This window comes from Colius striatus, chromosome W (assembly GCF_028858725.1).
Source record: "Colius striatus isolate bColStr4 chromosome W, bColStr4.1.hap1, whole genome shotgun sequence".
NCBI lineage: Eukaryota > Metazoa > Chordata > Aves > Coliiformes > Coliidae > Colius > Colius striatus.
In genome coordinates, this window is record NC_084789.1 from 15059271 (window position 1) to 15167521 (window position 108251).

Here is a 108251-nt window from a genome sequence, read left to right on the forward strand (position 1 = left end):
ACAGCGGAGCTCAGGATCCCGAGAGGTGGGTAAAAAGTAAGCTCACAACCTTGGACGTTCAGGAGAGACGACTGTGGCCTCTTCAGGCATCTGCTCTGAAGCGTCCCGAGGGATCAGGCCCTGGAGGGAAGAGAGGCCCCAGAAAGCTGGTGAATATTGGAGGGGTCACCTCCTCCGAGCTCAAGAGCAGCCCGTCCCAACGAACAGGAAGTCGAGCAAAAATGCCAGGAGGCCTGCGTGGATGAGCAAGGAGCTCCTGGCCAAACTCGAGGACAAAAAAAAGGAAGCCTGCCAAGGGTGGAAGCAAGGACGGGTCACCTGGGGAGAATACAGAGACATTGGTCCGAGCATGCAGGGCTGAGATTAGGAGAGCTGGAATTCCCAACTGGATTTGAATCTGGCAAGGGATGTCAAAGACAACAAGAAGGGCTTCTATAAGTACATAGGTGACAAAAGGAAGGCGGTGTAAAACGTGGGCCCTCTGCTGAATGAGGCAGGGGGACCTGGTGACACAGGACATGGAAAAGGCTGTGGGACTGCAGCGGCCGCTTCTCTCCCTTCCCCCCCTGCTGGTACGTGCCGCCCTTTCTCTTCCGTCCTGGGACTTCGAGGCGACCCGCTGAAGGAAAAATGGTGTCCACCTGCCCCAACTGCACGGCTGTGGCTGCAAACTAAACGGAAGCACTACGGCCTACCTATGCCGACGTCTGTCCCCAAACAGACCTCCCAGGGACTGATATAGCTGTCTAGACCTCGCGCTGCATGGAGCGTCGGTACCTGGAAGCCCCCCTAGCGCCGGAAGGCAGCGGTGGATGTCATAGCTACAAGCGTGCCCAGCTGGAAGATCTCCTTGGAGAAGTAGCTACGTTACAAGAGGAGCTTGACAAGCAGCACGGTATCCAGGAACGTGAGGAGGAGATCGCTATGTCATATTGTACACTGCCTCAGGCTGAGCGGCAGCCTCCCCTAAGACTGCGCAAGAGCCTGAAGCCAACCTCGAGGTGACTTGACACAAGTAACTCAGGAGTTGAAGGACACTGGATGCTTGTCGTTGCTCGGGGTGGAAGGAAGAACCCTCCCCCATGTCCTGAAGTGTCCCTACGTAACAGACAGGACGCCCTGGGGTTGGAGACTGAAGAGCATGTGAGTAAGGGACAGGAGCCAGGACAAGCCGACCGTGCAAAGCTGTCCCAACCACCCACTCGCATGAGAACCAGGGCCACCAGAGAAGCACGTAAGGATTTTAGTAATTGGCGATTCCCTACTGAGAGGCGCCGAAGTGCCCATTTGCCGTCCAGACGACTTTCTGTAGAGAAGTCTGTTGCCTACCAGCAGCTCGCATTTGTGGCCTCCCCGAGAGGCAGCTGAGCCTGGTGAACCCGACAGATTATCTATCCTCTATTTTTCTGAAAGCCTCCTACCCAGCTTAGCGCAAATCCTATCTTGACCTGCCCTCCAGCCCTCAGGCCGCCAGTGGTGAACGCAGGCTAAGTATTTTATTTTCTCCCAGGAAATGTCGAGCTTAGAAATGTCTGCGTTCCCTGAAGCGGGGCTTTTGGGGAACAATTTAGAGCAACTTCTGTTGCTTCTGCAAAATGTTATGAAAAGTTAAGGCCTGCGCTGCCCTGCCCTGCCCTGGCAAAAGCAGTCGTTTGACTGGAGGGAGCAGCACCAAAGAGCTACAAGCACGTTTGGGATGGACTTGATGCGGTAATAAAGAACAAGAAACGGTACTTCTAGCTACGGTGGCCTCTTCTGAGACCTCGTGTCCTGGCCAGGTGTTCATGGCGCTACACAGAGCGGATCCGTCCGCGGACTCGCCGAATGTGTTCTCTCCCCGCCTCCAGGTTGGATCCCTCCGCGCGCCGGGGACACGCAAACTCCCTGCGCGCCGGTAGGCACCGGGCCGACGAGGGGCGGGGACAAGCGAAAACGACAGGCGAGACAGCCAATGGAGACGCAGGATCGGCCGGCGGCCATCTGGCGGCCCAATGGACGCCGCCGAGGGCCTGGCCGAGTGGAGGAAGCGAGGGGGCGACAAAGGGCCTTGTCGTGGTTGACGAGATCATCGGGGTGCGAGCCGCGCGGCCCGGTGGCGCCGGTACCGTCTTCGGAACGATCATCGTCCAGGCGCTTCCCCGCCAACGTCACCTACGAGGACGAGGAGATAGCCGTGACTTTGCTCTGCGCGCGCTTCCTCTTCCCTTGTCCCCGTCCCCCTTGCCCCCGCGCTCGCAGGCACTCTGAGCCGAGGACCGGCGTTGCGCGGTGCCCGGCAGCGCGGCAGGGCGGCTTGGCGGCGTTGCGGCGGGTGACCCTGTGAAGGGACTGGGGACGGACGGACGGGGCCTCTCTGGGTTGCGGCGCTCTCTGCTGCACCATCCCTAAACCATCGCGCTTTTTCCGTGTGCCACCCACTCCCGCCACATTTTCCACGGCTGCCGCGGCGCGTACTGGGTTGCTGGTGCTGCCGGGCTCGCCTCGGTTCCCAGCCCCACCGTGTCGTGTGTGCGCGCGCCCACGCGTAGAGGACGGCCTCTGAAGGTAAGGCACTTTGCGGCAGCCGCAGACGTTTTCCGCGTGATTTCCCTTTGGCACTGCAAGTCGCGCCACGTTTGCTGCCGAGGGACGGGAGCGGTCTTACCTCGTGTAGGATGAAAGTCCTGTAATGTTAGATTAAGCACCCGCAGACGGTCTGCTGGGGGATTCCAAGTGGATGGATGGATGGATGGATGGATGGAAACAGTCAACGTCCGAGTAGTGACCGTCATGAGTTAGTTCTGCATAGGAGAAATGCAAATCTTGGTGCGCCTCGTAATAGCATTATAGAGTTTTTACCGCTCTGCTGTGCTAGGCTTATGTTCTGAACCCCTAAACTGGATTATCAAGGCAAAGAATTACAGCTTTTATTCTTTTTCTCGGCGGGCGGAGATGGGGGGGGAAATAGAAATTGATCATCCTGCAGGCTGCAAAAGCTTCCCAGATGCTGTTTCTGTGGTGAAGTGGGACCATGATAACATGCATGCTTGCAAGATTCATGGATGCTGGTGCACCAGAACTGGAGTGAGCTGCTTACACTGTAGGGGAAAAAAAAATGCAGCCATTTCCCAACCAGTGTTTACTTTGAGTTAGTATTTTGTATGATTTTGTTATTAAAATGCTGAAGATTAACAGTTAGGGATGTCTTCTGCGTTTGAAGGTGGGGTTTGCGTGCAGTATAGAAGACGGCCTCGTACTATGCACTTGCAGGCTTGCTGTGACTATGCTGTTGTTCAGTACTTGGTCTCCTGCCATACCATGGAAAATGAGTGGCTGCTGATCTTCCGCTTCACTAAGTTGTTGACTGATTCAGTTAAGCTATTTGTTTCCTGCCTCTGTGTGGACCACGTCAAATAGAAAAACTGCTTAGCAAATGATCACTCCAAATTCAAACGTACTGGAGGTCACTAATCTGAAAGCACTGGCCTGTCTCCTTGCCCCCATCATCTTGCACGCTGAGTCTCACTTCCAAAGGGGGCTCTGTGAATGTACTTTGTGTACAGAAAGTATTCATATTGCGTAAGAATAAGCAACGTTTTGGCTTGTTTTTTGGGCCTCTGGTAACCTGCTTCCGTACGAGTTCAGTGGGACATGTTGAATTGCTGAAGCTATTACCTTTCTCTGAAGCCAATTGCGTTTTAACGGTTTGCTCTTCCTCCGGGGCCTTGTGTTCCTCAATCTTTCACCCCAAGCTCTGAAGCGTTTCCTAGTCATGCCTAAGGAGCCAATTATCAGGTGGCCTGAAGCAGAAGATTGTGGTGAATCTGTAAGTACTGCCGAAGCTTTCTGTACGCTAAACCGTATCTGTAACTAGTCCCTAATTTCCCAGACTCTTTCCCATCCCCCCTTTTCCTCTTGATAGGACACAGTAGGCTATTTTGGGGGATGGATAGTTGGGTGTGTGGTTGCCTCTAGCTTGTAATGGAGTAGAGCTTTTTGACTAAAAGTAGGGATATAAAGCAATGCTCATCCCTGGGTATGTACTTCCGGTGCAAAACGCGATGGTGTTTTGCAGCGCAGTCTGATGCCCATCGTCATGGTTTAGAGGAGAGTAGTAGTACTTCTCCTGACACGGAGAAGAGGGCTTGGGGTTTTCGGCAGGTCAGGGGTAAGGAAGGGCAAAGCTGGTTGAGAGGTGCCGGACGCTTCACTTAGCCGTGAAAGCGGAGTTCAAAGACTCTGTATAACCAACGCAAAAGGCAGCCTAAATGTTCTTTTCCACCAGATTTGCCTATGTTGCCTGAAGATATGATGGGGGCTTTAACCTGGAGACAAACTTAACTTCTGTGGCTGTTTTGTAGTTCCTTACTGTCTGGCTTGAAAAAAATTGCATAGCTCCCACCCCCTCCCCCCCCATTTCACCTCCCCCCTTCCCCACCATAGTGTGCCCAGTCGCACTTTGTAGCCTCCTTGGAAAAGGACATTTGCAGGCAGCAGCACAGACAGTGATTTGAAGCACAATGTTTGAATTGCTAGGAATTGGCTACCCGGTTTCTCTGGGTGGTTCTCTGATCTCGTTCCTTCCCTTCCTGCCCTCTCCCCTCTTTGTGTTGGCATTTTATTTTATTTTATTTTATTTTATTTTATTTTATTTTATTTTATTTTATTTCATTTATGGTTTTGTACTTCTTTCTCCAGCTTCTTGGGCATTTAATGATTGTTGGCAAGGAGCGTGCTGCTCACCTGGGCCTGACCAATGGATTCCGGAGGGTTGTGAACGAAGGGCCGGAGGATGGCCAGTCTGTGTATCACGTACGTCTACGTCAGTTGGGCTGGCCACCTGGCTAAGAGTTTTTCACCGCAGGAGTTGCTGCACATGTACACGTCGCCACTGCATGGATTTCGACTGTTGCCCATCAATCTAGCCTCTGTCGATGTCTGATTTTTCTGTGACGTGTGTCTGTGGAAGGTAATAAAGCTTTGAGCAGCAGTTGCACAATAAAGATCGAGCATGGGGATATCATCTCTGTCTCGCGTGTCTTACTGAGGGAAATAGTTCTGCAAGTTACAGTGGAGTCTCCTGGGAGCGTAAGTATGCGGAATGTTTCATTCTGTTAACAGCGTTCTATAGATAGATAATGATTTGCCCAGTCATCTGAAGCGTGACACTGGAACCGCTTAGCAGTCTCCCGCGTCTTGTAGGGAGCAAACCCTTAGCTTTTTGGAAGTGGCACGCAAATGTACATAAATCCAGTGGGGGCTGTTGCTAAAACTTGAGGAAATTCCGTACGTGACGCTACAGGCATGCCATGCTGGGTGGTTTTGACAGAGTGCAACGTGTTGGAAGTGTCCAAGACCTGTTGGAGCATTTTATCGATGTCTGTGTGATCAGGCCCCCTTAATGTCCCTTTTCTGGTGAGGAGGGATATGGTGGGAGAAAAGGATGGGTCTGAAGTGCAGCTGGGGTGCTTCTGTAGTAGAGCGGACTGTCTCTTTCGTCAATTTGGGTCGACTGTCCTGGCTCTATCCTGTCCCACCTCTTGCCCAGCACCAGCTTACTTGGGGGGTGGGGGAGGTTGGAGGGACAGCCAACAGTGATGGGGGAGCACTGCTAAACAGTAGTCAAAACCTTGGTGTGATATCAAGCCCCTTCTAGATACACCTACAAAGCACAGCACCTGTGCAAGCATATTTAAGAAAGGGCAAAAGGCTGTTGGGCAGGTATTTCCCTGCTGCCCGCGCAGCCGGCAGGTGAGTATTTCCTGAAGGAACTTTTTCATCCTCTTTTTTTTCTTTTGTTGTTTCCCCCTGTCCTGTTGAGGAGGAGCATTGAGAGAGCAGCTGGGTGGGCCCTGGCAGCCGGCCAAGATCAACCCCTCCCAAAGAGGAAAAAGCACGTTCGTCCATGTAGAAGTTGAAGGGGGTCGGTGGTTTAAAGAATGATAGTGACTGGGGTAGACACGGGACATTTTGGAGATAGGAAAGTTGGGAAATATCTGGGGATTGAGTCACTTTAGGGAGTGGGGGGGGAAATGTCAAGAGAAAAAAACGCCTCTTTCTGAGCAAGGAGAGGTTCTGGTGAGAAAAGGGACCTAGACTCCATTCTTTTTTTCACTTGGTAATAAAAATGACACCTGGAACTCCTGTGTGCAGAGGGATGAAAATGTGCGGAGCCTGTTGGATGCTTTGTGTGTGCGTGTTGGAAACCCAGGAATCTGTAAAGAGGTCACAGAGTAGATGTGAGCTTGGTTAACTGAGTCTTGGTAAATTGATTAAAACAACCTTAGAGAAGGCAATGCCTTGAGATGTGAAGGGTAAAAGGACAATAAGTAAGGCTGGAGATGTAGTTCCCACCCCTTTCGTTGGGAAGGATGGGGACCGAATGTTGATTTGACTGAAGCACAGGTACCAATCCGTCTTCTGTAACTGAAATTTCAGTAGCAAAGGAGCCCCAAAGCTGAGGATTGGGCCCCAGTGAGGCTTTTGATACTGTCCAGGTTTCCCCTAGCAATGACCCCAGAGCTCTGAGGGCAATAGTGAAGGGCATGGGGGTCCAGGTGGTGTTCTCCTCAATCCTGCCAGGGTGAGGGGAAAGGGTGGGAGGAGGGCATTGATAATGGGGGTCAATAATTGGCTGTGGAGCTGGTGCTGACGAGAGGGTTTTGGGTTCTGTGACCCTGTTTGTGGATCAGCATATGCTTGGGAGAGAGGGGATCCGCCTCCCTAAGCGGGACAAAGGTGTTTTTGCCAGTAGGAAAGCTGACCTCATTAGGAGGGCTTTAAAGTAAGAAGGAGGAGCGGGAGGGAGAGAATAACCAGCAGCCCTGAGAGGAAGTGACAAACAGGGTCGCAGAGCAAAGGGCGGGCGATCGGTCATGTGACAGGAAGGGATGGCAAAATCAACAAAACAGGACTTAAGCAGGCTCACCTCCAGCATTCACATGTAAGCAAAGGCAGGGCCTACGAGGCACCGTCGTCGTGGCAAAATCCCCCAAAGCCTTTTCTGGGGAGTCAACACGATGGGGTGCCTCTCTGAAGTGCCTGTACAGTAACACGTGCAGTATGGGGAATAAGCATGAGCAGTCAGAGATGCGTGTGCAGTTGCAGGGCTACGATCTTGTTGGGATCACGGAGACGTGGTGGGGTGGGGTGGCTCCTGTGACTCATTAGGAAGGAGAGGCTGGGAAGATGAGGATTAAAGGGAAGACGGGTAAGGTGGCCTTGTAGTGGGTTGCCACCCGACCAGGAAGAACAAGCGGATGAGGCCCTCTACAGACAGACAGGAGCAGCCTCGCCTTCGCAGGCCCTGGTCCTTACGGGGGACTTCACCCCAATCAATATCTGCTGGAAGGATAGCGCTGCAGGGCATAATGCAATCTAGGAGGTTCCTGGAGTGCATCAATGACAGCTTCCTCCCCCAAGTGATGGAGGAGCCAAGGAGGAGAGGTGTTCTGCTGAGCCTCCTACTGACCATCAAGGAAGGGCTCGTTGGGGATGTGAAGGTCAAAGGCAGCCTTGGCTGCAGTGACCATGAGACAGCGGAGCTCAGGATCCCGAGAGGTGGGTAAAAAGTAAGCTCACAACCTTGGACGTTCAGGAGAGACGACTGTGGCCTCTTCAGGCATCTGCTCTGAAGCGTCCCGAGGGATCAGGCCCTGGAGGGAAGAGAGGCCCCAGAAAGCTGGTGAATATTGGAGGGGTCACCTCCTCCGAGCTCAAGAGCAGCCCGTCCCAACGAACAGGAAGTCGAGCAAAAATGCCAGGAGGCCTGCGTGGATGAGCAAGGAGCTCCTGGCCAAACTCGAGGACAAAAAAAAGGAAGCCTGCCAAGGGTGGAAGCAAGGACGGGTCACCTGGGGAGAATACAGAGACATTGGTCCGAGCATGCAGGGCTGAGATTAGGAGAGCTGGAATTCCCAACTGGATTTGAATCTGGCAAGGGATGTCAAAGACAACAAGAAGGGCTTCTATAAGTACATAGGTGACAAAAGGAAGGCGGTGTAAAACGTGGGCCCTCTGCTGAATGAGGCAGGGGGACCTGGTGACACAGGACATGGAAAAGGCTGTGGGACTGCAGCGGCCGCTTCTCTCCCTTCCCCCCCTGCTGGTACGTGCCGCCCTTTCTCTTCCGTCCTGGGACTTCGAGGCGACCCGCTGAAGGAAAAATGGTGTCCACCTGCCCCAACTGCACGGCTGTGGCTGCAAACTAAACGGAAGCACTACGGCCTACCTATGCCGACGTCTGTCCCCAAACAGACCTCCCAGGGACTGATATAGCTGTCTAGACCTCGCGCTGCATGGAGCGTCGGTACCTGGAAGCCCCCCTAGCGCCGGAAGGCAGCGGTGGATGTCATAGCTACAAGCGTGCCCAGCTGGAAGATCTCCTTGGAGAAGTAGCTACGTTACAAGAGGAGCTTGACAAGCAGCACGGTATCCAGGAACGTGAGGAGGAGATCGCTATGTCATATTGTACACTGCCTCAGGCTGAGCGGCAGCCTCCCCTAAGACTGCGCAAGAGCCTGAAGCCAACCTCGAGGTGACTTGACACAAGTAACTCAGGAGTTGAAGGACACTGGATGCTTGTCGTTGCTCGGGGTGGAAGGAAGAACCCTCCCCCATGTCCTGAAGTGTCCCTACGTAACAGACAGGACGCCCTGGGGTTGGAGACTGAAGAGCATGTGAGTAAGGGACAGGAGCCAGGACAAGCCGACCGTGCAAAGCTGTCCCAACCACCCACTCGCATGAGAACCAGGGCCACCAGAGAAGCACGTAAGGATTTTAGTAATTGGCGATTCCCTACTGAGAGGCGCCGAAGTGCCCATTTGCCGTCCAGACGACTTTCTGTAGAGAAGTCTGTTGCCTACCAGCAGCTCGCATTTGTGGCCTCCCCGAGAGGCAGCTGAGCCTGGTGAACCCGACAGATTATCTATCCTCTATTTTTCTGAAAGCCTCCTACCCAGCTTAGCGCAAATCCTATCTTGACCTGCCCTCCAGCATTCACGACGCCAGTGGTGAACGCAGGCTAAGTATTTTATTTTCTCCCAGGAAATGTCGAGCTTAGAAATGTCTGCGTTCCCTGAAGCGGGGCTTTTGGGGAACAATTTAGAGCAACTTCTGTTGCTTCTGCAAAATGTTATGAAAAGTTAAGGCCTGCGCTGCCCTGCCCTGCCCTGGCAAAAGCAGTCGTTTGACTGGAGGGAGCAGCACCAAAGAGCTACAAGCACGTTTGGGATGGACTTGATGCGGTAATAAAGAACAAGAAACGGTACTTCTAGCTACGGTGGCCTCTTCTGAGACCTCGTGTCCTGGCCAGGTGTTCATGGCGCTACACAGAGCGGATCCGTCCGCGGACTCGCCGAATGTGTTCTCTCCCCGCCTCCAGGTTGGATCCCTCCGCGCGCCGGGGACACGCAAACTCCCTGCGCGCCGGTAGGCACCGGGCCGACGAGGGGCGGGGACAAGCGAAAACGACAGGCGAGACAGCCAATGGAGACGCAGGATCGGCCGGCGGCCATCTGGCGTCCCAATGGACGCCGCCGAGGGCCTGGCCGAGTGGAGGAAGCGAGGGGGCGACAAAGGGCCTTGTCGTGGTTGACGAGATCATCGGGGTGCGAGCCGCGCGGCCCGGTGGCGCCGGTACCGTCTTCGGAACGATCATCGTCCAGGCGCTTCCCCGCCAACGTCACCTACGAGGACGAGGAGATAGCCGTGACTTTGCTCTGCGCGCGCTTCCTCTTCCCTTGTCCCCGTCCCCCTTGCCCCCGCGCTCGCAGGCACTCTGAGCCGAGGACCGGCGTTGCGCGGTGCCCGGCAGCGCGGCAGGGCGGCTTGGCGGCGTTGCGGCGGGTGACCCTGTGAAGGGACTGGGGACGGACGGACGGGGCCTCTCTGGGTTGCGGCGCTCTCTGCTGCACCATCCCTAAACCATCGCGCTTTTTCCGTGTGCCACCCACTCCCGCCACATTTTCCACGGCTGCCGCGGCGCGTACTGGGTTGCTGGTGCTGCCGGGCTCGCCTCGGTTCCCAGCCCCACCGTGTCGTGTGTGCGCGCGCCCACGCGTAGAGGACGGCCTCTGAAGGTAAGGCACTTTGCGGCAGCCGCAGACGTTTTCCGCGTGATTTCCCTTTGGCACTGCAAGTCGCGCCACGTTTGCTGCCGAGGGACGGGAGCGGTCTTACCTCGTGTAGGATGAAAGTCCTGTAATGTTAGATTAAGCACCCGCAGACGGTCTGCTGGGGGATTCCAAGTGGATGGATGGATGGATGGATGGATGGAAACAGTCAACGTCCGAGTAGTGACCGTCATGAGTTAGTTCTGCATAGGAGAAATGCAAATCTTGGTGCGCCTCGTAATAGCATTATAGAGTTTTTACCGCTCTGCTGTGCTAGGCTTATGTTCTGAACCCCTAAACTGGATTATCAAGGCAAAGAATTACAGCTTTTATTCTTTTTCTCGGCGGGCGGAGATGGGGGGGGAAATAGAAATTGATCATCCTGCAGGCTGCAAAAGCTTCCCAGATGCTGTTTCTGTGGTGAAGTGGGACCATGATAACATGTATGCTTGCAAGATTCATGGATGCTGGTGCACCAGAACTGGAGTGAGCTGCTTACACTGTAGGGGAAAAAAAAATGCAGCCATTTCCCAACCAGTGTTTACTTTGAGTTAGTATTTTGTATGATTTTGTTATTAAAATGCTGAAGATTAACAGTTAGGGATGTCTTCTGCGTTTGAAGGTGGGGTTTGCGTGCAGTATAGAAGACGGCCTCGTACTATGCACTTGCAGGCTTGCTGTGACTATGCTGTTGTTCAGTACTTGGTCTCCTGCCATACCATGGAAAATGAGTGGCTGCTGATCTTCCGCTTCACTAAGTTGTTGACTGATTCAGTTAAGCTATTTGTTTCCTGCCTCTGTGTGGACCACGTCAAATAGAAAAACTGCTTAGCAAATGATCACTCCAAATTCAAACGTACTGGAGGTCACTAATCTGAAAGCACTGGCCTGTCTCCTTGCCCCCATCATCTTGCACGCTGAGTCTCACTTCCAAAGGGGGCTCTGTGAATGTACTTTGTGTACAGAAAGTATTCATATTGCGTAAGAATAAGCAACGTTTTGGCTTGTTTTTTGGGCCTCTGGTAACCTGCTTCCGTACGAGTTCAGTGGGACATGTTGAATTGCTGAAGCTATTACCTTTCTCTGAAGCCAATTGCGTTTTAACGGTTTGCTCTTCCTCCGGGGCCTTGTGTTCCTCAATCTTTCACCCCAAGCTCTGAAGCGTTTCCTAGTCATGCCTAAGGAGCCAATTATCAGGTGGCCTGAAGCAGAAGATTGTGGTGAATCTGTAAGTACTGCCGAAGCTTTCTGTACGCTAAACCGTATCTGTAACTAGTCCCTAATTTCCCAGACTCTTTCCCATCCCCCCTTTTCCTCTTGATAGGACACAGTAGGCTATTTTGGGGGATGGATAGTTGGGTGTGTGGTTGCCTCTAGCTTGTAATGGAGTAGAGCTTTTTGACTAAAAGTAGGGATATAAAGCAATGCTCATCCCTGGGTATGTACTTCCGGTGCAAAACGCGATGGTGTTTTGCAGCGCAGTCTGATGCCCATCGTCATGGTTTAGAGGAGAGTAGTAGTACTTCTCCTGACACGGAGAAGAGGGCTTGGGGTTTTCGGCAGGTCAGGGGTAAGGAAGGGCAAAGCTGGTTGAGAGGTGCCGGACGCTTCACTTAGCCGTGAAAGCGGAGTTCAAAGACTCTGTATAACCAACGCAAAAGGCAGCCTAAATGTTCTTTTCCACCAGATTTGCCTATGTTGCCTGAAGATATGATGGGGGCTTTAACCTGGAGACAAACTTAACTTCTGTGGCTGTTTTGTAGTTCCTTACTGTCTGGCTTGAAAAAAATTGCATAGCTCCCACCCCCTCCCCCCCCATTTCACCTCCCCCCTTCCCCACCATAGTGTGCCCAGTCGCACTTTGTAGCCTCCTTGGAAAAGGACATTTGCAGGCAGCAGCACAGACAGTGATTTGAAGCACAATGTTTGAATTGCTAGGAATTGGCTACCCGGTTTCTCTGGGTGGTTCTCTGATCTCGTTCCTTCCCTTCCTGCCCTCTCCCCTCTTTGTGTTGGCATTTTATTTTATTTTATTTTATTTTATTTTATTTTATTTTATTTTATTTTATTTCATTTATGGTTTTGTACTTCTTTCTCCAGCTTCTTGGGCATTTAATGATTGTTGGCAAGGAGCGTGCTGCTCACCTGGGCCTGACCAATGGATTCCGGAGGGTTGTGAACGAAGGGCCGGAGGATGGCCAGTCTGTGTATCACGTACGTCTACGTCAGTTGGGCTGGCCACCTGGCTAAGAGTTTTTCACCGCAGGAGTTGCTGCACATGTACACGTCGCCACTGCATGGATTTCGACTGTTGCCCATCAATCTAGCCTCTGTCGATGTCTGATTTTTCTGTGACGTGTGTCTGTGGAAGGTAATAAAGCTTTGAGCAGCAGTTGCACAATAAAGATCGAGCATGGGGATATCATCTCTGTCTCGCGTGTCTTACTGAGGGAAATAGTTCTGCAAGTTACAGTGGAGTCTCCTGGGAGCGTAAGTATGCGGAATGTTTCATTCTGTTAACAGCGTTCTATAGATAGATAATGATTTGCCCAGTCATCTGAAGCGTGACACTGGAACCGCTTAGCAGTCTCCCGCGTCTTGTAGGGAGCAAACCCTTAGCTTTTTGGAAGTGGCACGCAAATGTACATAAATCCAGTGGGGGCTGTTGCTAAAACTTGAGGAAATTCCGTACGTGACGCTACAGGCATGCCATGCTGGGTGGTTTTGACAGAGTGCAACGTGTTGGAAGTGTCCAAGACCTGTTGGAGCATTTTATCGATGTCTGTGTGATCAGGCCCCCTTAATGTCCCTTTTCTGGTGAGGAGGGATATGGTGGGAGAAAAGGATGGGTCTGAAGTGCAGCTGGGGTGCTTCTGTAGTAGAGCGGACTGTCTCTTTCGTCAATTTGGGTCGACTGTCCTGGCTCTATCCTGTCCCACCTCTTGCCCAGCACCAGCTTACTTGGGGGGTGGGGGAGGTTGGAGGGACAGCCAACAGTGATGGGGGAGCACTGCTAAACAGTAGTCAAAACCTTGGTGTGATATCAAGCCCCTTCTAGATACACCTACAAAGCACAGCACCTGTGCAAGCATATTTAAGAAAGGGCAAAAGGCTGTTGGGCAGGTATTTCCCTGCTGCCCGCGCAGCCGGCAGGTGAGTATTTCCTGAAGGAACTTTTTCATCCTCTTTTTTTTCTTTTGTTGTTTCCCCCTGTCCTGTTGAGGAGGAGCATTGAGAGAGCAGCTGGGTGGGCCCTGGCAGCCGGCCAAGATCAACCCCTCCCAAAGAGGAAAAAGCACGTTCGTCCATGTAGAAGTTGAAGGGGGTCGGTGGTTTAAAGAATGATAGTGACTGGGGTAGACACGGGACATTTTGGAGATAGGAAAGTTGGGAAATATCTGGGGATTGAGTCACTTTAGGGAGTGGGGGGGGAAATGTCAAGAGAAAAAAACGCCTCTTTCTGAGCAAGGAGAGGTTCTGGTGAGAAAAGGGACCTAGACTCCATTCTTTTTTTCACTTGGTAATAAAAATGACACCTGGAACTCCTGTGTGCAGAGGGATGAAAATGTGCGGAGCCTGTTGGATGCTTTGTGTGTGCGTGTTGGAAACCCAGGAATCTGTAAAGAGGTCACAGAGTAGATGTGAGCTTGGTTAACTGAGTCTTGGTAAATTGATTAAAACAACCTTAGAGAAGGCAATGCCTTGAGATGTGAAGGGTAAAAGGACAATAAGTAAGGCTGGAGATGTAGTTCCCACCCCTTTCGTTGGGAAGGATGGGGACCGAATGTTGATTTGACTGAAGCACAGGTACCAATCCGTCTTCTGTAACTGAAATTTCAGTAGCAAAGGAGCCCCAAAGCTGAGGATTGGGCCCCAGTGAGGCTTTTGATACTGTCCAGGTTTCCCCTAGCAATGACCCCAGAGCTCTGAGGGCAATAGTGAAGGGCATGGGGGTCCAGGTGGTGTTCTCCTCAATCCTGCCAGGGTGAGGGGAAAGGGTGGGAGGAGGGCATTGATAATGGGGGTCAATAATTGGCTGTGGAGCTGGTGCTGACGAGAGGGTTTTGGGTTCTGTGACCCTGTTTGTGGATCAGCATATGCTTGGGAGAGAGGGGATCCGCCTCCCTAAGCGGGACAAAGGTGTTTTTGCCAGTAGGAAAGCTGACCTCATTAGGAGGGCTTTAAAGTAAGAAGGAGGAGCGGGAGGGAGAGAATAACCAGCAGCCCTGAGAGGAAGTGACAAACAGGGTCGCAGAGCAAAGGGCGGGCGATCGGTCATGTGACAGGAAGGGATGGCAAAATCAACAAAACAGGACTTAAGCAGGCTCACCTCCAGCATTCACATGTAAGCAAAGGCAGGGCCTACGAGGCACCGTCGTCGTGGCAAAATCCCCCAAAGCCTTTTCTGGGGAGTCAACACGATGGGGTGCCTCTCTGAAGTGCCTGTACAGTAACACGTGCAGTATGGGGAATAAGCATGAGCAGTCAGAGATGCGTGTGCAGTTGCAGGGCTACGATCTTGTTGGGATCACGGAGACGTGGTGGGGTGGGGTGGCTCCTGTGACTCATTAGGAAGGAGAGGCTGGGAAGATGAGGATTAAAGGGAAGACGGGTAAGGTGGCCTTGTAGTGGGTTGCCACCCGACCAGGAAGAACAAGCGGATGAGGCCCTCTACAGACAGACAGGAGCAGCCTCGCCTTCGCAGGCCCTGGTCCTTACGGGGGACTTCACCCCAATCAATATCTGCTGGAAGGATAGCGCTGCAGGGCATAATGCAATCTAGGAGGTTCCTGGAGTGCATCAATGACAGCTTCCTCCCCCAAGTGATGGAGGAGCCAAGGAGGAGAGGTGTTCTGCTGAGCCTCCTACTGACCATCAAGGAAGGGCTCGTTGGGGATGTGAAGGTCAAAGGCAGCCTTGGCTGCAGTGACCATGAGACAGCGGAGCTCAGGATCCCGAGAGGTGGGTAAAAAGTAAGCTCACAACCTTGGACGTTCAGGAGAGACGACTGTGGCCTCTTCAGGCATCTGCTCTGAAGCGTCCCGAGGGATCAGGCCCTGGAGGGAAGAGAGGCCCCAGAAAGCTGGTGAATATTGGAGGGGTCACCTCCTCCGAGCTCAAGAGCAGCCCGTCCCAACGAACAGGAAGTCGAGCAAAAATGCCAGGAGGCCTGCGTGGATGAGCAAGGAGCTCCTGGCCAAACTCGAGGACAAAAAAAAGGAAGCCTGCCAAGGGTGGAAGCAAGGACGGGTCACCTGGGGAGAATACAGAGACATTGGTCCGAGCATGCAGGGCTGAGATTAGGAGAGCTGGAATTCCCAACTGGATTTGAATCTGGCAAGGGATGTCAAAGACAACAAGAAGGGCTTCTATAAGTACATAGGTGACAAAAGGAAGGCGGTGTAAAACGTGGGCCCTCTGCTGAATGAGGCAGGGGGACCTGGTGACACAGGACATGGAAAAGGCTGTGGGACTGCAGCGGCCGCTTCTCTCCCTTCCCCCCCTGCTGGTACGTGCCGCCCTTTCTCTTCCGTCCTGGGACTTCGAGGCGACCCGCTGAAGGAAAAATGGTGTCCACCTGCCCCAACTGCACGGCTGTGGCTGCAAACTAAACGGAAGCACTACGGCCTACCTATGCCGACGTCTGTCCCCAAACAGACCTCCCAGGGACTGATATAGCTGTCTAGACCTCGCGCTGCATGGAGCGTCGGTACCTGGAAGCCCCCCTAGCGCCGGAAGGCAGCGGTGGATGTCATAGCTACAAGCGTGCCCAGCTGGAAGATCTCCTTGGAGAAGTAGCTACGTTACAAGAGGAGCTTGACAAGCAGCACGGTATCCAGGAACGTGAGGAGGAGATCGCTATGTCATATTGTACACTGCCTCAGGCTGAGCGGCAGCCTCCCCTAAGACTGCGCAAGAGCCTGAAGCCAACCTCGAGGTGACTTGACACAAGTAACTCAGGAGTTGAAGGACACTGGATGCTTGTCGTTGCTCGGGGTGGAAGGAAGAACCCTCCCCCATGTCCTGAAGTGTCCCTACGTAACAGACAGGACGCCCTGGGGTTGGAGACTGAAGAGCATGTGAGTAAGGGACAGGAGCCAGGACAAGCCGACCGTGCAAAGCTGTCCCAACCACCCACTCGCATGAGAACCAGGGCCACCAGAGAAGCACGTAAGGATTTTAGTAATTGGCGATTCCCTACTGAGAGGCGCCGAAGTGCCCATTTGCCGTCCAGACGACTTTCTGTAGAGAAGTCTGTTGCCTACCAGCAGCTCGCATTTGTGGCCTCCCCGAGAGGCAGCTGAGCCTGGTGAACCCGACAGATTATCTATCCTCTATTTTTCTGAAAGCCTCCTACCCAGCTTAGCGCAAATCCTATCTTGACCTGCCCTCCAGCCCTCAGGCCGCCAGTGGTGAACGCAGGCTAAGTATTTTATTTTCTCCCAGGAAATGTCGAGCTTAGAAATGTCTGCGTTCCCTGAAGCGGGGCTTTTGGGGAACAATTTAGAGCAACTTCTGTTGCTTCTGGGAAATGTTCTGAAAAGTTAAGGCCTTCGCTGCGCTGCCCTGCCCTGGCAAAAGCAGTCGTTTGACTGGAGGGAGCAGCACCAAAGAGCTACAAGCACGTTTGGGATGGACTTGATGCGGTAATAAAGAACAAGAAACGGTACTTCTAGCTACGGTGGCCTCTTCTGAGACCTCGTGTCCTGGCCAGGGGTTCGCGGCGCTACACAGAGCGGATCCGTCCGCGGACTCGCCGAATGTGTTCTCTCCCCGCCTCCAGGTTGGATCCCTCCGCGCGCCGGGGACACGCAAACTCCCTGCGCGCCGGTAGGCACCGGGCCGACGAGGGGCGGGGACAAGCGAAAACGACAGGCGAGACAGCCAATGGAGACGCAGGATCGGCCGGCGGCCATCTGGCGGCCCAATGGACGCCGCCGAGGGCCTGGCCGAGTGGAGGAAGCGAGGGGGCGACAAAGGGCCTTGTCGTGGTTGACGAGATCATCGGGGTGCGAGCCGCGCGGCCCGGTGGCGCCGGTACCGTCTTCGGAACGATCATCGTCCAGGCGCTTCCCCGCCAACGTCACCTACGAGGACGAGGAGATAGCCGTGACTTTGCTCTGCGCGCGCTTCCTCTTCCCTTGTCCCCGTCCCCCTTGCCCCCGCGCTCGCAGGCACTCTGAGCCGAGGACCGGCGTTGCGCGGTGCCCGGCAGCGCGGCAGGGCGGCTTGGCGGCGTTGCGGCGGGTGACCCTGTGAAGGGACAGGGGACGGACGGACGGGGCCTCTCTGGGTTGCGGCGCTCTCTGCTGCACCATCCCTAAACCATCGCGCTTTTTCCGTGTGCCACCCACTCCCGCCACATTTTCCACGGCTGCCGCGGCGCGTACTGGGTTGCTGGTGCTGCCGGGCTCGCCTCGGTTCCCAGCCCCACCGTGTCGTGTGTGCGCGCGCCCACGCGTAGAGGACGGCCTCTGAAGGTAAGGCACTTTGCGGCAGCCGCAGACGTTTTCCGCGTGATTTCCCTTTGGCACTGCAAGTCGCGCCACGTTTGCTGCCGAGGGACGGGAGCGGTCTTACCTCGTGTAGGATGAAAGTCCTGTAATGTTAGATTAAGCACCCGCAGACGGTCTGCTGGGGGATTCCAAGTGGATGGATGGATGGATGGATGTGTGATAAATGAAGTATCCCCGAGCAGGATTCTGGTTGAGTTTAGGAATTTATTGGATGAATAAGAGCAAGCAAACAGCGCTGGGTGCACTGAGAGCCTCTGCTCTATCAGGACGCACACCCGTCACATCCCGAGTTCGCATTAAGTAGGGAAGGCCTTATACGTATTCATGACTTTTCCTCGAAGGGGCTGAAAAATGTTAATCATTTCTGGGAAAGGGTCCTCTGCTTCTCGCGCATGCTTTGTTCCATCTTGGGGGTCTTTTTCACCCTCTTTAGGTGGTCGTCGGAGGAAGTCAGTAGTCTTCCTCACGGTGTCCCCCAGGCGACCTCCATGTGTATATCTCTGCAAAACTGGTTCAAGCTAATCTCCCCAAAGCATCTGCCAAGCTGCCGTTACAAGAAGCAGAAACACCCTCCTTATCAAAACCTGGTTCAAGCTAGTCTTCCAGGACACCTGTCAAGCTGCCGTTACGAAAAGCAAGAACAAGTTACACAAGAACAAATAAAGCTACCAAAAATTATCATCCATATTCGTTGATCCACATTGACACGAATCAAGGGAACACATTTCACAATCCCCCATTTTCTTTTTGATACTATTGATTCGTGTTTTAGCTTCTAACTGAGTTAATACTTGTTTGATTGATATCAATTTTGGATCTTCCTTCAATTTTAATATCATCAAAGGGTTGGTTTTACCGCTTACTGCTTTTTCAGGATCGATGGGCATAGCAGTAATTTGCATACCTTGGATTATAGAGCGGATTAGTCTAATCAAACACGGGATCATACAAGGTAAAAACAATAAGCTTAATATTGAACACAATATCATAAATCCTAATTTCTTCCACCAAACACCGCCAAATAAATTATCCCACCAGTCATTCTTCAAAATTGAGTCCCATCGTTGTACAGGTACATGTGCGACTCGTTTAATTTCATCTGCTATCTTTGTAATTGTATCCCCATGATCATCAATTTCTATACAACATTCAGATGTATTAAATTTTCCACACACGCCTCCTTCTGCTGCCAGTAGATAATCCAAGGCTAGCTGATTCTGATACACAGCTGCTCGAGTTTGAGATAATTGTTTTGCTACTAATTCTAAAGCCCAAGCAGTTTGATTAGTAATTATTTCAACTACTGCTTGTAACCGAATGATGCGGTTTAGCATGTAGATAGGAGTTCTATAACCCCAACTTCCATCTTGTGCCCATGTAGCTGGGTCATAATAATTAATGATTCGTTCAGGGGGCCATTCATTATCTTTCCACTTTTGTGCTCCCCCTATTAATATATTTCTCTTTCTTCGGTTCAGGGTCTCATACAAAGGTATTCCCAAATGATTATTTTTCATTTTTGGCAGCAAGAAAAAGGCGGGTTGGATCATTCCAATGGTACAGCTACCTCTCCATCTCTTTGGTAATTCGTTATATGCTCTTTGCCCACATATCCAAAATAGCCCATCAGGAGACTTCCAATTGCTATTTGTTTTTCTAGGGTTTTCCCAAAAGGACTTCAAATCCCTAATTTCTTCAAATGGGTTTGCATTCATTTTGTTTTTCCAACATTGAGTTTGATTGCCAGGGCAGTTGGTAGTCCAATACCCATCGGGTGACTTTGGCCACCAGGTACTACTTGTTGAGTTAGTGGTCAAGATCATTTTGCAAGGTGTATGTCCAACATATTGTGTAAAATTACTGCTATTTCTAGATATACAAAACTGGCCTATTACTTCATGACTTAGCACCCATCCTTCAGGTCTGTTTGTGCTGGATTTATGGGTGTTGTTCCATTCCAATAATTGTTGGGGTTCCACACTCTCTCCTCTCCATGGCCACTGCTCAGTCATCTGAGACCCTCCACATATCCAACAAGAGGATACATTCAATTCTGTAGCTATTTTCTGCATCAAATCTACAAATAAATTCTGTCCTTTAGTTGGTAAATCCCATGTGCTCATCCTTTCTTTGAGTTTTTCATATAATGATTTTGAAGTTGAAGGAGGTCGTTTGCGATTTGTTTTTAATCTTTGTGTAACATTCTTTACTAATTCTTCTTTAAATCTATCTTGTTGTCCTCCTCCATCTGAATACCCCCACATTCCTCCTTGAGTGAAACATATATATTTCTCTCCCTTGGGACAAGTTCCATAGCCATAGACTACTCTTCCTGTCTTGTCGCCAAGATTCTCAGCTACCCAAAGAGTCAATCCCGCTGTTTGGCATTTTTCCAATTGAGTTCTTTTATAACACCCAGCATTTATGTGGGTATGATAGGCCAGAGTTGACACCGTTTGTTTCCCATATGCCACTTGTTGGTAGCATTTGGAGCACGAATCGGCTGAAACTCCATGTATGATTAGGTTGATCCATACAAACAAAATTAAACCCCACCTTTTTACTCCTCTGCCTCCACCGCCTACTGGGGTGCTTCCAGCAGCGGGGTTATTCATCTTCACGGCAGCAGGGGTATTCTTCAGGGGTCTCATATGGATCATGCTAGATGAGACTCATATGGTTTTTGCCAAACTTCAGTATTAAAGGGATTAACCGGTTTATTTAGTTCAGTTTCTAACACGTGGCCTAACAATCCTTTAAACTTGTGTGGGGTTTCTCCCTACCTTATTGTAATAGCACTTTATATTCAAAGTGTGCTTAGGTGTTGAGGGAGGGAATTTTTTGCAAAATGATCTTACCACCACTCTCAGTTACCATCACAAAGTCTCCTTTGTTGCGTGTTCTTTCAAGATCGTCTGAAGGTCAATTTAGTCTCTCCAGGCTCAGATGCGACTTTCCATTCTTTCACTGGACCTTTTACTCGTGAAACGTGGGTCCATCCCTTTTCAGCAGTTCTCACAGCCGTCTCTGTAGTTAATAAAACAAGAAAAAGTCCCTCCCAGAGAGGAGATAAGGTTTCTTCCTTCCATGCTTTTATTAGAACTTTATCTCCTGGTTCTAATTGGTGAATTGCAAATCCAAGCGGTGGAGTCTGGGCTAACATCCCAATTTCCCTTAATTCTTTTAATCTTTTCCCAATGGTTACCACATATTTCTGGACAGTTTGATCCTCAATTACATTGTTCTCTAGAGGCATCCCTTGGGAATAGGGCATGCCATATAACATTTCATATGGTGATAATCCAGTTTCACTGTGAGGTTTAGTTCTTATATTCAGAAGTGCCAATGGCAAGCACTTTGTCCAAGACATTTGGGTCTCAATCATCAATTTAGCTAGCTGTTGTTTTATTGTTTGATTCATCCTTTCTACTTTTCCTGAACTCTGTGGGTGCCAGGGAGTATGGTATTCCCACTGGATACCTAGTGATTGGCATAATAATTTTATTACTTTAGAAGTAAAGTGCGTGCCTTGATCTGAATCTATGTACTGGATTATCCCATATCTAGGTACTAAGTGTTCTAATAAAATTTTTACTACCATCTGTGCCGTGGCTCGTGCCACAGGGTAAGCTTCTACCCATTGTGTTAAGTGATCCACGATTACTAGTAAGTATTTTACCCTTCCCACCTTGGGTAATTCTGTAAAATCAACTTGTACTCTTTCAAAAGGTCTATAAGCTGTTTTTCTTCCTCCAGTTGCTACTTGTCGAAATATTTTCTTATTTATCTTTTGACACGTTAGGCAACCCCGTGTAATTTGCTTTGTTATTTCAAAGATTCCAATACAGCCAAATTGTTTAAGAAAATGATCACTTAATGCTTTTGTACCCCAATGCGTTTGTGCATGTAAGCGTTCCATAATGTGTCTAGCAAGGGCTTTTGACAACATTTCCCTCCCATCAGGTAACATCCATTTCCCTTGTTCTAATTTGGCCCCTATTTTCTCCAACTTATTTAATTCCTCAGGGGTAAATTTCTTTTCTCTTTGTTCTTGTTCCTTTTCATTGTTGCCTCTCTTAGTTTGTACTACACAGACTTTAATCGTCTGAGCCCTGAGAGCTGCTTCCTGAGCTTCCTTATCTGCTAAGTTATTTCCTCTAGTTCGGTAATCTAATCCTTTTTGGTGTCCTCTTACATGTACTATGGCTATTTTCTTTGGTTCCCTTAGAGCTTTTAGGATTTTTATTATTAATTCTTGATGTATTAAATTCTTCCCTTGGGTATTAATTAAGCCTCTTTCTTCCCAAATTTTTCCAAAAGTGTGTACTATCCCATATGCATATTTAGAGTCCGTGAATATAGTCCCGCTCTTTCCTTTCAATAATTCTAAGGCCCTATAAAGGGCATACAACTCACAAGCTTGAGCTGACCATGTTGGGCTCACGGGTCCTGACTCTACTATGTTTAACCCTTTATTAATTATTGCATACCCCGATTTTCTCTTTCCCCCCACCATTCGAGAAGATCCGTCGATGAACAGTATTTCCCCTTCTTTTAGTTCAGTATCTCTTAAGTCAGGTCTAACTTTTGTTTGGGTCTCGATTATTTCTAAACAATTGTGTTGTAGTACCTCTAATGGTTCTCCAAATAAAAATTGTGCTGGGCTCTGTGCAGATGTTACTTTTAATTCTAGGTCAGGGGAATCTATTAATATTGCTTCATATTTTAAAATCCGACTATCCGTTAACCATTTTTCTGCTTTTTGTTGTAAAACTGTCCTAACATTATGTGGGGTGTACACCTTTAAGGGTGCACTGAAGGTAATTTTCCTGGCTTCCTCTATTAATAAAGCCGTCGCGACTAGGGCTTGCAGACAAGCAGGCCATCCTCTGCTTACTGGGTCAAGTAGTTTAGAGCAATATCCCACAGGCTTTTTGGTTCCTGCCCAGTCCTGAGTGAGGACTCCATACGCTGTTTGATTTGAGGTATTTACAAAAAGATAAAAAGGTTTCTCTAAGTCTGGGAGACTCAGTACAGGTGCTTGTATTAATGCACTTTTTATTTCCTCAAATCTCTGGTCATCTTCTGCAAGCCACTTAAGTTGGTTGTTAGTTAATTTGTTATATAAAAATTTTACTTTCTCACTATAATTTTCAAGCCATGGTCTGCAATATCCTAACAATCCTAGTATCTGCCGAATTTCTTTTTTTGTTTTTGGTGGTCTTAAAGATAAAATCGCAGATACTCGTTCAGGGTCTAATTTTTTTCTTCCTCTATTTAGCCAATGTCCTAGGTATTTTACTTCTTGTTCTACAAATTGTAATTTTGACTGGGACACTTTCAATCCTCTCTCTCCCAAAAAGTTTAACAACTTTATGGTAGCCTTTCGAGTCTCTTCCTCAGTTTCCCCTGCCACTAATAGATCATCTACATACTGCAATAATTTAATTTCTTTGGGTATTAAAAAATCCTGCAAAATTCTTTCCAAAGTTTGTCCAAATAAATTTGGTGATTCCGTAAACCCCTGTGGCAGCACAGTCCATCGTAGTTGTTGCTTTCGTCCTGTCTCAGGATCCTCCCATTCAAAAGCAAAATAATCTCTGGACCCCTCGTCCAAAGGACAAGCCCAAAATGCATCTTTTAAATCTATCACACTATACCAAGTATATTTTGGAGAAATATGACTCAATAGAGTATAAGGATTTGCCACCACAGGGAATTTAGTGATGGTTCGCTGATTTACAGCCCTTAGATCTTGTACCATTCTATATGATCCATCTGGTTTCTTTACAGGGAGGATAGGCGTATTGTGGGGTGACATACAGGGTTCCAAAGTCCCCTGTTCTAAAAGTCTGTCAACCACTGGTTTTAACCCCTTCCGACCTTCCATGGATATGGGGTATTGTTTGATTCTTATTGGACGATGTGGGTCTATTATTTGAACACTTATGGGGTCCATTTGTATTTTTCCAGTTTCTCCCTCTTTATACCATACTAAGGGATTAATATTTTTCTCATCTTCTTGTGTTAGGGGATATAACTTAATCTGTAACTTGTCCCCTTGACTCTGGATGCTTAGATTTAATTTCAGGATCAGATCTCTCCCCAGTAAATTATATTCTGCTTCAGGGAGTAACAACAAATCATTAAGGCAAATTTTCTTCTCTGACTCTATTTCTACATCTTTTAAAATGGGCACTTTAAAGGGTTCTCCTTTTGCCCCAATTACTGAAATATAATTTTTCTCTTTTTCTATCCCTTTTGGGAGCTTTTGGATGGTTGACTTTTCAGCACCTGTATCGACTAAAAATAAAACTTCTTCCTTATGGGGACCTATTAGTAATTTTATCAAGGGCTCTGTTGATGTTGAAGTCCCCAGCAAATATAGCCCCTGACTCCCCTATTCCTCTTTAAACATTTTTTCATCTTGTTCCCGTTTTCTACAATTCTTCTGAATATGCCCCTTCTTGTTACAGTAGTAACAGACGGGAATACCAGACCTCTCTCTAGAAGGTCGTCCCTGGGGTGTCATCTCTATTTTCTTTTTCCCTTTCTCCCCAGATGAGATTTCAGTTTCCTTACTCTCTCTTATGGCTGCTACAAGGATTTTTGCTTTTGCTTTTTGCTTTTCTTCATCCCTCCTTATGTAGACTTTTTGAGCTTCTCTAAGTAATTCCTCTAACCCTCTATTTTGCCAGTCTTCTAATTTTTCCAATTTTCTTCTTATATCCCCCCATGATTTTGCTACAAATTGTGTCCTAAGGAGTGCAGTCCCAGCCACTGTATTTGGATCTATTCCAGAATACATTTGTAAACTTTTTCTTAACCTTTCTAACCATTCTGTTGGTGATTCGTTTTTCCCTTGTTCCTCATTAAATGCTTTATTAATGTTTTGTCCTCGGGGGACCGCTTCTCTTATCCCTTGGATAATTAATGTTCTCAGGTCTCTCATGTTCTGCCTCCCTTGGGATTGTTGGTGATCCCAGTGAGGGTCCATATTTGGCCATTTATGATCCCCAGGAGGTCCAGCCTGATTTTGTCTTTCCCAAATTCTCATTCCAGCTTGTCTAATCATACCCCTTTCCTCAGCAGTAAATAAGATCCCTAAAATGGATTGTATTTCTTCCCAGGTATAAGTATTGGGGCCTAAGAATTGGTCTAATTTTTCAGCTACCCCAAGGGGATCATCTAATAGGGTCCCCATTTCTTTCTTAAAATTTCTTACATCTGTGGTATTTAAAGGGACTGCCACAAACCCAATGCCTCCCTGATTACCTCCGAGGGGTACCTCTCGTAAGGGATATAGAGAAGCTCCCTCAGATGTGGCAGTCCTACTTCTCGTACATGCAGCTGGAGGTAGATCTAATTCCGGTGCTGTTGGTGGTGGAGGCAGGGGCAACGGTGGTGCTGGTGGAGGTACTACGGCCACTAGAGGGGGAGCCGCCGCCGCAGGTGGATTGTTAGGATATGGAGGCGGTAAGTTATTCAGTGGCTCCCATTTATCATCTTTTTCCTTTACTTTTCCATTTTTATCCCCTTCTTCTTCCTCAAACTTTTCATCTGCTTTCAATGTAAGTATTGAGGCCGGAAAAGGACGTGAAGTCCTCATCCATAATCCTGCATAATCACTTTCCTCCTGACAAGCAGGTTCCTTTGAATTAACGTATATATTTAAGGCCTCGCAAATCCAGTCCTCAAAAGATCCAAAAACAGGCCAAAAGATATGTGGCTTTAAAGGTTTCTTTGGCCATTCAATCATACAATATTGGACTAATTTTAATTTACTTTTTCCTTTTCTGGGGCCCCTTTCATTCCAATCTCTAATCATTATTCCTAATGGACTTTCTGATGGTATGTCTGGTAATTTGCTCCCTTTCTTTAGGTCCTGGGTCTTTGACTTTTTCTGACCCATCTAGGAATTTTACTGTGGCAATTCCTACAGCCCTTGGTTACCAGTAAGAGTGTCTTGCAGGGGGTTTAGGACCTATCACCCACCCACAAATACTATAGGAATCGCTTCGGTCCTTCACCGGCCAAGTCCCTCGCGGGAGATTGGAATCGCGGTTAGAAGACCTCCACACTCGCTTCGGAACCAGGTTCCGTCTCAGTCACACTCTTACACACACAGGCAACCGAAACCCACCCAACCGAACGGGATACACCTTAAATACTTACGACTCCGTCGTCTTCGTTCGGATCTTCGCGCGCAGAATTATGGGCAAAATAAACTGCTGCAGCCGACAAGGGAGCTCATAAAAATCAAATTCTTTGCTTGCCCCTATTCAGGTTCAGACTGGTGTTAGTCCTGACCCGACCTGATCAGGAGCCACCAAATGGTGGGGCGCCCCTCCTAAATCAAGTCAGAATTCAGGAACCAAGACCATCCCGGACGAGCCCCCAATTGTGATAAATGAAGTATCCCCGAGCAGGATTCTGGTTGAGTTTAGGAATTTATTGGATGAATAAGAGCAAGCAAACAGCGCTGGGTGCACTGAGAGCCTCTGCTCTATCAGGACGCACACCCGTCACATCCCGAGTTCGCATTAAGTAGGGAAGGCCTTATACGTATTCATGACTTTTCCTCGAAGGGGCTGAAAAATGTTAATCATTTCTGGGAAAGGGTCCTCTGCTTCTCGCGCATGCTTTGTTCCATCTTGGGGGTCTTTTTCACCCTCTTTAGGTGGTCGTCGGAGGAAGTCAGTAGTCTTCCTCACGGTGTCCCCCAGGCGACCTCCATGTGTATATCTCTGCAAAACTGGTTCAAGCTAATCTCCCCAAAGCATCTGCCAAGCTGCCGTTACAAGAAGCAGAAACACCCTCCTTATCAAAACCTGGTTCAAGCTAGTCTTCCAGGACACCTGTCAAGCTGCCGTTACGAAAAGCAAGAACAAGTTACACAAGAACAAATAAAGTTACCAAAAATTATCATCCATATTCGTTGATCCACATTGACACGAATCAAGGGAACACATTTCACAGATGGAAACAGTCAACGTCCGAGTAGTGACCGTCATGAGTTAGTTCTGCATAGGAGAAATGCAAATCTTGGTGCGCCTCGTAATAGCATTATAGAGTTTTTACCGCTCTGCTGTGCTAGGCTTATGTTCTGAACCCCTAAACTGGATTATCAAGGCAAAGAATTACAGCTTTTATTCTTTTTCTCGGCGGGCGGAGATGGGGGGGGAAATAGAAATTGATCATCCTGCAGGCTGCAAAAGCTTCCCAGATGCTGTTTCTGTGGTGAAGTGGGACCATGATAACATGCATGCTTGCAAGATTCATGGATGCTGGTGCACCAGAACTGGAGTGAGCTGCTTACACTGTAGGGGAAAAAAAAATGCAGCCATTTCCCAACCAGTGTTTACTTTGAGTTAGTATTTTGTATGATTTTGTTATTAAAATGCTGAAGATTAACAGTTAGGGATGTCTTCTGCGTTTGAAGGTGGGGTTTGCGTGCAGTATAGAAGACGGCCTCGTACTATGCACTTGCAGGCTTGCTGTGACTATGCTGTTGTTCAGTACTTGGTCTCCTGCCATACCATGGAAAATGAGTGGCTGCTGATCTTCCGCTTCACTAAGTTGTTGACTGATTCAGTTAAGCTATTTGTTTCCTGCCTCTGTGTGGACCACGTCAAATAGAAAAACTGCTTAGCAAATGATCACTCCAAATTCAAACGTACTGGAGGTCACTAATCTGAAAGCACTGGCCTGTCTCCTTGCCCCCATCATCTTGCACGCTGAGTCTCACTTCCAAAGGGGGCTCTGTGAATGTACTTTGTGTACAGAAAGTATTCATATTGCGTAAGAATAAGCAACGTTTTGGCTTGTTTTTTGGGCCTCTGGTAACCTGCTTCCGTACGAGTTCAGTGGGACATGTTGAATTGCTGAAGCTATTACCTTTCTCTGAAGCCAATTGCGTTTTAACGGTTTGCTCTTCCTCCGGGGCCTTGTGTTCCTCAATCTTTCACCCCAAGCTCTGAAGCGTTTCCTAGTCATGCCTAAGGAGCCAATTATCAGGTGGCCTGAAGCAGAAGATTGTGGTGAATCTGTAAGTACTGCCGAAGCTTTCTGTACGCTAAACCGTATCTGTAACTAGTCCCTAATTTCCCAGACTCTTTCCCATCCCCCCTTTTCCTCTTGATAGGACACAGTAGGCTATTTTGGGGGATGGATAGTTGGGTGTGTGGTTGCCTCTAGCTTGTAATGGAGTAGAGCTTTTTGACTAAAAGTAGGGATATAAAGCAATGCTCATCCCTGGGTATGTACTTCCGGTGCAAAACGCGATGGTGTTTTGCAGCGCAGTCTGATGCCCATCGTCATGGTTTAGAGGAGAGTAGTAGTACTTCTCCTGACACGGTGTGGTAGTTTGAGCCTGGCTGGATGCCAGGTGCCCACCACACCGCTTTACCCCCCACCTCCCAAGAAGCAAGCCAGGGAAGGGGAGAAAAAAAAATGGGAATCTCGTGGGTTGAGATAAAAGCAGTTTAATAAATAAGCAGCAAAGCCGCGCGCGCGGGAAGCAAAGCAGAAGCAGATAAGCTGTTACTCTCTACTTCCCATCAGCAGCGATGTCCGGCCACCTCCCGAGAAGCAGGGCTTCAGTACGCGTAGCGGTTGCTTTGGGAAGGCCAGAAATGCATCTCGCCTCCCCTTCCTGCTCCTTTTCCCCAGTTTATATTACTGAGCTGACGTCATATGGTATGGAATATCTCCTTGGTCAGCCTGGGTCAGCTGTCCTGGCCATAGTCCCTCCCAAGATCATGCCCACTCACAGCTATTGGTGAAGGTGGGGGAAGGAATGCTGGAGGGACAGCCCCGATGTTGTGCAAGCGGTAGTCATAATATTGATATCAACAGTAAGCACAGCACTGCAGGACCTGCTGTGGAAAATCACTACCGTCCCAGACCCACTACAGTCTCCACCCCTTATTCCATACCATTTATGTCATGCTCAGACAAACCATCTTAACAATCCATATACATTCTTATATACTCTCATTAACCAGTACCCCCACTCTTCAACAGACAACCATCATTCTTGTATTCCCTCTTGCATCTTGCATCAAACAAACAAACAACATTCTTATATCTTTCATCCTCTGTAGATGTTCACTGGAGCAGGTCATAACTTCTGTCTCATCCATCAAGATGAATATCCAGGCCAGGGGAAACAGTATGTTCAGTGTTGGGCACCAGCACCGGCTTGGTTTGTCCACTTGTCCGGTTTTTCTTGCAAAGTTCATCTACAACAGATAACTCACATAACAGGTTATTTTTCCCCCAAGGTTAAGTCTCCTTGAGGTACACATCGAGTTTCCCCATCCTTTCTCATCACCCACCAAGTACAGCCAGGCCCTTGAGCAAAGACAATCCCACGAATGGGCTTGCCTTTTCCCATGGGAGGTGCAACCCATACTGCCTTCCCCAGCCATTTCCCTGGGTGCACTACAGGGACCTTATCTCCTCCCACAGTGTGTAGTGGTTTTGTTTGGGCAGGACCAGGACGGTTAATTGAACCTCTGCTATTGACCAGCCAAGTGGCTTCTGCTAAATTTTTATCCCACTGCTTCCATGCCCCATTGCCCAGTGCTCTCAACATGGTCTTTAGTAACCCATTATATCTCTCAATCTTTCCAGAGGCTTGAGGGTGATAGGGGATGTGGTATATCCACTCAATGCCATGTTTCTTTGCCCAGGAGTTTATGAGATTATTTCGAAAATGAGTTCCATTATCTGATTCAATTCTTTCTGGAGTGCCGTGTCGCCACAAAACTTGCCTTTCAAGACCCAAGACAGTATTTCGGGCAGTGGCGTGGTTTACAGAGTATGTTTCCAACCAACCAGTAGTTGCTTCCACCATGGTGAGTATATACCGCTTGCCTTGATGTGTTCGTGGTAGTGGTCCAACATAGTCAATTTGCCAGGCCTCACCATACTGAAAACCCAGCCATCGGCCTCTGTTCCAGGGAGACTTGATTCGTGTGGCTCGCTTGATTGCGGCACATGTTTCACATTCATGGGTGACCTGTGTGATGGCTTCCATGGTCAAGTCCACCCCTCGATCACGAGCCCATCTATATGTTGCATCTCTTCCCAGATGTCCTGATGTTTCATGGGCCCATCGAGCTATAAATAGCTCACCTTTACGCTCCCAGTCTAGATCTACCTGAGCTAGTTCAATTTTAGCAGCTTTATCTACCTGTTGGTTATTCCATTGTTCTTCATTGGCACGGCTTTTTGGCACATGAGCATCTACATGACGTACCTTCAGAGTCATATTTTCCACCCGAGCAGCAATGTCTTGCCATAATGCAGTAGCCCAGATGGGTTTACCCTTGCGCTGCCAGTTGGTCTTCTTCCATTGCTGTAGCCATCCCCATAGAGCATTAGCCACCATCCAGGAGTCAGTGTAAAGATAGAGTACTGGCCACTTCTCTCGTTCTGCAATCTTTAGAGCTAGTTGGATAGCCTTCACTTCAGCAAACTGACTTGACTCACCTTCTCCTTCAGTGGCCTCAACAACTCGTCGTGTGGGACTCCACACAGCAGCTTTCCACTTACGATGATTTCCTACCACGCGGCAGGATCCATCAGTAAACAAAGCATAATGCCTCTCATCTTCTGACAGTTCATTATATGGTGGTGCCTCTTGGGCGCGAGCTACTTCCTCAGGCAATGCTCCAAAATCTCTGCCTTCTGGCCAGTCCATGATTTCTTCCAGGATTCCTGGGCGATTAGATTTCCCCAGCCGAGATCGTTGTGTAATCAACGCCATCCACTTACTCCATGTAGCGCTGGTTGCATGATGTATAGAAGGGGTTTTCCCTTTGAACATCCAGTGTAACACAGGCAGACGTGGTGCCAAGAGGAGATGAGCTTCTGTGCCAATGACTTCTGAAGCAGCTCGAAGTCCCTCATATGCTGCTAGTATTTCTTTTTCAGTTGGGGTGTAGTGGGCTTCCGATCCTCGATATCCTCGGCTCCAAAACCCTAATGGTCGACCTCGGATTTCTCCAGATGTTTTCTGCCAGAGGCTCCAGGTGAGACCATGCTCTCCAGCGGCAGTGTAGAGGATATTCTGCACATCTGGTCCTGTACGGATGGGCCCAAGGGCGACTGCACGAGCTATTTCCTGTTTAATTTGTTGAAAAGCTTGTTGTTGCTCAAGGCCCCACTCAAAACAGTTCTTTTTTCTGGTTACTCTAAAGAGAGGGCTCACAAGCTGACTATAACCTGGGATATGCATCCTCCAGAATCCCACAAGGCCCAGGAAAGCTTGTGTTTCTTTCTTATTAGTCGGTTGAGACATAGTAGCTATTTTATTCACAACATCCATAGGCACATGCCGACGCCCATCTTGCCATTTTATGCCCAAAAACTGTATCTCTTGTGCAGGTCCCTTTACTTTGTTTCTTTTTATAGCAAAACCAGCTTTCAGGAGAATCTGTATTATTCTTTTCCCTTTCTCAAACACTTCTTCTGCCTTGTTGCCCCATACAATTATGTCATCAATGTACTGTAAATGTTCAGGGGCATCACCCGTTTCCAGCACAGTTTGGATTAGACCATGGCAAATAGTAGGACTATGTTTCCACCCCTGGGGCAATCGATTCCAGGTATATTGGACACCTCTCCATGTGAAAGCAAATTGTGGCCTGCACTCTGCTGCCAATGGAATTGAGAAGAATGCATTAGCGATGTCAATCGTAGCATACCACTTGGCTGCTTTTGACTCCAGTTCATACTGGAGCTCTAACATGTCTGGTACAGCAGCACTCAGTGGTGGTGTCACTTCGTTCAGGCCACGATAGTCTACTGTTAACCTCCACCCTCCATCAGATTTTTTCACAGGCCATATGGGACTATTAAATGGAGAATGAGTTTTGCTAATTACTCCTTGAGCCTCCAGTTGATGAATCAACTCACGGATGGGAGCCAGGGAATCTCGGTTCGTGCGATATTGCCTCCGGTGCACTGTCCTGGTAGCAATTGGTACCTGTTGCTCTTGAACTTGCAGCAATCCCACAACAAAAGGGTCTTCTGAGAGGCCAGGTAAATTAGAGAGTTGTTTGATTTTCTCTGCATCTACAGTGGCTATACCAAAAGCCCATCGATACCCCTTGGGGTCTTTGAAGTACCCTCTCCTGAGGTAGTCTATGCCAAGAATACAAGGGGCCTCTGGACCAGTCACAATGGGGTGTTTTTTCCATTTGTCCCCTGTTAAGCTCACTTCAGCCTCTAATACAGATAATTCTTCACATCCCCCTGTCACTCCAGAGATCCAGACAGAATCTGTGCCTCTATACCTTGATGGCATCAATGTACACTGTGCCCCTGTGTCTACTAAGGCTTTATACCTTTGTGGGTTTGATGTGCCAGGCCATCGAACCCACACAGTCCAGTAGATTCGGTCATCCCTTTCCTCCTCCTGGCTGGAGGCAGGGACCCTCTATTTCTGTTCTTCATCAGAGTATTCGCTATCTGATCCTTGCAATTGCAGACCTGAAGTCTCCTCATTGGCTTCGAAGGAAGTAGTTGCAGTTCTTCTATGTCTTGGAGATTGTTGATTGTCCTCTTTTGGTTTGGCAGCCACTCTGCTGACAGCTCTCCTGGGCGGTCCTTTTCTAACAGCTGTCTTCCCCCTTAGTTCACGTACACGCGCTTCTAGCTTAAAAGTGGGTTCACCATCCCACTTCCTCATATCCTCTCCTTGGCCACGCAAAAAGAGCCAGAGTTCATTTCGCGGTGTACTCCTGCGTCTGGGACTTCCCTTTCCCCTGGTCGGGACAGTGGATGACTGAGTTCTTGAGGCAGATCTAACAATCAGGCCATCATCCCACACTGATGAGGAGGTGCAGAGGCTCTCTTCATAGTTCTGTAACCAAGAAGATACCCTCTCCACTGTTGGTATGTCCATGTCTGGATGATACACCATTGCCAGGATATTAGAATATGTAGCTGGGGCACTCTGGATCACTTTTCTCAACATGGCCCGTGTACACTGGACATCGTCTGGATCTGTGGAGACCTCGACATTATCCAGATCACCATAGATGACTTCCAACACAGCTAATTCCCTTAGATATTGGATCCCTTCATCAGCTCTAGTCCACTTTCCTCGGGCATTTACAAGGTCTTCCTTGAATGGGTATCTTGCCCGTACACTTGAGAGGAGTCGTTTCCAGAGACTACAAACTGAGGTTTTCTTTCCAATGCCTTTATCAATTCCCCGGTCCCTAGCAAGAGATCCTAGCTGTTGGGCTTCTCTGCCTTCCAATTGTTGACTGTCAGCCCCGTTATCCCAGCATCGGAGCAGCCAGGCACCAATCCGCTCACCTGGCTGGCGACTGTAATCTTTTCGCATATCTCTAAGTTCTGTTGAGGTGAGGGACCGAGTAGTTTCCATTTCCTTTTCGATTTCTTTCACTTCTCCTGATCTCCTTACCGAAGGACCAGTTTCTTCTTCTAGCCTTTCCTCTTCCTCCTCGTCTGCCCTTACTAATCGATGATATGGACTTGACCTCCTTATCCACTGCTTCTTTTTCACTACTGGGGCAACCACTGTGGTTGTTGTTTGGTTCCCTGACTCAACCATGGTAGTCTCAGGTATAGTTTGAATTTCCACCTCGGCCATAGTTCTCTGAGAGGGCTGGACTGCGACTGACTCAACTATGTTGGTCTCAGGTACCGTTTGAGTTTCCATTTCAATTACAGTTCTCTGAGAGGACTGGAATGCAGCTCGGTAGGCAGAGGCTAGGCCCCAGTATAGTGCCTGAACCTGATGGGCCTCATTAGGGTAGGTAAGACACCCTTCTATCAGGTAGCGTGTCAATAAAGCAGGGTTTTTTATCTGTTCAGATGTAAAATCCCAGATTACAGGAGGTGATAACCGTCCTAGGAATTTGCCTAAATTCATCCACATACCCTGCCACCCAGGGACTGGCCGCTTCAGGGGGCATTTTAACATGTTTCCATCACAAATTTGTACTCTCTGATACCCAGATGACTCCAGATTCCACAAGATATATAATATACCAACCATGTTAATTAGTAATATTAAAACTCTCGTATAAGGGTGACTAAGGACCTGGGAAGTCTGTGTAACAGAATTGTCTAGATCAGTCCGAGCTGAGGAGAAAGAGGTGCTTTGCCCCATGGCCTCCACAAGATAGCTCCCACAGCACACTAAATTCATCAGTAACAGAATGAGACTTGCTATTATTATTTGGGCCATCATGTTCCCAGGCCCTTTCATCCTCTTCACAAAATTATATAGCCAGCTTAGCAAAGCTATTAAGGTTAAAGCACAGCCGAGAGTCAATGTTAGGAGCATCGTGTTCCCAAACATTAGAAAGTGTAAGATAAGCTGCATAGCAGCAAGGCTCCGTGACCAGCACAGGAACTTTGCTCTCATTGGTTTACTGTAATTGCAATGCAGTTAATGTAAATCTGCTATTATCTGGCCCCACGTTGGGCGCCAAAAGGGCTGTGGTAGTTTGAGCCTGGCTGGATGCCAGGTGCCCACCACACCGCTTTACCCCCCACCTCCCAAGAAGCAAGCCAGGGAAGGGGAGAAAAAAAAATGGGAATCTCGTGGGTTGAGATAAAAGCAGTTTAATAAATAAGCAGCAAAGCCGCGCGCGCGGGAAGCAAAGCAGAAGCAGATAAGCTGTTACTCTCTACTTCCCATCAGCAGCGATGTCCGGCCACCTCCCGAGAAGCAGGGCTTCAGTACGCGTAGCGGTTGCTTTGGGAAGGCCAGAAATGCATCTCGCCTCCCCTTCCTGCTCCTTTTCCCCAGTTTATATTACTGAGCTGACGTCATATGGTATGGAATATCTCCTTGGTCAGCCTGGGTCAGCTGTCCTGGCCATAGTCCCTCCCAAGATCATGCCCACTCACAGCTATTGGTGAAGGTGGGGGAAGGAATGCTGGAGGGACAGCCCCGATGTTGTGCAAGCGGTAGTCATAATATTGATATCAACAGTAAGCACAGCACTGCAGGACCTGCTGTGGAAAATCACTACCGTCCCAGACCCACTACACACGGAGAAGAGGGCTTGGGGTTTTCGGCAGGTCAGGGGTAAGGAAGGGCAAAGCTGGTTGAGAGGTGCCGGACGCTTCACTTAGCCGTGAAAGCGGAGTTCAAAGACTCTGTATAACCAACGCAAAAGGCAGCCTAAATGTTCTTTTCCACCAGATTTGCCTATGTTGCCTGAAGATATGATGGGGGCTTTAACCTGGAGACAAACTTAACTTCTGTGGCTGTTTTGTAGTTCCTTACTGTCTGGCTTGAAAAAAATTGCATAGCTCCCACCCCCTCCCCCCCCCATTTCACCTCCCCCCTTCCCCACCATAGTGTGCCCAGTCGCACTTTGTAGCCTCCTTGGAAAAGGACATTTGCAGGCAGCAGCACAGACAGTGATTTGAAGCACAATATTTGAATTGCTAGGAATTGGCTACCCGGTTTCTCTGGGTGGTTCTCTGATCTCGTTCCTTCCCTTCCTGCCCTCTCCCCTCTTTGTGTTGGCATTTTATTTTATTTTATTTTATTTTATTTTATTTTATTTTATTTTATTTCATTTATGGTTTTGTACTTCTTTCTCCAGCTTCTTGGGCATTTAATGATTGTTGGCAAGGAGCGTGCTGCTCACCTGGGCCTGACCAATGGATTCCGGAGGGTTGTGAACGAAGGGCCGGAGGATGGCCAGTCTGTGTATCACGTACGTCTACGTCAGTTGGGCTGGCCACCTGGCTAAGAGTTTTTCACCGCAGGAGTTGCTGCACATGTACACGTCGCCACTGCATGGATTTCGACTGTTGCCCATCAATCTAGCCTCTGTCGATGTCTGATTTTTCTGTGACGTGTGTCTGTGGAAGGTAATAAAGCTTTGAGCAGCAGTTGCACAATAAAGATCGAGCATGGGGATATCATCTCTGTCTCGCGTGTCTTACTGAGGGAAATAGTTCTGCAAGTTACAGTGGAGTCTCCTGGGAGTGTAAGTATGCGGAATGTTTCATTCTGTTAACAGCGTTCTATAGATAGATAATGATTTGCCCAGTCATCTGAAGCGTGACACTGGAACTGCTTAGCAGTCTCCCGCGTCTTGTAGGGAGCAAACCCTTAGCTTTTTGGAAGTGGCACGCAAATGTACATAAATCCAGTGGGGGCTGTTGCTAAAACTTGAGGAAATTCCGTACGTGACGCTACAGGCATGCCATGCTGGGTGGTTTTGGCACAGTGCAACGTGTTGGAAGTGTCCAAGACCTGTTGGAGCATTTTATCGATGTCTGTGTGATCAGGCCCCCTTAATGTCCCTTTTCTGGTGAGGAGGGATATGGTGGGAGAAAAGGATGGGTCTGAAGTGCAGCTGGGGTGCTTCTGTAGTAGAGCGGACTGTCTCTTTCGTCAATTTGGGTCGACTGTCCTGGCTCTATCCTGTCCCACCTCTTGCCCAGCACCAGCTTACTTGGGGGGTGGGGGAGGTTGGAGGGACAGCCAACAGTGATGGGGGAGCACTGCTAAACAGTAGTCAAAACCTTGGTGTGATATCAAGCCCCTTCTAGATACACCTACAAAGCACAGCACCTGTGCAAGCATATTTAAGAAAGGGCAAAAGGCTGTTGGGCAGGTATTTCCCTGCTGCCCGCGCAGCCGGCAGGTGAGTATTTCCTGAAGGAACTTTTTCATCCTCTTTTTTTTCTTTTGTTGTTTCCCCCTGTCCTGTTGAGGAGGAGCATTGAGAGAGCAGCTGGGTGGGCCCTGGCAGCCGGCCAAGATCAACCCCTCCCAAAGAGTAAAAGGCACATTCCTCCATGTAGAAGTTGAAGGGGGTCGGTGGTTTAAAGAATGATAGTGACTGGGGTAGGCACGGGACATTTTGGAGATAGGAAAGTTGGGAAATATCTGGGGATTGAGTCACTTTAGGGAGTGGGGGGGGAAATGTCAAGAGAAAAAAACGCCTCTTTCTGAGCAAGGAGAGGTTCTGGTGAGAAAAGGGACCTAGACTCCATTCTTTTTCTCACTTGGTAATAAAAATGACACCTGGAACTCCTGTGTGCAGAGGGATGAAAATGTGCGGAGCCTGTTGGATGCTTTGTGTGTGCGTGTTGGAAACCCAGGAATCTGTAAAGAGGTCACAGAGTAGATGTGAGCTTGGTTAACTGAGTCTTGGTAAATTGATTAAAACAACCTTAGAGAAGGCAATGCCTTGAGATGTGAAGGGTAAAAGGACAATAAGTAAGGCTGGAGATGTAGTTCCCACCCCTTTCGTTGGGAAGGATGGGGACCGAATGTTGATTTGACTGAAGCACAGGTACCAATCCGTCTTCTGTAACTGAAATTTCAGTAGCAAAGGAGCCCCAAAGCTGAGGATTGGGCCCCAGTGAGGCTTTTGATACTGTCCAGGTTTCCCCTAGCAATGACCCCAGAGCTCTGAGGGCAATAGTGAAGGGCATGGGGGTCCAGGTGGTGTTCTCCTCAATCCTGCCAGGGTGAGGGGAAAGGGTGGGAGGAGGGCATTGATAATGGGGGTCAATAATTGGCTGTGGAGCTGGTGCTGACGAGAGGGTTTTGGGTTCTGTGACCCTGTTTGTGGATCAGCATATGCTTGGGAGAGAGGGGATCCGCCTCCCTAAGCGGGACAAAGGTGTTTTTGCCAGTAGGAAAGCTGACCTCATTAGGAGGGCTTTAAAGTAAGAAGGAGGAGCGGGAGGGAGAGAATAACCAGCAGCCCTGAGAGGAAGTGACAAACAGGGTCACAGAGCAAAGGGCGGGCGATCGGTCATGTGACAGGAAGGGATGGCAAAATCAACAAAACAGGACTTAAGCAGGCTCACCTCCAGCATTCACATGTAAGCAAAGGCAGGGCCTACGAGGCACCGTCGTCGTGGCAAAATCCCCCAAAGCCTTTTCTGGGGAGTCAACACGATGGGGTGCCTCTCTGAAGTGCCTGTACAGTAACACGTGCAGTATGGGGAATAAGCATGAGCAGTCAGAGATGCGTGTGCAGTTGCAGGGCTACGATCTTGTTGGGATCACGGAGACGTGGTGGGGTGGGGTGGCTCCTGTGACTCATTAGGAAGGAGAGGCTGGGAAGATGAGGATTAAAGGGAAGACGGGTAAGGTGGCCTTGTAGTGGGTTGCCACCCGACCAGGAAGAACAAGCGGATGAGGCCCTCTACAGACAGACAGGAGCAGCCTCGCCTTCGCAGGCCCTGGTCCTTACGGGGGACTTCACCCCAATCAATATCTGCTGGAAGGATAGCGCTGCAGGGCATAATGCAATCTAGGAGGTTCCTGGAGTGCATCAATGACAGCTTCCTCCCCCAAGTGATGGAGGAGCCAAGGAGGAGAGGTGTTCTGCTGAGCCTCCTACTGACCATCAAGGAAGGGCTCGTTGGGGATGTGAAGGTCAAAGGCAGCCTTGGCTGCAGTGACCATGAGACAGCGGAGCTCAGGATCCCGAGAGGTGGGTAAAAAGTAAGCTCACAACCTTGGACGTTCAGGAGAGACGACTGTGGCCTCTTCAGGCATCTGCTCTGAAGCGTCCCGAGGGATCAGGCCCTGGAGGGAAGAGAGGCCCCAGAAAGCTGGTGAATATTGGAGGGGTCACCTCCTCCGAGCTCAAGAGCAGCCCGTCCCAACGAACAGGAAGTCGAGCAAAAATGCCAGGAGGCCTGCGTGGATGAGCAAGGAGCTCCTGGCCAAACTCGAGGACAAAAAAAAGGAAGCCTGCCAAGGGTGGAAGCAAGGACGGGTCACCTGGGGAGAATACAGAGACATTGGTCCGAGCATGCAGGGCTGAGATTAGGAGAGCTGGAATTCCCAACTGGATTTGAATCTGGCAAGGGATGTCAAAGACAACAAGAAGGGCTTCTATAAGTACATAGGTGACAAAAGGAAGGCGGTGTAAAACGTGGGCCCTCTGCTGAATGAGGCAGGGGGACCTGGTGACACAGGACATGGAAAAGGCTGTGGGACTGCAGCGGCCGCTTCTCTCCCTTCCCCCCCTGCTGGTACGTGCCGCCCTTTCTCTTCCGTCCTGGGACTTCGAGGCGACCCGCTGAAGGAAAAATGGTGTCCACCTGCCCCAACTGCACGGCTGTGGCTGCAAACTAAACGGAAGCACTACGGCCTACCTATGCCGACGTCTGTCCCCAAACAGACCTCCCAGGGACTGATATAGCTGTCTAGACCTCGCGCTGCATGGAGCGTCGGTACCTGGAAGCCCCCCTAGCGCCGGAAGGCAGCGGTGGATGTCATAGCTACAAGCGTGCCCAGCTGGAAGATCTCCTTGGAGAAGTAGCTACGTTACAAGAGGAGCTTGACAAGCAGCACGGTATCCAGGAACGTGAGGAGGAGATCGCTATGTCATATTGTACACTGCCTCAGGCTGAGCGGCAGCCTCCCCTAAGACTGCGCAAGAGCCTGAAGCCAACCTCGAGGTGACTTGACACAAGTAACTCAGGAGTTGAAGGACACTGGATGCTTGTCGTTGCTCGGGGTGGAAGGAAGAACCCTCCCCCATGTCCTGAAGTGTCCCTACGTAACAGACAGGACGCCCTGGGGTTGGAGACTGAAGAGCATGTGAGTAAGGGACAGGAGCCAGGACAAGCCGACCGTGCAAAGCTGTCCCAACCACCCACTCGCATGAGAACCAGGGCCACCAGAGAAGCACGTAAGGATTTTAGTAATTGGCGATTCCCTACTGAGAGGCGCCGAAGTGCCCATTTGCCGTCCAGACGACTTTCTGTAGAGAAGTCTGTTGCCTACCAGCAGCTCGCATTTGTGGCCTCCCCGAGAGGCAGCTGAGCCTGGTGAACCCGACAGATTATCTATCCTCTATTTTTCTGAAAGCCTCCTACCCAGCTTAGCGCAAATCCTATCTTGACCTGCCCTCCAGCCCTCAGGCCGCCAGTGGTGAACGCAGGCTAAGTATTTTATTTTCTCCCAGGAAATGTCGAGCTTAGAAATGTCTGCGTTCCCTGAAGCGGGGCTTTTGGGGAACAATTTAGAGCAACTTCTGTTGCTTCTGGGAAATGTTCTGAAAAGTTAAGGCCTTCGCTGCGCTGCCCTGCCCTGGCAAAAGCAGTCGTTTGACTGGAGGGAGCAGCACCAAAGAGCTACAAGCACGTTTGGGATGGACTTGATGCGGTAATAAAGAACAAGAAACGGTACTTCTAGCTACGGTGGCCTCTTCTGAGACCTCGTGTCCTGGCCAGGGGTTCGCGGCGCTACACAGAGCGGATCCGTCCGCGGACTCGCCGAATGTGTTCTCTCCCCGCCTCCAGGTTGGATCCCTCCGCGCGCCGGGGACACGCAAACTCCCTGCGCGCCGGTAGGCACCGGGCCGACGAGGGGCGGGGACAAGCGAAAACGACAGGCGAGACAGCCAATGGAGACGCAGGATCGGCCGGCGGCCATCTGGCGTCCCAATGGACGCCGCCGAGGGCCTGGCCGAGTGGAGGAAGCGCGGGGGCGACAAAGGGCCTTGTAGTGGTTGACGAGATCATCGGGGTGCGAGCCGCGCTGCCCGGTGGCGCCGGTACCGTCTTCGGAACGATCATCGTCCAGGCGCTTCCCCGCCAACGTCACCTACGAGGACGAGGAGGTAGCCGTGACTTTGCTCTGCGCGCGCTTCCTCTTCCCTTGTCCCCGTCCCCCTTGCCCCCGCGCTCGCAGGCACTCTGAGCCGAGGACCGGCGTTGCGCGGTGCCCGGCAGCGCGGCAGGGATGGTTGGCGGCGTTGCGGCGGGTGACCCTGTGGAGGGACTGGGGACGGACGGACGGGGCCTCTCTGGGTTGCGGCGCTCTCTGCTGCACCATCCCTAAACCATCGCGCTTTTTCCGTGTGCCACCCACTCCCGCCACATTTTCCACGGCTGCCGCGGCGCGTACTGGGTTGCTGGTGCTGCCCTGCCGTCCTCGGTTCCCAGCCCCACCGTGTCGTGTGTGCGCGCGCGCGCGCGTAGAGGAGAGCCTCTGAAGGTAAGGCACTTTGCGGCAGCCGCAGACGTTTTCCGCGTGATTTCCCTTTGGCACTGCAAGTCGCGCCAAGTTTGCTGCCGAGGGACGGGAGCGGTCTTAAGTCGTGTAGGATGAAAGTCCTGTAATGTTAGATTAAGCACCCGCAGACGGTCTGCTGGGGGATTCCAAGTGGATGGATGGATGGATGGATGGATGGAAACAGACAACGTCCGAGTAGTGACCGTCATGAGTTAGTTCTGCATAGGAGAAATGCAAGTCTTGGTGCGCCTCGTAATAGCATTATAGAGTTTTTACCGCTCTGCTGTGCCAGGCACTTGCAGGCTTGCTGTGATTATGCTTTTGTTCTATACTTGATCTCCTGCCATACCATGGAAAATGAGTGGCTGCTGAACTTCCGCTTCACTAAGTTGTTGACTGATTCAGTTAAGCTATTTGTTTCCTGCCTCTGTGTGGACCACGTCAAATAGAAAAACTGCTTAGCAAATGATCACTCCAAATTCAAACGTACTGGAGGTCACTAATCTGAAAGCACTGGCCTGTCTCCTTGCCCCCATCATATTGCACGCTGAGTCTCGCTTCCAAAGGGGACTCTGTGAATGTACTTTGTGTACAGAAAGTATTCATATTGCGTAAGAAAAAGCAACGTTTTGGCTTGTTTTTGGGGCCTCTGGTAACCTGCTTCCGTACGAGTTCAGTGGGACATGTTGAATTGCTGAAGGTATTACCTTTCTCTGAAGCCAATTGCGTTTTAACAGTTTACTCTTCCTCCGGGGCCTTGTGTTCCTCAGTCTTTCACCCCAAGCTCTGAAGCGTTTCCTAGTCATGCCTAAGGAGCCAATTATCAGGTGGCCTGAAGCAGAAGATTGTGGTGAATCTGTAAGTACTGCCGAAGCTTTCTGTACGCTAAACCGTATCTGTAACTAGTCCCTAATTTCCCAGACTCTTTCCCATCCCCCCTTTTCCTCTTGATAGGACACAGTAGGCTATTTTGGGGGATGGGGGGGTCTGTGTGGTTGCCTCTAGCTTGTAATGGAGTAGAGCTTTTTGACTAAAAGTAGTGATGTAAAGCATGCCCATCGTCATGGTTTAGAGGAGAGTAGTAGTACTTCTCCTGACAAGGCGAAGAGGGATTGGGGTTTTCGGCAGGTCAGGGGTAAGGAAGGGCAAAGCTGGTAGAGAGGCGCCAGACGCTTCACTGTTAGTCGTGAAAGCGGAGTTCAAAGACTCTGTATAACCAATGCAAAAGGCAGCCTAAATGTTCTTTTCCACCAGATTTGCCTATGTTGCCTGAAGATATGATGGGGACTTTAACCTGGAGACAAACTTAGCTTCTGTGGCTGTTTTGTAGTTCCTTACTGTCTGGCTTGAAAAAAATTGCATAGCTCCCACCCCCTCCCCCCTCATTTCACCTCCCCCCTTCCCCACCATAGTGTGCCCAGTCGCACTTTGTAGCCTCCTTGGAAAAGGACATTTGCAGGCAGCAGCACAGACAGTGATTTGAAGCACAATGTTTGAATTGCTAGGAATTGACTACCTGGTTTGTCCGAGTGGTTCGCTGCTCTCGTTCCTTCCCTTCCTGCCCTCTCCCCTCTTTGTGTTTCGCATTTTATTTTATTTTATTTTATTTTATTTTATTTTATTTTATTTCATTTATTGTTTTGTACTTCTTTCTCCAGCTTCTTGGGCATTTAATGATTGTTGGCAAGGAGCATGATGCTCACCTGGGCCTGACCAATGGATTCCGGAGGGTTGTGAATGAAGGGCTGGAGGATGGTCAGTCTGTGAATCACGTACGTCTACGTCAGTTGGGCTGGTCGCCTGGCTAAGAGTTTTTCACCGCAGGAGTTGCTGCACATGTACACGTCGCCACTGCATGGATTTCGACTGTTGCCCGTCAATCTAGCCTCTGTCGATGTCTGATTTTTCTGTGACGCGTGTCTGTGGAAGGTAATAAAAGTTCTGAGCAGCAGTTGCACAATAAAGATCGAGCATGGGGATATCATCTCTGTCTCGTGTGTCTTACTGAGGGAAATAGTTCTGCAAGTTACAGTGGAGTCTCCTGGGAGCGTAAGTATGCAGAATGTTTCATTCTGTTAACAGCGTTCTATAGATAGATAATGATTTACCCAGTCATCTGAAGCTTGACACTGGAACCGCTTAGCAGTCTCCCGCGTCTTGTAGGGAGCAAACCCTTAGCTTTTTGGAAGTGGCACGCAAATGTACATAAATCCAGTGGAGGCTGTTGCTAAAACTTGAGGAAATTCCGTACGTGACGCTACAGGCATGCCATGCTGGGTGGTTTCGGCAGAGTGCAACGTGTTGGAAGCATCCAAAACCTGTTGGAGCACTTTATCGATGTCTATGTGATGAGGCCCCGTTGAGGTGAGGAGGGATATGGTGGGAGAAAAGGATGGGTCTGAAGTGCAGCTGGGGTGCTTCTGTAGTAGAGCGGACTGTCTCTTTCGTCAATTTGGGTTGACTGTTCTGGCTCTATCCTGTCCCACCTCTTGCCCAGCACCAGCTTACTTGGGGGGTGGGGGAGGTTGGAGAGACAGCCAACAGTGCTGGGGAAGCACTGCTAAACAGTAGCTAAAACATTGGTGTGTTATCAAGCCCCTTCTAGCTACACCTACAAAGCACAGCACCTGTGCAAGCATATGGGCAAAAGGCTGTTGGGCAGGTATTTCCCTGCTGCCCGCGCAGCCGGCAGGTGAGTATTTCCTGAAGGAACTTTTTCATCCTCTTTTTTTTCTTTTGTTGTTTCCCCCTGTCCTGTTGAGGAGGAGCATTGAGAGAGCAGCTGGGTGGGCCCTGGCAGCCGGCCAAGATCAACCCCTCCCAAAGAGTAAAAGGCACATTCCTCCATGTAGAAGTTGAAGGGGGTCGGTGGTTTAAAGAATGATAGTGACTGGGGTAGGCACAGGACATTTTGGAGATAGGAAAGTTGGGAAATATCTGTGGATTGAGTCACTTTATGGGGTGGGGGGGGGAATGTCAAGAGGAAAAAGCCTTCTTTCTGAGCAAGGAGAGGTTCTTGTGTGAAGAAGGACCTAGACTCCATTCTTTTTTTCACTTGGTAATAAAAATGACACCTGGAACTCCTGTGTGGAGAGGGATGAAAATGTGCGGAGCCTGTTGGATGCTTTGTATGTGCATGTTGGAAACCCAGGAATGAATGGCTGTAAAGAGGTCACGGAGTAGATGTGAGCTTGGTTAACTGAGTCTTGGTAAATTGATTAAAACAGCCTTAGAGAAGGCAATGCCTTGAGATGTGAAGGGTAAAAGGACAATAAGTAAGGCTGGAGATTGCTGAAGACGACGGGAGACAAGCCCACCCTGTAGTGCAACAAGTCTCAACTTTATTTGCAAAGATACAACTCTTTTATAGATACAATAATGAGGCTCATACATATTGCAAAAGCTAAGCTCATCATTGGTTCCCAGTTAGATGGAAACTTCGCCCTTGTTTCAACATACTCCAGATACTTGTGGCTGCTTAACCCAAACTAAGCTCCTGCTTTCTCATCCTGTTATCATACAACTCTCTTGCTCTCACATCCTTGAGCAAGAGTCCAATATCCTATCGCTTAATGCTTACTGCCTAACCAGCTGTATTCTATCATGTCCTCTTTCCTCTAGCCAAGTCTCCACAAAACTCCCCACATTTACCCCGTTTTCTCTTTGGAAAATGATATTAGCCTGCCACATCCTCTCAAATGTTCTTTCTATTGTCCGTTGAATACAATTTATAAAACAGGGAAACACTAACAATACAAATAGAACAATACCCATAAAGCCAATTCCATACATTATAACATTTCGCAACCAAGGGCCTATTCCCCATCCCTTAAGCCATCCTTCAAGTCCTAATCCCTTTTCTTGTTTCAACTGATGTAATCCCTGTTGAAGTTCTTTCAGTTTGGCATGTATCGAGGTGGAATGGTCCGACAGGTTCATACAACACATGCCCTCAAATTCTTCACATTCATGTCCGTGGGCTAATAATAAAAAGTCTATGGCAGCTCTATTTTGTAACACCGCATGATTTACACTTTGAACGTCAGCTGTTAACATATCAATCATTTCTGAAGTTTTATTTAACTCATCTTTAGTCCAACATCCTAACTGTTTAGCCAAGTTCATGGCCTTATTGGCTGCTCCTCCTGGCAAAAAGAGTGGCAACTATGACTTGCTTCAGTTCACTCCAAAATCGTGGGGGACCAATATCAGTACAATCAAACTCATAATAACTACGTTTTTTGCGGGAGCTTTTATTATGGTCAGCAAGCTGCATCAGCGTGGTTAAGTTAGGGTAGAATAAAGAGAGTTTCCCCAAATAACAGGGTCCACCCGGGGGATTTACTGGTATTCCGTTCCAGGCCCTTTCTCCACAGATTAAAAATATTCCCGTGGGCAATTTCTTCGGTGATGTAATACTAGAGACATTACATCTGGAATACAATTGCTTAAATACCGTTTCTGACTTCAAAGAAGAGTCTAAGGTGGCCCAATATTTTTGATTTCTATTAAAGTCATGGATATCCAGTGGCATAAAACTTATCCAATTTTCCCCCAGTTCCATTAGTACCAAAGCTTGCATTGGCACTTCCAAACAAGTCTGTTTCCTCAGGGGGTGAGGCTAATGTGGTATTAAGGGACTTAATTATCTCACATTGACGTTTCCCATCATCATCCTGTGATCATCGCTAATTGTGTTCAGCCCCGTCCTATTACACAAGGTGTTATTGTCTACTAGTCCACAAAATTCCTCCGGATTCCACACAGGCAATCCTATCAAACAGGTTTTAAAAGGATTAGTAACCCCTCCCAAACTAAGACAAAGAGATGATTGACCAGTTTGATTAGCAAAGGTTATCCAAATATTATCTCTAGGCTGATTAAAATGCGTCAAGCTGTTAGCAATTATAGTTACACTAAAAGCTATGGTTATAACAAAACACCTCATTATTATTCATTAAGTTCACTGTCTTTTTGTTATATAACCTTCAGTCTTTTGATTGTTAGCCGGTCCTCCAATGACCGCAAGACGAGGGTGTATTTATTCTCCAATCTCTTCCTGACCTTTTTCGTCAGATGGTTTGATCTCCGCAGCTTCAAGGACAGCTCTTGTCCACCTGGCTGGCACCCAAATGGATCCTGTGGGAGAGTCAACACACAAATACCCACGTCCCCGGTATAATACTTTGGCCGGAGGCTGCCATATCCCTGTTTTAGGGTCACGATATTTAACCCATATTTCTTTCTTTCTCTCCTTTTGTGCCTTTGGATTATGATGTATTATTACAGGTGGTAGCTTCTGTTCCCCAAACACACACAGGTGGTTCATAACAAATAAGGCCTTTAACAATTTCATATGCGGATCTTTAACATCCCCATATTTACCAAGATATCTTTTTAGAGTCCCATTAGCTCTTTCTATTATGGCCTGTCCTGTGGGGGAATGGGGAATCCCTGCTACATGTTTAACTCCCCATTGCCTCATAAACTGTTCTATGCTTCTACTTATATAGGCCGGCCCATTGTCTGTCTTTATTTTCTGAGGAATTCCCATTATTGCAAAACAACTATATAAATGACGCTCCACATGTATGGCCCTCTCCCCTATCTGTGCTGTTGCCCAAACGAATTTGCTCCATGTGTCTATGGTTACATGCACATATTTTAGTCTTCCAAACTCTGCCACATGAGTGACATCCATCTGCCAAACTTCAACCCCTTGTTTACACCATGTGCTCACATCTGCCACCACCAGCACCTCCTCTCACTCCACCCCGTGCCCACCTCTTCTGTACCTTCCACCTCTCACGTTACAACCCGAGATCTTCCGGACGCCTACCACATCTCCCCCTCCTTATGCTCGATGACTCCAGTGTCCTGTGGCACGGGCTGATACATAACGTGTCTGCCCAGCACATATGCTAGCTGAGCCAATTGCAGGAAGATATGATCAGGTGCTGGTCGTGTTCCACTTCACTATTCAATCTTGACTCCATCTTGATCTGCATCACGGCGAGCACTCCGAGAAACACGTCAATCTGCAAGAGAGACTCAGTAGACCGTTATATCTTCTACGCCCCATGCTCTCCCCCTCCCTAAGACGGTTGAGCTGTACTTTTAAAGTAGTGTGAGTGCATTTAACGACCGCCTGTCTCTGGCTAGTGTGAGGGATACCGTGGCTCAGTGCATGGGGATAGCTGGTATGTCCATGACCCCTCCGGGCAGCCCGCTCCACTGTTTTTAATAACTCAAATTTTACTAACAAGCATCAGACCTCCATAATCAGCAGCAAAGCTAGCGTGTTTATAGTACTTCTAATTGGTCCTTTCTCTAAAAGCCAGCTGTAGTTTTCTGTGACAAGCCTTGCAGTTTCACACGCTGCCTCAGCCTCCTCCTTGCTCGAAGTTGTTATCTCGTATGTATTTTTGCTTCTTCGTTTCTCACAGTCGAGAGCAGCTCAAGGTCAATCTGCACATTAGTTTAGCAACTCATGCCTGGTAAGCTTCTTCTTATCCACTGAAAAAACCCCACACCTGACAAAGTTATTATACTTGCGCTAAAGGTAAAATCTCTAGCAGGTCTATGTTGCAAAGTTGTATGGCTAATACTACTTACATTACTAATCAAGTCTTCTAATGTCATTGAGGTTTGGTTGCTTTGTTTGCTAGGCCAGTATCCTAATTTGCATAGCTGAGTTAATAAAGCAGATACTCCTACACCTGGAGCAAATATACTAGTTGCTATTATTGCTGAGGGAGACCAAAGGTAACATGGTCATCACATTCGCTAGTAAATGCATGCACAAATTGTTTTGGACAATGATGTTTCTAAATCATTGTGTGATTAGGCATCAAGATCGTCAGTTGTCCCAAACTGCATGGTCCCCTTTGTAATCTCGAGGGTATTCCAGGCCATGCCTGGTCCCCACAGATCAGAAAAATTCCCTTTGGTAACTGTACAGGCACAAGACTAGACCTGGATCTTTTTGGTGAAGTATAATTGCACCAAGATGTTGTGTTCTTATACACGCCCAGGGTGGGATCCACATTCTGTCCCAAATGTTTTGGTATTGCTGGTAAAATTAAACATAACACAAAAATCCATCTTTATACATCCCAATAATTCTAACTCCTCTGGCTCTGTTGTCATTATTGGCAACCATGAAATGAGAAAATCACAGTTGTCAACTTTGCCATTACCCTTAACTAAGGGATTTGGTTTTAATGCATTTGGTACAGGCCATTGTGCCACATCTGATGGAACTCCCACCAAACAGGTAGAAAAAGGATTATCTGGAGTGGTCATTGATAAACATATTGTAGACTGATTGATTGCTTTGGCCAGTGTAAGCCACATGTTTTGCTTGGGTTGTTGAAATTGCCTAAAACCATTTACCACAATCACTTAAAGCATCAACAGTATGACAAAATCCATTTTTTTACTCCTGATCAAAAAAAAAAAAAAACCCTTCACCAATGAGTCTAAAACCTAAACCACCTTTTAGCTTCTCAATGTCAAAATGTTCTGTTCTTCCAAGTTCCATTCCTGACACCTAAAACACCTTAGAAAGTTTCCACTGTAAGAAAACTACTATTCGTCACCACATTTACAGCAAAATGCATAACATAACTACCAACAGTTTTTACACTCTTTGAGGCAAGGGATTGAGGATGGAAAGGACGAGCCCAGCGGTCCGTGAGGGCTGGGGCCGGCCGTGTCGGCGCGCGGTGTATGGGGGGGCACTCCGGAGACACTGACCGGGCGCGGGAAGCGGCTGCGCGGCGGCGGCTGCGGATGGAAGGGGCGGGGGGGGTCTGGCTCACTCCGTGCCGGCCCTGGCGCCGGCGGCGCAGTCGGTATTACTCTCTCCCGTGTTTTCTTTTTCTTCCCTCTCGTGCCCGATGGTGCCCAGTCTAACATGGGGTCGCGCTCCCCCACTCTCCTCTGATCATCCTGCGCTGCACCCCCGCCCGACTCCGCCCACTTGGCATTCCCCTGCAAGTCGGCCCAGGGGTAACTCGGCGGGCTGGGCTCGAATGGGAAGCAGCTCTCCCGCGGGGGCTCTGCTCCGAAGCCCCTTCGCCTCTCTGACTTTGTAAAAACTCTTGTGTAGAGAACTTTTTTCTTTACTCCGCGTAGCCGCACCACCCCCCGTCTCCTCACCAGACTCCGTCTTCTAGCTCTCATTTCTGCCACTCCTCCACATAGATCACTCATCTTCGGTGGCCAACGAGGCGGCTGACTTTTCCCCTTTGTCCCGCCTCCATTTCCGTCAGGCGCCAACTTTGGCGGATCGTGGGGTGGCTGACTTTTCTCTTTTCTCGGTATCATCCGCCTCAGCGCCGCTCCCGGCACTACTCTCGGTGCTGCTCCCGGCGCTGCTCTCGGCGCCTCTCCCGCCACTGCTCCCGGCATCTCTCCCGGCGCCTCTCCCGGCGCTACTCTCGGCGCCTCTCTCGGCACTAATGTCGGTGCCTCTCCCGGCGCTTCTCTCGGCGCTACACGCTCTACACGCGGTGGGGGGGAGCATTACTTTTGAGACGGTAGGAGCCAGCGGGGTGGATTGGAACCAGTCACGCTCATAGTTTTTATTCTTACTCTGTGCTGCTGATGCGTGCTCAGCAGCCTTCTTTTCTGCCTGATGTTGCAACAACTCATTGTGCACTATCCTCCAAAGCTTCCCTAACTTTTCAGCTATCTCATCGTCCTCCAGGGTAGCTTCCCACAGCAAATCCCCAAATTTACGCCATTCGCTCAATTCATGCACTGTATGTGGATTCTGAAACACTCCCTTAGCATACCCATAAGCTAACAACCCTGGTAGGTCTTTTTGCAGATCTATACCCTTTATCTGCCGCTTCTGCAAGAATGCAGTAAATAAATCATATGCCGCTTGCCTTTCCATACCTATTATTGTCAGCGCGCTGTTGCAGCCCTTCAAGGTCCGGCAGCACGTATCGGCCGGGCTCGTCTATACGGTCACCCAGGGCACGGCGTGTTCCCAATTTTCATGCTTATTGCCGTCCTTGCTGCATAGGACCCGAACCCCTTCGTCGCTCCGCCGTGGCGCCCAGTCGGTATATCACGTCCTTCGTGTATCACGTCGGGGTCACCATTTGCTGAAGACGACAGGAGACAAGCCCACCCTGTAGTGCAACAAGTCTCAACTTTATTTGCAAAGATACAGCTCTTTTATAGATACAATAATCAGGCTCATACATATTGCAAAAGCTAAGCTCATCGTTGGTTCCCAGTTAGATGCAAACCTCGCCCTGGTTTCAACATACTCCAGATACTTGTGGCTGCTTAACCCAAACTAAGCTCCTGCTTTCTCATCCTATTATCGTACAGATCTCTTACTCTCACATCCTTGAGCAAGAGTCCAATATCCTGTCGCTTAATGCTTACTGCCTAACCAGCTGTATTCTATCATGTCCTCTTTCCTCTAGCCAAGTCTCCACAAAACTCCCCACAGGAGATGTAGTTCCCACCCCTTTCGTTGGGAAGGATGGGGACCGAATGTTGATTTGACTGAAGCACAGGTACCAATCCGTCTTCTGTAACTGAAATTTCAGTAGCAAAGGAGCCCCAAAACTGAGAATTGGGCCCCAGAGAGGCTTTTGATACTGTCCAGGTTTCCCCTAGCAATGACCTCAGAGCTCTGAGGGAGATAGTGAAGGGCATGGGGGCCCAGGTGGTGTTCTCCTCAATCCTGCCAGGGTGAGGGGAAAGGGTGGGAGGAGGGCATTGATAATGGGGGTCAATAATTGGCTGTGGAGCTGGTGCTGACGAGAGGGTTTTGGGTTCTGTGACCCTGTTTGTGGATCAGCATATGCTTGGGAGAGAGGGGATCCACCTCCCTAAGCGGGACAAAGGTGTTTTTGCCAGTAGGAAAGCTGACCTCATTAGGAGGGCTTTAAGAAGAAGGAGGGGGAGGGAGAGAATAACCAGCAGCCCTGAGAGGCAGTGACAAACAGGGTCGCTGAGCAAAGGGCGGGTGGTCATGTGACAGGAAGGGATGGCAAAATCAACAAAACAGGACTTAAGCAGGCTCACCTCCAGAATACACATGTAAGCAAAGGCAGTGGCTATGAGGCACCGTTGTCATGGCAAAATCCCCCAAAGCCTTTTCTGGGGAGTCAACACACTGGGATCCCTCTCTGAAGTGCCCGTACAGTAACGCGTGCAGTATGGGGAATAAGCATGAGCAGAATAAGCATGAGACGTGGTGGGGTGGGGTGGCTCCCGTGACTCATTAGGAAGGAGAGGCTGGGAAGATGAGGATTAAAGGGAAGATGGGTAAGGGTAGCCTTGTAGTGGGTGGCCACCCGACCAGGAAGAACAAGCGGATGAGGCCCTCTACAGACAGACAGGAGCAGCCTCGCCTTCGCAGGCCCTGGTCCTTACGGGGGACTTCAACCACCCCAATCAATATCTGCTGGAAGGACAGCACTGCAGGGCATAATGCAATCTAGGAGGTTCCTGGAGTGCATCAATGACAGCTTCCTCCCCCAAGTGATGGAGGAGCCAAGCAGGAGAGGTGTTCCTACTGACAATCAAGGAGGGGCTCGTTGGGGATGTAAAGGTCAAAGGCAGCCTTGGTTGCAGTGACCATGAGACAGCGGAGCTCAGGATCCCGAGAGGAGGGTAAAAAGTAAGCTCACAACCTTGGACGTTCAGGAGAGATGACTGTGGCCGAAGCGCCCATTTACCGTCCAGACGACTTTCTGTAGAGAAGTCTGTTGCCTACCAGCAGCTCGCATTCGTGTCGTCACCGAGAGGCAGCCGAGCCTGGTGAACCCGACAGATTATCTATCATCCTCTATTTTTCTGAAAGCCTCCTACCCAGCTTAGCGCAAATCCTATCTTGACCTGCCCTCCAGCACTCAGGTCGCCAGTGGTGAACGCGGGCTAAGTATTTTATTTTCTCCCAGGAAGCGTGGAGCTTAGAAATGTCTTCGTTCCCTGAAGTGGGGCTTTTGGGGAACAATTTTGAGCATCATCTGTTGCTTCTGCAAAATGTTATGAAAAGTTAAGGGCTGCGCTGCCCTGCCCTGCCCTGGCAAAAGCAGTCGTTTGACTGGAGGGAGCAGCACCAAAGAGCTACAAGCACGTTTGGGGTGGACTTGATGCGGTAATAAAGAACAAGAAACGGTACTTCTAGCTACGGCGGCCTCTTCTGAGACCTCGTGTCCTGGCCAGGAGTTCGCGGCGCTACACAGCGCAGATCCGTCCGCGGACTCGCCGAATGTGTTCTCTCCCCGCCTCCAGGTTGGATCCCTCCGCGCGCCGGGGACACGCAAACTTCCTGCGCGCCGGTAGGCACCGGGTCGACGAGGGGCGGGGACAAGCGAAAATGACAGGCGGGACAGCCAATGGAGACGCAGGATCGGCCGGCGGCCATCTGGCGGCCCAATGGACGCCGCCGAGGGCCTGACCGAGTGGAGGAAGCGAGGGGGCAACAAAGGGCCTTGTAGTGGTTGACGAGATCATCGGGGTGCGAGCCGCGCGGCCCGGTGGCGCCGGTACCGTCTTCGGAACGATCATCGTCCAGGCGCTTCCCCGCCAACGTCACCTACGAGGACGAGGAGGTAGCCGCGGCTTTGCTCTACGCGCGCTTCCTCTTCCCTTGTCCCCGTCCCCCTTGCCCCCGCGCTCGCAGGCACTCTGAGCCGAGGACCGGCGTTGCGCGGTGCCCGGCAGCGCGGCAGGGAAGGTTGGCGGCGTTGCGGCGGGTGACCCTGTGGAGGGACTGGGGACGGACGGACGGGGCCTCTCTGGGTTGCGGCGCTCTCTGCTGCACCATCCCTAAAACATCGCGCTTTTTCCGTGTGCCCCCCACTCCCGCCACCTTTTCCACGGTTGCCGCGGCGCGTACTGGGTTGTTGGTGCTCCCCTGCTCGCCTCGGTTCCCAGCCCCACCGTGTCGTGTGTGCGCGCGCTCGCGCGTAGAGGAGAGCCTGTGAAGGTAAGGCACTTTGCGGCAGCCGCAGACGTTTTCCGCGTGATATCCCTTTGGCACTGCAACTCGCGCCAAGTTTGCTGCCGAGGGACGGGAGCGGTCCTACGTCGTGTAGAATGAAAGTCCTGTAATGTTAGATTAAGCACCCGCAGGCGGTCTGCTGGGCGATTCCAAGTGGATGGATGGATGGATGGATGGATGGATGGAAACAGTGAACGTCCGAGTAGTGACCGTCATGAGTTAGTTCTGCATAGGAGAAATGCAAGTCTTGGTGCGCCTCGTAATAGCATTATAGAGTTTTCACCGTTCTGCTGTGCCAGGCTTTTGTTTTGAACCCCTAAACTGTTTTATCAAGTCAAAGAATTACAGCTTTTATTATTTTTCTCGGCGGGCGGAGCGGGGGGGGGGAAGTAGAAATCGATCATCCTGCAGGCTGCAAAAGCTTCCCAGATGCTGTTTCTGTGGTGAAGTGGGACGTGATAACATGTGTGCTTGCAAGGTTCACGGATGCTGGTGCACCAGAACTGGAGTGAGCTGCTTACACTGTAGGGGAAAAAATGCAGCCGTTTCCCAACCAGCGTTTACTTTGAGTTAGTATTTTGTATGATTTTGTTATTAAAACGCTGAAGATTAACAGTTAGGGATGTCTTCTGCGTTTGAAGGTGGGGTTTGCGTGCAGTATAGAAGACGGCCTCGTGCTATGCACTTGCAGGCTTGCTGTGACTATGCTGTTGTTCAGTACTTGGTCTCCTGCCATACCATGGAAAATGAGTGGCTGCTGATCTTCCGCTTCACTAAGCTGTTGGCTGATTCAGTTAAGCTGTTTGTTTCCTGCCTCTGTGTGGGCCACGTCAAATAGAAAAACTGCTTAGCAAACGATCACCCCAAATTCAAACGTACTGGAGGTCACTAATCTGAAAGTACGGGCCTGTCTCCTTGCCCCCATTATCTTGCACGCTGAGTCTCGCTTCCAAAGGGGGCTCTGTGAATGTACTTTGTGTACAGAAAATATTCATATTGCGTAAGAAAAAGCAATGTTTTGGCTTGTGTTTGGGGCCTCTGGTAACCTGCTTCCGTACGAGTTCAGTGGGACATGTTGAATTGCTGAAGCTATTACCTTTCTCTGAAGCCAATTGCGTTTTAACGATTTACTCTTCCTCTGGGGCTTTGTGTTCCTCGATCTTTCACCCCAAGCTCTGAAGCGTTTCCTAGTCATGCCTAAGGAGCCAATTATCAGGTGGCCTGAAGCAGAAGATTCTGGTGAATCTGTAAGTACTGCCGAAGCTTTCTGTACACTAAACCGTACCTGTAACTAGTCCCTAATTTCCCAGACTCTTTCCCATCCGCCCTTTCCCTCTTGATAGGGCACAGTAGGCTATCTTGGGGGATGGGGGGGTCTCTGTGATTGCCTCTAGCTTGTAATGGGATAGAGCTTTTTGACTAAAAATAGTGATATAAAGCAATGCTCATCCCTGGGTATGTACTTCTGGTGCAAACCAGAATTGCCTATGTTGCCTGAAGATATAATGGGGGCTTTAACCTGGAGACAAACTTAGCTTCTGTGGCTGTTTTGTAGTTCCTTGCTGTCTGTCTTGAAAAAAATTGCATAGCTCCCACCCCCCCCCCCCCCATTTCACCTCCCCCCTTCCCCGCCATAGTGTGTCCAGTCGCACTTTGTAGCCTTGCTTGGAAAAGGACATTTGCAGGCAGCAGCACAGACAGTAATTTGAAGCACAATGTTTGAATTGCTAGGAATTGGCTACCTGGTTTCTCTGGGTGGTTCTCTGCTCTTGTTCATTCCCTTCCTGCCCTCTTCCCTCTGTGTGTAGCATTTCATTTCATTTTATTCTATTTTATTTTATTCTATTCTATTCTATTTTATTTTATTTTATTTCATTTTATTTTATTTCATTTATGATTTTGTACTTCTTTCTCCAGCTTCTTGGGCATTTAATGATTGTTGGCAAGGAGCGTGCTGCTCACCTGGGCCTGACCAATGGATTCCGGAAGATTGTGAATGAAGGGTCCGAGGATGGTCAGTCTGTGTATCATGTACGTCTACGTCAGTTGGGCTGGCCGCCTGGCTAAGAGTTTTTCACCGCAGGAGTTGCTGCACATGTACACGTCACCACTGCATGGATTTCGACTGTTGCCCGTCAATCTAGCCTCTGTCGATGTCTGATTTTTCTGTGACGCGTGTCTGTGGAAGGTAATAAAAGCTTTGAGCAGCAGTTGCACAATAAAGATCGAGCATGGGGATATCATCTCTGTCTCGTGTGTCTTACTGAGGGTAATAGTTCTGCAAGTTACAGTGGAGTCTCCTGGGAGCGTAAGTATGCGGAATGTTTCGTTCTGTTAACAGCGTTCTATAGATAGATAATGATTTACCCAGTCATCTGAAGCGTGACGCTGGAACCGCTTAGCAGTCTCCCGCGTCTTGTAGGGAGCAAACCCTTAGCTTTTTGGAAGTGGCACGCAAATGTACATAAATCCAGTTGAGGCTGTTGCTAAAACTTGAGGAAATTCCGTACGTGACGCTACAGGCATGCCATGCTGGGTGGTTTTGGCAGAGTGCAACGTGTTGGAAGCATTCAAAACCTGTTGGAGCACTTTATTGATGTCTATGTGATGAGGCCCTGTTGAGGTGAGGAGGGATATGGTGGGAGAAAAGGATGGGTCTGAAGTGCAGCTGGGGTTCTTCTGTAGTAGAGCGGACTGTCTCTTTCGTCAATTTGGGTTGACTGTTCTGGCTCTATCCTGTCCCACCTCTTGCCCAGCACCAGCTTACTTGGGGGATGAGGGAGGTTGGAGAGACAGCCAACAGTGCTGGGGGAGCACTGCTAAACAGTAGCCAAAACATTGGTGTGTTATCAAGCCCCTTCTAGCTACACCTACAAAGCACAGGACCTGTGCAAGCATATTTAAGAAAGGGCAAAAGGCTGTTGGGCAGGTATTTCCCTGCTGCCCGCGCAGCCGGCAGGTGAGTATTTCCTGAAGGAACTTTTTCATCCTCTTTTTTTTCTTTTGTTGTTTCCCCCTGTCCTGTTGAGGAGGAGCATTGAGAGAGCAGCTGGGTGGGCCCTGGCAGCCGGCCAAGATCAACCCCTCCCAAAGAGTAAAAGGCACATTCCTCCATGTAGAAGTTGAAGGGGGTCCATGCTTTAAAGAATGATAGTGACTGGGGTAGGCACAGGACATTTTGGAGATAGGAAAGTTGGGAAATATCTGTGGATTGAGTCACTTTATGGGGTGGGGGGGGGAATGTCAAGAGGAAAAAGCCTTCTTTCTGAGCAAGGAGAGGTTCTTGTGTGAAGAAGGACCTAGACTCCATTCTTTTTTTCACTTGGTAATAAAAATGACACCTGGAACTCCTGTGTGGAGAGGGATGAAAATGTGCGGAGCCTGTTGGATGCTTTGTATGTGCATGTTGGAAACCCAGGAATGAATGGCTGTAAAGAGGTCACGGAGTAGATGTGAGCTTGGTTAACTGAGTCTTGGTAAATTGATTAAAACAGCCTTAGAGAAGGCAATGCCTTGAGATGTGAAGGGTAAAAGGACAATAAGTAAGGCTGGAGATTGCTGAAGACGACGGGAGACAAGCCCACCCTGTAGTGCAACAAGTCTCAACTTTATTTGCAAAGATACAACTCTTTTATAGATACAATAATGAGGCTCATACATATTGCAAAAGCTAAGCTCATCATTGGTTCCCAGTTAGATGGAAACTTCGCCCTTGTTTCAACATACTCCAGATACTTGTGGCTGCTTAACCCAAACTAAGCTCCTGCTTTCTCATCCTGTTATCATACAACTCTCTTGCTCTCACATCCTTGAGCAAGAGTCCAATATCCTATCGCTTAATGCTTACTGCCTAACCAGCTGTATTCTATCATGTCCTCTTTCCTCTAGCCAAGTCTCCACAAAACTCCCCACATTTACCCCGTTTTCTCTTTGGAAAATGATATTAGCCTGCCACATCCTCTCAAATGTTCTTTCTGTTGTCCGTTGAATACAATTTATAAAACAGGGAAACACTAACAATACAAATAGAACAATACCCATAAAGCCAATTCCATACATTATAACATTTCGCAACCAAGGGCCTATTCCCCATCCCTTAAGCCATCCTTCAAGTCCTAATCCCTTTTCTTGTTTCAACTGATGTAATCCCTGTTGAAGTTCTTTCAGTTTGGCATGTATCGAGGTGGAATGGTCCGACAGGTTCATACAACACATGCCCTCAAATTCTTCACATTCATGTCCGTGGGCTAATAATAAAAAGTCTATGGCAGCTCTATTTTGTAACACCGCATGATTTACACTTTGAACGTCAGCTGTTAACATATCAATCATTTCTGAAGTTTTATTTAACTCATCTTTAGTCCAACATCCTAACTGTTTAGCCAAGTTCATGGCCTTATTGGCTGCTCCTCCTGGCAAAAAGGGTGGCAACTATGACTTGCTTCAGTTCACTCCAAAATCGTGGGGGACCAATATCAGTACAATCAAACTCATAATAACTACGTTTTTTGCGGGAGCTATTATTATGGTCAGCAAGCTGCATCAGCGTGGTTAAGTTAGGGTGGAATAAAGAGAGTTTCCCCAAATAACAGGGTCCACCCGGGGGATTTACTGGTATTCCGTTCCAGGCCCTTTCTCCACAGATTAAAAATATTCCCGTGGGCAATTTCTTCGGTGATGTAATACTAGAGACATTACATCTGGAATACAATTGCTTAAATACCGTTCCTGACTTCAAAGAAGAGTCTAAGGTGGCCCAATATTTTTGATTTCTATTAAAGTCATGGATATCCAGTGGCATAAAACTTATCCAATTTTCCCCCAGTTCCATTAGTACCAAAGCTTGCATTGGCACTTCCAAACAAGTCTGTTTCCTCAGGGGGTGAGGCTAATGTGGTATTAAGGGACTTAATTATCTCACATTGACGTTTCCCATCATCATCCCGTGATCATCGCTAATTGTGTTCAGCCCCGTCCTATTACACAAGGTGTTATTGTCTACTAGTCCACAAAATCCCTCCGGATTCCACACAGGCAATCCTATCAAACAGGTTTTAAAAGGATTAGTAACCCCTCCCAAACTAAGACAAAGAGATGATTGACCAGTTTGATTAGCAAAGGTTATCCAAATATTATCTAGGCTGATTAAAATGCGTCAAGCTGTTAGCAATTATAGTTACACTAAAAGCTATGGTTATAACAAAACACCTCATTATTATTCATTAAGTTCACTGTCTTTTTGTTATATAACCTTCAGTCTTTTGATTGTTAGCCGGTCCTCCAATGACCGCAAGACGAGGGTGTATTTATTCTCCAATCTCTTCCTGACCTTTTTCGTCAGATGGTTTGATCTCCGCAGCTTCAAGGACAGCTCTTGTCCACCTGGCTGGCACCCAAATGGATCCTGTGGGAGAGTCAACACACAAATACCCACGTCCCCGGTATAATACTTTGGCCGGAGGCTGCCATATCCCTGTTTTAGGGTCACGATATTTAACCCATATTTCTTTCTTTCTCTCCTTTTGTGCCTTTGGATTATGATGTATTATTACAGGTGGTAGCTTCTGTTCCCCAAACACACACAGGTGGTTCATAACAAACAAGGCCTTTAACAATTTCATATGCGGATCTTTAACATCCCCATATTTACCAAGATATCTTTTTAGAGTCCCATTAGCTCTTTCTATTATGGCCTGTCCTGTGGGGGAATGGGGAATCCCTGCTACATGTTTAACTCCCCATTGCCTCATAAACTGTTCTATGCTTCTACTTATATAGGCCGGCCCATTGTCTGTCTTTATTTTCTGAGGAATTCCCATTATTGCAAAACAACTATATAAATGACGCTCCACATGTATGGCCCTCTCCCCTATCTGTGCTGTTGCCCAAACGAATTTGCTCCATGTGTCTATGGTTACATGCACATATTTTAGTCTTCCAAACTCTGCCACATGAGTGACATCCATCTGCCAAACTTCAACCCCTTGTTTACACCATGTGCTCACATCTGCCACCACCAGCACCTCCTCTCACTCCACCCCGTGCCCACCTCTTCTGTACCTTCCACCTCTCACGTTACAACCCGAGATCTTCCGGACGCCTACCACATCTCCCCCTCCTTATGCTCGATGACTCCAGTGTCCTGTGGCACGGGCTGATACATAACGTGTCTGCCCAGCACATATGCTAGCTGAGCCAATTGCAGGAAGATATGATCAGGTGCTAGTCGTGTTCCACTTCACTATTCAATCTTGACTCCATCTTGATCTGCATCATGGCGAGCACTCCGAGAAACACGTCAATCTGCAAGAGAGACTCAGTAGACCGTTATATCTTCTACGCCCCATGCTCTCCCCCTCCCTAAGACGGTTGAGCTGTACTTTTAAAGTAGTGTGAGTGCATTTAACGACCGCCTGTCTCTGGCTAGTGTGAGGGATACCGTGGCTCAGTGCATGGGGATAGCTGGTATGTCCATGACCCCTCCGGGCAGCCCGCTCCACTGTTTTTAATAACTCAAATTTTACTAACAAGCATCAGACCTCCATAATCAGCAGCAAAGCTAGCGTGTTTATAGTACTTCTAATTGGTCCTTTCTCTAAAAGCCAGCTGTAGTTTTCTGTGACAAGCCTTGCAGTTTCACACGCTGCCTCAGCCTCCTCCTTGCTCGAAGTTGTTATCTTGTATGTATTTTTGCTTCTTCGTTTCTCACAGTCGAGAGCAGCTCAAGGTCAATCTGCACATTAGTTTAGCAACTCATGCCTGGTAAGCTTCTTCTTATCCACTGAAAAAACCCCACACCTGACAAAGTTATTATACTTGCGCTAAAGGTAAAATCTCTAGCAGGTCTATGTTGCAAAGTTGTATGGCTAATACTACTTACATTACTAATCAAGTCTTCTAATGTCATTGAGGTTTGGTTGCTTTGTTTGCTAGGCCAGTATCCTAATTTGCATAGCTGAGTTAATAAAGCAGATACTCCTACACCTGGAGCAAATATACTAGTTGCTATTATTGCTGAGGGAGACCAAAGGTAACATGGTCATCACATTCGCTAGTAAATGCATGCACAAATTGTTTTGGACAATGATGTTTCTAAATCATTGTGTGATTAGGCATCAAGATCGTCAGTTGTCCCAAACTGCATGGTCCCCTTTGTAATCTCGAGGGTATTCCAGGCCATGCCTGGTCCCCACAGATCAGAAAAATTCCCTTTGGTAACTGTACAGGCACAAGACTAGACCTGGATCTTTTTGGTGAAGTATAATTGCACCAAGATGTTGTGTTCTTATACACGCCCAGGGTGGGATCCACATTCTGTCCCAAATGTTTTGGTATTGCTGGTAAAATTAAACATAACACAAAAATCCATCTTTATACATCCCAATAATTCTAACTCCTCTGGCTCTGTTGTCATTATTGGCAACCATGAAATGAGAAAATCACAGTTGTCAACTTTGCCATTACCCTTAACTAAGGGATTTGGTTTTAATGCATTTGGTACAGGCCATTGTGCCACATCTGATGGAACTCCCACCAAACAGGTAGAAAAAGGATTATCTGGAGTGGTCATTGATAAACATATTGTAGACTGATTGATTGCTTTGGCCAGTGTAAGCCACATGTTTTGCTTGGGTTGTTGAAATTGCCTAAAACCATTTACCACAATCACTTAAAGCATCAACAGTATGACAAAATCCATTTTTTTACTCCTGATCAAAAAAAAAAAAAAACCCTTCACCAATGAGTCTAAAACCTAAACCACCTTTTAGCTTCTCAATGTCAAAATGTTCTGTTCTTCCAAGTTCCATTCCTGACACCTAAAACACCTTAGAAAGTTTCCACTGTAAGAAAACTACTATTCGTCACCACATTTACAGCAAAATGCATAACATAACTACCAACAGTTTTTACACTCTTTGAGGCAAGGGATTGAGGATGGAAAGGACGAGCCCAGCGGTCCGTGAGGGCTGGGGCCGGCCGTGTCGGCGCGCGGTGTATGGGGGGGCACTCCGGAGACACTGACCGGGCGCGGGAAGCGGCTGCGCGGCGGCGGCTGCGGATGGAAGGGGCGGGGGGGGGTCTGGCTCACTCCGTGCCGGCCCTGGCGCCGGCGGCGCAGTCGGTATTACTCTCTCCCGTGTTTTCTTTTTCTTCCCTCTCGTGCCCGATGGTGCCCAGTCTAACATGGGGTCGCGCTCCCCCACTCTCCTCTGATCATCCTGCGCTGCACCCCCGCCCGACTCCGCCCACTTGGCATTCCCCTGCAAGTCGGCCCAGGGGTAACTCGGCGGGCTGGGCTCGAATGGGAAGCAGCTCTCCCGCGGGGGCTCTGCTCCGAAGCCCCTTCGCCTCTCTGACTTTGTAAAAACTCTTGTGTAGAGAACTTTTTTCTTTACTCCGCGTAGCCGCACCACCCCCCGTCTCCTCACCAGACTCCGTCTTCTAGCTCTCATTTCTGCCACTCCTCCACATAGATCACTCATCTTCGGTGGCCAACGAGGCGGCTGACTTTTCCCCTTTGTCCCGCCTCCATTTCCGTCAGGCGCCAACTTTGGCGGATCGTGGGGTGGCTGACTTTTCTCTTTTCTCGGTATCATCCGCCTCAGCGCCGCTCCCGGCACTACTCTCGGTGCTGCTCCCGGCGCTGCTCTCGGCGCCTCTCCCGCCACTGCTCCCGGCATCTCTCCCGGCGCCTCTCCCGGCGCTACTCTCGGCGCCTCTCTCGGCACTAATGTCGGTGCCTCTCCCGGCGCTTCTCTCGGCGCTACACGCTCTACACGCGGTGGGGGGGAGCATTACTTTTGAGACGGTAGGAGCCAGCGGGGTGGATTGGAACCAGTCACGCTCATAGTTTTTATTCTTACTCTGTGCTGCTGATGCGTGCTCAGCAGCCTTCTTTTCTGCCTGATGTTGCAACAACTCATTGTGCACTATCCTCCAAAGCTTCCCTAACTTTTCAGCTATCTCATCGTCCTCCAGGGTAGCTTCCCACAGCAAATCCCCAAATTTACGCCATTCGCTCAATTCATGCACTGTATGTGGATTCTGAAACACTCCCTTAGCATATCCATAAGCTAACAACCCTGGTAGGTCTTTTTGCAGATCTATACCCTTTATCTGCCGCTTCTGCAAGAATGCAGTAAATAAATCATATGCCGCTTGCCTTTCCATACCTATTATTGTCAGCGCGCTGTTGCAGCCCTTCAAGGTCCGGCAGCACGTATCGGCCGGGCTCGTCTATACGGTCACCCAGGGCACGGCGTGTTCCCAATTTTCATGCTTATTGCCGTCCTTGCTGCATAGGACCCGAACCCCTTCGTCGCTCCGCCGTGGCGCCCAGTCGGTATATCACGTCCTTCGTGTATCACGTCGGGGTCACCATTTGCTGAAGACGACAGGAGACAAGCCCACCCTGTAGTGCAACAAGTCTCAACTTTATTTGCAAAGATACAGCTCTTTTATAGATACAATAATCAGGCTCATACATATTGCAAAAGCTAAGCTCATCGTTGGTTCCCAGTTAGATGCAAACCTCGCCCTGGTTTCAACATACTCCAGATACTTGTGGCTGCTTAACCCAAACTAAGCTCCTGCTTTCTCATCCTATTATCGTACAGATCTCTTACTCTCACATCCTTGAGCAAGAGTCCAATATCCTGTCGCTTAATGCTTACTGCCTAACCAGCTGTATTCTATCATGTCCTCTTTCCTCTAGCCAAGTCTCCACAAAACTCCCCACAGGAGATGTAGTTCCCACCCCTTTCGTTGGGAAGGATGGGGACCGAATGTTGATTTGACTGAAGCACAGGTACCAATCCGTCTTCTGTAACTGAAATTTCAGTAGCAAAGGAGCCCCAAAACTGAGAATTGGGCCCCAGAGAGGCTTTTGATACTGTCCAGGTTTCCCCTAGCAATGACCTCAGAGCTCTGAGGGAGATACTGAAGGGCATGGGGGCCCAGGTGGTGTTCTCCTCAATCCTGCCAGGGTGAGGGGAAAGGGTGGGAGGAGGGCATTGATAATGGGGGTCAATAATTGGCTGTGGAGCTGGTGCTGACGAGAGGGTTTTGGGTTCTGTGACCCTGTTTGTGGATCAGCATATGCTTGGGAGAGAGGGGATCCACCTCCCTAAGCGGGACAAAGGTGTTTTTGCCAGTAGGAAAGCTGACCTCATTAGGAGGGCTTTAAGAAGAAGGAGGGGGAGGGAGAGAATAACCAGCAGCCCTGAGAGGCAGTGACAAACAGGGTCGCTGAGCAAAGGGCGGGTGGTCATGTGACAGGAAGGGATGGCAAAATCAACAAAACAGGACTTAAGCAGGCTCACCTCCAGAATACACATGTAAGCAAAGGCAGTGGCTATGAGGCACCGTTGTCATGGCAAAATCCCCCAAAGCCTTTTCTGGGGAGTCAACACACTGGGATCCCTCTCTGAAGTGCCCGTACAGTAACGCGTGCAGTATGGGGAATAAGCATGAGCAGAATAAGCATGAGACGTGGTGGGGTGGGGTGGCTCCCGTGACTCATTAGGAAGGAGAGGCTGGGAAGATGAGGATTAAAGGGAAGATGGGTAAGGGTAGCCTTGTAGTGGGTGGCCACCCGACCAGGAAGAACAAGCGGATGAGGCCCTCTACAGACAGACAGGAGCAGCCTCGCCTTCGCAGGCCCTGGTCCTTACGGGGGACTTCAACCACCCCAATCAATATCTGCTGGAAGGACAGCACTGCAGGGCATAATGCAATCTAGGAGGTTCCTGGAGTGCATCAATGACAGCTTCCTCCCCCAAGTGATGGAGGAGCCAAGCAGGAGAGGTGTTCCTACTGACAATCAAGGAGGGGCTCGTTGGGGATGTAAAGGTCAAAGGCAGCCTTGGTTGCAGTGACCATGAGACAGCGGAGCTCAGGATCCCGAGAGGAGGGTAAAAAGTAAGCTCACAACCTTGGACGTTCAGGAGAGATGACTGTGGCCGAAGCGCCCATTTACCGTCCAGACGACTTTCTGTAGAGAAGTCTGTTGCCTACCAGCAGCTCGCATTCGTGTCGTCACCGAGAGGCAGCCGAGCCTGGTGAACCCGACAGATTATCTATCATCCTCTATTTTTCTGAAAGCCTCCTACCCAGCTTAGCGCAAATCCTATCTTGACCTGCCCTCCAGCACTCAGGTCGCCAGTGGTGAACGCGGGCTAAGTATTTTATTTTCTCCCAGGAAGCGTGGAGCTTAGAAATGTCTTCGTTCCCTGAAGTGGGGCTTTTGGGGAACAATTTTGAGCATCTTCTGTTGCTTCTGCAAAATGTTATGAAAAGTTAAGGGCTGCGCTGCCCTGCCCTGCCCTGGCAAAAGCAGTCGTTTGACTGGAGGGAGCAGCACCAAAGAGCTACAAGCACGTTTGGGGTGGACTTGATGCGGTAATAAAGAACAAGAAACGGTACTTCTAGCTACGGCGGCCTCTTCTGAGACCTCGTGTCCTGGCCAGGAGTTCGCGGCGCTACACAGCGCAGATCCGTCCGCGGACTCGCCGAATGTGTTCTCTCCCCGCCTCCAGGTTGGATCCCTCCGCGCGCCGGGGACACGCAAACTCCCTGCGCGCCGGTAGGCACCGGGTCGACGAGGGGCGGGGACAAGCGAAAACGACAGGCGGGACAGCCAATGGAGACGCAGGATCGGCCGGCGGCCATCTGGCGGCCCAATGGACGCCGCCGAGGGCCTGACCGAGTGGAGGAAGCGAGGGGGCAACAAAGGGCCTTGTAGTGGTTGACGAGATCATCGGGGTGCGAGCCGCGCGGCCCGGTGGCGCCGGTACCGTCTTCGGAACGATCATCGTCCAGGCGCTTCCCCGCCAACGTCACCTACGAGGACGAGGAGGTAGCCGCGGCTTTGCTCTACGCGCGCTTCCTCTTCCCTTGTCCCCGTCCCCCTTGCCCCCGCGCTCGCAGGCACTCTGAGCCGAGGACCCGCGTTGCGCGGTGCCCGGCAGCGCGGCAGGGAAGGTTGGCGGCGTTGCGGCGGGTGACCCTGTGGAGGGACTGGGGACGGACGGACGGGGCCTCTCTGGGTTGCGGCGCTCTCTGCTGCACCATCCCTAAAACATCGCGCTTTTTCCGTGTGCCCCCCACTCCCGCCACCTTTTCCACGGTTGCCGCGGCGCGTACTGGGTTGTTGGTGCTGCCCTGCTCGCCTCGGTTCCCAGCCCCACCGTGTCGTGTGTGCGCGCGCTCGCGCGTAGAGGAGAGCCTGTGAAGGTAAGGCACTTTGCGGCAGCCGCAGACGTTTTCCGCGTGATATCCCTTTGGCACTGCAACTCGCGCCAAGTTTGCTGCCGAGGGACGGGAGCGGTCCTACCTCGTGTAGAATGAAAGTCCTGTAATGTTAGATTAAGCACCCGCAGGCGGTCTGCTGGGCGATTCCAAGTGGATGGATGGATGGATGGATGGATGGATGGATGGATGGAAACAGTGAACGTCCGAGTAGTGACCGTCATGAGTTAGTTCTGCATAGGAGAAATGCAAGTCTTGGTGCGCCTCGTAATAGCATTATAGAGTTTTCACCGTTCTGCTGTGCCAGGCTTTTGTTTTGAACCCCTAAACTGTTTTATCAAGTCAAACAATTACAGCTTTTATTCTTTTTCTCGGCGGGCGGAGCGGGGGGGGGGAAGTAGAAATCGATCATCCTGCAGGCTGCAAAAGCTTCCCAGATGCTGTTTCTGTGGTGAAGTGGGACCATGATAACATGCATGCTTGCAAGATTCATGGATGCTGGTGCACCAGAACTGGAGTGAGCTGCTTACACTGTAGGGGAAAAAAAAATGCAGCCATTTCCCAACCAGTGTTTACTTTGAGTTAGTATTTTGTATGATTTTGTTATTAAAATGCTGAAGATTAACAGTTAGGGATGTCTTCTGCGTTTGAAGGTGGGGTTTGCGTGCAGTATAGAAGACGGCCTCGTGCTATGCACTTGCAGGCTTGCTGTGACTATGCTGTTGTTCAGTACTTGGTCTCCTGCCATACCATGGAAAATGAGTGGCTGCTGATCTTCCGCTTCACTAAGCTGTTGGCTGATTCAGTTAAGCTGTTTGTTTCCTGCCTCTGTGTGGGCCACGTCAAATAGAAAAACTGCTTAGGAAACGATCACCCCAAATTCAAACGTACTGGAGGTCACTAATCTGAAAGTACGGGCCTGTCTCCTTGCCCCCATTATCTTGCACGCTGAGTCTCGCTTCCAAAGGGGGCTCTGTGAATGTACTTTGTGTACAGAAAATATTCATATTGCGTAAGAAAAAGCAATGTTTTGGCTTGTGTTTGGGGCCTCTGGTAACCTGCTTCCGTACGAGTTCAGTGGGACATGTTGAATTGCTGAAGCTATTACCTTTCTCTGAAGCCAATTGCGTTTTAACGATTTACTCTTCCTCTGGGGCTTTGTGTTCCTCGATCTTTCACCCCAAGCTCTGAAGCGTTTCCTAGTCATGCCTAAGGAGCCAATTATCAGGTGGCCTGAAGCAGAAGATTCTGGTGAATCTGTAAGTACTGCCGAAGCTTTCTGTACACTAAACCGTACCTGTAACTAGTCCCTAATTTCCCAGACTCTTTCCCATCCGCCCTTTCCCTCTTGATAGGGCACAGTAGGCTATCTTGGGGGATGGGGGGGTCTCTGTGATTGCCTCTAGCTTGTAATGGGATAGAGCTTTTTGACTAAAAATAGTGATATAAAGCAATGCTCATCCCTGGGTATGTACTTCTGGTGCAAACCAGAATTGCCTATGTTGCCTGAAGATATAATGGGGGCTTTAACCTGGAGACAAACTTAGCTTCTGTGGCTGTTTTGTAGTTCCTTGCTGTCTGTCTTGAAAAAAATTGCATAGCTCCCCCCCCCCCCCCCCCCCATTTCACCTCCCCCCTTCCCCGCCATAGTGTGTCCAGTCGCACTTTGTAGCCTTGCTTGGAAAAGGACATTTGCAGGCAGCAGCACAGACAGTAATTTGAAGCACAATGTTTGAATTGCTAGGAATTGGCTACCTGGTTTCTCTGGGTGGTTCTCTGCTCTTGTTCATTCCCTTCCTGCCCTCTTCCCTCTGTGTGTAGCATTTCATTTTATTCTATTTTATTTTATTCTATTCTATTCTATTTTATTTTATTTCATTTTATTTTATTTCATTTATGGTTTTGTACTTCTTTCTCCAGCTTCTTGGGCATTTAATGATTGTTGGCAAGGAGCGTGCTGCTCACCTGGGCCTGACCAATGGATTCCGGAAGATTGTGAATGAAGGGTCCGAGGATGGTCAGTCTGTGTATCATGTACGTCTACGTCAGTTGGGCTGGCCGCCTGGCTAAGAGTTTTTCACCGCAGGAGTTGCTGCACATGTACACGTCACCACTGCATGGATTTCGACTGTTGCCCGTCAATCTAGCCTCTGTCGATGTCTGATTTTTCTGTGACGCGTGTCTGTGGAAGGTAATAAAAGCTTTGAGCAGCAGTTGCACAATAAAGATCGAGCATGGGGATATCATCTCTGTCTCGTGTGTCTTACTGAGGGTAATAGTTCTGCAAGTTACAGTGGAGTCTCCTGGGAGCGTAAGTATGCGGAATGTTTCATTCTGTTAACAGCGTTCTATAGATAGATAATGATTTACCCAGTCATCTGAAGCGTGACGCTGGAACCGCTTAGCAGTCTCCCGCGTCTTGTAGGGAGCAAACCCTTAGCTTTTTGGAAGTGGCACGCAAATGTACATAAATCCAGTGGAGGCTGTTGCTAAAACTTGAGGAAATTCCGTACGTGACGCTACAGGCATGCCATGCTGGGTGGTTTCGGCAGAGTGCAACGTGTTGGAAGCATTCAAAACCTGTTGGAGCACTTTATTGATGTCTATGTGATGAGGCCCCGTTGAGGTGAGGAGGGATATGGTGGGAGAAAAGGATGGGTCTGAAGTGCAGCTGGGGTTCTTCTGTAGTAGAGCGGACTGTCTCTTTCGTCAATTTGGGTTGACTGTTCTGGCTCTATCCTGTCCCACCTCTTGCCCAGCACCAGCTTACTTGGGGGATGAGGGAGGTTGGAGAGACAGCCAACAGTGCTGGGGGAGCACTGCTAAACAGTAGCCAAAACATTGGTGTGTTATCAAGCCCCTTCTAGCTACACCTACAAAGCACAGGACCTGTGCAAGCATATTTAAGAAAGGGCAAAAGGCTGTTGGGCAGGTATTTCCCTGCTGCCCGCGCAGCCGGCAGGTGAGTATTTCCTGAAGGAACTTTTTCATCCTCTTTTTTTTCTTTTGTTGTTTCCCCCTGTCCTGTTGAGGAGGAGCATTGAGAGAGCAGCTGGGTGGGCCCTGGCAGCCGGCCAAGATCAACCCCTCCCAAAGAGTAAAAGGCACATTCCTCCATGTAGAAGTTGAAGGGGGTCCATGCTTTAAAGAATGATAGTGACTGGGGTAGGCACAGGACATTTTGGAGATAGGAAAGTTGGGAAATATCTGTGGATTGAGTCACTTTAGGGGGTGGGGGGGGAATGTCAAGAGGAAAAAGCCTTCTTTCTGAGCAAGGAGAGGTTCTTGTGTGAAGAAGGACCTAGACTCCATTCTTTTTTTCACTTGGTAATAAAAATGACACCTGGAACTCCTGTGTGGAGAGGGATGAAAATGTGCGGAGCCTGTTGGATGCTTTGTATGTGCATGTTGGAAACCCAGGAATGAATGGCTGTAAAGAGGTCACGGAGTAGATGTGAGCTTGGTTAACTGAGTCTTGGTAAATTGATTAAAACAGCCTTAGAGAAGGCAATGCCTTGAGATGTGAAGGGTAAAAGGACAATAAGTAAGGCTGGAGATTGCTGAAGACGACGGGAGACAAGCCCACCCTGTAGTGCAACAAGTCTCAACTTTATTTGCAAAGATACAACTCTTTTATAGATACAATAATCAGGCTCATACATATTGCAAAAGCTAAGCTCATCATTGGTTCCCAGTTAGATGGAAACTTCGCCCTTGTTTTAACATACTCCAGATACTTGTGGCTGCTTAACCCAAACTAAGCTCCTGCTTTCTCATCCTGTTATCATACAACTCTCTTGCTCTCACATCCTTGAGCAAGAGTCCAATATCCTATCGCTTAATGCTTACTGCCTAACCAGCTGTATTCTATCATGTCCTCTTTCCTCTAGCCAAGTCTCCACAAAACTCCCCACATTTACCCCGTTTTCTCTTTGGAAAATGATATTAGCCTGCCACATCCTCTCAAATGTTCTTTCTATTGTCCGTTGAATACAATTTATAAAACAGGGAAACACTAACAATACAAATAGAACAATACCCATAAAGCCAATTCCATACATTATAACATTTCGCAACCAAGGGCCTATTCCCCATCCCTTAAGCCATCCTTCAAGTCCTAATCCCTTTTCTTGTTTCAACTGATGTAATCCCTGTTGAAGTTCTTTCAGTTTGGCATGTATCGAGGTGGAATGGTCCGACAGGTTCATACAACACATGCCCTCAAATTCTTCACATTCATGTCCGTGGGCTAATAATAAAAAGTCTATGGCAGCTCTATTTTGTAACACCGCATGATTTACACTTTGAACATCAGCTGTTAACATATCAATCATTTCTGAAGTTTTATTTAACTCATCTTTAGTCCAACATCCTAACTGTTTAGCCAAGTTCATGGCCTTATTGGCTGCTCCTCCTGGCAAAAAGGGTGGCAACTATGACTTGCTTCAGTTCACTCCAAAATCGTGGGGGACCAATATCAGTACAATCAAACTCATAATAACTACGTTTTTTGCGGGAGCTATTATTATGGTCAGCAAGCTGCATCAGCGTGGTTAAGTTAGGGTGGAATAAAGAGAGTTTCCCCAAATAACAGGGTCCACCCGGGGGATTTACTGGTATTCCGTTCCAGGCCCTTTCTCCACAGATTAAAAATATTCCCGTGGGCAATTTCTTCGGTGATGTAATACTAGAGACATTACATCTGGAATACAATTGCTTAAATACCGTTTCTGACTTCAAAGAAGAGTCTAAGGTGGCCCAATATTTTTGATTTCTATTAAAGTCATGGATATCCAGTGGCATAAAACTTATCCAATTTTCCCCCAGTTCCATTAGTACCAAAGCTTGCATTGGCACTTCCAAACAAGTCTGTTTCCTCAGGGGGTGAGGCTAATGTGGTATTAAGGGACTTAATTATCTCACATTGACGTTTCCCATCATCATCCCGTGATCATCGCTAATTGTGTTCAGCCCCGTCCTATTACACAAGGTGTTATTGTCTACTAGTCCACAAAATCCCTCCGGATTCCACACAGGCAATCCTATCAAACAGGTTTTAAAAGGATTAGTAACCCCTCCCAAACTAAGACAAAGAGATGATTGACCAGTTTGATTAGCAAAGGTTATCCAAATATTATCTCTAGGCTGATTAAAATGCGTCAAGCTGTTAGCAATTATAGTTACACTAAAAGCTATGGTTATAACAAAACACCTCATTATTATTCATTAAGTTCACTGTCTTTTTGTTATATAACCTTCAGTCTTTTGATTGTTAGCCGGTCCTCCAATGACCGCAAGACGAGGGTGTATTTATTCTCCAATCTCTTCCTGACCTTTTTCGTCAGATGGTTTGATCTCCGCAGCTTCAAGGACAGCTCTTGTCCACCTGGCTGGCACCCAAATGGATCCTGTGGGAGAGTCAACACACAAATACCCACGTCCCCGGTATAATACTTTGGCCGGAGGCTGCCATATCCCTGTTTTAGGGTCACGATATTTAACCCATATTTCTTTCTTTCTCTCCTTTTGTGCCTTTGGATTATGATGTATTATTACAGGTGGTAGCTTCTGTTCCCCAAACACACACAGGTGGTTCATAACAAATAAGGCCTTTAACAATTTCATATGCGGATCTTTAACATCCCCATATTTACCAAGATATCTTTTTAGAGTCCCATTAGCTCTTTCTATTATGGCCTGTCCTGTGGGGGAATGGGGAATCCCTGCTACATGTTTAACTCCCCATTGCCTCATAAACTGTTCTATGCTTCTACTTATATAGGCCGGCCCATTGTCTGTCTTTATTTTCTGAGGAATTCCCATTATTGCAAAACAACTATATAAATGACGCTCCACATGTATGGCCCTCTCCCCTATCTGTGCTGTTGCCCAAACGAATTTGCTCCATGTGTCTATGGTTACATGCACATATTTTAGTCTTCCAAACTCTGCCACATGAGTGACATCCATCTGCCAAACTTCAACCCCTTGTTTACACCATGTGCTCACATCTGCCACCACCAGCACCTCCTCTCACTCCACCCCGTGCCCACCTCTTCTGTACCTTCCACCTCTCACGTTACAACCCGAGATCTTCCGGACGCCTACCACATCTCCCCCTCCTTATGCTCGATGACTCCAGTGTCCTGTGGCACGGGCTGATACATAACGTGTCTGCCCAGCACATATGCTAGCTGAGCCAATTGCAGGAAGATATGATCAGGTGCTGGTCGTGTTCCACTTCACTATTCAATCTTGACTCCATCTTGATCTGCATCACGGCGAGCACTCCGAGAAACACGTCAATCTGCAAGAGAGACTCAGTAGACCGTTATATCTTCTACGCCCCATGCTCTCCCCCTCCCTAAGACGGTTGAGCTGTACTTTTAAAGTAGTGTGAGTGCATTTAACGACCGCCTGTCTCTGGCTAGTGTGAGGGATACCGTGGCTCAGTGCATGGGGATAGCTGGTATGTCCATGACCCCTCCGGGCAGCCCGCTCCACTGTTTTTAATAACTCAAATTTTACTAACAAGCATCAGACCTCCATAATCAGCAGCAAAGCTAGCGTGTTTATAGTACTTCTAATTGGTCCTTTCTCTAAAAGCCAGCTGTAGTTTTCTGTGACAAGCCTTGCAGTTTCACATGCTGCCTCAGCCTCCTCCTTGCTCGAAGTTGTTATCTCGTATGTATTTTTGCTTCTTCGTTTCTCACAGTCGAGAGCAGCTCAAGGTCAATCTGCACATTAGTTTAGCAACTCATGCCTGGTAAGCTTCTTCTTATCCACTGAAAAAACCCCACACCTGACAAAGTTATTATACTTGCGCTAAAGGTAAAATCTCTAGCAGGTCTATGTTGCAAAGTTGTATGGCTAATACTACTTACATTACTAATCAAGTCTTCTAATGTCATTGAGGTTTGGTTGCTTTGTTTGCTAGGCCAGTATCCTAATTTGCATAGCTGAGTTAATAAAGCAGATACTCCTACACCTGGAGCAAATATACTAGTTGCTATTATTGCTGAGGGAGACCAAAGGTAACATGGTCATCACATTCGCTAGTAAATGCATGCACAAATTGTTTTGGACAATGATGTTTCTAAATCATTGTGTGATTAGGCATCAAGATCGTCAGTTGTCCCAAACTGCATGGTCCCCTTTGTAATCTCGAGGGTATTCCAGGCCATGCCTGGTCCCCACAGATCAGAAAAATTCCCTTTGGTAACTGTACAGGCACAAGACTAGACCTGGATCTTTTTGGTGAAGTATAATTGCACCAAGATGTTGTGTTCTTATACACGCCCAGGGTGGGATCCACATTCTGTCCCAAATGTTTTGGTATTGCTGGTAAAATTAAACATAACACAAAAATCCATCTTTATACATCCCAATAATTCTAACTCCTCTGGCTCTGTTGTCATTATTGGCAACCATGAAATGAGAAAATCACAGTTGTCAACTTTGCCATTACCCTTAACTAAGGGATTTGGTTTTAATGCATTTGGTACAGGCCATTGTGCCACATCTGATGGAACTCCCACCAAACAGGTAGAAAAAGGATTATCTGGAGTGGTCATTGATAAACATATTGTAGACTGATTGATTGCTTTGGCCAGTGTAAGCCACATGTTTTGCTTGGGTTGTTGAAATTGCCTAAAACCATTTACCACAATCACTTAAAGCATCAACAGTATGACAAAATCCATTTTTTTACTCCTGATCAAAAAAAAAAAAACCCTTCACCAATGAGTCTAAAACCTAAACCACCTTTTAGCTTCTCAATGTCTGTTCTTCCAAGTTCCATTCCTGACACCTAAAACACCTTAGAAAGTTTCCACTGTAAGAAAACTACTATTCGTCACCACATTTACAGCAAAATGCATAACATAACTACCAACAGTTTTTACACTCTTTGAGGCAAGGGATTGAGGATGGAAAGGACGAGCCCAGCGGTCCGTGAGGGCTGGGGCCGGCCGTGTCGGCGCGCGGTGTATGGGGGGGCACTCCGGAGACACTGACCGGGCGCGGGAAGCGGCTGCGCGGCGGCGGCTGCGGATGGAAGGGGCGGGGGGGGTCTGGCTCACTCCGTGCCGGCCCTGGCGCCGGCGGCGCAGTCGGTATTACTCTCTCCCGTGTTTTCTTTTTCTTCCCTCTCGTGCCCGATGGTGCCCAGTCTAACATGGGGTCGCGCTCCCCCACTCTCCTCTGATCATCCTGCGCTGCACCCCCGCCCGACTCCGCCCACTTGGCATTCCCCTGCAAGTCGGCCCAGGGGTAACTCGGCGGGCTGGGCTCGAATGGGAAGCAGCTCTCCCGCGGGGGCTCTGCTCCGAAGCCCCTTCGCCTCTCTGACTTTGTAAAAACTCTTGTGTAGAGAACTTTTTTCTTTACTCCGCGTAGCCGCACCACCCCCCGTCTCCTCACCAGACTCCGTCTTCTAGCTCTCATTTCTGCCACTCCTCCACATAGATCACTCATCTTCGGTGGCCAACGAGGCGGCTGACTTTTCCCCTTTGTCCCGCCTCCATTTCCGTCAGGCGCCAACTTTGGCGGATCGTGGGGTGGCTGACTTTTCTCTTTTCTCGGTATCATCCGCCTCAGCGCCGCTCCCGGCACTACTCTCGGTGCTGCTCCCGGCGCTGCTCTCGGCGCCTCTCCCGCCACTGCTCCCGGCATCTCTCCCGGCGCCTCTCCCGGCGCTACTCTCGGCGCCTCTCTCGGCACTAATGTCGGTGCCTCTCCCGGCGCTTCTCTCGGCGCTACACGCTCTACACGCGGTGGGGGGGAGCATTACTTTTGAGACGGTAGGAGCCAGCGGGGTGGATTGGAACCAGTCACGCTCATAGTTTTTATTCTTACTCTGTGCTGCTGATGCGTGCTCAGCAGCCTTCTTTTCTGCCTGATGTTGCAACAACTCATTGTGCACTATCCTCCAAAGCTTCCCTAACTTTTCAGCTATCTCATCGTCCTCCAGGGTAGCTTCCCACAGCAAATCCCCAAATTTACGCCATTCGCTCAATTCATGCACTGTATGTGGATTCTGAAACACTCCCTTAGCATACCCATAAGCTAACAACCCTGGTAGGTCTTTTTGCAGATCTATACCCTTTATCTGCCGCTTCTGCAAGAATGCAGTAAATAAATCATATGCCGCTTGCCTTTCCATACCTATTATTGTCAGCGCGCTGTTGCAGCCCTTCAAGGTCCAGCGGCACGTATCGGCCGGGCTCGTCTATACGGTCACCCAGGGCACGGCGTGTTCCCAATTTTCATGCTTATTGCCGTCCTTGCTGCATAGGACCCGAACCCCTTCGTCGCTCCGCCGTGGCGCCCAGTCGGTATATCACGTCCTTCGTGTATCACGTCGGGGTCACCATTTGCTGAAGACGACAGGAGACAAGCCCACCCTGTAGTGCAACAAGTCTCAACTTTATTTGCAAAGATACAGCTCTTTTATAGATACAATAATCAGGCTCATACATATTGCAAAAGCTAAGCTCATCGTTGGTTCCCAGTTAGATGCAAACCTCGCCCTGGTTTCAACATACTCCAGATACTTGTGGCTGCTTAACCCAAACTAAGCTCCTGCTTTCTCATCCTATTATCGTACAGATCTCTTACTCTCACATCCTTGAGCAAGAGTCCAATATCCTGTCGCTTAATGCTTACTGCCTAACCAGCTGTATTCTATCATGTCCTCTTTCCTCTAGCCAAGTCTCCACAAAACTCCCCACAGGAGATGTAGTTCCCACCCCTTTCGTTGGGAAGGATGGGGACCGAATGTTGATTTGACTGAAGCACAGGTACCAATCCGTCTTCTGTAACTGAAATTTCAGTAGCAAAGGAGCCCCAAAACTGAGAATTGGGCCCCAGAGAGGCTTTTGATACTGTCCAGGTTTCCCCTAGCAATGACCTCAGAGCTCTGAGGGAGATAGTGAAGGGCATGGGGGCCCAGGTGGTGTTCTCCTCAATCCTGCCAGGGTGAGGGGAAAGGGTGGGAGGAGGGCATTGATAATGGGGGTCAATAATTGGCTGTGGAGCTGGTGCTGACGAGAGGGTTTTGGGTTCTGTGACCCTGTTTGTGGATCAGCATATGCTTGGGAGAGAGGGGATCCACCTCCCTAAGCGGGACAAAGGTGTTTTTGCCAGTAGGAAAGCTGACCTCATTAGGAGGGCTTTAAGAAGAAGGAGGGGGAGGGAGAGAATAACCAGCAGCCCTGAGAGGCAGTGACAAACAGGGTCGCTGAGCAAAGGGCGGGTGGTCATGTGACAGGAAGGGATGGCAAAATCAACAAAACAGGACTTAAGCAGGCTCACCTCCAGAATACACATGTAAGCAAAGGCAGTGGCTATGAGGCACCGTTGTCATGGCAAAATCCCCCAAAGCCTTTTCTGGGGAGTCAACACACTGGGATCCCTCTCTGAAGTGCCCGTACAGTAACGCGTGCAGTATGGGGAATAAGCATGAGCAGAATAAGCATGAGACGTGGTGGGGTGGGGTGGCTCCCGTGACTCATTAGGAAGGAGAGGCTGGGAAGATGAGGATTAAAGGGAAGATGGGTAAGGGTAGCCTTGTAGTGGGTGGCCACCCGACCAGGAAGAACAAGCGGATGAGGCCCTCTACAGACAGACAGGAGCAGCCTCGCCTTCGCAGGCCCTGGTCCTTACGGGGGACTTCAACCACCCCAATCAATATCTGCTGGAAGGACAGCACTGCAGGGCATAATGCAATCTAGGAGGTTCCTGGAGTGCATCAATGACAGCTTCCTCCCCCAAGTGATGGAGGAGCCAAGCAGGAGAGGTGTTCCTACTGACAATCAAGGAGGGGCTCGTTGGGGATGTAAAGGTCAAAGGCAGCCTTGGTTGCAGTGACCATGAGACAGCGGAGCTCAGGATCCCGAGAGGAGGGTAAAAAGTAAGCTCACAACCTTGGACGTTCAGGAGAGATGACTGTGGCCGAAGCGCCCATTTACCGTCCAGACGACTTTCTGTAGAGAAGTCTGTTGCCTACCAGCAGCTCGCATTCGTGTCGTCACCGAGAGGCAGCCGAGCCTGGTGAACCCGACAGATTATCTATCATCCTCTATTTTTCTGAAAGCCTCCTACCCAGCTTAGCGCAAATCCTATCTTGACCTGCCCTCCAGCACTCAGGTCGCCAGTGGTGAACGCGGGCTAAGTATTTTATTTTCTCCCAGGAAGCGTGGAGCTTAGAAATGTCTTCGTTCCCTGAAGTGGGGCTTTTGGGGAACAATTTTGAGCATCTTCTGTTGCTTCTGCAAAATGTTATGAAAAGTTAAGGGCTGCGCTGCCCTGCCCTGCCCTGGCAAAAGCAGTCGTTTGACTGGAGGGAGCAGCACCAAAGAGCTACAAGCACGTTTGGGGTGGACTTGATGCGGTAATAAAGAACAAGAAACGGTACTTCTAGCTACGGCGGCCTCTTCTGAGACCTCGTGTCCTGGCCAGGAGTTCGCGGCGCTACACAGCGCAGATCCGTCCGCGGACTCGCCGAATGTGTTCTCTCCCCGCCTCCAGGTTGGATCCCTCCGCGCGCCGGGGACACGCAAACTTCCTGCGCGCCGGTAGGCACCGGGTCGACGAGGGGCGGGGACAAGCGAAAATGACAGGCGGGACAGCCAATGGAGACGCAGGATCGGCCGGCGGCCATCTGGCGGCCCAATGGACGCCGCCGAGGGCCTGACCGAGTGGAGGAAGCGAGGGGGCAACAAAGGGCCTTGTAGTGGTTGACGAGATCATCGGGGTGCGAGCCGCGCGGCCCGGTGGCGCCGGTACCGTCTTCGGAACGATCATCGTCCAGGCGCTTCCCCGCCAACGTCACCTACGAGGACGAGGAGGTAGCCGCGGCTTTGCTCTACGCGCGCTTCCTCTTCCCTTGTCCCCGTCCCCCTTGCCCCCGCGCTCGCAGGCACTCTGAGCCGAGGACCGGCGTTGCGCGGTGCCCGGCAGCGCGGCAGGGAAGGTTGGCGGCGTTGCGGCGGGTGACCCTGTGGAGGGACTGGGGACGGACGGACGGGGCCTCTCTGGGTTGCGGCGCTCTCTGCTGCACCATCCCTAAAACATCGCGCTTTTTCCGTGTGCCCCCCACTCCCGCCACCTTTTCCACGGTTGCCGCGGCGCGTACTGGGTTGTTGGTGCTGCCCTGCTCGCCTCGGTTCCCAGCCCCACCGTGTCGTGTGTGCGCGCGCTCGCGCGTAGAGGAGAGCCTGTGAAGGTAAGGCACTTTGCGGCAGCCGCAGACGTTTTCCGCGTGATATCCCTTTGGCACTGCAACTCGCGCCAAGTTTGCTGCCGAGGGACGGGAGCGGTCCTACCTCGTGTAGAATGAAAGTCCTGTAATGTTAGATTAAGCACCCGCAGGCGGTCTGCTGGGCGATTCCAAGTGGATGGATGGATGGATGGATGGATGGATGGAAACAGTGAACGTCCGAGTAGTGACCGTCATGAGTTAGTTCTGCATAGGAGAAATGCAAGTCTTGGTGCGCCTCGTAATAGCATTATAGAGTTTTCACCGCTCTGCTGTGCCAGGCTTTTGTTTTGAACCCCTAAACTGTTTTATCAAGTCAAAGAATTACAGCTTTTATTCTTTTTCTCGGCGGGCGGAGCGGGGGGGGGGGAAGTAGAAATCGATCATCCTGCAGGCTGCAAAAGCTTCCCAGATGCTGTTTCTGTGGTGAAGTGGGACCATGATAACATGTGTGCTTGCAAGGTTCACGGATGCTGGTGCACCAGAACTGGAGTGAGCTGCTTACACTGTAGGGGAAAAAATGCAGCCATTTCCCAACCAGCGTTTACTTTGAGTTAGTATTTTGTATGATTTTGTTATTAAAACGCTGAAGATTAACAGTTAGGGATGTCTTCTGCGTTTGAAGGTGGGGTTTGCGTGCAGTATAGAAGACGGCCTCGTGCTATGCACTTGCAGGCTTGCTGTGACTATGCTGTTGTTCAGTACTTGGTCTCCTGCCATACCATGGAAAATGAGTGGCTGCTGATCTTCCGCTTCACTAAGCTGTTGGCTGATTCAGTTAAGCTGTTTGTTTCCTGCCTCTGTGTGGGCCACGTCAAATAGAAAAACTGCTTAGGAAACGATCACCCCAAATTCAAACGTACTGGAGGTCACTAATCTGAAAGTACGGGCCTGTCTCCTTGCCCCCATTATCTTGCACGCTGAGTCTCGCTTCCAAAGGGGGCTCTGTGAATGTACTTTGTGTACAGAAAATATTCATATTGCGTAAGAAAAAGCAATGTTTTGGCTTGTGTTTGGGGCCTCTGGTAACCTGCTTCCGTACGAGTTCAGTGGGACATGTTGAATTGCTGAAGCTATTACCTTTCTCTGAAGCCAATTGCGTTTTAACGATTTACTCTTCCTCTGGGGCTTTGTGTTCCTCGATCTTTCACCCCAAGCTCTGAAGCGTTTCCTAGTCATGCCTAAGGAGCCAATTATCAGGTGGCCTGAAGCAGAAGATTCTGGTGAATCTGTAAGTACTGCCGAAGCTTTCTGTACACTAAACCGTACCTGTAACTAGTCCCTAATTTCCCAGACTCTTTCCCATCCCCCCTTTCCCTCTTGATAGGGCACAGTAGGCTATCTTGGGGGATGGGGGGGTCTGTGTGGTTGCCTCTAGCTTGTAATGGAGTAGAGCTTTTTGACTAAAAGTTGGGATATAGAGGAATGCTCATCCCTGGGTATGTACTTCCGGTGCAAAACGCGGTGGTGTTTTGCAGCGCAGTCTGATGCCCATCGTCATGGTTTGGAGGAAGAGTAGTAGTACTTCTCTTGACACGGAGAAGAGGGCTTGGGGTTTTTGGCAGGTCAGGGGTAAGGAAGGGCAAAGCTGGTTGAGAGGTGCCGAACCCTTCACTGTTAGCCGTGAAAGCGGAGTTCAAAGACTCTGTATAACCAATGCAAAAGGCAGCCTAAAGGTTCTTTTCCACCAGAATTGCCTATGTTGCCTGAGGATATAATGGGGGCTTTAACCTGGAGACAAACTTAGCTTCTGAGGCACAATGTTTGAATTGCTAGGAATTGACTACCTGGTTTCTCTGGGTGGTTCTCTGCTCTTGTTCATTCCCTTCCTGCCCTCTTCCCTCTGTGTGTGGCATTTCATTTTATTCTATTCTATTCTATTCTATTCTATTCTATTCTATTCTATTCTATTCTATTCTATTCTATTTTATTTCATTTTATTTTATTTCATTTATGGTTTTGTACTTCTTTCTCCAGCTTCTTGGGCATTTAATGATTGTTGGCAAGGAGCGTGCTGCTCACCTGGGACTGACCAATGGATTCCGGAGGATTGTGAATGAAGGGCCCGAGGATGGTCAGTCTGTGTATCATGTTCGTCTACGTCAGTTGGGCTGGCCGCCTGGCTAAGAGTTTTTCACCGCAGGAGTTGCTGCACATGTACACGTCGCCACTGCATGGATTTCGACTGTTGCCCGACAATCTAGCCTCTGTCGATGTCTGATTTTTCTGTGACGCGTGTCTGTGGAAGGTAATAAAAGCTTTGAGCAGCAGTTGCACAATAAAGATCGAGCATGGGGATATCATCTCTGTCTCGTGTGTCTTACTGAGGGTAATAGTTCTGCAAGTTACAGTGGAGTCTCCTGGGAGCGTAAGTATGCGGAATGTTTCGTTCTGTTAACAGCGTTCTATAGATAGATAATGATTTACCCAGTCATCTGAAGCGTGACGCTGGAACCGCTTAGCAGTCTCCCGCGTCTTGTAGGGAGCAAACCCTTAGCTTTTTGGAAGTGGCACGCAAATGTACATATATCCAGTGGAGGCTGTTGCTAAAACTTGAGGAAATCCCGTACGTGATGCTACAGGCATGCCATGCTGGGTGGTTTCGGCAGAGTGCAATGTGTTGGAAGCATCCAAAACCTCTTGGAGCACTTTATCGATGTCTGTGTGATCAGGCCCTGTTGAGGTGAGGAGGGATATGGTGGGAGAAAAGGATGGGTCTGAAGTGCAGCTGGGGTGCTTCTGTAGTAGAGCGGACTGTCTCTTTCGTCACTTTGGGTTGACTGTTCTGGCTCTATCCTGTCCCACCTCTTGCCCAGCACCAGCTTACTTGGGGGGTGGGGGAGGTTGGAGAGACAGCCAACAGTGCTGGGGGAGCACTGCTAAACAGTAGCCAAAACATTGGTGTGTTATCAAGCCCCTTCTAGCTACACCTACAAAGCACAGCACCTGTGCAAGCATATGGGCAAAAGGCTGTTGGGCAGGTATTTCCCTGCTGCCCGCGCAGCTGGCAGGTGAGTATTTCCTGAAGGAACTTTTTCATCCTCTTTTTTTTCTTTTGTTGTTTCCCCCTGTCCTGTTGAGGAGGAGCATTGAGAGAGCAGCTGGGTGGGCCCTGGCAGCCGGCCAAGATCAACCCCTCCCAAAGAGTAAAAGGCACATTCCTCCATGTAGAAGTTGAAGGGGGTCCATGCTTTAAAGAATGATAGTGACTGGGGTAGGCACAGGACATTTTGGAGATAGGAAAGTTGGGAAATATCTGTGGATTGAGTCACTTTAGGGGGTGGGGGGGGAATGTCAAGAGAAAAAAGCCTTCTTTCTGAGCAAGGAGAGGTTCTTGTGTGAAAAAGGACCTAGACTCCATTCTTTTTTTCACTTGGTAATAAAAATGACACCTGGAACTCCTGTGTGCAGAGGGATGATAATGTGCGGAGCCTGTTGGATTCTTTGTGTGTGCGTGTTGGAAACCCAGGAATGAATGGCTGTAAAGAGGTCACGGAGTAGATGTGAGCTTGGTTAACTGAGTCTTGGTAAATTGATTAAAACAGCCTTAGAGAAGGCAATGCCTTGAGATGTGAAGGGTAAAAGGACAATAAGTAAGGCTGGAGATTGCTGAAGAGGACGGGAGACAAGCCCACTCTGATACAATAATCAGGCTCAAACATATTGCGAAAGCTAAGCTCATCATTGGTTCTCAGTTAGATGGAAACTTCGCCCTTTTTTCAACATACTCCAGATACTTGTGGCTGCTTAACCCAAACTAAGCTCCTGCTTTCTCATCCTGTTATCATACAACTCTCTTGCTCTCACATCCTTGAGCAAGAGTCCAATATCCTATCGCTTAATGCTTACTGCCTAACCAGCTGTATTCTATCATGTCCTCTTTCCTCTAGCCAAGTCTCCACAAAACTCCCCACATTTCCCCCGTTTTCTTTTTGGAAAATGATATTAGCCTGCCACATCCTCTCAAATGTTCTTTCTATTGTCCGTTGAATACAATTTATAAAACAGGGAAACACTAACAATACAAATAGGACAATACCCATAAAGCCAATTCCATACATTATAACATTTCGCAACCAAGGGCCTATTCCCCATCCCTTAAGCCATCCTTCAAGTCCTAATCCCTTTTCTTGTTTCAACTGATGTAATCCCTGTTGAAGTTCTTTCAGTTTGGCATGTATCGAGGTGGAATGGTCCGACAGGTTCATACAACACATGCCCTCAAATTCTTCACATTCATGTCCGTGGGCTAATAATAAAAAGTCTATGGCAGCTCTATTTTGTAACACCGCATGATTTACACTTTGAAAGTCAGCTGTTAACATATCAATCATTTCTGAAGTTTTATTTAACTCATCTTTAGTCCAACATCCTAACTGTTTAGCCAAGTTCATGGCCTTATTGGCTGCTCCTCCTGGCAAAAAGGGTGGCAACTATGACTTGCTTCAGTTCACTCCAAAATCGTGGGGGACCAATATCAGTACAATCAAACTCATAATAACTAAGTTTTTTGCGGGAGCTATTATTATGGTCAGCAAGCTGCATCAGCGTGGTTAAGTTAGGGTGGAATAAAGAGAGTTTCCCCAAATAACAGGGTCCACCCGGGGGATTTACTGGTATTCCGTTCCAGGCCCTTTCTCCACAGATTAAAAATATTCCCGTGGGCAATTTCTTCGGTGATGTAATACTAGAGACATTACATCTGGAATACAATTGCTTAAATACCGTTCCTGACTTCAAAGAAGAGTCTAAGGTGGCCCAATATTTTTGATTTCTATTAAAGTCATGGATATCCAGTGGCATAAAACTTATCCAATTTTCCCCCAGTTCCATTAGTACCAAAGCTTGCATTGGCACTTCCAAACAAGTCTGTTTCCTCAGGGGGTGAGGCTAATGTGGTATTAAGGGACTTAATTATCTCACATTGACGTTTCCCATCATCATCCCGTGATCATCGCTAATTGTGTTCAGCCCCATCCTATTACACAAGGTGTTATTGTCTACTAGTCCACAAAATTCCTCCGGATTCCACACGGGCAATCCTATCAAACAGGTTTTAAAAGGATTAGTAACCCCTCCCAAACTAAGACAAAGAGATGATTGACCAGTTTGATTAGCAAAGGTTATCCAAATATTATCTCTAGGCTGATTAAAATGCGTCAAGCTGTTAGCAATTATAGTTACACTAAAAGCTATGGTTATAACAAAACACCTCATTATTATTCATTAAGTTCACTGTCTTTTTGTTATATAACCTTCAGTCTTTTGATTGTTAGCCGGTCCTCCAATGACCGCAAGACGAGGGTGTATTTATTCTCCAATCTCTTCCTGACCTTTTTCGTCAGATGGTTTGATCTCCGCAGCTTCAAGGACAGCTCTTGTCCACCTGGCTGGCACCCAAATGGATCCTGTGGGAGAGTCAACACACAAATACCCACGTCCCCGGTATAATACTTTGGCCGGAGGCTGCCATATCCCTGTTTTAGGGTCACGATATTTAACCCATATTTATTTCTTTCTCTCCTTTTGTGCCTTTGGATTATGATGTATTATTACAGGTGGTAGCTTCTGTTCCCCAAACACACACAGGTGGTTCATAACAAATAAGGCCTTTAACAATTTCATATGTGGATCTTTAACATCCCCATATTTACCAAGATATCTTTTTAGAGTCCCATTAGCTCTTTCTATTATGGCCTGTCCTGTGGGGGAATGGGGAATCCCTGCTACATGTTTAACTCCCCATTGCCTCATAAACTGTTCTATGCTTCTACTTATATAGGCCGGCCCATTGTCTGTCTTTATTTTCTGAGGAATTCCCATTATTGCAAAACAACTATATAAATGACGCTCCACATGTATGGCCCTCTCCCCTGTCTGTGCTGTTGCCCAAACGAATTTGCTCCATGTGTCTATGGTTACATGTACATACTTTAGTCTTCCAAACTCTGCCACATGAGTGACATCCATCTGCCAAACTTCAACCCCTTGTTTACACCATGTGCTCACATCTGCCACCACCAGCACCTCCTCTCACTCCACCCCGTGCCCACCTCTTCTGTACCTTCCACCTCTCACGTTACAACCCGAGATCTTCCGGACGCCTACCACATCTCCCCCTCCTTATGCTCGATGACTCCAGTGTCCTGTGGCACGGGCTGATACATAATGTGTCTGCCCAGCACATATGCTAGCTGAGCCAATTGCAGGAAGATATGATCAGGTGCTGGTCGTGTTCCACTTCACTATTCAATCTTGACTCCATCTTGATCTGCATCACGGCGAGCACTCCGAGAAACACGTCAATCTGCAAGAGAGACTCAGTAGACCGTTATATCTTCTACGCCCCATGCTCTCCCCCTCCCTAAGACGGTTGAGCTGTACTTTTAAAGTAGTGTGAGTGCATTTAACGACCGCCTGTCTCTGGCTAGTGTGAGGGATACCGTGGCTCAGTGCATGGGGATAGCTGGTATGTCCATGACCCCTCCGGGCAGCCCGCTCCACTGTTTTTAATAACTCAAATTTTACTAACAAGCATCAGACCTCCATAATCAGCAGCAAAGCTAGCGTGTTTATAGTACTTCTAATTGGTCCTTTCTCTAAAAGCCAGCTGTAGTTTTCTGTGACAAGCCTTGCAGTTTCACACGCTGCCTCAGCCTCCTCCTTGCTCGAAGTTGTTATCTCGTATGTATTTTTGCTTCTTCGTTTCTCACAGTCGAGAGCAGCTCAAGGTCAATCTGCACATTAGTTTAGCAACTCATGCCTGGTAAGCTTCTTCTTATCCACTGAAAAAACCCCACACCTGACAAAGTTATTATACTTGCGCTAAAGGTAAAATCTCTAGCAGGTCTATGTTGCAAAGTTGTATGGCTAATACTACTTACATTACTAATCAAGTCTTCTAATGTCATTGAGGTTTGGTTGCTTTGTTTGCTAGGCCAGTATCCTAATTTGCATAGCTGAGTTAATAAAGCAGATACTCCTACACCTGGAGCAAATATACTAGTTGCTATTATTGCTGAGGGAGACCAAAGGTAACATGGTCATCACATTCGCTAGTAAATGCATGCACAAATTGTTTTGGACAATGATGTTTCTAAATCATTGTGTGATTAGGCATCAAGATCGTCAGTTGTCCCAAACTGCATGGTCCCCTTTGTAATCTCGAGGGTATTCCAGGCCATGCCTGGTCCCCACAGATCAGAAAAATTCCCTTTGGTAACTGTACAGGCACAAGACTAGACCTGGATCTTTTTGGTGAAGTATAATTGCACCAAGATGTTGTGTTCTTATACACGCCCAGGGTGGGATCCACATTCTGTCCCAAATGTTTTGGTATTGCTGGTAAAATTAAACATAACACAAAAATCCATCTTTATACATCCCAATAATTCTAACTCCTCTGGCTCTGTTGTCATTATTGGCAACCATGAAATGAGAAAATCACAGTTGTCAACTTTGCCATTACCCTTAACTAAGGGATTTGGTTTTAATGCATTTGGTACAGGCCATTGTGCCACATCTGATGGAACTCCCACCAAAGAGGTAGAAAAAGGATTATCTGGAGTGGCCATTGATAAACATATTGTAGACTGATTGATTGCTTTGGCCAGTGTAAGCCACATGTTTTGCTTGGGTTGTTGAAATTGCCTAAAACCATTTACCACAATCATTTAAAGCATCAACAGTATGACAAAATCCATTTTTTTACTCCTGATAAAAAAAAAAAAAACCCTTCACCAATGAGTCTAAAACCTAAACCACCTTTTAGCTTCTCAATGTCTGTTCTTCCAAGTTCCATTCCTGACACCTAAAACACCTTAGAAAGTTTCCACTGTAAGAAAACTACTATTCGTCACCACATTTACAGCAAAATGCATAACATAACTACCAACAGTTTTTACACTCTTTGAGGCAAGGGATTGAGGATGGAAAGGACGAGCCCAGCGGTCCGTGAGGGCTGGGGCCGGCCGTGTCGGCGCGCGGTGTATGGGGGGGCACTCCGGAGACACTGACCGGGCGCGGGAAGCGGCTGCGCGGCGGCGGCTGCGGATGGAAGGGGCGGGGGGGGTCTGGCTCACTCCGTGCCGGCCCTGGCGCCGGCGGCGCAGTCGGTATTACTCTCTCCCGTGTTTTCTTTTTCTTCCCTCTCGTGCCCGATGGTGCCCAGTCTAACATGGGGTCGCGCTCCCCCACTCTCCTCTGATCATCCTGCGCTGCACCCCCGCCCGACTCCGCCCACTTGGCATTCCCCTGCAAGTCGGCCCAGGGGTAACTCGGCGGGCTGGGCTCGAATGGGAAGCAGCTCTCCCGCGGGGGCTCTGCTCCGAAGCCCCTTCGCCTCTCTGACTTTGTAAAAACTCTTGTGTAGAGAACTTTTTTCTTTACTCCGCGTAGCCGCACCACCCCCCGTCTCCTCACCAGACTCCGTCTTCTAGCTCTCATTTCTGCCACTCCTCCACATAGATCACTCATCTTCGGTGGCCAACGAGGCGGCTGACTTTTCCCCTTTGTCCCGCCTCCATTTCCGTCAGGCGCCAACTTTGGCGGATCGTGGGGTGGCTGACTTTTCTCTTTTCTCGGTATCATCCGCCTCAGCGCCGCTCCCGGCACTACTCTCGGTGCTGCTCCCGGCGCCTCTCCCGCCACTGCTCCCGGCATCGCTCCCGGCATCTCTCCCGGCGCCTCTCCCGGCGCTACTCTCGGCGCCTCTCTCGGCACTAATGTCGGTGCCTCTCCCGGCGCTTCTCTCGGCGCTACACGCTCTACACGCGGTGGGGGGGAGCATTACTTTTGAGACGGTAGGAGCCAGCGGGGTGGATTGGAACCAGTCACGCTCATAGTTTTTATTCTTACTCTGTGCTGCTGATGCGTGCTCAGCAGCCTTCTTTTCTGCCTGATGTTGCAACAACTCATTGTGCACTATCCTCCAAAGCTTCCCTAACTTTTCAGCTATCTCATCGTCCTCCAGGGTAGCTTCCCACAGCAAATCCCCAAATTTACGCCATTCGCTCAATTCATGCACTGTATGTGGATTCTGAAACACTCCCTTAGCATACCCATAAGCTAACAACCCTGGTAGGTCTTTTTGCAGATCTATACCCTTTATCTGCCGCTTCTGCAAGAATGCAGTAAATAAATCATATGCCGCTTGCCTTTCCATACCTATTATTGTCAGCGCGCTGTTGCAGCCCTTCAAGGTCCGGCGGCACGTATCGGCCGGGCTCGTCTATACGGTCACCCAGGGCACGGCGTGTTCCCAATTTTCATGCTTATTGCCGTCCTTGCTGCATAGGACCCGAACCCCTTCGTCGCTCCGCCGTGGCGCCCAGTCGGTATATCACGTCCTTCGTGTATCACGTCGGGGTCACCATTTGCTGAAGACGACGGGAGACAAGCCCACCCTGTAGTGCAACAAGTCTCAACTTTATTTGCAAAGATACAGCTCTTTTATAGATACAATAATCAGGCTCATACATATTGCAAAAGCTAAGCTCATCGTTGGTTCCCAGTTAGATGCAAACCTCGCCCTGGTTTCAACATACTCCAGATACTTGTGGCTGCTTAACCCAAACTAAGCTCCTGCTTTCTCATCCTATTATCGCACAGATCTCTTACTCTCACATCCTTGAGCAAGAGTCCAATATCCTGTCGCTTAATGCTTACTGCCTAACCAGCTGTATTCTATCATGTCCTCTTTCCTCTAGCCAAGTCTCCACAAAACTCCCCACAGGAGATGTAGTTCCCACCCCTTTCGTTGGGAAGGATGGGGACCGAATGTTGATTTGACTGAAGCACAGGTACCAATCCGTCTTCTGTAACTGAAATTTCAGTAGCAAAGGAGCCCCAAAGCTGAGAATTGGGTCCCAGAGAGGCTTTTGATACTGTCCAGGTTTCCCCTAGTAATGACCTCAGAGCTCTGAGGGAGATAGTGAAGGGCATGGGGGCCCAGGTGGTGTTCTCCTCAATCCTGCCAGGGTGAGGGGAAAGGGTGGGAGGAGGGCATTGATAATGGGGGTCAATAATTGGCTGTGGAGCTGGTGCTGGCAACAGGGTTTTGGGATCTGTGTATGCTTGGGAGAGAGGGGATCCACCTCCCTAAGCGGGACAAAGGTGTTTTTGCCAGTAGGAAAGCTGACCTCATTAGGAGGGCTTTAAAATAAGAAGAAGGAGGGGGAGGGAGAGAATAACCAGCAGCCCTGAGAGGCAGTGACAAACAGGGTCGCTGAGCAAAGGGCGGGTGGTCATGTGACAGGAAGGGATGGCAAAATCAACAAAACAGGACTTAAGCAGGCTCACCTCCAGAATACACATGTAAGCAAAGGCAGTGGCTATGAGGCACCGTTGTCATGGCAAAATCCCCCAAAGCCTTTTCTGGGGAGTCAACACACTGGGATCCCTCTCTGAAGTGCCCGTACATTAACACGTGCAGTATGGGGAATAAGCATGAGCAGAATAAGCATGAGCAGAATAAGCATGAGACGTGGTGGGGTGGGGTGGCTCCCGTGAATCATTAGGAAGGAGAGGCTGGGAAGATGAGGATTAAAGGGAAGACCGGTAAGGGTGACCTTGTAGTGGGTGGCCACTCGACCAGGAAGAACAAGCGGATGAGGCCCTCTACAGACAGACAGGAGCAGCCTCGCCTTCGCAGGCCCTGGTCCTTACGGGGGACTTCAACCACCCCAATCAATATCTGCTGGAAGGACAGCACTGCAGGGCATAATGCAATCTAGCAGGTTCCTGGAGTGCATCAATGAGAGCTTCCTCCCCCAAGTGATGGAGGAGCCAAGCAGGAGAGGTGTTCCTACTGACAATCAAGGAGGGGCTCGTTGGGGATGTGAAGGTCAAAGGCAGCCTTGGCTGCAGTGACCATGAGACAGCGGAGCTCAGGATCCCGAGAGGAGGGTAAAAAGTAAGCTCACAACCTTGGTCGTTCAGGAGAGATGACTGTGGCCGAAGCGCCCATTTACCGTCCAGACGACTTTCTGTAGAGAAGTCTGTTGCCTACCAGCAGCTCGCATTCGTGTCGTCACCGAGAGGCAGCCGAGCCTGGTGAACCCGACAGATTATCTATCATCCTCTATTTTTCTGAAAGCCTCCTACCCAGCTTAGCGCAAATCCTATCTTGACCTGCCCTCCAGCACTCAGGTCGCCAGTGGTGAACGCGGGCTAAGTATTTTATTTTCTCCCAGGAAGCGTGGAGCTTAGAAATGTCTTCGTTCCCTGAAGTGGGGCTTTTGGGGAACAATTTTGAGCATCTTCTGTTGCTTCTGCAAAATGTTATGAAAAGTTAAGGGCTGCGCTGCCCTGCCCTGCGCTGCCCTGCCCTGGCAAAAGCAGTCGTTTGACTGGAGGGAGCAGCACCAAAGAGCTACAAGCACGTTTGGGGTGGACTTGATGCGGTAATAAAGAACAAGAAACGGTACTTCTAGCTACGGCGGCCTCTTCTGAGACCTCGTGTCCTGGCCAGGAGTTCGCGGCGCTACACAGCGCAGATCCGTCCGCGGACTCGCCGAATGTGTTCTCTCCCCGCCTCCAGGTTGGATCCCTCCGCGCGCCGGGGACACGCAAACTCCCTGCGCGCCGGTAGGCACCGGGTCGACGAGGGGCGGGGACAAGCGAAAACGACAGGCAGGACAGCCAATGGAGACGCAGGATCGGCCGGCGGCCATCTGGCGGCCCAATGGACGCCGCCGAGGGCCTGACCGAGTGGAGGAAGCGCGGGGGCGACAAAGGGCCTTGTCGTGGTTGACGAGATCATCGGGGTGCGAGCCGCGCGGCCCGGTGGCGCCGGTACCGTCTTCGGAACGATCATTGTCCAGGCGCTTCCCCGCCAACGTCACCTACGAGGACGAGGAGGTAGCCGCGGCTTTGCTCTACGCGCGCTTCCTCTTCCCTTGTTCCCGTCCCCCTTGCCCCCGCGCTCGCAGGCACTCTGAGCCGAGGACCCGCGTTGCGCGGTGCCCGGCAGCGCGGCAGGGAGGGTTGGCGGCGTTGCGGCGGGTGACCCTGTGGAGGGACGGGGGACGGACGGACGGCGCCTCTCTGGGTTGCGGCCCTCTCTGCTGCACCATCCCTAAAACATCGCGCTTTTTCCGTGTGCCCCCCACTCCCGCCACCTTTTCCACGGCTGCCGCGGCGCGTACTGGGTTGTTGGTGCTGCCCTGCTCGCCTCGGTTCCCAGCCCCACCGTGTCGTGTGTGCGCGCGCGCGCGCGTAGAGGAGAGCCTCTGAAGGTAAGGCACTTTGCGGCAGCCGCAGACGTTTTCCGCGTGATATCCCTTTGGCACTGCAAGTCGCGCCAAGTTTGCTGCCGAGGGACGGGAGCGGTCCTACCTCGTGTAGAATGAAAGTCCTGTAATGTTAGATTAAGCACCCGCAGGCGGTCTGCTGGGGGATTCCAAGTGGATGGATGGATGGATGGATGGAAACAGTGAACGTCCGAGTAGTGACCGTCATGAGTTAGTTCTGCATAGGAGAAATGCAAGTCTTGGTGCGCCTCGTAATAGCATTATAGAGTTTTCACCGCTCTGCTGTGCCAGGCTTTTGTTCTGAACCCCTAAACTGGATTATCAAGGCAAAGAATTACAGCTTTTATTCTTTTTCTCGGCGGGTGGAGGCGGGGGGGAAGTAGAAGTCGATCATCCTGCAGGCTGCAAAAGCTTCCCAGATGCTGTTTCTGTGGTGAAGTGGGACCGTGATAACATGTGTTGTTGCAAGGTTCACGGATGCTGGTGCACCAGAACTGGAGCGAGCTGCTTACACATTAGGGGAAAAAATGCAGCCGTTTCCCAACCAGCGTTTACTTTGAGTTAGTATTTTGTATGATTTTGTTATTAAAACGCTGAAGATTAACAGTTAGGGATGTCGTCTGCGTTTGAAGGTGGGGTTTGCGTGCAGTATAGAAGACGGCCTCGTACTATGCACTTGCAGGCTTGCTGTGACTATGCTATTGTTCAATACTTGATCTCCTGCCATACCATGGAAAATGAGTGGCTGCTGATCTTTCGCTTCACTAAGTTGTTGGCTGATTCAGTTAAGCTATTTGTTTCCTGCCTCTGTGTGGACCACGTCAAATAGAAAAACTGCTTAGGAAACGATCACCCCAAATTCAAACGTACTGGAGGTCACTAATCTGAAAGTACGGGCCTGTCTCCTTGCCCCCATCACCTTGCATGCTGAGTCTCGCTTCCAAAGGGGGCTCTGTGAATGTACTTTGTGTACAGAAAATATTCATATTGCGTAAGAAAAAGCAATGTTTTAGCTTGTGTTTGGGGCCTCTGGTAACCTGCTTCCATACGAGTTCAGTGGGACATGTTGAATTGCTGAAGCTATTACCTTTCTCTGAAGCCAATTGCGTTTTAACAGTTTACTCTTCGTCTGGGGCTTTGTGTTCCTCGATCTTTCACCCCAAGCTCTGAAGCGTTTCCTAGTCATGCCTAAGGAGCCAATTATCAGGTGGCCTGAAGCAGAAGATTCTGGTGAATCTGTAAGTACTGCCGAAGCTTTCTGTACACTAAACCGTACCTGTAACTAGTCCCTAATTTCCCAGACTCTTTCCCATCCCCCCTTTCCCTCTTGATAGGGCACAGTAGGCTATCTTGGGGGATGGGGGAGTCTGTGTGGTGTCCTCTAGCTTGTAATGGGGTAGAGCTTTTTGACTAAAAGTAGGGATATAAAGCAATGCTCATCCCTGGGTATGTACTTCCGGTGCAAAACGCGGTGGTGTTTTGCAGCGCAGTCTGATGCCCATCGTCATGGTTTGGAGGAAGAGTAGTAGTACTTCTCCTGACACGGAGAAGAGGGCTTGGGGTTTTTGGCAGGTCAGGGGTAAGGAAGGGCAAAGCTGGTTGAGAGGTGCCGGACGCTTCAGTGTTAGCCGTGAAAGCGGAGTTCAAAGACTCTGTATAACCAATGCAAAAGGCAGCCTAAAGGTTCTTTTCCACCAGAATTGCCTATGTTGCCTGAAGATATAATGGGGGCTTTAACCTGGAGACAAACTTAGCTTCTGTGGCTGTTTTGTAGTTCCTTGCTGTCTATCTTGAAAAAAATTGCATAGCTCCCACCCCCTCCCCCCCCCATTTCACCTCCCCCCTTCCCCGCCATAGTGTGCCCAGTCGCACTTTGTAGCCTTGCTTGGAAAAGGACATTTGCAGGCAGCAGCACAGACAGTAATTTGAGGCACAATGTTTGAATTGCTAGGAATTGGCTACCTGGTTTCTCTGGGTGGTTCTCTGCTCTTGTTCATTCCCTTCCTGCCCTCTTCCCTCTGTGTGTGGCATTTTATTTTAATTTAATTTAATTTAATTTAATTTTATTTTATATTTTTATTTTATTTTATTTTTTAAAATTTTATTTTATTCTATTCTATTTTATTATATTTTATTTTATTTCATTTATGGTTTTGTACTTCTTTCTCCAGCTTCTTGGACATTTAATGATTGTTGGCAAGGAGCGTGCTGCTCACCTGGGACTGACCAATGGATTCCGGAGGATTGTGAATGAAGGGCCCGAGGATGGTCAGTCTGTGTATCATGTTCGTCTACGTCAGTTGGGCTGGCCGCCTGGCTAAGAGTTTTTCACCGCAGGAGTTGCTGCACATGTACATGTCGCCACTGCATGGATTTCGACTGTTGCCCGTCAATCTAGCCTCTGTCGATGTCTGATTTTTCTGTGACGCGTGTCTGTGGAAGGTAATAAAAGCTCTGAGCAGCAGTTGCACAATAAAGATCGAGCATGGGGATATCATCTCTGTCTCGTGTGTCTTACTGATGGAAATAGTTCTGCAAGTTACAGTGGAGTCTCCTGGGAGCGTAAGTATGCGGAATGTTTCATTCTGTTAACAGCGTTCTATAGATAGATAATGATTTACCCAGTCATCTGAAGCGTGACGGTGGAACCTCTTAGCAGTCTCCTGTGTCTTGTAGGGAGCAAACCCTTAGCTTTTTGGAAGTGGCACACAAATGTACGTAAATCCAGTGGAGGCTGTTGCTAAAACTTGAGGAAATTCCATACGTGACGCTACAGGCATGCCATGCTGGGTGGTTTCGGCAGAGTGCAACGTGTTGGAAGCATCCAAAACCTGTTGGAGCACTTTATCGATGTCTGTGTGATCAGGCTCCGTTGAGGTGAGGAGGGATATGGTGGGAGAAAAGGATGGGTCTGAAGTGCAGCTGGGGTGCTTCTGTAGTAGAGCGGACTGTCTCTTTCGTCAATTTGGGTTGACTGTTCTGGCTCTATCCTGTCCCACCTCTTGCCCAGCACCAGCTTACTTGGGGGGTGGGGGAGGTTGGAGAGACAGCCAACAGTGCTGGGGGAGCACTGCTAAACAGTAGCCAAAACATTGGTGTGTTATCAAGCCCCTTCTAGCTACACCTACAAAGCACAGGACCTGTGCAAGCATATTTAAGAAAGGGCAAAAGGCTGTTGGGCAGGTATTTCCCTGCTGCCCGCGCAGCCGGCAGGTGAGTATTTCCTGAAGGAACTTTTTCATCCTCTTTTTTTTCTTTTGTTGTTTCCCCCTGTCCTGTTGAGGAGGAGCATTGAGAGAGCAGCTGGGTGGGCCCTGGCAGCCGGCCAAGATCAACCCCTCCCAAAGAGTAAAAGGCACATTCCTCCATGTAGAAGTTGAAGGGGGCCCGTGCTTTAAAGAATGATAGTGACTGGGGTAGGCACAGGACATTTTGGAGATAGGAAAGTTGGGAAATATCTGTGGATTGAGTCACTTTAGGGGGTGGGGGGGGGAATGTCAAGAGAAAAAAGCCTTCTTTCTGAGCAAGGAGAGGTTCTTGTGTGAAAAAGGACCTAGACTCCATTCTTTTTTTCACTTGGTAATAAAAATGACACCTGGAACTCCTGTGTGCAGAGGGATGAAAATGTGCGGAGCCTGTTGGATGCTTTGTGTGTGCGTGTTGGAAACCCAGGAATGAATGGCTGTAAAGAGGTCACGGAGTAGATGTGAGCTTGGTTAACTGAGTCTTGGTAAATTGATTAAAACAGCCTTAGAGAAGGCAATGCCTTGAGATGTGAAGGGTAAAAGGACAATAAGTAAGGCTGGAGATTGCTGAAGACGACGGGAGACAAGCCCACTCTGATACAATAATCAGGCTCAAACATATTGCGAAAGCTAAGCTCATCATTGGTTCCCAGTTAGATGGAAACTTCGCCCTTGTTTCAACATACTCCAGATACTTGTGGCTGCTTAACCCAAACTAAGCTCCTGCTTTCTCATCCTGTTATCATACAACTCTCTTGCTCTCACATCCTTGAGCAAGAGTCCAATATCCTATCGCTTAATGCTTACTGCCTAACCAGCTGTATTCTATCATGTCCTCTTTCCTCTAGCCAAGTCTCCACAAAACTCCCCACATTTCCCCCGTTTTCTTTTTGGAAAATGATATTAGCCTGCCACATCCTCTCAAATGTTCTTTCTATTGTCCGTTGAATACAATTTATAAAACAGGGAAACACTAACAATACAAATAGGACAATACCCATAAAGCCAATTCCATATATTATAACATTTCGCAACCAAGGGCCTATTCCCCATCCCTTAAGCCATCCTTCAAGTCCTAATCCCTTTTCTTGTTTCAACTGATGTAATCCCTGTTGAAGTTCTTTCAGTTTGGCATGTATCGAGGTGGAATGGTCCGACAGGTTCATACAACACATGCCCTCAAATTCTTCACATTCATGTCCGTGGGCTAATAATAAAAAGTCTATGGCAGCTCTATTTTGTAACACCGCATGATTTACACTTTGAACGTCAGCTGTTAACATATCAGTCATTTCTGAAGTTTTATTTAACTCGTCTTTAGTCCAACATCCTAACTGTTTAGCCAAGTTCATGGCCTTATTGGCTGCTCCTCCTGGCAAAAAGAGTGGCAACTATGACTTGCTTCAGTTCACTCCAAAATCGTGGGGGACCAATATCAGTACAATCAAACTCATAATAACTAAGTTTTTTGCGGGAGCTATTATTATGGTCAGCAAGCTGCATCAGCGTGGTTAAGTTAGGGTGGAATAAAGAGAGTTTCCCCAAATAACAGGGTCCACCCGGGGGATTTACTGGTATTCCGTTCCAGGCCCTTTCTCGACAGATTAAAAATATACCCGTGGGCAATTTCTTCGGTGATGTAATACTAGAGACATTACATCTGGAATACAATTGCTTAAATACCGTTCCTGACTTCAAAGAAGAGTCTATGGTGGCCCAATATTTTTGATTTCTATTAAAGTCATGGATATCCAGTGGCATAAAACTTATCCAATTTTCCCCCAGTTCCATTAGTACCAAAGCTTGCATTGGCACTTCCAAACAAGTCTATTTCCTCAGGGGGTGAGGCTAATGTGGTATTAAGGGACTTAATTATCTCACATTGACGTTTCCCATCATCATCCCGTGATCATCGCTAATTGTGTTCAGCCCCGTCCTATTACACAAGGTGTTATTGTCTACTAGTCCACAAAATTCCTCCGGATTCCACACGGGCAATCCTATCAAACAGGTTTTAAAAGGATTAGTAACCCCTCCCAAACTAAGACAAAGAGATGATTGACCAGTTTGATTAGCAAAGGTTATCCAAATATTATCTCTAGGCTGATTAAAATGCGTCAAGCTGTTAGCAATTATAGTTACACTAAAAGCTATGGTTATAACAAAACACCTCATTATTATTCATTAAGTTCACTGTCTTTTTGTTATATAACCTTCAGTCTTTTGATTGTTAGCCGGTCCTCCAATGACCGCAAGACGAGGGTGTATTTATTCTCCAATCTCTTCCTGACCTTTTTCGTCAGATGGTTTGATCTCCGCAGCTTCAAGGACAGCTCTTGTCCACCTGGCTGGCACCCAAATGGATCCTGTGGGAGAGTCAACACACAAATACCCACGTCCCCGGTATAATACTTTGGCCGGAGGCTGCCATATCCCTGTTTTAGGGTCACGATATTTAACCCATATTTCTTTCTTTCTCTCCTTTTGTGCCTTTGGATTATGATGTATTATTACAGGTGGTAGCTTCTGTTCCCCAAACACACACAGGTGGTTCATAACAAACAAGGCCTTTAACAATTTCATATGTGGATCTTTAACATCCCCATATTTACCAAGATATCTTTTTAGAGTCCCATTAGCTCTTTCTATTATGGCCTGTCCTGTGGGGGAATGGGGAATCCCTGCTACATGTTTAACTCCCCATTGCCTCATAAACTGTTCTATGCTTCTACTTATATAGGCCGGCCCATTGTCTGTCTTTATTTTCTGAGGAATTCCCATTATTGCAAAACAACTATATAAATGACGCTCCACATGTATGGCCCTCTCCCCTGTCTGTGCTGTTGCCCAAACGAATTTGCTCCATGTGTCTATGGTTACATGCACATATTTTAGTCTTCCAAACTCTGCCACATGAGTGACATCCATCTGCCAAACTTCAACCCCTTGTTTACACCATGTGCTCACATCTGCCACCACCAGCACCTCCTCTCACTCCACCCCGTGCCCACCTCTTCTGTACCTTCCACCTCTCACGTTACAACCTGAGATCTTCCGGACGCCTACCACATCTCCCCCTCCTTATGCTCGATGACTCCAGTGTCCTGTGGCACGGGCTGATACATAACGTGTCTGCCCAGCACATATGCTAGCTGAGCCAATTGCAGGAAGATATGATCAGGTGCTGGTCGTGTTCCACTTCACTATTCAATCTTGACTCCATCTTGATCTGCATCACGGCGAGCACTCCGAGAAACACGTCAATCTGCAAGAGAGACTCAGTAGACCGTTATATCTTCTACGCCCCATGCTCTCCCCCTCCCTAAGACGGTTGAGCTGTACTTTTAAAGTAGTGTGAGTGCATTTAACGACCGCCTGTCTCTGGCTAGTGTGAGGGATACCGTGGCTCAGTGCATGGGGATAGCTGGTATGTCCATGACCCCTCCGGGCAGCCCGCTCCACTGTTTTTAATAACTCAAATTTTACTAACAAGCATCAGACCTCCATAATCAGCAGCAAAGCTAGCGTGTTTATAGTACTTCTAATTGGTCCTTTCTCTAAAAGCCAGCTGTAGTTTTCTGTGACAAGCCTTGCAGTTTCACACGCTGCCTCAGCCTCCTCCTTGCTCGAAGTTGTTATCTCGTATGTATTTTTGCTTCTTCGTTTCTCACAGTCGAGAGCAGCTCAAGGTCAATCTGCACATTAGTTTAGCAACTCATGCCTGGTAAGCTTCTTCTTATCCACTGAAAAAACCCCACACCTGACAAAGTTATTATACTTGCGCTAAAGGTAAAATCTCTAGCAGGTCTATGTTGCAAAGTTGTATGGCTAATACTACTTACATTACTAATCAAGTCTTCTAATGTCATTGAGGTTTGGTTGCTTTGTTTGCTAGGCCAGTATCCTAATTTGCATAGCTGAGTTAATAAAGCAGATACTCCTACACCTGGAGCAAATATACTAGTTGCTATTATTGCTGAGGGAGACCAAAGGTAACATGGTCATCACATTCGCTAGTAAATGCATGCACAAATTGTTTTGGACAATGATGTTTCTAAATCATTGTGTGATTAGGCATCAAGATCGTCAGTTGTCCCAAACTGCATGGTCCCCTTTGTAATCTCGAGGGTATTCCAGGCCATGCCTGGTCCCCACAGATCAGAAAAATTCCCTTTGGTAACTGTACAGGCACAAGACTAGACCTGGATCTTTTTGGTGAAGTATAATTGCACCAAGATGTTGTGTTCTTATACACGCCCAGGGTGAGATCCACATTCTGTCCCAAATGTTTTGGTATTGCTGGTAAAATTAAACATAACACAAAAATCCATCTTTATACATCCCAATAATTCTAACTCCTCTGGCTCTGTTGTCATTATTGGCAACCATGAAATGAGAAAATCACAGTTGTCAACTTTGCCATTACCCTTAACTAAGGGATTTGGTTTTAATGCATTTGGTACAGGCCATTGTGCCACATCTGATGGAACTCCCACCAAAGAGGTAGAAAAAGGATTATCTGGAGTGGCCATTGATAAACATATTGTAGACTGATTGATTGCTTTGGCCAGTGTAAGCCACATGTTTTGCTTGGGTTGTTGAAATTGCCTAAAACCATTTACCACAATCATTTAAAGCATCAACAGTATGACAAAATCCATTTTTTTACTCCTGATCAAAAAAAAAAAAACCCTTCACCAATGAGTCTAAAACCTAAACCACCTTTTAGCTTCTCAATGTCTGTTCTTCCAAGTTCCATTCCTGACACCTAAAACACCTTAGAAAGTTTCCACTGTAAGAAAACTACTATTCGTCACCACATTTACAGCAAAATGCATAACATAACTACCAACAGTTTTTACACTCTTTGAGGCAAGGGATTGAGGATGGAAAGGACGAGCCCAGCGGTCCGTGAGGGCTGGGGCCGGCCGTGTCGGCGCGCGGTGTATGGGGGGGCACTCCGGAGACACTGACCGGGCGCGGGAAGCGGCTGCGCGGCGGCGGCTGCGGATGGAAGGGGCGGGGGGGGTCTGGCTCACTCCGTGCCGGCCCTGGCGCCGGCGGCGCAGTCGGTATTACTCTCTCCCGTGTTTTCTTTTTCTTCCCTCTCGTGCCCGATGGTGCCCAGTCTAACATGGGGTCGCGCTCCCCCACTCTCCTCTGATCATCCTGCGCTGCACCCCCGCCCGACTCCGCCCACTTGGCATTCCCCTGCAAGTCGGCCCAGGGGTAACTCGGCGGGCTGGGCTCGAATGGGAAGCAGCTCTCCCGCGGGGGCTCTGCTCCGAAGCCCCTTCGCCTCTCTGACTTTGTAAAAACTCTTGTGTAGAGAACTTTTTTCTTTACTCCGCGTAGCCGCACCACCCCCCGTCTCCTCACCAGACTCCGTCTTCTAGCTCTCATTTCTGCCACTCCTCCACATAGATCACTCATCTTCGGTGGCCAACGAGGCGGCTGACTTTTCCCCTTTGTCCCGCCTCCATTTCCGTCAGGCGCCAACTTTGGCGGATCGTGGGGTGGCTGACTTTTCTCTTTTCTCGGTATCATCCGCCTCAGCGCCGCTCCCGGCACTACTCTCGGTGCTGCTCCCGGCGCTGCTCTCGGCGCCTCTCCCGCCACTGCTCCCGGCATCTCTCCCGGCGCCTCTCCCGGCGCTACTCTCGGCGCCTCTCTCGGCACTAATGTCGGTGCCTCTCCCGGCGCTTCTCTCGGCGCTACACGCTCTACACGCGGTGGGGGGGAGCATTACTTTTGAGACGGTAGGAGCCAGCGGGGTGGATTGGAACCAGTCACGCTCATAGTTTTTATTCTTACTCTGTGCTGCTGATGCGTGCTCAGCAGCCTTCTTTTCTGCCTGATGTTGCAACAACTCATTGTGCACTATCCTCCAAAGCTTCCCTAACTTTTCAGCTATCTCATCGTCCTCCAGGGTAGCTTCCCACAGCAAATCCCCAAATTTACGCCATTCGCTCAATTCATGCACTGTATGTGGATTTTGAAACACTCCCTTAGCATACCCATAAGCTAACAACCCTGGTAGGTCTTTTTGCAGATCTATACCCTTTATCTGCCGCTTCTGCAAGAATGCAGTAAATAAATCATATGCCGCTTGCCTTTCCATACCTATTATTGTCAGCGCGCTGTTGCAGCCCTTCAAGGTCCGGCGGCACGTATCGGCCGGGCTCGTCTATACGGTCACCCAGGGCACGGCGTGTTCCCAATTTTCATGCTTATTGCCGTCCTTGCTGCATAGGACCCGAACCCCTTCGTCGCTCCGCCGTGGCGCCCAGTCGGTATATCACGTCCTTCGTGTATCACGTCGGGGTCACCATTTGCTGAAGACGACGGGAGACAAGCCCACCCTGTAGTGCAACAAGTCTCAACTTTATTTGCAAAGATACAGCTCTTTTATAGATACAATAATCAGGCTCATACATATTGCAAAAGCTAAGCTCATCGTTGGTTCCCAGTTAGATGCAAACCTCGCCCTGGTTTCAACATACTCCAGATACTTGTGGCTGCTTAACCCAAACTAAGCTCCTGCTTTCTCATCCTATTATCGTACAGATCTCTTACTCTCACATCCTTGAGCAAGAGTCCAATATCCTGTCGCTTAATGCTTACTGCCTAACCAGCTGTATTCTATCATGTCCTCTTTCCTCTAGCCAAGTCTCCACAAAACTCCCCACAGGAGATGTAGTTCCCACCCCTTTCGTTGGGAAGGATGGGGACCGAATGTTGATTTGACTGAAGCACAGGTACCAATCCGTCTTCTGTAACTGAAATTTCAGTAGCAAAGGAGCCCCAAAGCTGAGAATTGGGCCCCAGAGAGGCTTTTGATACTGTCCAGGTTTCCCCTAGTAATGACCTCAGAGCTCTGAGGGAGATAGTGAAGGGCATGGGGGCCCAGGTGGTGTTCTCCTCAATCCTGCCAGGGTGAGGGGAAAGGGTGGGAGGAGGGCATTGATAATGGGGGTCAATAATTGGCTGTGGAGCTGGTGCTGGCGACAGGGTTTTGGGATCTGTGTATGCTTGGGAGAGAGGGGATCCACCTCCCTAAGCCGGACAAAGGTGTTTTTGCCAGTAGGAAAGCTGACCTCATTAGGAGGGCTTTAAAATAAGAAGAAGGAGGGGGAGGGAGAGAATAATCAGCAGCCCTGAGAAGCAGTGACAAACAGGGTCGCTGAGCAAAGGGCGGGTGGTCATGTGACAGGAAGGGATGGCAAAATCAACAAAACAGGACTTAAGCAGGCTCACCTCCAGAATACACATGTAAGCAAAGGCAGTGCCTATGAGGCACCGTTGTCATGGCAAAATCCCCCAAAGCCTTTTCTGGGGAGTCAACACACTGGGATCCCTCTCTGAAGTGCCCGTACATTAACGCGTGCAGTATGGGGAATAAGCATGAGCAGAATAAGCATGAGACGTGGTGGGGTGGGGTGGCTCCGTGACTCATTAGGAAGGAGAGGCTGGGAAGATGAGGATTAAAGGGAAGACCGGTAAGGGTGACCTTGTAGTGGGTGGCCACTCGACCAGGAAGAACAAGCGGATGAGGCCCTCTACAGACAGACAGGAGCAGCCTCGCCTTCGCAGGCCCTGGTCCTTACAGGGGACTTCAACCACCCCAATCAATATCTGCTGGAAGGACAGCACTGCAGGGCATAATGCAATCTAGCAGGTTCCTGGAGTGCATCAATGACAGCTTCCTCCCCCAAGTGATGGAGGAGCCAAGCAGGAGAGGTGTTCCTACTGACAATCAAGGAGGGGCTCGTTGGGGATGTGAAGGTCAAAGGCAGTCTTGGCTGCAGTGACCATGAGACAGCGGAGCTCAGGATCCCGAGAGGAGGGTAAAAAGTAAGCTCACAACCTTGGCCGTTCAGGAGAGATGACTGTGGCCGAAGCGCCCATTTACCGTCCAGACGACTTTCTGTAGAGAAGTCTGTTGCCTACCAGCAGCTCGCATTCGTGTCGTCACCGAGAGGCATCCGAGCCTGGTGAACCCGACAGATTATCTATCATCCTCTATTTTTCTGAAAGCCTCCTACCCAGCTTAGCGCAAATCCTATCTTGACCTGCCCTCCAGCCCTCAGGTCTCCAGTGGTGAACGCGGGCTAAGTATTTTATTTTCTCCCAGGAAGCGTGGAGCTTAGAAATGTCTTCGTTCCCTGAAGTGGGGCTTTTGGGGAACAATTTTGAGCATCTTCTGTTGCTTCTGCAAAATGTTATGAAAAGTTAAGGGCTGCGCTGCTCTGCCCTGCGCTGCCCTGCCCTGGCAAAAGCAGTCGTTTGACTGGAGGGAGCAGCACCAAAGAGCTACAAGCACGTTTGGGGTGGACTTGATGCGGTAATAAAGAACAAGAAACGGTACTTCTAGCTACGGCGGCCTCTTCTGAGACCTCGTGTCCCGGCCAGGAGTTCGCGGCGCTACACAGCGCAGATCCGTCCGCGGACTCGCCGAATGTGTTCTCTCCCCGCCTCCAGGTTGGATCCCTCCGCGCGCCGGGGACACGCAAACTCCCTGCGCGCCGGTAGGCACCGGGTCGACGAGGGGCGGGGACAAGCGAAAACGACAGGCAGGACAGCCAATGGAGACGCAGGATCGGCCGGCGGCCATCTGGCGGCCCAATGGACGCCGCCGAGGGCCTGACCGAGTGGAGGAAGCGCGGGGGCAACAAAGGGCCTTGTAGTGGTTGACGAGATATTCGGGGTGCGAGCCGCGCTGCCCGGTGGCGCCGGTACCGTCTTCGGAACGATCATTGTCCAGGCGCTTCCCCGCCAACGTCACCTACGAGGACGAGGAGGTAGCCGCGGCTTTGCTCTGCGCGCGCTTCCTCTTCCCTTGTTCCCGTCCCCCTTGCCCCCGCGCTCGCAGGCACTCTGAGCCGAGGACCCGCGTTGCGCGGTGCCCGGCAGCGCGGCAGGGAGGGTTGGCGGCGTTGCGGCGGGTGACCCTGTGGAGGGACGGGGGACGGACGGACGGCGCCTCTCTGGGTTGCGGCCCTCTCTGCTGCACCATCCCTAAAACATCGCGCTTTTTCCGTGTGCCCCCCACTCCCGCCACCTTTTCCACGGCTGCCGCGGCGCGTACTGGGTTGTTGGTGCTGCCCTGCTCGCCTCGGTTCCCAGCCCCACCGTGTCGTGTGTGCGCGCGCGCGCGCGTAGAGGAGAGCCTCTGAAGGTAAGGCACTTTGCGGCAGCCGCAGACGTTTTCCGCGTGATATCCCTTTGGCACTGCAAGTCGCGCCAAGTTTGCTGCCGAGGGACGGGAGCGGTCCTACCTCGTGTAGAATGAAAGTCCTGTAATGTTAGATTAAGCACCCGCAGGCGGTCTGCTGGGGGATTCCAAGTGGATGGATGGATGGATGGATGGAAACAGTGAACGTCCGAGTAGTGACCGTCATGAGTTAGTTCTGCATAGGAGAAATGCAAGTCTTGGTGCGCCTCGTAATAGCATTATAGAGTTTTCACCGTTCTGCTGTGCCAGGCTTTTGTTCTGAACCCCTAAACTGGATTATCAAGGCAAAGAATTACAGCTTTTATTCTTTTTCTCGGCGGGTGGAGGCGGGGGGGAAGTAGAAGTCGATCATCCTGCAGGCTGCAAAAGCTTCCCAGATGCTGTTTCTGTGGTGAAGTGGGACCGTGATAACATGTGTGCTTGCAAGGTTCACGGATGCTGGTGCACCAGAACTGGAGCGAGCTGCTTACACATTAGGGGAAAAAATGCAGCCGTTTCCCAACCAGCGTTTACTTTGAGTTAGTATTTTGTATGATTTTGTTATTAAAACGCTGAAGATTAACAGTTAGGGATGTCGTCTGCGTTTGAAGGTGGGGTTTGCGTGCAGTATAGAAGACGGCCTCGTACTATGCACTTGCAGGCTTGCTGTGACTATGCTATTGTTCAGTACTTGATCTCCTGCCATACCATGGAAAATGAGTGGCTGCTGATCTTTCGCTTCACTAAGTTGTTGGCTGATTCAGTTAAGCTATTTGTTTCCTGCCTCTGTGTGGACCACGTCAAATAGAAAAACTGCTTAGGAAACGATCACCCCAAATTCAAACGTACTGGAGGTCACTAATCTGAAAGTACGGGCCTGTCTCCTTGCCCCCATCACCTTGCATGCTGAGTCTCGCTTCCAAAGGGGGCTCTGTGAATGTACTTTGTGTACAGAAAATATTCATATTGCGTAAGAAAAAGCAATGTTTTAGCTTGTGTTTGGGGCCTCTGGTAACCTGCTTCCATACGAGTTCAGTGGGACATGTTGAATTGCTGAAGCTATTACCTTTCTCTGAAGCCAATTGCGTTTTAACAGTTTACTCTTCGTCTGGGGCTTTGTGTTCCTCGATCTTTCACCCCAAGCTCTGAAGCGTTTCCTAGTCATGCCTAAGGAGCCAATTATCAGGTGGCCTGAAGCAGAAGATTCTGGTGAATCTGTAAGTACTGCCGAAGCTTTCTGTACACTAAACCGTACCTGTAACTAGTCCCTAATTTCCCAGACTCTTTCCCATCCCCCCTTTCCCTCTTGATAGGGCACAGTAGGCTATCTTGGGGGATGGGGGAGTCTGTGTGGTGTCCTCTAGCTTGTAATGGGGTAGAGCTTTTTGACTAAAAGTAGGGATATAAAGCAATGCTCATCCCTGGGTATGTACTTCCGGTGCAAAACGCGGTGGTGTTTTGCAGCGCAGTCTGATGCCCATCGTCATGGTTTGGAGGAAGAGTAGTAGTACTTCTCCTGACACGGAGAAGAGGGCTTGGGGTTTTTGGCAGGTCAGGGGTAAGGAAGGGCAAAGCTGGTTGAGAGGTGCTGGACGCTTCAGTGTTAGCCGTGAAAGCGGAGTTCAAAGACTCTGTATAACCAATGCAAAAGGCAGCCTAAAGGTTCTTTTCCACCAGAATTGCCTATGTTGCCTGAAGATATAATGGGGGCTTTAACCTGGAGACAAACTTAGCTTCTGTGGCTGTTTTGTAGTTCCTTGCTGTCTGTCTTGAAAAAAATTGCATAGCTCCCACCCCCTCCCCCCCCATTTCACCTCCCCCCTTCCCCGCCATAGTGTGCCCAGTCGCACTTTGTAGCCTTGCTTGGAAAAGGACATTTGCAGGCAGCAGCACAGACAGTAATTTGAGGCACAATGTTTGAATTGCTAGGAATTGGCTACCTGGTTTCTCTGGGTGGTTCTCTGCTCTTGTTCATTCCCTTCCTGCCCTCTTCCCTCTGTGTGTGGCATTTTATTTTAATTTAATTTAATTTAATTTTATTTTATTTTATATTTTTATTTTATTTTATTTTATTTTTTAAAATTTTATTTTATTCTATTCTATTTTATTATATTTTATTTTATTTCATTTATGGTTTTGTACTTCTTTCTCCAGCTTCTTGGGCATTTAATGATTGTTGGCAAGGAGCATGCTGCTCACCTGGGACTGACCAATGGATTCCGGAGGATTGTGAATGAAGGGCCCGAGGATGGTCAGTCTGTGTATCATGTTCGTCTACGTCAGTTGGGCTGGCCGCCTGGCTAAGAGTTTTTCACCGCAGGAGTTGCTGCACATGTACACGTCGCCACTGCATGGATTTCGACTGTTGCCCGTCAATCTAGCCTCTGTCGATGTCTGATTTTTCTGTGACGCGTGTCTGTGGAAGGTAATAAAAGCTCTGAGCAGCAGTTGCACAATAAAGATCGAGCATGGGGATATCATCTCTCTCTCGTGTGTCTTACTGAGGGAAATAGTTCTGCAAGTTACAGTGGAGTCTCCTGGGAGCGTAAGTATGCGGAATGTTTCGTTCTGTTAACAGCGTTCTATAGATAGATAATGATTTACCCAGTCATCTGAAGCGTGACGGTGGAACCTCTTAGCAGTCTCCTGTGTCTTGTAGGGAGCAAACCCTTAGCTTTTTGGAAGTGGCACACAAATGTACGTAAATCCAGTGGAGGCTGTTGCTAAAACTTGAGGAAATTCCATACGTGACGCTACAGGCATGCCATGCTGGGTGGTTTCGGCAGAGTGCAACGTGTTGGAAGCATCCAAAACCTGTTGGAGCACTTTATCGATGTCTGTGTGATCAGGCTCCGTTGAGGTGAGGAGGGATATGGTGGGAGAAAAGGATGGGTCTGAAGTGCAGCTGGGGTGCTTCTGTAGTAGAGCGGACTGTCTCTTTCGTCAATTTGGGTTGACTGTTCTGGCTCTATCCTGTCCCACCTCTTGCCCAGCACCAGCTTACTTGGGGGGTGGGGGAGGTTGGAGAGACAGCCAACAGTGCTGGGGGAGCACTGCTAAACAGTAGCCAAAACATTGGTGTGTTATCAAGCCCCTTCTAGCTACACCTACAAAGCACAGGACCTGTGCAAGCATATTTAAGAAAGGGCAAAAGGCTGTTGGGCAGGTATTTCCCTGCTGCCCGCGCAGCCGGCAGGTGAGTATTTCCTGAAGGAACTTTTTCATCCTCTTTTTTTTCTTTTGTTGTTTCCCCCTGTCCTGTTGAGGAGGAGCATTGAGAGAGCAGCTGGGTGGGCCCTGGCAGCCGGCCAAGATCAACCCCTCCCAAAGAGTAAAAGGCACATTCCTCCATGTAGAAGTTGAAGGGGGCCCGTGCTTTAAAGAATGATAGTGACTGGGGTAGGCACAGGACATTTTGGAGATAGGAAAGTTGGGAAATATCTGTGGATTGAGTCACTTTAGGGGGTGGGGGGGGGAATGTCAAGAGAAAAAAGCCTTCTTTCTGAGCAAGGAGAGGTTCTTGTGTGAAAAAGGACCTAGACTCCATTCTTTTTTTCACTTGGTAATAAAAATGACACCTGGAACTCCTGTGTGCAGAGGGATGAAAATGTGCGGAGCCTGTTGGATGCTTTGTGTGTGCGTGTTGGAAACCCAGGAATGAATGGCTGTAAAGAGGTCACGGAGTAGATGTGAGCTTGGTTAACTGAGTCTTGGTAAATTGATTAAAACAGCCTTAGAGAAGGCAATGCCTTGAGATGTGAAGGGTAAAAGGACAATAAGTAAGGCTGGAGATTGCTGAAGACGACGGGAGACAAGCCCACTCTGATACAATAATCAGGCTCAAACATATTGCGAAAGCTAAGCTCATCATTGGTTCCCAGTTAGATGGAAACTTCGCCCTTGTTTCAACATACTCCAGATACTTGTGGCTGCTTAACCCAAACTAAGCTCCTGCTTTCTCATCCTGTTATCATACAACTCTCTTGCTCTCACATCCTTGAGCAAGAGTCCAATATCCTATCGCTTAATGCTTACTGCCTAACCAGCTGTATTCTATCATGTCCTCTTTCCTCTAGCCAAGTCTCCACAAAACTCCCCACATTTCCCCCGTTTTCTTTTTGGAAAATGATATTAGCCTGCCACATCCTCTCAAATGTTCTTTCTATTGTCCGTTGAATACAATTTATAAAACAGGGAAACACTAACAATACAAATAGGACAATACCCATAAAGCCAATTCCATATATTATAACATTTCGCAACCAAGGGCCTATTCCCCATCCCTTAAGCCATCCTTCAAGTCCTAATCCCTTTTCTTGTTTCAACTGATGTAATCCCTGTTGAAGTTCTTTCAGTTTGGCATGTATCGAGGTGGAATGGTCCGACAGGTTCATACAACACATGCCCTCAAATTCTTCACATTCATGTCCGTGGGCTAATAATAAAAAGTCTATGGCAGCTCTATTTTGTAACACCGCATGATTTACACTTTGAACGTCAGCTGTTAACATATCAGTCATTTCTGAAGTTTTATTTAACTCGTCTTTAGTCCAACATCCTAACTGTTTAGCCAAGTTCATGGCCTTATTGGCTGCTCCTCCTGGCAAAAAGAGTGGCAACTATGACTTGCTTCAGTTCACTCCAAAATCGTGGGGGACCAATATCAGTACAATCAAACTCATAATAACTAAGTTTTTGCGGGAGCTATTATTATGGTCAGCAAGCTGCATCAGCGTGGTTAAGTAGGGTGGAATAAAGAGAGTTTCCCCAAATAACAGGGTCCACCCGGGGGATTTACTGGTATTCCGTTCCAGGCCCTTTCTCGACAGATTAAAAATATACCCGTCGGGCAATTTCTTCGGTGATGTAATACTAGAGACATTACATCTGGAATACAATTGCTTAAATACCGTTCCTGACTTCAAAGAAGAGTCTATTGTGCCCAATATTTTTGATTTCTATTAAAGTCATGGATATCCAGTGCATAAACTTATCCAATTTTCCCCCAGTTCCATTAGTACCAAAGCTTGCATTGGCACTTCCAAACAAGTCTATTTCCTCAGGGGGTGAGGCTAATGTGGTATTAAGGGACTTAATTATCTCACATTGACGTTCCCATCATCATCCCGTGATCATCGCTAATTGTGTTCAGCCCCGTCCTATTACACAAGGTGTTATTGTCTACTAGTCCACAAAATTCCTCCGGATTCCACACGGGCAATCCTATCAAACAGGTTTTAAAAGGATTAGTAACCCCTCCCAAACTAAGACAAAGAGATGATTGACCAGTTTGATTAGCAAAGGTTATCCAAATATTATCTCTAGGCTGATTAAAATGCGTCAAGCTGTTAGCATTTTAGTTACACTAAAAGCTATGGTTATAACAAAACACCTCATTATTATTCATTAAGTTCACTGTCTTTTTGTTATATAACCTTCAGTCTTTTGATTGTTAGCCGGTCCTCCAATGACCGCAAGACGAGGGTGTATTTATTCTCCAATCTCTTCCTGACCTTTTTCGTCAGATGGTTTGATCTCCGCAGCTTCAAGGACAGCTCTTGTCACCTGGCTGGCACCCAAATGGATCCTGTGGGAGAGTCAACACACAAATACCCACGTCCCCGGTATAATACTTTGGCCGGAGGCTGCCATATCCCTGTTTTAGGGTCACGATATTTAACCCATATTTCTTTCTTTCTCTCCTTTTGTGCCTTGGATTATGATGTATTATTACAGGTGGTAGCCTTCTGTTCCCAAACACACACAGGTGGTTCATAACAAACAAGGCCTTTAACAATTTCATATGTGGATCTTTAACATCCCCATATTTACAAGATATCTTTTTAGAGTCCCATTAGCTCTTTCTATTATGGCCTGTCCTGTGGGGGAATGGGGAATCCCTGCTACATGTTTAACTCCCCATTGCCTCATAAACTGTTCTATGCTTCTACTTATATAGGCCGGCCCATTGTCTGTCTTTATTTTCTGAGGAATTCCCATTATTGCAAAACAACTATATAAATGACGCTCCACATGTATGGCCCTCTCCCCTGTCTGGGCTGTTGCCCAAAACGAATTTGCTCCATGTGTCTATGGTTACATGCACATATTTTAGTCTTCCAAACTCTGCCACATGAGTGACATCCATCTGCCAAACTTCAACCCTTGTTTACACCATGTGCTCACATCTGCCACCACCCAGCACCTCCTCTCACTCCACCCCGTGCCCACCTCTTCTGTACCTTCCACCTCTCACGTTACAACCCGAGATCTTCCGGGACGCCTACCACATCTCCCCCTCCTTATGCTCGATGACTCCAGTGTCCTGTGGCACGGGCTGATACCATAACGTGTCTGCCCAGCACATATGCTAGCTGAAGCCAATTGCAGGAAGATATGATCAGGTGCTGGTCGTGTTCCACTTCACTATTCAA

General features: G+C 49.0%; 2 protein-coding genes and 5 long non-coding RNA genes across 7 annotated transcripts; all 7 read left to right on the top strand.

Moving 5' to 3' along the window:
- The first annotated feature begins 9338 nt into the window (after positions 1 to 9338).
- LOC133628623 (uncharacterized) lies at positions 9339 to 12516 on the top strand. The gene is given in 4 exon segments (XM_062017039.1): positions 9339 to 9638; positions 9640 to 9833; positions 11181 to 11319; positions 12192 to 12516. Coding segments are annotated over 4 exon segments (783 nt in total). The 3' UTR covers positions 12342 to 12516.
- Positions 12517 to 18354: 5838 nt separating this feature from the next.
- LOC133628457 (uncharacterized) lies at positions 18355 to 35542 on the top strand. The gene is made up of 2 exons (XR_009820694.1): positions 18355 to 18560; positions 35218 to 35542. It is a non-coding gene; the product is annotated as an uncharacterized LOC133628457 (long non-coding RNA).
- A 3274-nt stretch (positions 35543 to 38816) lies between these two features.
- LOC133628624 (adenosine 5'-monophosphoramidase HINT2-like) lies at positions 38817 to 42600 on the top strand. Its single transcript, XM_062017040.1, has 4 exons — positions 38817 to 39055; positions 39902 to 40221; positions 41401 to 41474; positions 42275 to 42600. Exons 1-4 carry the CDS (start codon positions 38817 to 38819, stop codon positions 42422 to 42424), a joined length of 783 nt encoding a protein of 260 aa, XP_061873024.1. The 3' UTR covers positions 42425 to 42600.
- Positions 42601 to 51987: 9387 nt separating this feature from the next.
- LOC133628500 (uncharacterized) lies at positions 51988 to 54530 on the top strand. The gene is made up of 3 exons (XR_009820728.1): positions 51988 to 52207; positions 53773 to 53846; positions 54517 to 54530. It is a non-coding gene; the product is annotated as an uncharacterized LOC133628500 (long non-coding RNA).
- Positions 54524 to 54842, top strand: LOC133628501 (uncharacterized). The gene is made up of 2 exons (XR_009820729.1): positions 54524 to 54613; positions 54683 to 54842. It is a non-coding gene; the product is annotated as an uncharacterized LOC133628501 (long non-coding RNA).
- A 9400-nt stretch (positions 54843 to 64242) lies between these two features.
- On the top strand, positions 64243 to 66782 carry LOC133628497 (uncharacterized). The gene is made up of 3 exons (XR_009820725.1): positions 64243 to 64456; positions 66034 to 66107; positions 66769 to 66782. It is a non-coding gene; the product is annotated as an uncharacterized LOC133628497 (long non-coding RNA).
- Positions 66776 to 67094, top strand: LOC133628498 (uncharacterized). The gene is made up of 2 exons (XR_009820726.1): positions 66776 to 66865; positions 66935 to 67094. It is a non-coding gene; the product is annotated as an uncharacterized LOC133628498 (long non-coding RNA).
- The last annotated feature ends 41157 nt before the right edge of the window (positions 67095 to 108251 follow it).

What these genes read in the sequence shown, in the direction of transcription:
- LOC133628624 (XM_062017040.1), top strand. Translation starts at nt 38,817, where the DNA reads ATGGAGCGTCGGTACCTGGAAGCCCCCCTAGCGCCGGAAGGCAGCGGT. An exon ending in AGCCTGAAGCCAACCTCGAG is followed by an intron (nt 39,056 to 39,901) that starts GTGACTTGACAC and finishes CCCCGCCTCCAG; the next exon opens with GTTGGATCCCTCCGCGCGCC. An exon ending in TCACCTACGAGGACGAGGAG is followed by an intron (nt 40,222 to 41,400) that starts GTAGCCGTGACT and finishes TTTCACCCCAAG; the next exon opens with CTCTGAAGCGTTTCCTAGTC.